The sequence below is a fragment of the Phoenix dactylifera genome, chromosome 13 (assembly GCF_009389715.1).
Source record: "Phoenix dactylifera cultivar Barhee BC4 chromosome 13, palm_55x_up_171113_PBpolish2nd_filt_p, whole genome shotgun sequence".
Classification (NCBI taxonomy): Eukaryota; Viridiplantae; Streptophyta; class Magnoliopsida; order Arecales; family Arecaceae; genus Phoenix; species Phoenix dactylifera.
The window spans coordinates 12121701-12262013 of NC_052404.1; the positions used below are offsets into that span (position 1 = coordinate 12121701).

Below are 140313 nucleotides of genomic sequence, written 5' to 3' on the forward strand. Positions count from 1 at the left end.
CCTCATCCAGCCACACAAGCACAAACCAACACCACTCCTCTGCCCCTCGCCTGCTCTCTCGCTCTCTCTCTCCCCCAACTTCTCTCTCACACACACTCTCTGGCCCTCTTTCTAGACCAAATCCATCCCACGAACCTATAAAACCAGCCGATCCAGGGAAGAAGCAGGTGGAGGAAGAAAGAAAGATAAGGAGCTCTATGGAGCTGTACATGGACGAGAAATGGAAGCTTTCGAAGAAGGGGAGCAGGAATAGCAGCTGCAGCGCGAGCAGGAGGATGGTGGTGGGCGAAGGCGGGCCCTTCCTCAAGAGGTCCGCGAGCATGAGAGAAAGGAAATCGAGCTCGGGCTCGCCGCGGTCCTTCTCGAGCCGGTGCTGTAGCCTCGTAAAAGAACAGAGGGCCAGGTTCTACATCATGCGCCGCTGTGTCACCATGCTCATCTGCTGGCGAGACTACCCTTAATATCGTCGATCCCCCACCCTTTTTCGCTTCCTTCTGGACGCCCAGAAGGAAGGAAGGAAGGAAGGAAGGAAGCAAGAAAGGAAGCAAGAAAGTAGGAGATAGAGAAGAGAAAGAGAGATATCAAAGTAAAGAATTAGATGTGCTTGTACATAGTTTTTTTTTAATTTTGTTTTGGGGTTACTCGTGTTTTTGGAGAAGTTTTGGGTTGCTGTAGTCTGTGGTGGCGACGCGATGTGAGAGCTGGAAATAGTCAGAGAGAGAGAGAGAGAGAGAGAGAGAGAGAGAGAGAGAGAGTTGGAAATAGGAAGGTGAAGCTGTGGGGGAAGCGGAGAGCTGCATTAGTTTCTCTATTTTGGCATCAGTATGGGGAAGAAATATATTTTGGGGTGCTCTGCCCGCTCTTTACCATCCTCTTATCCCCTTGTTTTTGGTTATTAATTCTTTCGTTGCTTAAATCACAGATTGATTGATTGATGGATGGATGGATGGATGCCGAAGAGAGAGAGAGGAGAGAGAATTGAATGAATGAATGAATGAATGAGGAGGATACTGGTGGTGGTGGTGGTGATGGCATCACTCTGCTTCTTCTCTGCCGAGTCCGGCGTGACGCACTGACACGTTGAATTATTGCGCTTCCAAATTGGCAATTCATTTATTTATTTGTGCAAATAAGATAAAACTATTGCTCTTGGTACAAAATTGAGATAAAATATTGATGGGTTTCGTCACTTTAGCGTATGCGGGCGAAACAACCATAGCCGGAGTGGAATTATAGACGCGGATGGGAATCAAACCACGTGAGCGGAGTCAGGGCGGGCACGGCCCCCCTTCCATTCCGTGATAGCCCTTTCTCTCCCTAATTTGTTATTGTTATTTTTTACCCCTTTGAGAATAAATAAGTGCTTGTTTTCATGTTGGTATCATTAATATCATTTATTTAAGTTAATAAATAAATAAATAAAATTATTAGTTAGATTAAACCTATCTCAAATTGAGACGATGGATCAATCCAACCACGAGCAGCTAGCTTTTTATAAAAATTGATAAAAATAAAAAGAGCCTGATACACGTTTTGTGGGTGTTGCTCGGAGATTGGCTTGGTCTATTATCTAAGCGGTAGATCTGGTTTAACTAAAAATTTCATCACTATTGGACCCGTTAGGGCTCCGTTAAGGAAACAGTTGAGGTGTTGGGTGGTGGGTCGTCGGAGAGGGTGAGATGGCGCGAGACACGATAGGTGTCAGTGGTTGACGGGGCAAAGCTGGCCCAGCTGCTAAGTGCTTTGGATTCCTTGGATAATAGGTATCATTGACCTGTCTAATGTGGGTGACGACTAGATCTGAGAAAGTGCTAGCTCAATTTCGTCTTGGTCCAGGCCTAAGTTGATAATTAATGTGACACTAACATTAATCAGCTGGAATTTTTCGAACTCGACGCTAAAACAAATAGACATACTTGCTTAGTGTTTGTGAGCATGACCATATCCCGATCAGATTGATGGAATATATAGGATTTTTTAGACCATGAGAGATGTTAGGGGAAAAATGGATCACTCAAAGCATGTGGTCAAATCGCCGTCACTTGATGACGAACGTGACGACAACAAGCGTACTCTCAGCAGTCACGACCTCGGAGCGTCCAACCTCGGAGCTCCCGACCTCAGGGTGCCCGACCTCAGAGCGCTCGGTCTCAGCACTGACGACCCCAAAGCTTACGACCTCGACATGACCTAGGTAGGTATGATCTCGGCTAAGTTAAGCCCGATCGACCTCAAGGCTAAGAAAGACCCAGTCAAAGGGAGAAATCAACCCCCACTCCACCGAAAATCAAGCACTCCATATCCGAGATTAAATCCCGCGATCTCCGCCTCAACGGCGGTCGACATTTAAATTCACGCGACCTCAACGGATCGCCAGCTAGCCCGAAATCTCGGGCCATTTACGGTAATTCATTGATTCGCCCGATCATAGGTAACCGCTACATCCCCTCCTATAAAAAAAGGAGAGGAAGCTCTATGCAGAGGACTTCCTCTTCCTTCCCGGCCACGGCTTTTCTCCTTGACTTCTCTCCATTAAAAAAATTCCTCTCTGACTTAAGCATCGGAGGGCCTGTGCTGAAAAATTCCGGCCACAGACTTCTTGCAAGTCCGCCGGAGATGGCCGTCAGCCGCCGCACCATCAGCCGAAACTCCTCCCCCTCGGTCCGCGGTCACCTCCGGGTCCAATTTTCAGCAACAGAAGAATTATCAGAAAAAGACCATCTATATTATTACCAAAAAAATAAGACCATCTACATAAATATCTGGTAACATATTGTTATGTTCATTCTTTATTAATTATTTGATAATTTGTCTTCTATGAAGTTATGTCCACGTAAGTATCCTTGAACGATAGATGATGAAAAATTTTGGGACAGAAAATTCTTCAAAGAATTTCCTAAACACGTAAGTCCTGCGAGTGAAACAGCTAACCACCACGAGTGAGAAATAATACTATGACATTGACCTTTAAGTTTTTAAAATCCCTTTTATTTATATCATTCGTCAATATCTGCACCAACTTTTTAAGCTTTTTATTTTTTTTCAACTGCAACGTTAGGTTGGATTGTTGAAATCTATACGAGCTCCTACAAATTCAGCTACCTAGATGGGACTTTTTGTATTCCATCCACACAGGTTCAACATATTATGGGGCAACATTTGAAAGTTAATAATTTGCTTAACCTGGAAGCTAAAGGCCTGGATGATTTAGGAAACTGTTAATGATACGTGACCAGTCTAATGTAGTGATTTTTATCCAATTAAAACTCGATCACCATCTGAAAACCTCATGATGTTTAGTGACATAGATGTGTTCCCTTACAAAAAAAAAAAAAAAAAAAAAAAATCAAATGGACACAAATTGAATTACTTATCATGTATCATCAAAATGTGGCATTTGTCTCAAGACCATTAAATATGTGCTGTAAGCCCCCGATTATGTCGTGGATAATCAAACTTGTATCAAATCAATCATTAAGAACTCATCATGAGCGCATGAGCTCATCAATCAATCTAATCATAGACATCGAACATTTCTCAAAAAAAAAAATCATTGCTACAAGATGTTTGGTTGTTTATTAATAGATTTTGACAAAGAAATAAAGTGTCTTTTCGATTAATAGAATCCACTTTCGATAATTACATGGTGTATTACTCTTTGTTCTTTTTGAAGTTCGATCAGCAGCAAAATAGAGGGTAAAAAAAAGTTTTATAAATTTGCTAAAAAATATATTTGAATGTAATCTTCGTATGGACATCCATATTGCATTAGATGCAGTCGCTGCTGGTAGAATTATTTCATATCTAAACCAGTTGCTGAAGAGTAGGATGGTTGCAGGAGAAAATTAAGCTTACCCATATATTAAAAGAGTAGGACACGTAATTAGGGATGACTATAGAACCTCTGACCTTACATTCAAAGACCAAACTAAAATAAAAAAATAAAATAAAATAAGATAAAGTTTTGTCACTAACATATTAATCGTTGGAATAAAAAAATCAACAGAACATATCATTAACAAGATCACAAATAATTCACACCTCTAAACCGAGATATAAAGACTCATATTGGTGGGGGGACGAGGCAAAATTTTCTTAACTCAGATGACCATATCTGTGCATGTCTAATTTTCAGAAGGCCAAATAATTCTCTTTGCATTATTTCTGTATTTGCAATAGAAAGAATGCTATATATCTAGAAGTCCAGCATTGTGGGTGAGCTCCTTTGTCATAAATCTTAGCGAATCCAGTACAATCCCAAGTTGAGAAGGAGGGCTCAAAGAATCATTCACCAAGGACGGCATTGAGCATTCTTGGACAAATCCAAGAAAAGACCACCCATGTGAGTTGAAACAAGTAAGTTGGCTGGCCTGTCACCATTGTCATCAACCAAAGTTCATATCCACCCTCATTTTCTTCCATCTCCTTAAAAGATAAATCCATAAAAAAAAAACAGAGAAAAAACTCATTCTATGTGACCTGTTCATGAGGCAACGTTACGAATGCTCCACGGGCTCCCAGCTGGCCTGGTGCCTCGTGGTGGCCCTGCTCCCAACCATCACATCCCTTTCCTTTTCCCTCCCACGTGCGTCTCACGTGCGAGATACCCTTAACCGAAAAGTTTATGATCCCCGAATGATGGTGCTCCCAAAGTGGCGGTACGACTGCCAATTAGACTGCAGGAGGCCTCACACGTGGCTGACGGACACCGCCCCATCCAAAGATCCGGTCAAAGCTAGCGAAAGAGCAAATAAAAATCTAAGCCCGTCTCCTCCTCGATAGTGATTAACGCAGACAGACCCGTTACCAATGTACGGAGCTTGGATTACTCCATTATTATTAGCTTTATCAAAGCTCGAGGGAGCTCCCTCTCTTTTCCTCTTCCAATTGATTTCATTCGATTTAATTATATTAATCAGATGATAGATCTCAGGATCTAAGATCTTAGTCGTTGGATCCCGTGGAGACAGCTGTCCGGAGCGACAAATGATCCGGATCCCCAGCGGACCGACTGAGAACAATTCGTACGAGCACGGACGGCTGCGATTGAGACGCCTCGCAGATCCCTCGGTCCTGGAGACTCGCAAGTGAGATGAATCTGGAAACCCTTCTGTCCTTTTCTTTTTTTTTTTTTTTTTTTTTGTTGGTGCGGGTCGGGTCCGGGAGTGGGTGAAGTATCGTATTGAAGACTAGACCGCACGTGGGGGTGGACCCGGGACCGGCGGTAGAAAGGGAGGTTTGCGGGGTGAGGGTCGTGCACACCCAACTACCGGACCCGGATCCATCATTGCGATTTGACCGCACCCGGTACGAAGGGGGCACAGGGACCCGGTAAGGCGCCCCCCCGCGCGGGGGGAGTGGGGAGGGGCCGGTCAACGGTCACATCGAGGGATGGGGCCACGTAGCTTTCTCGCTAGGCGATCTTATTGGGCCACGTTGGAGACGCCACGTCGGCCCTGGTACGATGGAATCTCGATCCCATCGCGGGCTCGGCAGTGTCACGTGGTTGTGGGGCCCGAGACACGTGGCATGTTGTTCAAGGACAGTGACTGGTTGCGGTTCACGTGGGGATGGACGGTGACGCGGTCCTTCCACTTCTCCGTGCCGTTTTGGACGTCGACCGTTCTGTTCTGCTCTGGTTTCCCAAATAAATCCATGCCGGTAGTTCCGGACTCCAGGAGTAAGTGGCGTGCAACGGACACCATGAAATAGTCTCTGTGACGTCAGTTGTCATTTTCTGAATATCAATTAAGTTACACCACTAAAATGAATTAGCAATTCGACCTTCTTAATTATGTTTATCTAGTTGAGATCAACATGCACAAAGAAAAATGAATTAGCAGTTCGACCTTCTTAATTATGTTTATCTATTTGAGATGATGATGATCATGATCATGATACAAGGGTGTCCATTCATGGCCAGTAGATTGTAAAGAGACAGCAGGTTATAGGAGGAGAGAAACAAATATATCCACATTACTCGGTCTATGATTGAAGAAAGATCTTATCCACTACTCTTAAGTGGCTAGCCATTGTGGCATTTGAAGCATAGATTTTTCCACAACTATGATATTGATTGATGCAACGATTGTCAAATAGTGGAACATAAAAAGTTATTGTTGAGTGTGCAAATACACGACCAACAATAGTTTTTCTAATAATACATCATTATAGAGGCAAAATTTACTATACTCGATCGGGCTCTAAATTTTGGTAAGAATTGAAATGATGTCTCATCACTTTGAAGTATAACAACCTACTCATGCGCCAATTCCATGGAGAGGAGCTTCTAGATTTTCTAAGGACTTGCTTTTGATAAAGGATTTTTTGTTTCCTCGGTGGTCAGGTAATGTAAAACAAACTTAGAAGCGGAACTTGAGTACTCCACTCTTTTTTAAATTTCGATACTGATAATTTAATGATAAAAAGGGGGTTGACCTTCAATGTCTTTAGAATCATCTATAGAAGAACACGAATTAAAATATAGCATGATCACAGGATCCTTAGCGAGGCCTACATACGAACCATCTACCCCGTTGACCCAGGATCTATTAGTACTATGTACGAATTAAGTTTCATGAAGTGAAGCTACCATCCAGCACAATTAGTTTGCTATACGTCAAATCATCAGTCCACGTAACTTTGCTTCTATAGATTACATTTACACAAAAAAAAAAAAAGAAGAGAAAAGTAGCACAGTTTATAGACTCGGACCATCCAAGACGTGTTCCCGAAAATCACTAATGCCATTGCAATGAGTGCATATGTAGCACATCTAATTCTGCTACTCCATCGTGTTGTGTAGCCATGGGCGGCCGTGATCAAAAGATGGATGGCCATCAAATAAAGCAATCTACGAGAACATGCCATATCATACAGTTGTTTGATAATCTTTCATCTTGTGATGGCGGCCATCCAAAAATGCACAGCACCCTACTATGTGCAGACCATACCATAGAGGGTCCTTTTTGTTGCGGCAAAGTATAAGAGTATCTATCACTCCTCTTGAAAAAAGTGTATCTATCACTATTGTTCTCTCTTCTGTTTTTTTTTCTTTAAATGCATAATGCTGAGGCTTTCACATTTGTCAATAATGTGTTGGTCTGTGTTCAATTAATTGCAGTTTTCCAGATGAAGTATTCATGGAAAAAAGATATTCGTTCCTGTAAATGCAGACTCCATGCATTGCGTATTATAGACGTACATGGATATTGGTGTACTGTTTTCTGAATTAGCAAATATGAAATAAGGCTTTGGAAAAAGTAAAGCACTCCTGAATACGAGACCTGGACACCTTGGCACACTGCCCGATTTTGGAAGCACGAAAAAAAAAAATCTCTCTAAAATTAGGAATAAATTACATTTATATCCAAAAATATAATAAATCTATACTTACCCCTCTCAAGTTTATTTTTATCCAATATTTCAATCGATAACTTAACAAATCATTAACTTTTAATGGGACCCAAATGCTATGTTGATTTTTTTTTGAAAATAACCAAAATAATTTTACGAAAATTTTTCTATGATTTATGTTTATTACACTTATATCCAATATTTTATAAAAATCTACATTTACCTTATTTAAATTGACAACATTAGTAAAATCGTTTATCTTTTACAAAACATCAAAATTACCTCTATAAGAAAATAAGGCTCCTCTTTTACTTATCCAACTCTTGAAATTCTTCGAAGTATTATGTCTTTAAGAGTCTTCTTTTTTTTTGAGATTAAGTGGCTAAGGATTCTTTCCCACTTCGCCACGCCATCACGAGTATCCCTTTCCGACAAGCGACCAGCGACCAACGACAATCTTCCTTTCCAATCGAAATCCGACAACGAGTATCCTTCTCGACCAGCCTCCGTTCTTCGTAATTAGATTTTGTTTTCGCTTCCTCTCCCACCACGTCATAGAGATCGGAGATGCAAGTATATTATTTGTTAATTTTGAGTTCTATTTGTCAAATATTGTAGACATAATTTTTTAACATTATCGTTGTGAATGATGATTTTTATATCTACATATGGAGCTATAATAGCTCTGTCAGCATATTATCAAAAAGATCCCAATCAGTGCGTGAGCGATAAAACTTCTTTTTGGAAGGTGCATTAGTTGCGGTTTTATAGCCTGGCTTAGACCATGGACAGGCTGGCTTAAACGATAAAACTTTTGATGCTAATTTCCTACAACAAAAAATTTTGAGAGGCATCCACTTGCTTGAGAGATCTAGATTGTTTTTTTCTTGGCACATGACTCTTTTATAATAATTCATCAAGATCAAGCTCAGACCCATGGCACCTCACGGCTATTCTCCTCCTTGAGTGGATGTTATATCACTTAAGGCTAATTTAGTCATTTTCTAATTTTTTTTTCTAATGTGACATTTAGGTCCTATTTAAGTTAAATGTTTGAGTAATATTCTGTTAAGTTATGGGTTAACATGTTAGATAAAAACATAGCTCAGGGGATGAACGTAGATTTTTCAAACTATTGAATGTAGGTATAATTTACCCCTCATTTTAGGAGCATTTTATAATTTATTTAGCACTCAGGAATAATTTAGACTTTTTATATAAGACAAATGGATTCACAAGCGTTGTTAATTTAACTGAGTACATAAATATAAGTATAATAAATATAAATTTCAAGGAGGTTTTGTAATTTACTCTAAAAAAAAAAAAAATCACTGTGCCATGAAAATAATTGGCGTGAATGGCCATCTCCAGGACCAATTATAGGAGTACTCTTCCCAGTCGCTTTTCTACTAAGAAGTGCAGCTCACAGAGTGCTTGCCCAATGATCAACTTACCTCCCCGTGACAACCTTTCTGGCAAATGGTAGGGCATAGGAAATGAAGAAAGTTGAAGTGCAGTACAAACAACTGTCTATCACCAGAACGGTTTTATCTTTTTCTTCTTGGGTTTTGAAAGACGGTTTCTTTTCAAATTTACTTCCACGCCAATAAAGCTTTCATGCGGAATTTCTTGCAACTTCGAGCAGCATTTCAGCAACAGAATTATCCCATTGCACATTTTTTACAACTTCATGTTTATTGAGAGTTGATCACTTGATGATCAGATTGAAAGCTGTTATAAAATACCAGTATGTACTCTCGAGCCAGGTAAGAAATTAGAAACAATAGAAAAAGAAAAAAATGAGAGGAAAGAACGAATATTTATTAGAAAGAGAAAAGGGAGAAGGCAAACATAAAAGCTGAGTGTGTCGTCTCCTCTCTTACCTTACTGATAATTCTGGGAATTTTAGATTGGTCCATCAAGAAACAAAAGGAAAAAGAGGTGAAACCGTGGTGTAGTGGTGCTTTCTACTAGCCCTCGAAGTGGTTCTAATAATCGAGTCAGATGAAGGATGAGGTAATGGAAAACTACGTTACAACATATTTACAAGTTATAGAACACCAACATTATTCTACTTGATACAGACTTTGTTATCAGAAAATTACATGATTGTTAATAGTTTGCAATGCTTGCTACAGCATGAGCATGGAAAAATATTGCTCGAATTCTTGATCTATGGTTGGTTTCCTTGCACCCAATCGAGCATCTGCAGGTGCAACATTAAGATTGCAGTATAAGATCTATGATACAGCAGTAGAAATTTCTAAGCACCAATTTTTTTGTAGCAGACGACTTACCAAACATGAACATACCTTGTCCGGTGCTCCACCTTCCTGATGAAAGTACAAATGCATCTGGTGTCACATCATTGGAGTAAAGCATCTCATCTTTAGTTGCTGCATCTAAATGCTCAGTGGCATTCTTTCCAAATTCTGAGAAAAGGTAATCACCGTATGTTTCGCATTCAGGACGGTGCTCCTCCATGGTTTCGTACCCTGAGTCAGACTGCTGAACATCCTCCGCCACTTGTTCTCTCTTGTTTGATTCGATCATATTGCGAGCGTTTAAGGAATCGAAGCTGCTCTTCAAAATATTGCTGTCGAAACTGTTAGCAGATGTAGAAGCCCAATCCTGGAGAAAGATTTTCCCAGATGGCTTTCCAGATTCAGCATCAACGTCCAATGCCATGGCAGTAACATAGCCTTCAGTTTCAGCATAATCTTCGATAAAACTGTTGCTATCATTGTCAGAGTCTTCCGGTTGTTCCGGTCCATCTCTTATTTCTCTACTTATTATTTCTTTGAGGAGATTCTCCACATGCTCAGGGCTCTCTGCAGTCAGCGATCCATGGCCGGAGGTATTAAATCTGTCTCGGAATTTGTGCTTAGGTGATGGCAGACCCAAATCATCGAGCTCATACTGTAGCTTCCTTTTCTTGTTCAATTCAACACTACTTCTGCTAAGTTCTTTGGTAGGGTGTAAACTGGGATTGTGGCACAAGAAAAGAAAGGATGAATAACTCAAGAAAAGATCATTCAACATTCTCATTATGATGAGTAACATAGTACTTTGTAGCTGCACGAGAACTCGTATTCGTAAGAATTTCCCAGCCCCGTACCTTTTTCCCAAACAAAGTCAATCACTTACCATTCAGCATCTCTGACGATGTAACGGACTGCAGAAATATTACTCCTGATCATGAGATCTTGTTAAGAGATTAGCACATAATGAATCAATTACAGTAATTCTGGTGACAGAGGGGCAAGCAATCTCTTTGTGCCCTACTTGGTTGAAAACTATGTTACTAGGAATCTGCAGTTCTTCTAATAGGGGGGCCATGGGTTTGGGCATCTTGCTCCAAAACAAATGTCAATATATAACCATGTAATTTGCCCATCCACCATCATGTGTGAAAATGATGTGTGCAAGTGCCATTATATTCCAGTGTATGCTATCTGCTGGACAAAAGCATATCCCTAATAAATTGAGCACCTCTAGTTGCCGACAGTGTTAAGAGAATGGCCAAGTCAAAAATATGTTTTCAAGCAAGGAACTTAGCCTCAACATGGTCAATGAGGTGAAAGCATCATCATTATCATTTTAACTCTTTTTTTTTTTGGTATCCGTGGGGGGGCTGCAAATGCACGCACTAAGGAATCGTAAAAATGGATATAACAATTAACTTTAAATGACAGCAAAAAATGATCAACAAGTGGCACTTGGCTGAAAATAAAGAAGGCAAAATCTGAAAATCTTGGGGTACAGCTGCACCCCAGTCTGCATATTCAGATATATGAGCTGAAAATCTTGTGAGCAAGGTCAATATACACTTAAAGCTGAAGGAACTTTGCCTCAACATGGTCAATAAGGTGAAAGCATCATCATTATCATTTTAACTCTTTTTTTTTTTTTTGGTATCCGTGGGGGGGCTGCAAATGCACGCACTAAGGAATCATAAAAATGGATATAACAATTAACTTTTAAAATGACAGCAAAAAATGATCAACAAGTGGCACTTGGCTGAAAATAAAGAAGGCAAAATCTGAAAATCTTGGAGTACAGCTGCACCCCAGTCTGCATATTCAGATATATGAGCTGAAAATCTTGTGAGCAAGGTCAATATACACTTAAAGTTGAAGGAACTTTGCCTCAACATGGTCAATAAGGTGAAAGCATCATCATTATCATTTTAACTCTTTTTTTTTTTTTTGGTGTCCGTGGGGGGGCTGCAAATGCACGCACTAAGGAATCGTAAAAACGGATATAACAATTAACTTTAAAATGACAGCAAAAAATGATCAACAAGTGGCACTTGGCTGAAAATAAAAAAGGCAAAATCTGAAAATCTTGGGGTACAGCTGCACCCCAGTCTGCATATTCAGATATATGAGCTGAAAATCTTGTGAGCAAGGTCAATAAACACTTAAAGCTGAAGGAACTTTGCCTCAACATGGTCAATAAGGTGAAAGCATCATCATTATCATTTTAACTCCTTTTTTTTTTTTGGTGTCCATGGGGGGGTTGCCAATGCACGCACTAAGGAATCGTAAATGGATATAACAATTAACTTTAAAATGACAGCAAAAAATGAGCAACCAGTGGCACTTGGCCGAAAATAAAGAAGGCAAAATCTGAAAATCTTAGGGTGCATATTCAGATATATGAGCTGTAAATCTTGTGACTTGGCCTGAGCAAGGTCGATATACACTTAAGCTGAAATGATAGATGAGAAGAAGAAAAGGAGATCCTATACCCTTCCCATTTATCTACAAAATCAGCCATCCCTTTACTGCCCATTTATTATTAGCAGCTCCTCCTTATTCAAGCATAAGTTTCTCTGGTCTTTATAGGAAAACGACTTATCCAATACCAGATGTGTCTTCAATGTGTGATGACATGGCTATGATGCACAGTGTATCCTAAAGCATCTCACTTATGGTTAACTATTTTCTGTTAACTCGATTTTTTTTTTTTTAACAAAAAAGCGAGCCAGATCTATTCGATCAAACTTAAACCCAACCTGGATGAATAAAAAGAATCATCACAGTCCCCATTGTTGGCCACCAGCACCAGCGGCCTCTCCTAATGAAGTGAAAAAATCATGTTGGGTAAAAAGGTAACAAAGAACAGAAGACAGGGTAACATGTGTAACTTTTATTCTAATGCATCTGCAACATGCAAAGTAAAACAACATTATCATATTGATAGGGCTTCATGAACCTTTAGAATGAAACATAAAACATTGACAATGAGAAAGAAACAACAGTGTATCTCCATCTTCCATAAAGAAACTATAATTCCCAATAAATTGCATATGGTCATGGACGGAATATTTAACATCGATATTTGATCCTAAGGAAAAATATTCATTTTATAAATTTCTATAACAGCGTTTGTCATTTCAAAGTTTGAGTTTATTTTCCTTTTCCTCATCTCGTCCCATATGTGTATGGGAGAGAGAGGAGTTTCTTAAAATGACTAAGGTGCATAATCCACCAAATGAAAAACTAGTAGAAATGGAGTTTTTATGAACTAAAAACCATGATTAAGATGTGTTGAGATTTCCCAGGCAAGATTGGCGCCGACATTTTAGGACTGTGCCTTCAATAGGTACTAACTGACTGGTATAATTCATGCATTACTCAGGGAAACTAATGAAAATGGAATTAGGAGGCACACTTTGGACATCTCAAACTTCATATTTTGCAGGTTCATTCAATTCGAGGATGTTCTGCAGTTCTTTCAATTTATTTGATATATATTGCTTAACTAGCTCAAATGCCGAACTTGTTCCAAGGACGACGAAGACACCTTCTAGAATATTAATCAACGAAGTCTCGACGGGCATTTAATTAAGTAGTTGGTAGGTAGAAAATTAATTATAGAATGTGGGGAGAAGATTCTATGTACTCTATAATAAACTTGTACTTGACCTTTTGAAAACAAGTTCTGAAGAATCAAATTAAGTTAGAGTTTGGATCCTCTATGGTGTGCCTTTTGTACCGCAAAGGGATATACCACCTAGGATAGCTGCCACATCATCCATCTCGGAGATAGATGGCCGCTACTTGTTGCGGGAAACCGAGCAGTCGCGCTTGGTGCCATACACTACGCACCCCCTAGATGAGCGACAATTATCTGTCTCCGAGATGGATGACGCAGCAGCTATCCAGGGTGGTACAACCCTTTGGGTTGCAAAAGGGGGCACTGTAGAGGATCTTGGGTCATTGAGTTATCATCTATCTTATCTCTCTCCATTAAGTTTCCTGGGTCATCGAGTTATCATCTATCTCTCCATTAAGTTTGAGCGTTCTTTGGGGCTAAGAGACCTAATCATCAAAAGAGTTTGTCATAAAGGAGGCAAGAGAAAGGTTTCAAAAGGAAGCAAAACCAACAAAACAACCAAACAGGAGAACAAGAGAGAAGTTTTAAGCACCAGACTTGATTTTTGCTGGAAGAATCAAACTAATTGCAGCACAGAGTGGCTATATTACTGCAACCCCACTTCCTCAAGGTGTTCCTACCAGTAAGAGAAAATTCAATAATTATAGCAACGATCTATCCTGCAACCCTGTGAAAGTCATTTCCTTCCAAAACTCAGTGCGAAATCTTCAAATCAACAGTTAAACTTCCTCCCCTCTCACCACCCAAAGTCGATGAAATTAGGAACCCGCAAAGCTCTGGTTTCCAAGAATAAGATTTGCTATAAAATACAAGGCTTGAGAAAACAATTTACATGACATAAGGAAAACAATGGAAGACAACCAGCCATCATCTTAAGCAACGAGGGAACCATCGAACAAAACATATTCCATCAATGGCTCCTCTATATGCGAGACCTTTGTCGTGACCTCAAGCACTTTGTTCGAACAGCCATAGAAGTACGACATCCTACTGCATAGCATGGAAGATAAATGAAGGCTAGGAGTTGAATCGATGAGATACGTTTAGCATCTGAACAATATCTTGAAGTTGGCTCAACAGAGAAGATATTAATTGTTCAAAACTAGAACCATTATATACTTTTATAGATTTATCATATGTGATGACGATCGGATGCTGATAAACAAGTTGAGGTAACATGGAAGGATGCAATCCTCAGCGACATGGCAGAGATCGCACAACTGCGTATTAGCATGAGCACGTAATTCTAAGTAATCTGATAAGCATGAATCAAGCAACACTGGACTGACAACCGTTATTTTTCTTCATAGTTTTATAAGATGGAACCATGACCAAGTAGCAAGCAAGCAATCATACCAATGAGTGTAAGATTTGGTGCAAAATTAGCCTACTTGTCCGACAAGCTCTAGATTTTATCTAAAACTACATGATCAAAGGGGAAAGAGAAATTACTGAAGAAATCCTGAAGCGAACCTGGGAATTAGGGAAGGTTTTCCGACTCCTTCGTCCATGATCGCGCCTCCAAGAAGAAGTCGATGGAATCCGGATCGATTTTGGATCCCCCTGCTCTCTATCTATCGACTGCCTTGGCTCTTCTTTTTTTTTTGTTTTTTTTTCTGAACATTGGGAAAGGTCACCGGATGGATGAGGAAAGAAAGCTTTGCCTAAAAGATCTCCAGGCAGCGCCACGTGCGCCAGCCAAGGTGCTGAGTTCGATGTGTATGTGCAACAGCAGATCTTGCAAGTCGTGTGTGGCCCATCTGAACCTTTCCCATTGGATAATCCTGTTTGCACGCCTTCCCACGAGAGTAGCGGCCGTTTATAAAATAACGGGAAAAGGATTAGGGGCTAACGCCAATAATACCCATATTTATAATTTAAGGTATTTCTTCAATACAATAATATTTTCTTTCATTTTTTTTTTAAAATTTTAACTCCAAAACAAAGAGAACAAGAATAATTTATTATAACATTTATATTGTTTGTTATTGTAACAATCATTATTTTCTGTTACAATATTGTTCATACCAAAACATCTATGAAATAATTTAACTATCAAGTAACCATGTGGGGTTTGTACATTTGAGTATCCTCGAGGAAAAAAAAAAAAAAAATCTAAATGTCTCAAATATCTCACTTATGTGCATTGAATAATGAGATTGTGTTACTTGGATTCTATATATCTCGTATAAGTATTTAAGATTTCGGAATCATGTATGATGCATAATTTATATCGTTGAGAACTAACTGTATAGCTCTATATGGCTACCAGATTATTCATTTGAAGGATGGATGGTCGTAGTGACAGGCACCCGATACGACTCTCTCTAATTTGAAGGGCCGCGACAGCGATCCATGAGGGCCCCGACCAAGGAGGCAAAGGCAAATAAGTTAACACTGCCCACCACCCACTTCTACCCCAATTGCTCTCCCTCCTTCCAGCGTCCATCAGGAACCCCGATTGCAGGGTGAGCGGGCGAAAATCTAGTCGCCGGACGAGTTCAATCATCATTTAAATCATCTTGATGGCAATTCTCAAACGTTAACCCAGCAGCCGTGCAAGCAGGAGCCAAAATTTCTATGTTTGTGAATGTCTTCTTTCTTCGATTGTATGCTTTCACCTGCTGGAAGATGAGAGATCTGTATCAAAATAACTATTTTCAAAAAACCATAATTCCTTATCCATGGATTAAGCCTTCAGTTTGACACCATCGTCAAAGTTTGTGTTTTTGTTTCCCTACAAAATAGTGGAACACAATTTGCAGAGAGATACGCGGAGGAGGACAAGGAGAAAGGCCGTGGGAGGGGCTGCTGGGGAGGGAGAATTGGATTGACGGCAGCAGGCAGCGGCGGAAACAAGAGGAGGCGGGATGATGGCGGCGGCCGGAGATGAGGAGAGCGCGGCGCTAGACAAGAAGAAGGGGATGAATATGCTAATACTCGGCAACCACCAGTATTTCACATCATAAACTCGTTACATATGGCCAGCAAAAGTAGGCCCCCACGAAGTAAATGTGCATCAAATATTTCGAATGGTTGGAATCACCAGCTCCGGGGCATGCTGATGAAAGAATTAAGTATACATTAAATATTTTAACATGGATTAAAATACCAATTTTGGTCCATGCTGATGAGAAACAACTGTTCATATCAATCAAGCAACCTCACATCATTTGTCTGTAACACCAGATACTGGATATGAAAAATTGAAGCACCATTTGGTGATAGTTACATAAAAAACTTTGCATCCACAAGATTCGACTAAAATGGACATCCCCTCCGTTGCTGTAGCTGCTGATCCAAAAAATATATGCACCTGACCCTCACGATGTCTGATATAAGTGAAGATGGTAACATAAGCTGCTATTGAAACATCAAACTCCACCAGTACCAGAAAAAAAAAAAAAAAGAACATCAAACTCTACCAGTAGCTAGACATTATTGGTAAAATCACAAGTGCAAAACACACAGTTTCAAGAAGAATTCTTGACTAGATTACCTAATACTCATCTAAGACAGTTGTTAATGCAATAGCCTAACCAACCTATATTCCGGCCAGATACAGACTGAATAGACCCGGAGCCACTTCTATTTACACTGTACATGGGGTTCATACAAGTGTGTATCGTACGTAATACATATTAGCCATATGCTCTTATGCATTGCAGTACCGGTACCAAGGGGTGTCTTCATGTACTAGACCATATAAGAAGCATCCATTACACCACCACCACTTTCATGCCACCCTGAACTCACCCTATGTTTACAGACAGGGCATGTGCCTTGCTGGCGCAACCATGGATCGATACAGTTCGCATGAAACTGCAAGAGAAAGTATAATGCTTAAGCAGACAGTCAAAATGACAGTAAACCTTGGGTCAGATCAAACAATGCATATATTATTTTCTGTCATTTCACTCGAAAGATAAATCTTCAGAAAGAATTTTCAACTTCAGTCAACTAAGCAGTCCCGCAAAAGATACACTGGCAATAGAAACTAAGCTGATATTTGCTTCAGTACTAAAACAGCTTCACCGAAGCTTGAAATGGAAAATGTTGTGAGAATGAAGGTTTAGATCAAAGAGCTAAGGAAGATCACATGCAGCATTAAAAAAAAATGAGCACATATTCTGAATTTAGACAAAGTACAGAACTCTTTACAAGTCCAGGAATGAAAAGGGAAACTTTGGATTTACACAGGTTCAGTAGAGTTAAATAAAACAATCAACAGAAAGTTCAGCAAAGATTTTTTATTTTTCAAGATCTCAACAAGACTAAATTTAAAAATATTTTGTTTTGAAGATCTTGACAAGACTAATTTAAAAATGTATCTTCAACATTACTACTTAAATGCCATCTAAATCTGGCAAGCGATCAATAGTAATTACCTGATGCAGGCAGGGTAAACTTCTTATCAGTTCTCCTGCATTAACTTGCTCCAAGCAAACAGTGCATGTCAGTTCATCTTCTGAGGTTTTCAAACTCCCATCAGCTTTGACACAGTCCCGCTTCCTCTGCTTGGCAATAGTGAAACAGATCAGAATGGCAAAACGTTAGGAGAAAATGCACCTTTCAACAGGTCAATTTCAACTCAAGTACTCCTCATGTACTAAAATTTATGATTTTTAAGGACTAGAAGTTCACTGATCCAGATAGAAATTAAAGAGTCGAAGTAATTCTGTGCAAGGAAAATTGAAGATCTCCAAAAAGTAAACAAGAAATTTCATTGAATAAGACCCATGCTTGACAAAAGGCAAGAGACATCATACTAAAGCATATTATGATATATATGACTAAACGGAATCAATGTTTGATTCAGATAAATTCATGTCTAACCAACATCCCTTTTCTTCCCTTTGTTGAGCAGTTAAAACAAGGCCAAATTTCCTTTATGGGCAAGAATTGACTCTTCGGAAAAAGACAACAACGTTGATCAAACCAGTGCCACTTGCCTATGGAGGGCATGCAGTGCAATTTTCAAAAATCATATCCAAACAATGGTTATAAATCATTAGGCTATGGTTTGTACTGTTCTGATGTTCAGGTCTCAGTAAAGGCAGAATTATAAGATTTAGAAGAAATAGGGTTCCACAGAATTTATGAATCAGATTTGAAAAGTTAAATAATCAACATTTTGATAAAGCCAGGCTTTTTTTCTTTTTTTCTGTCAACTGACACAAAAACTTGAACTAATAGCCAGGAGGCAGTGGCCCGAAAAGCTAACATTGAAGTTATCGACCTTGAACTAACAAGAGGACAGAGATGATATTTACTACAAGAAGGCCGTTAGTCTTGTTATCACCAAATTTAAAATATTCGGAAATACAAAGGCTCAAAATGCAAGAACTAATACAGCAATTAAAAAACCAGAAACAACTAAAGGTCATAAATGATGTCACTGAAAGAAAGACACTATCATTTTATCACCAAGTGTTTCAACTCCATCAACTAGGTTCGAAATTCTCTCAGCCTCACCAAGAAGAGTGCTACCAATTCTTGCAAACCAACTACTTTACCATTGCCATCCTCCATAACAAAGTATTCCACCATCTACTCCAAATTTCAGGTCACTTTTCTCAAGAGCTAGAATTGGTAAGAGATGCATACCATTTTTTCCCCATAGTTAACTGCCTGCCTTGTTCACCTTATGTCCCTTGCAATTTATATGCTGTGTTAACCTCCCAACTGCCTTTGCAAAGCCTAAAGATACTCTCCAAGCCCCGTTCATTACATCTTCTACTATACAAGAATTTACTCACGAATCCTTCCACACCCAATGTCAGCAACCATTTCCCTAACAGAAAATATTGACAGATCTTATGTTCCTGAACCTCATACATTCCTCCCACAATGCATGCACACAGACAAACCCCCCAAACAAGAATATCTATTAGCAACTTCAAGCTCAGGTTGGCAGCAGATAATAAATGGAACATATTCAAGTTAGTTATGAGGTGTTGATTTGCAAGAGAAACACTCTTTCCAAGGTAGTTTGGATACTGTAACTGGGTGTAAGCAAACTCTAGTAGCAACGGGTGGCCCTTTTCCAATATTTGAATTGTTGTATGTTGACCAAAATCCTATAAATCAAACAGCATTTTTTGAGCCTTTTTATAGTATTTTTCTTATGGCAGAATTTTTTGCAAGACATAACTACTGCAAGTGGAAAAGGCTTCAGTTGGTGGAGGCATAATTAATTCTACTTAATAGAACAACCAGACACAAGATTTTATTTTACTACAACTGCAAACCCTTTGAACCAAATACTTAGGGCCATAAGTGGGCCGGGCTAGGTCGGACCATGCCCCTACCCGAACCCGGCCGATTTTTTTTCAAGCTTCGGGCAAACTTGGGCCCGAAAAATTTTGGATAATGGAGGCTTGAGCCCAACGCGAGCTCCGGCCTAGGCCTGACCCGAACCCAATTGGACTGGCCCAAATTACCCATTTAGGCCAAAAATAGATTCCGCCCGAACCCAATTGAAGTTTAATATTTTGTACTATTGCTTCACAAGTAACTGGGCTAGCCAAAAACTAGGCTCTCTCCTAGTAAATGATATATGATACATCATTCTTAGCTAAACCCTTTCTAATTTGCCCTTTACTTCCTCATCATTTTCTCCAAATAACAGCATACAACAATAAATGGATTCGGACTTGAATTCGGACTTTGTTTCAGGCCTTGTTCGGGCTTAAGGTTGGGCTAGGCCAATGACATAACCGAGACTGGCCCGAAAAGCAAACGGAGTCAGTATTTAAGCCCAAACCTAGGCTGAACTCTTTCGAGACTAGGCCGTAGCCCGACCCAAAGAAGGCACGGCCCGATGGGCTTTGGGCCGGCCCAAGCCCATTTCCAACCCTACAAATACTAGAAATGTGGTGCAAATGCAGCAACTACAACCACATGAAACTCCAAGGTTATAAATCCCATTGGATGGGGATGTTCTGGTTTCTCCATGGAATGGAATGGGGAAGTCCTGTCTTGACCCACTCCGAGCATTCCAAAATGTACTCACCTTTACTCTCCCCTTCTTTCTTTTATTTCTTTATTTCTTTGTTTCATTTTCTTCTTTCTTCTTCTTCTTTCTTTCTTTTTCTTCTTTCTTTTTTCTTCTTTCTTTTTCTTCTTCTTTCTTTCTTATTCTTCTTTCTTTCTTTACCTTTTTACTCTTTCCTTCCTCTCTTTCTTTTCTTCTCCTTTTTTTTCTATCTTTTCTTTTCTTTTTCTTTCTTTCCTTCCTTTCTTCTCCCTCCCTTGCTTTCTTTCTTTTCTCTTCCTCTTTCCTTCCTTTCTTTTCTCCTTTTCTTCTTCTTTATTTTCTTTCTTTACATCTTTCTAGTTTCTTCTATATTCCCCATTGGACAGGATAGCCGGTCCCCAACTCACTGGGAATTAAAACTTTGACCTGACTAAAGATATCCAAACGCACCCCAAGTTTAAGAACAATTATAATAACTCATGAATACAGATAATATCATCATCAACAACAGCTGAATGATTACTTTGTAACTTGTTTTGCTCACTGGTGAGTTATAACAAAAGGCAAAGTCCTTGTCTGTATCTGTATACATCAAATCAATGAATTATTTACACCTCATACAATTTTTCTGAACTTTGTGATAGTACTCTGAAATATCTAGCGTTACTAAAAAATATGAAGAAAGTCCAAAATTAACTCCTAAAATTTTCTGTTGGAGACATGTAACAATGCAGATGTATAAACAACATTAAATCCGAAAAAATATAGTGACATTACAAGGAAATGACCAACCTCAGCTGCAGATGCAGAAGATGATGATGCCTGTTGCAGCAGTGATCCATCACTGTTCAACAAAAAATCATATTTGAACAAAATTTTTCTCTTGAATTGCTTTGATTTCAGCAGAACAAACCAAAATTGAACTGATGCAAGGTATAAGACAAACCACTTAAAGAGTGAAGATAATTCATGGTTCAAGAATATAAAGAAAAAATTATCTTATCTTGCCTTTGTCGGTTTGAGGAAGAATCCTTCTGTAAATTAGCTTTGTATTTGTGTACAGGAAGAGCATTAATTTCTTCCTCACTCATAGAAGGAGCCTCAGAAGAATTATCAGTATCTAGTTCTCTCAGAGCATCATAATCTGTAAGATGATGAATTTCAGTGATTAGCATGCAGAGAGTCTTCCAAACAACCAAAATATAAAAAAACAAAAAGAGCTAGCTCAGCCCAAGTCAAGGAGCATCAACCAACATAACAGCAGTCATCTTGAATCGAGAAGCCAAATATGACATTAAGTCATACCTAAATCATCAAATTCCCGGTCAAGAAGTGCAAGTTGGAGCCTAAGGCTTTGCAATCGCCCTCCCGTTGCAAAGGCTACGGATGGTGGCACATGCAGCCGCACCTCAGTATGCCTCAGCAAGCCACTGGCAGCCACGGCATGGGCTTGGGCTTGGAGTTGCTGGCATGTGGCATACATCCTCAGGCTGGTGGCCATCAAAAACACTCCCAGCACTAGCCAAAGCTATAATCAGAAACTCCATCAGAAAATTTCTTCAATGTCATATTTAGCAGGTCAACAGAAAAGCTCATATCAAAAAATTTCTTCAATGTCATATTTAGCAGGTTAACAGAAAAGCTCATATAGTGCATGCTATGATCGAAAGAATACCAGAAAGTTCGGTGACATCTGATGTGAATTCAATATCATGAACAGCAAAAGAACTGCAAGAATGATAATATAGATGAAATCAGATAGTCATTAAATTATAATATAAAACAAAAGCATTCAAACTCCATCACTGATAGAAGCCAAATCAATACCGGTGACGAGAAAAGCCATGGAGTTGGTATTAACAGGCCGGCCAACCGGATGCATACGCTGAAACCAAATCAAGAAGTCCGTCAGAAATTATAACATTCTACATCATGAAAACTGAAGGATTTAAAGATGCAAAATAATAATAACAATAATAATAAAGCAATGTCAAGCGATATACCGCAGCGCGCCTCTCCGGGATGAACCCCGGGAGCCCACTCTCGATGTCTGCCCTGCTTCCCCGGAAAACAAAACTCATGACGCCAGATGCGAACAACCCCCTTCAAGAATCCCTTTCCCAACTTTGAAAACAATAGCGCCTAGCAAGAAAAAGAAACAAATTTCTGTGAATTTTCACACAAAGTTCGGATCTCGAAGGCTTGAACGAACATAATGCCATTCAAATATTTGATTTTCTTTTTCTCGGAATTCTTGCGTCAAATCGCCTTGCTACGATCTCAAGCGATCGATGTTTAAGAGTTTTCTAGCGTTTAAAGGTAATGCCCCAGAAACGACTATTAAAACAATTAGGGTTTAGAAAAGTTCCAGAGTCTTTCTGGCAGGAACCCTAGAATCTTCAATTCGAACCTCGGTGATTCAAGAACGAACTCGAGGAGATCTACGAGGACTGGACTTACCCAAGGATCGAAGAGTAGTTTAATTGTTTTCTTCGAGAGGAACGGATCTATCGCGGAGTGAATTGATCTCCTCTTCTTTAAAGCGAGCGAGAGAGAGCGACGTCCCTTCTTGAAAGAGAGGAGGACGTAGCGCCGAGGAGAGAAGGTGAAAGCCACGGGTTAAACCGTCCACGCGGAGAAGTTTAGGCTCTCCGGTAATTCATAGCTCCGATGTCCCAGTTAATAATAACGAAAGTTTACGGGCCGTAGGCCGTAGCACGGTAACAAGTATTAGCTGTGGAGGCAAAATTTTATACCGTCGGTGACTTCATTTTATTTCTACCTACCTGCACATCCACGGCTCCAGGAGACAGCAGGTCAGAAGCCACCGCAATTAACGCTATTAGAGACGGCTCATATTTGGTTATTTAATCATGATTAGATGGTTTTTAAAATTTAATTATTTTTTTAATGAATAATCTACTAAAAATTTAAATTTACGTAAATACTAACTATATTTTAATTTATTTAACTATGATTAGACGGCTTATATTTGGTTATTTATTTTTGTACCCTCATAAAACATTATTTTTGCACAGAAACCCCTAACGGTTCTTTTAACAAAATTAATAAAAATTATATTTATTTTAATTAAAAATAAATTAAAATTTTGTAATTACTTTTTTATTTTCTATTGTAACAACCTTATAAATATTTTGTTTTGCGCATCTACTCATTAAGAGCATTTTAGTCATTTTAATTTAAAAATATTAATTTTTTAACGGTATTAGATGGCGTGGGTACATATGCAAAAACAATAATAAAAAAAAGGGTAGAATAGCAAAACAAGTATTTTACGAGGGTATACATACAAATATCAATTTTGGAAATGTATTCATGCAAAAATTGATATTTAGGACGATATTCATGCAAAAATCCTTTTAATTATTTACTATATTTTTTAAAATATTTTATTATAATTTTTGTTCAAAAATATTATATATTTTTAATATTATTGCATAAAGGGATATGCAATATAATAGTTTTCTCTACCAAATATAGTTGATTATAAACTCTCCGTACGTATAAAACTAGCCAACTTAGCAAAAATTATAATTGGGCTAGCAGTAGGTTTGATCTTACAAAATCCAGCCTACTCCTTCAATCTAACAAAACCTAACATGATCAAATTTAGAAGTCGCGCTGGATCAACTTTTGATTATAAAATGGATTAAACCTGCGGCGCCGACTAAAAGATTGGGATGGAGCCTTATAAATGATTATTGATATATAAAAGAGCATAAATTGAACTTTGTCTTGACATAAATTCAATCTTGACTTAAAACATGCGCATTGACATTTGTACCTTGATAATAACCTAGCCTTAAAACCCTAGTGTGATATGAGAACCCAAAATTTTAAGCTGATTTGATTGAACAGAATTATTAAAGTGTCAGACTTAATCTAGATGCTGGATCCAAATATTTCAATTGGTATTATATGCATTAATTTTACTTTAAAAAAATAAAATAATTAAATACACATGCAACTTTAAGGTATCGATATAGGAAGAAATTTGAAGAATTAAAAAAACCCTTGACTTCTTTTGCCTTATTTTTGCCATCAAATATATGTATCCATATGAAAAAAAAAAGGGAAAAAAGAAATTTCTTGAGGAAAGAATCAACAAATATAAAAGCAAAATAAATACGAACATGTTGTATCAATGAAAAAAAGGTCAAATTGGAACCAGACAAGAATTCATATGATCTCTTAGAAACTAACTTTTGGAAATTCTCTTCCAATTGAGAAGAAGAAATAGAAGGAAAAAAAAGAAAAAATAGAGGAGGACATGGTATAGAAACAAAGAAGAAACTTGTACATAGGAGCTGGAAGAGGGTTTTTTTTCCGTACATCAACCTAGAGATAAGTTGGGCTTAACATTGTTTCTTTAAGATCTATTGGCCTACAGCATTGAAAATAAAAAATTTAAAGCCAGTCTCTTGATGTTTGTTTAGATTCACCTTCATATATAGATGCGAAACAAATCCATCTCTTTCTTGATTATATAAAGAGAATGGTGTGAGTTTATGACATTAAAGTTAATACCAGTGCAGCAGGATTTGAGGTGATAGAGTTGGATGCCTTTGCTTATGTATTTCCTTTTATTAGAAAGGATAACCTTCATTAACATCAAAGTCAAGATGGCCGAGTTGGTCTAAGGCGCCAGTTTCAGGTACTGGTTCGAAAGGGCATGGGTTCGAATCCCATTCTTGACAATGCAATGAGTTTTTGATTTACTTGTTTAGAAAAAAATACTTCACTTTCCTTTTGAATTTTTTTAATTACTTCTTTGCCTTTCTTTTGAAATCACCTCTTCTCTTTACTTTTTATTTTAATATTACTAAGATGTCGCCGACCTATTTTAGATATAATTCATCGATTGATTCAAAATACATATGTACATCAAACTTGGTTGTAAAAAGACTAGCTCTCTTTGCTTTTGAAAATTTTGATTTTTTTTTAGTTATTTCTTTGCTTTTTGGTTTTTGAAATCACTTCTTCTCTTTACTGGTTATCTTAATATAACTAAGATGTTCCAAGCCCATTAATATATCTGTCTTCACTTATCCATTTGCGCACTTGTTCCAAGCCCATTACTAACGAGCGCTGACAATTTGAGGCCAGTCCTCCTTTTTCTTTTTTTTTGGCTGCATTTGGAGAAATTATATCTTACACCGCACGCATTATGTGGCTATATATATCACCGATCAAAGCTGCCCATTTCTGAATGATCGTTTAGTGAATGAGCGCGTAGAAATGAATGGTTGTAATTGGCAGCATGCATGTCATATGATGCCTGCTGGATCACGATGTGGGCGCCTCTGTGATGTTTTGGGTTTCGCCATTTTGTGATTACATCCTAGGAGAGTTAAATTCATTACTCTGGCAGAGCCATATCTTTGTGATGTTCTTGACGCATAAAGATTATCTTCCGGCATGCGAAGCATGGAAGAACTGGTTAATGGTCCAAGGCTCCGTTCACCCACTTCTTTTTTGATGTTATGTTACCATCTTGCGTCAACCATCGTTCCAATTTTCTTGGCAGACTAGACCTCAACTAAGACCAAATTTACCATGACCTGCATCCAAGGGTTGGACAGTTCTCCCAATAGAAGAGTAAAAAGGAAAAGGGAGTTTGCAGACTCACAGATGGAAGAAAAGAGAAGCCATCGACCAACAGTACTTGAAACTTGAAGTGGTGGAGGTTTGGGGAACTGGATGTATGACCATTGGGTCCACGAGAGAGGGTGGCTCTCTTACCTTGAAAGAGATGTGATTCAACTGCTCCCAGAAGGCCACTTTTTTTTTTTTTTGCTTTAAAAAACCAAGAAAAGAAAGAAGGCATCACAATCAACCTCTTTATCCAACTCGGAAATCAGAATTACGGCTTGCCTTCCATTCCAAAGGCCATGGATCAACTTCCATCACCATTAATATAAGTTTCTGCACATAACTGTTGCCGCCTGAGCCGATACCATCAATGTATCAAGCTGGCTGAGTTGGCTCCATGCCCCGATCAATTTCCAGCGGCAATAAATTAGTGCCGAAGGATCGGAAGTTTCACCAAAAGATAGACGAGTCTCCAAAAGCACAAGCAACATCCATTGGCAACTCAGCCAGCTCGGTGTCTTAGTTGGACTACGGCAACAAGAACCATTGGGGAGTATGAAAAAAAATATTTGACAGACTCCCAGATGACAATACTTTAGCCATGTGGGCATAAGACAAATAAAATGAACTATAAGCTAATAGCCTCTACTAACCTCCTAGTCAAGGAAAAAAAACACATCTAAGTTTCAGACAATTGGGAGAATAAAGACCCCATCAGCAATAAAATAAAACAGCGAGGATCAGACAAAATGGTATGAAGTCTTTGACCAGGCTGAATACAAGCCATCAGAGACAATATCAAGGCAATTAAAACATGCAAGGGAAGGGTATCTTAGCAAACTAACCAATGAATGTCGGCGCTTGTATGAGAGGATAGAACAAACAATATCTTATGATTTACTAGTTTCAGCCCCCTTTCTTAGAATCCCATGGTTCGTGTTCTGTTGACTATATTCTTTGACCTTGACTAGCTTTTCTAAGGCCTGGAGCAAACTTAAGCCTCAAGTGCAGTTATTTTCTGAAATCAGATGGTTTTGAAATCATAAGAGAACCAATTCTTTTTACCACCTTCACCCAGGATGACATTTCCACCTTGTGAGGACATGTATGGTATCTCAAATTGATCAGCTTCTAATTTGTTTCTTTGGCTATTTTGCCCCTCTATTAAATTTATTTAAGTTTCGCTCGAAATGTTCTGATTTGTTTCTGAAAGGAGACTGATCAAATTATCTTCCTGGTTTAGCAAGCCTAAAAATGTAAACCTCATGTTCAGAGGCATGGTGTAATATAAAATAACTTCTATTTTCATAAACTTTAATGGCAGATCAAGTACTATAAAAAGGCGAGAAACTAGTGATTATGACTAGTTTGGTTGCTCTATCCAAACAGGATAAAGCTTTCTGATGCAGCAAATCATATAGAAACTCTCAGGCCTGCATAAGATTTCAGTTTTACATGCCATTGGATGGTAATATCTTATAGACAGGATAAGATTCAAACTATTGAATAGAAGACTTTCATGAAATAAAGTAAACAATTAAACCCAGCAAGGACCTGGAAGGGCATGCTGGGGGAACTAACTTCGCAGGCAACAGATCTCTGCAAGTAATTTCCAAAATTGAAGTGAGGATTCAAGCCTTAATTTACTTCTTGTGCTTCAGTCAGATGCACTAAAAAAGCATACTGTAGAAAACCAAATTCCATAGACAAGAAAGGACACTATGCTACAACATCACATGCCAACCAAATGAGCTGGAGGGGAGATAGCAGAAATTTTTTTATAAACTGGAATCAATCGCATCTCTTAAATATCAAGAAGAAGACACACAACAATGAACACAGTTGTTGAGCGGGGCAACCACCATCTATCAGTCAATGTCAGCCTAAGTGCACAAGAACTGCTACAATAATAATCATACAATGTCCCACACAAAAAAGAAAAAGAAAATAAAAACAGGCCTTCTCAAATAATGCCTCACACTGATGTCCCACACAAAAAAGAAAAAGAAAAAGAAAAAAAAAACAGGCCTTCTCAAATAATGCCTCACACTGATGCAGGTCAACCACCCTGACGAAAGAAACACAACTGCAGCAGCCTGAACATACTTAGGGTTCTAACTAGACTATTATACATGCAAAGAAATCCCCAACCAAGACCAAGAAATAAAAAATATGTAACAATACGATCCATCAGGTGCAGAATAAGAATTTGCTAGTTACTAATAGAAACATGAGGCGATAATATAGCATATGACTATTATCCATAACGGAGCAAAACTTTGAGGGCTAGTCAGCAACGTAACTCAAAGGAGAAGAAAAGTGATTGTCAGCACGTAAAGAAAGAATCTAGAGAATCTGAAACCGGATTCGTAATGGAGAGTTCTATTTAACATAAAATCACCAGGGATTGTTGGACTTCTCAAATGACAAGTGCGTTTAGCATAAGATCAATTGATCAATTCCTCTTTTTTTTTTTATTTGAGCTAAGCATGATCAATATCTTGTCCAGCAGAAGGGCGTAAGCAGACATATTTGCAAATGAAATTATTCACTCAACAGAGAAATGTAATAAATTAAATACCAAGGTAAATTAGAAATAAATGGCCATGGATTCAGAAAAGGATCTGGAAAACAAGTCACAAAATTTTGGAAGAGCATCCCAGCCATAACGGAAAGATGATAAAGATCAATTCAGATGGGACAGCAACCATTTTTTACATCATTTAGGCAGATGCTAAGAAAATCTAGAGGACATCAATGTATATATCAACAATCCTGGATGATAATATCTGTACATGAAATCTGTATTTGATAATTTGCATTCGATGCAACCTCAGTGTCAAATTATTATTATCTATTTGGAGAAATCATGAAAAACTATCACATAACCAACTTCTCTTATGAGTAAGAAAATCAATGGATACAAACTGTTTAACAGACCTAAATAAAGCAAGTATTTAAACAATTCACCTAATTTTGTCTACGAAAGAGCATGCATTCTGACTACCAGGGATATTGCCGTTCAGGAATGCTCGTACCTATCTCGCAGCTGTAGATGACTGCATACTCACCATTAACCAAAAACCAGTAACATGGTTGAGGAAATCTTGCAATGAGGAGACTGGGAGCCCATAGACAGCAAGATTTAGATCCACCTAAAGCAACAGAGGCTTAACTATATTGCAGTGCATAATAACTAAAAAATGGAGATAATTCAAGAGCAGCATCCCATGACCAAAAAAAAGAAGAAAGTATTACTGACCAAAGCTTCAGAAATAAATGCACAACTTAAACAAGAATGATGGATTAATGTAAGCATTATACACAGAGCATGCACCTTCCTAATATCAAAAAGCCTAGCTCAGCAATACAGCTTCTTCCCTGTCTTTCACAAGAAACCAGAACAATGTTCAATTCCAAGCCCCAAAAGAGAAACAATAGCAGCAAACTGCAATTTTTTTCCCCTCGAATATCTTCTATTTACGATAGAATTATGGGGGAAAAAACACTCAAGCTCCATCTGTTAAGATCCTATTTTCCTCCTCTTATATGACACAGGAAAACAGATAACTACAACTACCGTAAATTGAACTGAAAATACTACAAGATAAAGAAAGGCAATTTTTCTCCCACTTTTTTTTCTGTCACCATCTTGTAATTGCTCTAATATTCCCATCTTCCAATGCCCAACTTGAACTGTGCCTTCGTGAACTCCTACTGAAGACCAAACTTCTTCGGTGCCTCGGAGAAGCAGCGGAACCGGAATCTGAAGTTGATCTTGAAGAAGTGAAGGAAGAAGAGCGGAAGCGCCTGAAAAATGAGATGAAATTGCGAAATGCCCGACCAATTCCTCCGCTCTCCCTCGACCGACTCCTTGTAGAGGCCAACGAGATCCTTCTCGCTGCACCACTGGAGTTGAATCCACCATCGACCTCCGTGTAAACTACTGGAAGCTCCCGTTCCCCTGTTCTTCTCCCCCCTGAGAACCTCCCAACTGCAAACCCACCACCCGGCAGCCTCCATATCGTGAGGCCGACCAAATCCTCCTCGTTCCCACCCATGGGAGTCTGTTCATCACCGTCCGTCTCCGCCCCACTCCTTCCACGCACATCAGTGGGCATCTCATGGCGGCACACAGGGCAAGAGTTCCGGAGCGAAAGCCATGGCAAGATGCAATCTTGATGGTAGATATGCTTGCAGGGCATCTCCCGAGCCTCGGTCCCGAGCTCAAACGATTCCGTGCAGACGGCACAGTGGGTGTCCATCTTGATATGGCTGGCAGCGATCTCGACGGTGGGCATCGACTCGACGGCAGCCTTCGATGCGGGAGGCTGCTCCCACGCCCGGCCACCGCCAATGCCATGGATGTCCATCTGGGAGAGCTGGTCCAGGAGCCGCTCAAAACCCGAAGACATCAAGAAATCCGACATGCTCTCCGGCAAGGGGCGGAGGCCGGATCCCGCCCCATCGTCGTAATATAATTCGAAGCTGCTGGCAGGGGCGCGGTCGGCGTCCCCGCCGCCACCGTCAGCCGGGCCGCGAAGGACGATGACCGGGTTGAAGGGGGAGCGGTCGGCCGCGGAGGTGCCGCGGTGGCGGCGGAAGCGAAGGTCGGAGCGCTGGTGGTAGGGCCGCGCGACGGTGAAGCGGAGCCGACGGGGCTCGCCGGCGGCGGCGCCGAAACGCGGAGGGGTCTCCACCTCCTCGAGGAATCCGCCGTCACAGTCGGGGCAGACGATGGCATCGTGGGGCCAGACCCTCACGAAGCGGTTGCAGCGGTAGCACCAGTAGGACGAGGCCGTGGCCATGGCCGCAGGAGAGGAAGGGATTTATAAAGGAAAAACGAAGCCCAAAAACCGAAAGATTCGACCTTTCCTTCCAAATACTATGAGGATCTCTGGTAGAAGCCTTAAAAATCCGATCTTTCCTCGGATTTCGGCAAGGAAATCAATCGAATCCCTTCAATTAATACAAACAATCCGATTTCCAAATCCAAACCTCCCACAATTTTAAACAAACAAAAATAAACTAAGGGAAAAATAAAAATAAAATCTAATCAGATCAAATGAGAGGGCGACATCCAAACGTTAGAGAAGGGCGGAGGAGAAGAGGGGAGCTGGAAGAGGGTGGAGAAGAAGTGGGGAATATAAAGAAAGGGCTTGACGAAGCCCAAACGGCCGAACCGCGTGGGCGCGTTGGCGTGCTTGCGACGCTTCTTCCTTCGCCAACGGGTTTGACCTTTCGTGACACGTGGAGATATAATACTGGTTCGGAGCTGACGGCGTTACCGGCGGCGATGTGGGAACAGAGTCCGTCCAACGGGTCAAGATGGGATGCACGGATCGGCCCAGCCAAGTCGGGCATCCACCAATTCTATTGGCAACTTATATGTATTCCTAAGAGTTGATCCGAAAATTCTAATTGTACCATCCATTATTTAAGTATAATAAAAGAAAAAATATATATATTCATAGTTTCTTTTTTTCATATGCAATCTACCATAAGCTAGGGTCTATGTTGGATTTGAATAGATTCTTACAAAATTTCTATTCTAATTTCGAAAAAATATCAAAATACCGCATCCATAAAATATAAATTTTAAAAAATTCTTTTATGTTTGTTGCACTTCTAATATTTATTTATTTCATTTTTTTCATAATAAGTTTTAAGGAATGACATGATTTTTTAGCATGACCAGTTATTCCTATTATGCAATGCTAGACTAACATGAACATGATATCTAATAGAGGATATTGTTGGTGCCATTCAAATTGATGCACCGACCATAAAATTATGCAAATTAGAAAAATGCTTATACTTGCTTCTCGACCTGGTGATCAATCTCCTCAAATCTACCTGAGTTTGGCATCTTGCCTGTTCATACGATATGAAAATTATCGTGCGTGATCATCCTTAGGTTTTTGGGCGGCAATTTTATTGCAACATTGCTTTGTTTTGATGTAGTAATAAGTGAGGCAAATACATGTGCTTCCCTGGGATTTTTATGTATGCGTTTTAAGACAACTTTTTTTTTTTTTTTTTTTTGCTTTGACTTTAAGACAACTTTCCCTCGTGGAGGAAAAGAAAGAACAAAGGGGCGGGGGACGTACGTGTCTCTTTCGTAAAGAAGGCCATCCTTTCCCTTTAGAACGTGAGATTCCGGGCCTTGCTCTCCACTACCGCTCCATAACAAAGAACAATTCCCTTTTCTTTAGTGTTTTTTCTTTTCTTTTCTTTTTCTTTTTGATATATATATGTAGGACATCATGATCTCTCCGTTGTGGCATAGCTCGGTTGACTTCCCCACAAAATTGACACGCACGCAGATGCTCCCATAGGCTCAGTGCAAGTATTCTTTTTATTTTATTTTTTTCATTCGCTCGGAATACTTACACTTCTTCCTCAATCAAACATATTCAATGCTCGGGTTTGGCTCTTTCTTCTTGGGATTTAGCAGCTGATGCTTATCCGACTAAGGCCATGGGCGTACGTTCTGCTCCATCGCAAGTCAAATTGGATGGAATCTTAGGAGCACAAATTGGAGGGTCGAGGTTCTTTTCAGGTGCTCCTTTCCGCACACTCACAGTAACCCTCATCGGCAAGTTATTAGATCACACCTTCGGACTCAAAAGTGCACGCGGAAAGGGTACGTTACACTGCATGCATGCATACTTTTATCGGAAACGCGCGCATGCATGCATGGGTCCTTTGTGCGGTCCTTCGCTTCTGCAAACTTTAAAAAGAGGAATGCCATTGCGCGAGTGCTTTCAGCACTACTTCTGCCTCTCTCTTCTGACGTTGTTCATTCCTAGCATTAGGGGAGGGGGCGTAATGCTTGAGAAATCTTAGTAGATGCAACCACCACAGAGAAAGCGGACTAGATTTGCAGTAGGTTTGAGAAGTCTTAGACGATGTGGAAAGATGTGGGCTCTTCAGAGATGTAATTAATAAGAGGTCATGGTGCAGTCAGTCGTGTAAAATTTCGTGGAAGGCGACCAAGGAAACCTTCTCTACTTCATGCGCTGACGCATGGTGATAGGGATATGCATTTCAGGGGGGGGTTAAAGAAGCTGTCGTCTAAGAGTATTTTGGTCAATCATGGTTGAGAGTTTCTTTGCTGGCGTAAAATCAACCGGCATTACCCACTGTTCTTGGTTGGGCATCTACTTCCTAAATTTCAAAGTGAATTTTGATGGATTAAGGATAGTTTTGAGAAGAAAAAAAAGATTCCAATTTCGAATAAGTGGAAGGTAGCTTTTTTATATCTTTTATGAATTTTTCTTTCCTATGAAACATATAAATTTTACTTTCATGAAAATACTACTTTCTCATTTCTCTTCTTTAAAAACTCCAATCAAACAAGAGGTCTTTCTTTGTTTACCATATTTTCTTTCCTTTTTTTTCTCTAAACCAAACAAGTCCTTAATACATTTAAAGTCAGGCCCAAATGAAAAAGGATTGATGCCTCTGCTATCGTGAATGTCCCGTTGGTTGATTTTTGGGTAGTCAACAACAAACCTAACGATAGAGACCACATTTGAATATGCAAACCAAGTTGTCTCATAGATTCAATTACTCTTTAGGATTTGTTTAGATGATTGAACTGAAAATCCTATAGGATTCGTAGATGGAGCCAACATAACAAGCAAGATCAAATGATTACAGGCTGGATTAGTCCTATATTCATAACTATCCAAAAATAGCTTTGGAGTAGAATGACTCAAATTATATATATATATATATATATATATATATATATATATATATATATATATATATATATATATATATATATATATATATATATATATCCTGGTTTTGCCTCGTAGCATTTTTGATGTATCTATTATTCTATACCTCACCATATAGAGAGAAGTACAAGTACAATAATAAAGTAGAGCAATGTTTGTTTACTTGAATAAAATGTTTCCTTTAGTAGCCACAACATTCTCAAATCCTCTCTCCATGTGAAGCATTTGAATGTATTAATGGGTCTTCACGAGAAGAAAATTTTGACCAAAAAATTGATCTCAAATTTCTCATCGATTCATGGAATCATATGAATCTATTAGATGCTCCTTCCCTTTGAGTAAATTAATGTATGCACCCCTATCCTCCAAATTATCCAATTATAACAGGACTAGGTTCTATCACCTGTTCAACCAGCAAGCATCAAGAGTCGGCAAGAAGGAATTTTATGACTTCAAACTGCAAGCAACTACCAAATTAATGTAATACCGATCTTACTTAACCGACCAAACTATAAATGGCATGCCACTAGACTATATATAAACAAGCCAACCAAGAACAGTGGGTAATGCCGGTGGATTTTACCAGCAAAGAAACTCTCAACCATGATTGACCAAAATTCTCTTAGACAGCTTCTTTAACCCCCCCGCGAAATGCATATCCCTATCATCATGCGCCAGCGCATAAAGTAGAGAAGGTTTCCTTGCTCGCCTTCCACGAAATTTTACACGACCGACTGCACCATGACCTCTTACTAATTCCATCTCTGAAGAGCCCACGTCTTTCCACATCATCTAAGATTTCTCAAATCCACTGCACATCTAGTCTGCTTTCTTTCCTTCTTTCGGAGAAAAACAAGAGAAGAAAGTATGGTAAACAAAGAAAAACCTCTTGTTTGGCTGAAGTTTTCAAAGAAGAGAAATAAAAAAGTAGTATTTTTATGGAAAGAAAAATGCATGAGGGATATAAAAAAGTTACCTTCTACTTATTCAAAATTTCTACCTTTTTTTTTTCTCACCATCAAATATTTTTTTTAGGAAGTAGATGCCCTATATAAGTCACTTTGAAATTTGCTATTTTTTCATAGTCAACTAGATATATCAAAATTATTTTTTTATATTATATTTTTAAATATTATTTTTTTAAAAAAATATTTTGATGAGAAAAATTTTTTCACAAACCGAACAGAATGCACCGTAAGTGGATCGGATCGTGGCGAGTCTTTACAAAGGGCCCACACCAGAGAGCCACCCTTCTTGTGGGCAGAACTAATTGCAACTGAGTCTCCACAAATTAAAGACTGACCTCAACTAACCAACTAACAACGTCTTTTTAAGTCTACAGTGCGGACCAACCAAAGACGTAGACCATAGGTAACCTCGGAGGGAATGATAATAAAATTAACAATCAATATTAGTGTCATTATTAACTTGAGAATTCGGAATAGGACCGGTAGGAAAAGATTGAAAAAGTCTTGGAGAGCTTCCATCTTGTTGTTTTGGCTGCCATAATATGATTCTTATACCAACGTTAAGACTCGCCTAGCGGCAGCCTTTGCCCCAAGTCCCTCTTCTTGGAAGGATCGAATTCGGTGGTATTTTACCCAATTCCAAACTACATTTGTCGGATCCAGATTTAAACTGAAATCCAATTTAATATCGATACCCATATCCAATATTCGATGCAACAATGATCAAGTAATTGTTGAGAAAATGTGCCTCGAAACTCGAAATGACTGCAAATTGAATTCGGCTCAAGTTTGCTTGAAAAATTCTGTGCCAACTGAATGGAGTCGACCCCTAGCATCTAGGAGTCGACTCATGTGAAGCTTGAGTCGACCCCAGGGATGAGAGGGTCGACTCGCATCTGCCACAGTGAAGAAACAGAGAGCAGTTTTTTGGGTTGCTTGTAGGAGTCGACTCCAATCCTGCAGGAGTCGACTCCAGCTCTGCAGGAGTCGACTCTCTCAGGAAGACAGAGCGTGCCAGTTTCGGTGCTGATACTTGGAGTCGACCCGAGGATGTCCGAGTCGACTCGAACTTATCAGGAGTCGACCCCTGAAAGTGAAGAGTCGACTCCTGATCACGGGATTGATTGAAACGATGGCAAGATGGGTTTTTTGACTTAGGGTTTTCGTAGGGAAGTTTCCTTATGTGTTGAAAACCTATAAATAGGGTTTTTTGGTGAACCCTAGGTGAGAAGAGAGCGGCTGTAGTGAGTTTTCTTTTGGAGTTCTATCTCTCTTGTAAGCCCTAGGTGTGCAATATCCAACAGGATGAGAGATCATTGTAACCCTTGCTGAATATATTGAAATCTGTGTGTGTGGCCTCCGTGGACGTAACCCGTATTGGGTGAACCACGTAAAATTATTGTCTTTGTGATTATTTGATTTTATTCTCTACTACTTCTTCTTCTCGATTCGTCTTTCCGCAGTTTGGACGCAGGAAAGGGAACAGTACGATCGAGGGTGAGTCCTTTCATCGCGCAACAACTGGTATCAGAGCAACGTTCCCTGTGTTCCAATGGCTGACGAAGGAAGATTGAGGATAGAGAAATTCAACGGACAGAACTTTGGTGTGTGGAAGATGCAGATGGAAGATTACTTGCTCTCAAAGGATCTGGATCTACCACTGGGCGGAGAAGAAGCGAAGCCGACAGACATGCCATCGGAGAAGTGGGAGCGTCTTGATAAGAAGGCGCTCGCCGCTATCCGTTTGTCCTTGGCATCGGAGATCCTCGCCAATATATCCAAAGTAAAGACTGCAAAAGATTTGATGGACACACTGGCTTCCATGTATGATGAGCCAACAGGAGCGAACAAGGTATTCCTGATTCGACGATTATTCACTTTGAAGATGAGAGACAGTGGGAGTGTTCATTCACATTTGAGTGAATTCAATACCCTATGTGCCCAATTGGAATCTGTGAAGATCACGTTCACTGATGAGGTGAAGGCGTGGGCTCTTCTAGGTCAGATGCCTGAAAGTTGGGAAGGCTTTATCACGGCTGTTAGTAATTCTTCGGGAAAGACTACAGCGAGGTTTGATGAAGTGGTAGCTCTTATTCTGAGTGAAGAGGCTCGAAGGAAAACTCTGGATCCATCAGCAAGTTCATCTGGGAACGCGCTGGCTTTTGAAGAACGTGGAAGGACTTCAAAGAAGGGAGACAGAAATAGGGGTGGACGATCCAAGTCTAGAAACAAGTCTAGACCTCTTGGAAAGTGCTGGAATTGTGGGCAGAAGGGTCACTTGAGAAAAGACTGCAAAGTGTCGAAGAACAATGGTGGTTCTGACACTAAAGCAAGTGCTAATTTAGCCGAAACTGCAAGTGAAGATGATGCCCTGATACTTTCCTGTGATATTCATCCGGAGTCGTGGATAGTCGACTCAGGTGCCTCGTTCCATGCTACTGGGAACAAGGCAATCATCTCAAACTATGTTGCAGGTGATCATGGCAAGGTGTATCTTGGTGATGGAAATAGTTGCAACATCGTAGGAAAGGGAGATGCTCAGATAAAGACATCAAGTGGGATGACTTTAACTCTGAAAGATGTGCGACATGTACCCAAACTGGCTCGAAATCTGATTTCGGTAAGTCAGTTGTCGGATTTGGGGTTTGTGACCACCTTCAATGATGATGCTTGGAAGATCACTAAGAGAGCCTTGGTGATTGCTCGAGGTGTAAGGTCAGGAACACTATACATGACAGCTGATACTGATTCCACTGTCAGTGCTGCAAATTCGACTGTTGATGCAAGGACATGGCATATGAGACTCGGCCACATGAGTCAGAAAGGGATGAAGGTGATGATGTCCAAAAGAAAATTGGGAGACCTAAAATCTGTGGATTTGGAATTCTGTGAAGATTGTATACTGTCAAAACAGAAGAAGGTCAGTTTTTCAAAAGGAGGTAGTACCAAGAAAAATTCTAAGTTGGAACTCATACATACTGACGTATGGGGACCAACTCAAGTGGCTTCTCATGGAGGAGCAAGGTACTATGTCACGTTCATCGACGACGCTACCCGAAAGCTATGGGTCTACTTCTTGAAGCACAAATCTGATGTATTTGAGAAGTTCAAGAGGTGGAAGGCTTTAGTGGAGAATGAGACAGGTCAGAGATTGAAGTGTCTCAAGTCTGACAATGGGGGCGAATACTGCAGTGATGAGTTTGAGGCTTATTGTGCCTCAGCTGGAATTCGAAGACTAAAGACGGTTCCAGGAACGCCACAGCAAAATGGTGTTGCAGAACGCATGAACCGCACCATAAATGAGCGGGCACGATGCATGAGGCTTCATGCAGGGTTGCCGAAGATTTTTTGGGCGGAAGCGGTCAGTACAGCAGTGTATCTGATCAACAGAGGGCCTTCAGTTGCATTGGAGCTTGGACTGCCGGAGGAAGCATGGACTGGGAAAGAGGTGAAACTATCTCACTTGCGTACTTTTGGTTGCATCTCTTACGTGCTCGATACTGCAGACAATCGAACCAAGCTGGATGCAAAGTCAAAGAAGTGCACATTCATTGGGTACGGTGGTGATGATTTTGGATACCGACTCTGGGATGCGACAGATCGGAAAGTCATCAGGAGCAGAAATATTGTATTCAATGAAGAGGTTCTGTACAAGGACCTGCAGCAACAGACGAGCCAAGGCGTCAAAGCTGTAAAATCGGAATATGCAGAGCTGGATGATGAAACAATGTCTCGAGACGATGAAGAAGTTGCTGAGCCAGTGGGAGAAGCACAGCAAGAAGAAGAACCTCCAGCTGATATCCCGATTGCTTTACGCAAGTGTAAAAGAAATAGAAAAACTCCGTCTAGGTATGCTGACTCCCTACAATATCTGTTGCTTACGGATGGTGGTGAACCAGAAAGCTACAAGGAGGCTTTGCAGGTTGAAGCCAGTGACAAGTGGAAGCTTGCCATGGATGATGAAATGGATTCCCTATCATCCAACAGGACGTGAGACTTGGTTCCACTTCCGAAGGGGAAGAAAGCTTTGCACAACAAGTGGGTATACAGACTAAAGCTTGAACCAGATGGTTCTGAGAGGTTCAAAGCGAGACTTGTTGTCAAGGATTTTCAGCAGAAGGAGGGCATTGATTTTGACGAGATCTTTTCTCCAGTTGTGAAGATGTCTACTATCCGGATGGTGTTGAGTATAGTGGCAGCCAAGGACTTACATCTTGAGCAGCTTGACATCAAGACTGCATTTTTACATGGCGACCTTGAAGAGGAAATCTACATGAAGCAGCCAGAAGGATATGTAGTGAAGGGGAAGAAAGATTGGGTGTGCCGACTTCAGAAAAGTTTGTACGGGTTGAAACAAGCACCTCGTCAGTGGTACTTAAAGTTTGATCAGTTTATGCTGAAGAATAAGTTTCAAAGGTGTAATGGTGATCATTGCTGCTACTTTAAGGGATTGAAAAGCTCATATATCATTCTACTTCTGTATGTAGATGATATGTTGGTGGCAAGTGCCAACATGGGAGAGATTGTGAAACTGAAGAAACAATTATCCCAGGAGTTTTCAATGAAGGACTTGGGTGAAGCCAAGAAAGTCCTTGGGATGCGTATCAGCAGGGACAGGAAGCTTAAAACGTTGAAGTTGTCTCAAGCAGAGTACATTGATAAGGTGCTGAAGCGGTTCAATATGGACGGGGCTAAAGCTGTGAGTACTCCGCTGGGCGCACACTTCAAGTTATCTAAGCAGGAGTATCCGACTACGCAGGATGATCGAGATGAGATGAAGTATGTTCCCTACTCATCAGCGGTCGGAAGCCTTATGTATGCCATGGTTTGCACGAGACCGGATATTGCCCATGCAGTGGGAGTGGTGAGCAGATACATGAGCGATCCAGGCCAGGAGCATTGGAGAGCTGTGAAGTGGATATTGCGGTATCTGAAAGGAACCAGAGACTTAGGACTATGCTATGGTGGTCCTGATGTTTGCCTACATGGTTTCGTGGATTCTGACATGGCTGGAGACATTGATGGCAGAAAGAGTACTACTGGGTATGTGTTCACGCTGGGAAGTGCTGCAGTTTCATGGGTTTCGAAACTGCAGAAGATTGTAGCATTGTCTACGACCGAGGCCGAATACGTTGCTCTTACTGAAGCGAGCAAGGAGATGGTTTGGTTACAAGGTTTGATGAAAGAGCTTGGCATGGAGCAAGGCGATGCAAAGTTGTATAGCGACAGCCAGAGTGCTATACATTTGGCAAAGAATGCTGCTTTTCACTCAAGGACCAAACACATTGATATCAGATATCACTTTATTCGGTCACTCCTCGAAGAAGATTTTTTTCGGCTAGAGAAGATACATACAATGGACAACCCAGCAGATATGTTGACAAAGGTGGTTATTCTTGAGAAGTTGCACATATGTGCATCTTCTGTTGGTCTTCACAGCTAGAAGTGAAGACAGAGGTTCACACACATAGAGGATGATTTGGAGATCATGTTACTGATGGGGTTACGGTTATTTCAGGCTTGTTTCTCGGCAAGTGGGAGATTGTTGAGAAAATGTGCCTCGAAACTCGAAATGACTGCAAATTGAATTCGGCTCAAGTTTGCTTGAAAAATTCTGTGCCAACTGAATGGAGTCGACCCCTAGCATCTAGGAGTCGACTCATGTGAAGCTTGAGTCGACCCCAGGGATGAGAGGGTCGACTCGCATCTGCCACAGTGAAGAAACAGAGAGCAGTTTTTTGGGTTGCTTGTAAGAGTCGACTCCAGTCCTGCAGGAGTCGACTCCAGCTCTGCAGGAGTCGACTCCAGCTCTGCAGGAGTCGACTCTCTCAGGAAGACAGAGCGTGCCAGTTTCGGTGCTGATACTTGGAGTCGACCCGAGGATGTCCGAGTCGACTCGAACTTATCAGGAGTCGACCCCTGAAAGTGAAGAGTCGACTCCTGATCACGGGATTGATTGAAACGATGGCAAGATGAGTTTTTTGACTTAGGGTTTTCGTAGGAAAGTTTCCTTATGTGTTGAAAACCTATAAATAGGGTTTTTTGGTGAACCCTAGGTGAGAAGAGAGCGGCTGTAGTGAGTTTTCTTTTGGAGTTCTATCTCTCTTGTAAGCCCTAGGTGTGCAATATCCAACAGGATGAGAGATCATTGTAACCCTTGCTGAATATATTGAAATCTGTGTGTGTGGCCTCCGTGGACGTAACCCGTATTGGGTGAACCACGTAAAATTATTGTCTTTGTGATTGTTTGATTTTATTCTCTACTACTTCTTCTTCTCGATTCGTCTTTCCGCAGTTTGGACGCAGGAAAGGGAACAGTACGATCGAGGGTGAGTCCTTTCATCGCGCAACAGTAATGGTCGAACTCGGATATTTAATAAACTATTCGGTGCGCTTTGGAATTATTATTTACAATTAAAATGAAAAACTGGTAGATACTGGCAGATGTATATATGCATATATGAAATTAGATATTTATGTGCTCAAGAATGGTATATACACATGTATATAATCTGGTCATGTTTCTAGTTTTCAAGTATGGAACTCTCTAAACCTAAATTCAAGTCTATGCTTTGGGTTTGCTTCGAATCGGATTAGTGGGTTATCGACATGCACCGGCTCCCCAACCTCTTCTTGTTCATGAGTTATAAGCCCGGTCAAAATCCGAACCCTTAAAAAGCTGTGATAAAATTACCGACGTTGCAGATGGCTTGCAAGAATCGCTCGCTCCAATTAAGAATATAATACCCACCCACTTACTCCTTGAGGGAGCATCTGCGTAGAGAGTGGTCGGAAAGGCACGCAAGAAGGTGCGCTTTGACATGGCCTACGGCTCTTGCTTGATAGTTGCTGCAAAGTTTTTCTAGTGGCTAAAAATCTTTCATTGTTGATATGTCTCCGAATTGACCACAGTCGACGAGGTACACCGATTTATCAGAGCTCACCATAAAGCTTTCGATCAACTAGTCAAAACTCGTCATACGGCCAACTTAGAGGCACACGGAAAGCCCGTTAAATTTTAAATTCTTTCTCCAATTGATGACACCTCGGCCACAACCATGAGCAGTTTTCATAACCGCATGGGCGAGTTGCACAGAGCATAATATGTGGATGAAATGCTCGTGCCGGATTTTTGGTACATGTGATGGGTTATCAAAATTGGACGAGCCATACACCCGAATTCCTCCGCAATGAGCGTTGACCCTTGCCTATATAAATCATTTTTAGGGGTCTCTCCAGGCAAGTGTTCTCGAGCCCTTTTACGTTCTTGTGCTACGTGTTGCTGCTCTTCCGTTCTCACAATACCTCCATTATTTTCTGAGAATCCGTATAACTTAGACATCGAAGGGTCCTCCGTCGAACACTCTTCGACATGAGGACTTGTTCGTCTTTGCTATTTGAGATCGAATCCAGCATCAGAGCAAAGATCCGAGCACTATCTCTTCTTCTTAGGATCATCTCAGAAGCGACCAGCGTTGGAGTCATCATCCGAGCACAACGACCACCACCTCGCCACCTAAAGGCGCATCGTGATCTACAGTGAACCTCTACGATCCGAATAACCAATTGTCCAAGCCCTCCAGCAGCCTAATCAGCTCGGCATCAGGTCGATTTCTAACCGCAACGGATAGCTAAAGGGAGGCATGATGGCCGCCCGCTGCCACGAGACGCTGTGCCCACTCGACAAGTGGGTAGATGTGGGGAGATTTATATTGGTTTGGCATTGTGCACCTTATTTCCGAAAGTTGCGATGTTTTACTTTTGCAAGGTCCAAAGAACACAAATTATAGAGGTTTAAAAAGGGGAGTAACCGATGCATGGGTGGGTCAGTACTCGGCTATGTATTTAGGAAATATAAAACATCACTGGCTAGCAAGGAAAGCTAATAGACCCCTTTGTTCCAATTTATATGAAATGAGGAGGAATACCGGGTAGCGACGCTACAAATCGTTGGAACCATTTCGGTTCTTAATTTATGACACCAACATCTTTTTTCGTTTTCTGAAATGTTTTAATAACACTAAAACGTCACATAAAGGAAGATAGATGATGGGTGACCACAACTTTTGTAATGAGTGAAGATGGAAAGGAAGTAGTAGGGTACAAGTCGGTTGTTGGAAGTTTCGTTAGTGTGAGATTTCTTTGTTGCACTAGCCCTGCTCCTCCTCTGTTTTTGATGAGCCAAGAAATTTTACAAGCGAATCTTTTGAGAAAAGTTCTGCAAGCCAATCTTGGCTTCTTACCCAGCTACGTCAGCAAAGCTTGGCCTTCAAGCTGAGAACAGCCAAAAGGACACTAGCCATCTCTGTCCAAGACTCCAAGTGGCCACTTTTCATTCAACTAGCTAGCTTGAGATCGTTCGCTGAGCAATACTGGGCATTTCTATGTTGGCCCAGCCGTAACATCATCGTCTTAACGAGGAGGTAGAAGGTGTATGAATTTTGTATAAAACGATTAAGTGTCTGGAGAAAAGCAGAATCATATTCAGGTGAAAGTGCAGTACATTTATAGGGAGAATTTGGAAGTAGGAACGGAGATTTCCATGCCAATTAATGGCTGACGCCATTACTTGAGCTTGATATTATATCATCACCTTCAATAACTTCTACAAGAATTTACTAAAAACTTTGTGCCTTAAATCAAGGAATTGGATGAAAAGCAAATAGACTATACAATTGATCATGTTTTGTTGGAAAGGATATATTTTAATGCGAGAGATGGTATGTTTACTGACTATATATCCCCATAATCTAAGTTGTACTGTAGGAGGCTGAACCAAGATTTGATTTTACGATTGAGGAGGCTGATTATATCCTTTGTAATATTGGATTTTTAAATTGAGGGACTAAATGAGGACTAAAAGACCGTTCAGTGGATCAAACTTCATCATCAATAATTACAGCTTAGAGAACGTATTTTGATTAACCATATATTTCACATGATATATATTTTACTATGGGAGAAAGAACCAAGTCTTGATTTCTTGAGTTTTGTTCATGAATAGTTATATTAGTAAATCATAATAAATCTTTGAAATTTTTTGCTTAGATTCTGTTGGTACATTTTTATAAAAATGAAAAAAAATGAATGTATTTCTTGGAAGCTATTTAGTATCATTTATTACATCAAAGTTTGCTGATTTTAGTTTTAAAATTCAATTTTAAAACTTCAACCATTAAAGTAGAATAATTTTAATTTTATATCTTATTCATTGGCCGACTACCAATTCAATTTTGTAATGCAACAAAAGAAAATTTATAATGATATATAATAAAAAATACCACAAGCAATTTGCCGTCAAAAATTATTTTTGTTGCGGTGTCTATTTATAGACTAATGGTTTGAAATATAAGCATGGAAACATTGTGATGCATATATAGATAGAGGGGTTCAGATCAGTTCATCCAATGCAGAAAAAAACATTTGATATTCTTTTGCACATTTAAGTCGTCAATTCACTTTGGGGCATTGGAATGCATAGTCGTGCGGAACTTGAGGGGCACACTTCCTTGTTAATTAGGTGCACTCATTGTAAGGTTATTGCCCCCCCCCCCCCCCCCCCCCCCCCCCCCCCCCCCTCTTCAAAACTTTATCTCATCTACCGAGTAGGGGCATGTTTGGTTAGAGAAGAGTTCGACACTGAAATGAGAATAGGAGTGAGTGGCTTCTATTTCAGCAATTTGGTTGGGGGAGTTCTATTTCTATTTTGATTCGATGAGGAAATAAGAATACCCAATCTTCTAAAATCCAACAGCTATTCGTCTCTAGCTTTAAATCTGATTTGGATTCTGATTTCGGCTCCAAACCAAATGCATCGGGCTAATCTATTTGGATTTCAATTTTGGTTACAAGCCAGATACGATGTAAATGTATTTCTCTCATCCTCTGGATTTCTCTCCACTCCTCTGATGCCATCATCGACAACATCACCGCTGACCATGGGGCCAAGCAGCATGGCAAAATGAGCCCTCTGCTTCTCGTCCTCGAGGTCGCAATTGATCGTGACATGGAGTGAAGCAGAGTCTCTGGGCGATGGCATGGATGTGGGGGAAGCGGTTGGTGCTTCCCAGGGAGTTGGGGGCGAGGGGGGAGGTTTGCGGAGGACAAGACTGATCGAAAAGAGACAATTTCTTGCTGAATGAGAGGCATTGCTGAAAACTTAATTGCCAGTTATATGCTGTATCAAAGTTAGCGATGATAGGCTCAAGAGAGTGATGAATTCTCTACAATGGCCCCCAAGGAAATAATTCCTCTATGGAAAGTTTTAGATCCAATCTTATTCTTATCCCTTCCGTGTATTTACTCTCAAGACTTGTTTGCAATATAAATGAAGATTAGAAAAAATGACGAGCAAACTTGTGATCCACGTGTCAACGGATTTGGTGATGTTTCTCATCGGGCGTGCTGGGTTGGACGATAAAATATCCAGCTTGTCAGGATCAAGCGCTACCATTACACCAAAACCCACAGGTATTAGTGAAGGCGCAACTTTATTTCCTTAAACTAGCGCAGGGGCCCATAGCGCCACGAGTAGACTCCGACCAAGCCTCGCCTAACTCCGGACTCTGACAGGGCCTCGCCAGTGGGTTCAGGGACCCCCTAGTGGTATAACCCACTCTACTCCTCCAGCGCATCCACGTTGGCAGGCGGCAGGACTGACTCGGCCCTCCAGGCCTCCGCCAACGTTGACTCAGCCCCTCAGGCCTCCGCCAACAATCCCCCCCAACGTGATGCCTGGGTTTCGAACTCGAGACCTATGGCTCTGATACCAATTGTCAGGATCAAGCGCTACCATTACACCAAAACCCACAGGTATTAGTGAAGGCGCAACTTTATTTCCTTAAACTAGCGCAGGGGCCCATAGCGCCACGAGTCGACTCCGACCAAGCCTCGTCCAACTCCGGACTCCGACAGGGCCTCGCCAGTGGGTTCAGGGACCCCCTAGTGGTATAACCCACCCTACTCCTCCAGCGCATCCACGTTGGCAGGCGGCAGGACTGACTCGGCCCTCCAGGCCTCCGCCAACGTTGACTCGGCCCCTCAGGCTTCCGCCAACACAGCTTTGGGATAAAGAGATAGGAATAAGGCGATAGTACCAGTGGAGAGTTCTTTAAAAGAATGGCGAGCTAAATCCGATGCAAAATTTTCTGGATCTTGTTATCCTATTGTGATGTCTGGATAAAAATCCAACGAATACTTCTGTTAAAGTAATTATTAGAAAACGAAATCTTAGGCAAGATATTTTGCGCCGGGGAACTCTGGGGCACGTGCGCCCCGAATCCTAGCCCCCGCTGACGTGGCGCCCCGAAACCCCGCGCTTTTCGAGCCCGACATCAGTATTTGCGCTGCTCCCCAATCCGGCAATCCCCATTCGCCACCCTCCTGTCTGGCTAGCCCGAGTCCCCTGCCCGGATCAATCACAGCCGCCCGTCTGTGAATCCCACGGTCGGGATCGCCCGGGCCGTTGGCCCCTATCAACCACCCAGGCGCTCGCCTCGCTCCTCTCCTCCCTTCTCTCTCTCACCCCCGCTCTTCTCCTTGTTCTCCCTCTCCAAGATTTAATGGTGGAACCCGTGGTCGATCGCGGAATACGGCGAGCTCCGATGTAGAAAGATCGCGCCTTTGCTCTCCGATCGCTGGATTCTCGAATGAGTTCGAAGTCGGTGCCACCGGACGGACACCTCCGCGTTCCTCTCCAGGGGGTGGTTGGTCCCGGAGCTCCGGTATTGGGGTTTTCTTGGTCGGAATCGTTGTTTTAATGACGAATGTTTCGATCTTTTTAGCTTAAACATCGTGTTTCCAGTTCCCGAATTTTGTATTTTGAAGCTTTGGAGCTTCGCAAGTCGCTTCCTTTTTCTCTTCTTCGCGAGATTTTTCTGTCTTTGTTTCGTTGGCTTGTTGGATGCCGAATGGGCACTGAGAGCCCGCTAACGTTGTTGTCGGATATGGGAATCAGGTCTCTGATGGAGATGGATTTAGTGGGGAGGATTTGGGGTTGCTGCTCCGGGAGCAGAGGAGGCTGGAGGCGAGTGATAGAGCGAGGGAGTTGAATCTTTATCGCAGCGGCTCCGCTCCTCCCACTGTGGAGGGGTCGCCGAGTGCTGTGCTGCCGGATATCTTGAGAGCCAAGAAGGGCACCGGGTTCTCCACGGAGGAACTTCGGTCCAATCCAGCCTACCCCTCTTACTACTATTCGCATGTAAATCTGAACCCCAGGCTCCCGCCGCCGTTGCTCTCAAAGGAAGACTGGCGGTCCATCCCTAGGTTCCGGGCCGGGAGCTCGGGACTTGGGGGGATTGGGGACCAGAGGAAGCCTCATAGGGCAGAGGATGGGGGCAGCAGATCGCTCTTCTCGATGCAGCCGGGAAAGAAGAAGATCGTGAGGTGGAGCCGAGGAGGGCGCCAGGTTCTGGTGAGATGGCTGGACAACGGAACAGGTGGGCTTCTTGGGCTGCCGGAAGTAGAGCTTGACAGGCAGAAGAGCTACGTGGAAGTCCTTCAGGTGATCTTCGGTGACGCAAAATCTTCTTGTCTTTTACCGCATACATACCAACTTCTTTTATCTGTTCTATTTATGTTGTGAAAAGAACAATATGCTGTAAAAGTTTCTTCCCTTTTAACCTCGTGATGCTGAAATCTTGTGACCACTACCAGATGATACATCTCTAATGGGTATTCTGATGGTTTTCCTTTTACGTATTTGGGTGATGCCAGGTAATCGTGGCCAACGTATCGGACTAGATTTAAAGCCTCATATTGCTATCAGTTAGTAACAGTTCATTTTGTCCTGTTGATGTTCTTAGCTTGCTCTTTTATGTCGATCTGGTAGGTTTCATGCTTGCTTATAATGAGGATGATTATATGATGTTTCTCAGGTAGTTGGGAGGTGTACTTTGAATGAGTGCTGGTAGATTCACAAGGCTCAGATTCTTAGGAAATGATCTGATATATAGCAATAAGTAACCATGAAAGATTGACTTTTTTTTTTTGTCTTTTTAAGGAGAGATAGACATCCTTAGCAAAAAAAAAAAGGATAGATAGACAAGCAAATCCATTTTTAAAAGGTTGTGAAAGAAATTTCAAACTTTCATTATTATTGATCCTTCCCCAACTGTTGATCAATGGCTATCAATCAATTTATTAATATTTTCATCCACTTAAATAAGCAAGTCAAGAATTCCTAAACAATCTGAATAACTGAACTTCTGAACCATACAGTTGACCCATGTTCTGATTGGTTGATATTTACTTGGCTTTCCAACGAAGCGATGCAAAATCATGAAGAAAATCATCCACATTTGTCAAGATTTGTAATGTATGGTTGGATTTTTTAATTGTGACACTGTTTTCAACTTCATGCATATTCCTGCTTGCTGTCCTATCAGTCGGTAGCCTTGTCATGCTATCTCATTTTCTGTTACCTGTTGTATTATCAGGCCTTTAATTCTTTATTCATTTTAGCTCGCCACCTTGTTGCTTCCACTGCTGCTTCTTCTAGAGTCTAATTCCGGCCTTGATTGTTTTGGCTTGTCCATTGGGTTTAGAAATATGTATTTGGAGGTATTCGATAAGGAGTAAAAAATAGAAAATAAGATATGAGGTAGTGGATATTGAAACTGTTTGAAGTTCTTCCAACACTATGTTTATTTATCACAAGGTGAATGTTTTTTCATTATGTTTGTGAATTTTGGTTACTACACTGCCTTTCTGTTAGTTGTTTTGGGTAAATATAGTTAATCTTTATTGCAGGATGACCTGGTTAGCACAACTTCCATCTTGGGGCACCCATCTTGTGCAGCCAGTCATGATACATTTGATGATGGGGCTGATCCACTAGGTTCTGCTGAAGCACAATTTTCTTCACATTGTGATATAGGACCTGTAGATGGCCTGCGATCTGGTGGCAATGCCCAAAATATGGATGTAATCAACAAATTTGGTTTACCGGCATCACATACATTTTCATCTGTTTTAGGCTCATCTCTTTTGAGAAGTGCTTCTCCTGATCCTCAGCTGGCAGCAAGAGCTCCCAGCCCTGGCCTACCACCTGTGGGTGTGAAACTCGGAGGCACTGACAAGAAGGCTAGCAATGGCTCATGTTCCTTCAATGTCTCATCTGGTACTGTTGAATCTGATGATCTTGTGGCGGCTTTATCTGGTTTGAACTTGTCCTCAACCGCATCAATAGATGAAAATATATGGTGCAATCGAAGCTGCAACAAGAGATTGATGATCAGCAGAGATTTCTTTCCAGGTGCTCAGAACCCTCAGCATCCTTATGCAAAAAATTCTGATCCAGGACTTTAAGTTTGCCCTCAGTTCCACAATCAGTTAAATCCTCATATCATGATTTGGATGAGGATGCTGGGCCTGTAGCCGACTTAAGCAATTCAATTTTAAGGCCAAATGGGCTGATGGAAGAGTGTGGCACCACTCTTTCCTCTGCCAATTCATATCTGAAAGCACCTTCTGCAGTTTCAGTTGCTAGTCTAGGTGGTTCTCCTTCTCATTATCCAAATGCTGCAAATGCAGAAGTTGCAAGCTATGGAACAGGTGTATACTCCATGAATTCAGCAGCAGCATCGATGATGGCTAATCATATTAATGCAAGTAATTTGACCCCACTGATGGAAAGTGCCGCTGCTGCATCTGAAATATAGGGTGGCTACCCAAAATATTGGTTTTAAAAGTGCCATGCTTATTGTTACGGGGGAACTTAGCCGCCACGCCCCACGTGACCGGCACGCGCATCCAGAAAGACTACGGCAGTCCCTTGATCCAGTAATCCGACCCCGAGTCGGATATCTTCGGCTCCGCAGCCTGACCCCGAGTCGGCTGCCCCTTGATCCAGCTGTCCGACCCCAAGTCGGATATCTTCGGCTTCGCAGCCCGACCCCGAGTCGGCTGCCCCTAGATCCAGCTGTCCGACCCCAAGTCGGATATCTTCGGCTTCGCAGCCCGACCCCGAGTCGGCTGCCCCTAGATCCAGCTGTCCGACCCCGAGTCGGATATCTTCGGCTTCGCAGCCCGACCCCGAGTCGGCTGCCCCTTGATCCAGCAGTCCGACCCCGAGTCGGTAATCTCTCGACAACGACAGGCTGTTCCCCTGAAGCACGCCGCGGCCCTCTGCTCCACTACTCCCTGCAACGGTCGTATCCGGCGCTGCTCCACGATCCCCTGTAACAGCCGTACAAAGCGGAGCTCCACTACGCCCTGTCATGGCCGTACCCAGCGCTGCCCCACGACGCCCTGTAACGGCCATGTCAGTGGCAGCTCCATCGTGCTACACGATGACCAACCCCCCAGAAGGACCCCCCAGCCTGGTATATATGCGGCTGGGGGGAGAAGGGGGGAAAGAAAGAAAAAGTTTTCCAGAGCATTCTCTTACCTGCTACTGCTATCTCTCCTTCTCCTTCAATCCTCTCTGATTTGATCGTCGGAGGGCCCCCACTACCCCAGTGGTGGTGCGAGGCTTGCTTGCAGGTTTCCCGGTGGAAGGTGGAGTGCAACCAACCCAACTCCAAGGGAATCCCGTTCACACCGCTGTGCCAATCGTTCTCGGTTTGGACCACCAGCAACAGTTGGCGCTAGAGGAAGGGCCCCGGCCACGCACAGACCTTCCCGCTGGGGGGGGGCTGTGTTGTGGGATGGGGTTCCCAGTTTAGTCCCACATCGGATAATCAGCGGAAAGGTCTGTGCCTTAAATGGGGGGTGCAAACACCTCTTCTAACCGAGGGCCCTTTTGTAGGACAAAACCGTGAGGGTAGGGGTAGTACCTCCGCGGACCCCCGCGCCGGCAGGGCTCGGGACTGTCATTGGGCTCCGGCCCTGGGCGACCTCCCGCAGACCCGAAGCGGCAATCCCAGAGCGGACAATACCTCGGGGAGGACGCGGATGCTTTCCCTGCTCGTCCGGTGTGCGGGCTGGTGTCGGGGTTCCGACCCCACATCAGTTGGCGCTAGAGGAAGGGACGGATCTCAGAGCGATCGTAATGGCACGGCGAGGTGGTCGTGGAGCTTCCAACGCTTCCGGTCGCGGGGCCTCTCGCGCCTCCGGCCGGGAGGCCGCTGCATCTCCAACGCGCTCTCAGCAACACTCCACCGCCCCACCGCCTATTCAGACGGTCGAAGCCGCTCAGTTCGACCAGCTAGCCCAGCAGGTTCGCACCCTCGCGGAGGCGGTGCAGAATCTGCAGGGTGTGATGTCCCGGGCGCCGCAGCGGGCTCAGGAGCCGCTGCTGCCTGAGCGTTCGCCTGCTCTCCTCAACCCGCGCTCCTTCCTCTCCCATGGGGAGGAGCGCCGGCGCGAGGAGGATTCTCGAGCGCGTCCCATTCTGCCGGGACCTTCTCATCGGAGCTGCGCGGGGTACGAGAGGCGGACCAGGGCGCATTCCCAGACCCCCCAGTCCTCGAGGAACCCGCGCTCCAGTCGGTCTCCCTCCTGCCGCTCCTTGTCTCCCGCCCACCGGTCGCGCTCCCTGGACCGGCGGGTGGACGATCTCCACCGACAACTCCAGGTCCTGAAGGGCCATTCCAAAGATCCCTTCGCCGACTTGGAGATCTCCTCCCAGCCAGCGCTAGCCTCGAGGATCCTGCGGACCCCGAATCCGCCGGGGTTCAAGATGCCGGCGATCGAGCCCTATGACGGGGCAGCGGACCCGCGGGATCACATCGAGAGTTTCAGGACCCTTATGCTCCTCCACGGAGCATCAGATCCTCTCCTCTGCAAGGCTTTCCCAGCAACCCTCCGTGGCCCGGCAAGGGCGTGGTTCGCCGGCCTGGAGGCTAACTCAATCCAGTCCTTCGACCAGTTCACTCGCCTCTTCATCACTCATTTCGCCGTCAGTAGCCGGCGGCGACTGGTCTCCGACTTCCTCTTTGATGTTCGGAAAAACGAGGGAGAAAGCCTGCGGGATTATCTCACCCGCTTCAACAAGGCTACGCTGGAGGTCCGGAACCTGAGCCAGGAGGTAGCTCTTTCAGCCCTGAAGCGCGGCTTCCGGAAGGGCAGACTCACCTTCTCCCTGGACAAACGCCTGCCGAGGAGCTTTCCGGAGCTGTTGTCCCGGGCGAACCAGTATGCGGACGCCGAGGAGGCGGCCGCCCACCGGAGCAAGGAGGCCGCCGAGATCCCTCCAAAGCTTGGGAAGAAAAGGCGAAAAGAGGCACGCCAGAGGAGGAGCCCGACGCCCCAGCGTCGGCGCAGAAGCCCGTCGCCGGCGAGGAACCACGGCGCCCCACGCCCTCGTTCTCCGCCCCGACGTTTCAACCGGTACACCCCTCTCCTGACTCCCCGGGCCCAGATCCTTATGGAGATCAAGGGGCGGGAGGACCTCCCGGCCCCGAGACAGATGCGGAAGATCCCTGGGAGGAGGCCCTCCCGGGCGTACTGTGAGTACCACCGGGACCACGGCCACGACACCGAAGACTGCTTCCAGCTTCGGGACGAGATCGAGGCTCTCATCCGCCGGGGGCGTCTCGGACGATATGTGAACGACCGACGTCCCCCCGCGGACCCGCGTCCAGCCGACCCGGCTCCTCCGGAGCCTCGGGAGCAGAATCGACCCGTTGCGGGCGTGATCCACACTATCACTGGGGGCTGCTCACGGCCCGTGAGGAACGCAGGGGGCTCGGCGGAAGCGTCAGGGACGGCCATCGTAAAGAGGCAGAGGGTCGGTAATGTAATCACCTTTTCTGATGAGGATGTAAAGGGGGTTCAGACTCCCCACGATGACGCCATGGTGATATCCCTCACTATGGCAAACTATGATGTAAGGCGTGTTCTTGTTGATAGTGGAAGCTCAGCTGATATTTTGTTTTACGAGGCCTTCCAAAAAATGAGCTTGACCAGACAATTGTTGCACAAAACATCCACCCCCCTCATCGGATTCACTGGTGACGCTGTCCCGGCCGAAGGAGTCGTTGAGCTGCCTGTGACTGCGGGCGTTACACCCGCAGAAGCCACGGTGCGACTCGGGTTCTTGGTCGTCCGTGTTCCCTCGGCCTACAACGCTATCCTCGGACGACCTGGACTGAACGCCCTTCGTGCGGTGGTCTCTACGTACCACTTGCTCATGCGGTTCCCCACGGCGGCTGGGATTGGAGAGGTCCGAGGTGACCAACCGACCGCACGGCAATGTTTCCTAGCGACTCTCAAAGGGAAGAAGCCCGTGGAAGCCCTAAGCGTCGAGTCCCTTGATGCCAGAGACGAGGTGGCCTTGCGGCAGGGGGAGCCAGCCGAGGGTGTGGTCGAAGTTCCCCTCGAGGAAGGCCGCCCAGACCGGACGGTCCGGGTCGGCGCCAATCTCGACTCGGGAGCTCGGGCCCGGTTGGTGGAATTCCTCCGAGCCAATGCCGATGTATTTGCCTGGTCGGCGGCCGATGTACCCGGGATCGACCCGAAGGTCATTTCTCACGCCCTCAACGTCGACCCGACCCACCGACCAGTAAAGCAAAAGAAGAGACACTGTGCCCCGGATCGGATCCGGGTGGTCGACCAGGAGGTAAACAAGCTCTAGGAGGCAGGATTCATAAGGGAGGTGAGTTACCCCGAGTGGCTGGCAAATGTCATACTTGTCCGGAAGGCGAGCGGGAAGTGGAGGATGTGCGTCGACTACACCGACCTGAACAAGGCATGCCCCAAGGATAGCTTTCCGCTTCCGCGGACAGACCAACTGGTCGACGCGACTTCCGGATATCAGCTGCTGTCTTTCATGGACGCCTTCTCCGGCTACAACCAGATAATGATGGCCCCACAGGACGAGGAGAAAACTGCTTTTATAACAGACCGGGGGCTGTACTGCTACAAGGTGATGCCTTTCGGTCTGAAGAATGCTGGCGCCACTTACCAGCGCCTCGTCAACAAAATCTTTAAAGAGCAAATCGGCCGGAACATGGAGGTGTACGTGGACGATATGCTGGTGAAGAGCCGCCATGCAGATCAGCACATCGCGGACCTGGAGGAGACTTTCACCACCTTGCGGAAGTTTCGCATGAAGCTGAACCCAGCGAAGTGCGCCTTCGGCGCTTCGGCCGGGAGGTTCCTTGGTTTCATTGTCAACCAGCGGGGTATCGAAGCAAACCCGGACAAAATCAAGGCTATCCAAGGTATGTCCCCCCCGACCAAAGTGAAGGAGGTTCAGGAGCTCGCTGGAAGGGTTGCCGCGCTCGGACGATTTGTGGCAAAATCGGCCGAACGCTGCCAACCATTCTTCAAGGTGTTGAAACGCCCGAAAGACTTCCTCTGGACGGCCGAATGTCAAGCAGCGTTCGACCAACTCAAGGAATATCTGGCGTCTCCTCCCCAGCTGTCCAAGCCGCAAGAAGGGGAGATGCTCTACCTCTATCTGGCGGTCTCCCCAACCGCGGTCAGTGCGGTGCTGGTTCGAGAAGAGGCAAAGCTCCAGAAGCCCGTGTACTACATCAGCCGGGTCTTACGGGATGCCGAGACGCGGTACACGAAGGCTGAAAAGATCGCCTTCGCGCTGCTGACCGCGACCAGGAGGCTTCGCCCCTATTTCCAGGCCCATTCGGTCACTCTCTTAACCGACCAACCATTACGACAGATCCTCAGCAACCCCGAGAATGCGGGACGACTGGTGAAGTGGGCAGTAGAACTCGGTGAGTTCGACATCCGCTACCAGCCTCGACCCGCCATCAAGGCCCAGGTGCTCGCGGACTTCCTCGCTGAGTGCACGGTGCAGGAGGCGGAACCTAGACCGCCGGAAACGCCCAGCCTCGACCTCCCGATCTGGACGCTTCATATCGATGGGTCGTCGAACCCCGAAGGAGGAGGGGCCGGGCTGGTCCTTACCAGTCCTGATGGAGTGATAGCCGAGTATGCCTTGAGGTTTGGATTTCCAGTGACCAACAACGAGGCGGAGTACGAGGCCCTAGTCGCGGGACTCAAACTCACCAAGGAGCTCGGCATCCGGCGTCTGAAGGTCTTCACCGACTCCCAGCTGGTGGTCGGGCAGGTCCGTGGGGAGTTCGAGGCCCGGAGCCCGACCATGCAGAACTACGTCCGGAAGGTGCAAGCGCTCATTCCCGACCTCGGCAGCGTCGACTTCCAGCAGGTCCCCAGAAGCGAAAATGCCAGGGCCGACAGGTTGTCCCGCTTGGTGGGCGCAGAGGCGCACAACTTGTCGAGGGCGATCTACCTAGAGACCCTGGATGCGCCGAGCATCGGCGAGGCTGGAGCGGTGATGGCGATTGATCCGGAGCCGTCTTGGATGGATCCGCTCGTCGCCTACCTCGCCGAAGGGATCCTCCCTGAAGACGAAGAGCAAGTTCGGCGACTTGTCAAGAAGTCCGCCCACTACGTACTCTATGAAGGGAGGCTGTATCGGACCTCGTTCACCGCCCCCCATTTAAGATGCCTCCGCTCCTCGGAGGCGGTCTACGTCCTCGGCGAAGTCCACGAGGGCATCTGCGGATCGCACTTGGGGGCTAGGTCCTTAGCGCACAAGATCATGAGGCAAGGCTATTATTGGCCTACCTTGTTGGAGGACTCGAAGGATCACGTGCGGAAATGCGACGCCTGCCAGCGCCACGCCAACGTCCAGAGAGTCCCTTCTGTCCCCTTGGCCCCGATCACCGCACCCTGGCCCTTCGCACAGTGGGGAATGGATATCCTCGGACCATTCCCCGTCGCTTCAGCCCAGCAGAAATTTTTGATTGTTGCAATCGACTACTTCACCAAGTGGGTAGAAGCAGAGCCGCTGGCCACTATCACGGAGGCGCAAGTCCGGAAGTTCGTGAAGAAGAACATCATTGTCCGATTTGGGGTACCTCGGGTCTTCATCTCGGATAATGGTCGACAGTTCGACAACAAGCATTTCCGTGACTTCTGCGAGGAGTTCGGGATCGAGCATCGGTTTACATCTGTGTCGCATCCCCAAACCAACGGTGAGGCCGAGGTCACAAATCGGACGATCCTCCAAGGAATTAAGGCGCGAATCGGTCGGACAGGGCAAGCTTGGGTCGAAGAACTCGAGAATGTCCTTTGGGCGTATCGGACCACGCATCGGACCCCTACCGGGGAGACGCCATTCAGCCTAACCTATGGCACGGAAGCGGTCGTCCCCGTGGAGCTCGGACTCCCCTCACCTCGGGTGGCCGCGCACCGACCCGAGGTCAATTCGGAGCAGCTCCGAGGGAACCTGGACCTCTTGGAAGAAGCAAGGGAAATGGCGCAGGTTCGGATGGCGATGTATCAGCGGAGGGTGGCCCGATATTATAACTCCAAGGTCCGACCGAAACTTTTCAGAATCGGAGATCTGGTGCTAAGGCGAGCCAAAGCATCTCAACCCGCGGAAGGTGGGAAGCTGGCGCCGAATTGGGAAGGCCCGTATAGGGTTCGCTGGGTAAACCGACCTGGCTCCTACCAGTTGGAGGCCCTAGATGGTCGAGAAATTCCAAGGAGCTGGAATTCCGCTAACCTACGGGTGTATTACCAGTAGAACGACAAAACCAGGAAGACAGTTCGAAGAATGTACAACTCTTTTCATTTCAATAATTCTTGGTTACAACGGTGTGTTCGTGTGATTACAAAGACCAGTTTGTGTTTATGGTTGTCAGGCAATGATGAAAGACCAGTTTGCGACCTATGTTGTGCAGAAAGTATTGGAGACTTGCGATGATCAGCAGTGTGAGCTGATCCTCTCACTGATAAAGGTCCACTTGAATGCACTGAAGAAATATACTTATGGAAAGCATGTAGTCGCACATGTAGAGAAACTTGTTGCAGCTGGAGGTATGATACACGAGACTTGTTAACAATCTTATCAAAAGAAACTGCCATTTTTGCAATATACATGATGGTAGATAAGCAGCAGCATGCACTTAATTTGCAATGCAATTGCTTTCAAGAACCAGAGAGGGTACAATGGGCTTTCCTCCATTTTTTACTTCTATCTGGTTGTTGTCGTATGGCTTTAATTTTTATGACTCTTAACAAGTTTTGTTTCATGCAGAAAGAAGAATAGTTCAGTTTTCATATACATCGTAGAAGGCATAGGGCAGGAAGTTGTACAGCTAACAGAGGCAAGCACAGGCTTCTTTTGCATTTATCTATCCATGTAGGCAGATATGAGCTGGTCGGTACTAAATTAGTTGCTTGAGTGAGAATTGTACATTCTCTAGTTTGAAGTTATAGCGAATCATGTGAAGGCTGAGGCCCCTTGGAGAGGAGATAAATGTTTGCACAAGTTGTTCAGGTGTGTAAAGAAATGATAAAGGAAAAAAGAAGGGTAGAGTATGGTAGCCATGACTGCACAAATGTTGTGATGTGGAGTGCTCTGTCATTTAAGTGAAACCAGTATTTTCTTTTGTTAAGCATGGGATTCATTCATTTCTCTTGTGGTGTACGATCTTTTAATTCAAGCCCCTGGAATCATCTCCATGGTTGGTTTTGCATTTCCTCTGATGATATGAATGCCTTATTTAATTTTAGTTGTAATATGCTGTGTTTCAATAGCTGATATCTAGTCATGTTCATAATATTGCCATCGTGCGCGTGCGATTGTGTATATGATCTTTCTTCGGAGATCTAGTCATGTTCATAATATTGTTTACTTTCTTTCTTTTACCCTTTCATAAAGTAGTCTCCTCTGGATAGTAGTGGAGAAATAAAATCTTCGAGCTTGTTCCTCGTATTTATCCTTTTTGGTGGGGTTGTGACTAGGAAATTAGAATCCGGAGGGAAGCTACCTGAAGGTGTTGCAAATGGTATTAGATATTCTTAGAGAAGCATGGCATCGTCGCAAGCATCCACATTTCCAGGGCTGAGGTTCTGCTAGAATTCAGATGTCGGTCCCAGGCTGCCGGAACTGGTGCAGGCCTTGGCTTCTTCTCTGCGCAGCGTGGCATAATTGTCTTGCATCTTATGCCATTTGGTTTTGGACAGCGGTCTCTGTCTGGCTTTAGTTTAGAGAAGGAAGCGTCACCCATCGGCAACTTTAAGTATGACCTGCCACCCCTCGTTGAAAGAAGTTTTGTCGAGAGAGAAGCTTTATCGCCCACTGGCCATTTAACTATCACCTTGTATATAATCAAATAAAGCTGCATCGGGAGTCCATGGTGCTGACAATAAAGCTTTTCCGACCCAAGTCAATTTGAGCATGGTTGTTGTTTATTCTGATTTTAACTGATCATCAGTTGCCTGTTACTGCTGATCCAAATAGACTTGTTATTATTGTGGTGAGATGACTATGACAACAATTTCAGAAAAAATATTCTTGGAGCTAGCCCTACTATTGAAAAGAAAAAAAAGAGAGAGAATCCGTTGCCATGGATCATGAAAAGATCGATGTTTTATATTATAATCTTGCTCCATCTAATGACCAATCACTTCCTGTCATATTGAATATGGTTAATTTGGACTCATTTGGTCCACTGAAAAAAATTATTTTTTTAAAAATATTTTTTTATAAAAAGTTGATACTCGGGCATATGTATAATTTTTATATATTTAATTGACCAAAAAGCATCTAGTTTTCCAAAAAAAATAAAAAATATATGTTATGTTCTTAATAAAAAAATTATTTTATTTTATCTAAAAATTGGAGAGTATTTGAGAAAAAACTATTCAAATTTTCAAACGGTAGGAATTATACTTTTCTGCATCTTATATGATTTTTTTTTTTTTTGGTGAATCGGCAGCTCACACTACCTTAGCATGAGAACTGCCAGCTACATCAGCATCAAGCAAACAACGTAAAGCAAAATGAACAGAAGCCTGCTGAGTCCAAAGAAACTCTCCAGAGTGATGTGCAGCGAAAAAGGCGACCCAGTCAGCCGTCTGATTCGCCTCCCGAAAAATATGCCCGACCTGAAGAATCCGGCACTCCCATAGCATCCGGCGAATATCACTCAGAAGTAGGTGCTCCACCTCCTCCTGCCCCATCTCCCTGAGGCGCGCTATCAGGGAAGCTGAGTCTCCCTCCAAAATGATGCAGCCTGCCTGCAAAACATATCTCGCATAAGAAATCCCCTCCCAGGCTGTCCTGAGCTCCGCTCCAAAGGCCGAGGCCTCGAAGGAGCGGCAATCTCCTGCTGCAATCAGCCTGGTGCCATAATCTCTGATGACAAAAGCTACTCCCGCCTGATTGCCACCGCCGGGCAAGCTTCCATCGAAGTTCACTTTTAGGTAGCCAGAGGGTGGGGGCTCCCAAGAGACAAAGACAAACCCAGACGTTGTGGTAGCGAAGAGGGGTCCCAAATGTCCCTAGCTATTCCAGATGAATCAACCTCAGTGGCCTCCAAGATCTCCACTGCCTAACATGGAGCCCGCTCTACAACGGACCTCAGCGAAGCCCTTCTCCCCTCAAAAACTCTGGCATTCCTGTCTAGCCAGATACGCCAGGTAGATAGCAGCAGTGCTCGGCGATCGTAAGGCGTTTCTAACCTGCTGTAGAATATCTCCCACACTAAAGGTAAGCCTTGGGAAGGATGCCCTCCTCCAGACCTGAGCTGCTCGCAGGCACTCAAAAAGCACATGGCTAATAGTCTCCACGGCCTCCGGGCAATCCATGCACATCGGGGACAACCCCATCCCCCTCCTATCCAACATCCTCTTGGTTGGCAGACAGTCTTAGACACCTTCCAAATGAAAAGTGCCACCTGCGGATGAGCTCGCATCCTCCAAATCCACCTGCCCTCACAGCGTCTGATCGGCTCACCCCCCAACAACGCCTGCATATCGGCTGCCCTCACCCTAGCTGACCTAGTCGTCGCCCACACCTGCCTATCCAACCCCTTCTGAGGAATCGGAATGGCCAGCACTCGCTCCGCAAGATGTGTCCCAAAACCCTCCTTAATCACAACCTCATCCCACCAGCCCTTGCTAGGGATCATCAGATCCCTAACTCTGCGACCGACCAGTCTCGTAGAATTGACCATCATCGGCAGCCTACCGAGCAGTAGCTCTGTCAGCCACCGATCCTCCAAAATGTCAATGGACTGCCCATCCCCAACCATCCACCTGATCGCCAGAAGTTACTAAGGGCACGCATGAGCAAATCTCACGCCAAATAGTATATGATTCTTTTTTCAAATATAAAAATTTTATTTTTCATAAAAAACTTTTTTATGTTTTTTAAAAAATATAAATAAATTTAAAATATTTTTCTATTTTTTTTTATTAAACGTACTATCTTCTTCGCTTTTTTGTGTAAACGAATCCTTGGTGCTGTCAATAGTGGAAAATCGGCAGTCGGCCATTCCAAGATGTCGATTTCCATTTATTGGACCACACATCATTTTTACAAGGCTGATTGGAAAGGAAGAGAAAAGTGAGATGCTGGTCCAGGACTGGTGGACCAATCAGGTTGGCCCATCATCCTAGTGGTAGGTGATTGGGGTTCCGTTCACACTGCAATGCAAGCAACCCAACCAATTGCTGACCATTAACAGCAAGATATATATCAAGATTCGTATCGAGCCGTTGATAGTTTCTGTGGCCAACGTGGCACCGCCTCTTCTCTCCAAGCGAAGCAAAAGTAAATCTTTTATGGGATATATATCAAAAGCGGGCAGCATCCGATTTTAATAAATCCATCAGTGGAAAAGGCAAAAGTGAAAGCGGATCAAAAATATCCGGCTAATCGGTCCACGTCGGCAATCGGACAGGTACAGTTGTGGTGCACTTTTCCATCAGACATTTAAACTAATAAATATCCCAAAAAGCCCCCCTTCTCCCCCGTCTTCTCCTCTCGCCTTCCATCGTCTCCGGCGACTCAAACCCCCATAATCTATGGCCTTCCCTTTCTTTAAACCCTAATTGGATTTCTCTTGTCGGATCTTGAATTCCCGTGATGGGGAAGGAAGCCGAAGACAGCGACTTCGACCGCCTTGCCGCCGAGGACGGCTGCGACGGGGACGAGGGAAGGGTCCTCGAGTGGGAGATCGGGCTCCCCAGCGCCGACGACCTCACTCCGTTGTCCCAGTCTCTTATCTCTCCGGAGCTCGCCTGCGCCTTTAGTATCAAGACGGACCCCCCAAGAACCCTGCTCGACGTCCACCGCGCCTCCCAGCACACCGTCTCCAACCTCCGTCGCCACGCCCCGTCGTCCTCCTCCTCCTCCACCTCTGTCCTCAGATCCTTCGAACCTTTCCCCTCCCCTGCCTCCGCCGCCGCCGCCGCCGCCGATGACCCCATGGTTCTTGAGGGCGACGATCCTGCCGGCAAGGACGGCCCTGGCGAGTCCTCGCGCAAGGTCCCTCGGTCGGATGCCTCTCCATCCGGCACCGCCGCCGCCGCCATGGAGGAGACCTACTCCTCTGCTCCACGGCCGGAGAACTCCAACGACGATCACTCTGCGAGAACTCTCAAGCGCCCCCGCCTCGTTTGGACCCCGCAGCTCCACAAGAGGTTCGTTGATGTCGTCGCCCATCTTGGCATCAAGAACGCCGTGCCGAAGACCATCATGCAGCTGATGAACGTCGAGGGGCTGACGAGGGAGAACGTCGCGAGCCATCTCCAAAAGTATCGCCTTTATCTCAAGAGGATGCAGGGGCTTCCGGACGACGGGCCGTCGTCCTCCGACCATCTGTCTGTCTCCAAGCCGGTGCCACAGAGCTTGCACGAGCCTCCAGTGCCGGTACCCATGCCCTATGCGGTGCCGGCAATGATCCCGATGCCGGTATTTGGCATGGCTCATCTCCATGGGCATGGAGGTCCTGTGGGGATGGTGCCAGTCAATAACCACCAGAATAATGGAGCGTATCATGGATTTGAGTCACACCATCCTTGTGGAACTTTCGAGGAGTAGCACAAGGACTGGTCTGGTGGTAACAAGTTTGGTTCAATTGTTTCATATCCTCATGCTACGCCCAGTGATAAGCAACAGAGAAATAAAAACAATTGTTGACTAAATTTCTCCAGAGAGGCATGGCAGAATGACGCTCTGCCTTGTTATGTTCTGTTGTGTGGCGAGCTTATTCTCCTGATACTTTAACCAATTTGGTTTTGCATTAATATGTCCAGTGCCTGGTTTTAGGAGCTTATCTGGAGGTACTTTGTTAATTCTGAACTCAATTTATCCATCTTTTTGTGTCTTTGTGTTGAAGTTAAGAAGCATCATGTATATTTTAAGCACCTATTGCTAGTATAGCATCTTCTGTTTTCATAATTAACAATGGACAACATTCAGGGGTTCTTTGTCCTGTCTTAGGCATAAGGGTTTAGTTAGCGATCCTTGGCCGGAATTCATAGTTCATCTCATGATGTTTCATTTCAGTATATGAGTTAGATAAACAATTATGTCAGAGGTAGCTGCACTGGAAGAGTGATTATTTTACTAGGGTCAAGTGGTCAACAAGCTCCATTTATATTTCTAGATTTGCTGCCGAGTTACTGACATCTTTATTTGATGATTAGTGCACACATAAGCATAGAATATCTCAAGTATGCCTCCTACATTTACACTTGGCAAATAAAAGTTATCAAACATGTTAAAGAGTGAGCTATGTATCTGACTCTTTTTCGGATAGTGGTTTGATATCCAAATTTATGTTTGTAAATGTGGAAAATTTGTTTTCTTCTATTTATCCATCTTTGTGTCCTTTTCTCTAGTAATGATATTATGATAATTTGACTGTTTGTTTCAATTTTAGTTTTCCTTTTTCTAGAAATGGTAGCTTATATGCCTCCTGAAGTCTCAACTATCTATAGGATCGCGTGCAAGACTATTCTATGCGGTTGTTTTATCTCCACGGGATTACCATATTTTCAGTCATGCGCTGCTTTTCAATAGTGTCTGAGATGATTGCCTTCTTTTACTACCAGGTAGACATGCTTGGGTTAATTACTGCTTAATTTCACCATTTATCTAGGCCTTTGGGTAATTCATCATATGGTATAGCATCATTGTACAGTTTATTTTTGTAGACTTGCAATATTCATTTTGCAAAAAGCATCAATATGTTGTTATGTGCTTATGTGTGCCAAATTTATTGCGAGGATGTGGAAAAGCTCGCAATGGCAATGGATGTGGCTATTACTGATCGGTGAAGATTGAAAAATGCCAGACCCAAACAACTGGATTAACCTTAGTTGTTATGGTTGTGGTCATAACTTTTGAAGGTGAATTTTTGAACTTCTGTTAGCAATATGAAAGTTAGGCCACAGGCTTATAACTTGTGGCTGTTAAAGCTAGAAGTATGCATTTAGACACGCTGCAACATCCATGAAGATAAATGTTAAACTACTACAAGTATGCTTGTCTAAATTCATGCCAGGACAAGTTGATGCTTCATGACTACTTGAGTGAAAGTTCTATTCTTGTTTCTATTTCATTGTATCATCATTGCCTTTTCCTTCTGCACATTTTAGCATGTTAAAAAGCAATTAAAGCATAAATCTTCTTAAAATTACAGTTTTTTTCTTTTTTTAATGGTCCATGCCCTTATGAAGCATATTTTCTTGGGTCCACCCCTAAAGTCTCCTAAATTCTGCTTCTTTTGGTTGCACCTTATACAAGTACTAATTTGAGAATCTTTCATTATTACATTTTCAATCTATTTTTCCATTTGATATTTGTACCAGATCCTGTTTTCTCTCTCTCTATTCAACTTTCAAATTGAAATAAACACAAATTTGAGTAAAAAAAAAATATTACTTATACATTTTTCCTTGTCTTAAAAGGATCTGGTAGCCAAACCACACTTCTTCTCCCTCTCCTACTCTCATTCTCCATGTCACTTCGGACAATGAGCAATGTAAAAATTATCAATCCACTTAAAGGCCTTGTTTCTACTCCTCTTTTTCATAGCCATCATCTAACCCGCTTCCAATATCCTTTTTTTTTCTAAATGGAAAAATTGGATTATATGTTAGAATAACAAGCAAATCCCCTTGGATTCTTTTCTCTTGATACCATAAGATGAGCGAGCACAAAAAATAGGTTGCGAGGAAAGAAAATGATCCACCATCTTGCTCATCTTATGACATTCATAGCTTATTTTTCTTTCATCTCTCTTTTCCACTCCCTACTATTGGTAGATATGCAGTTCATCTGCGAAAATTATCTCAGAAAATAAATCAATCCTATTGCTTACATATATATTCGCAATGCAATATGATTATCCTACATTAATAGTATTTCATCAAATAACAACTCAAGGTTCAAGCAAAGTTCTTAAAGCCAACACTATATCCCCTTAAAGAGTTCCTTAGGGATGATTGTTGCCTGGTTTTTGTCTACACATGTTGAATTTGTTTCTTACTTGGTTGGCAGAACTACTATATAGCACATTATGTAGACCAGATTTCATGACTTGCACAAATGTACCGCTCATTGATGCAAATCTAGACAATTCTACTAAGGCAATAAAAGTGATTTCTCTTTAATAATCTCAACAAGATGAAAGTCTCCTTAGATTAGTAGGGTTCCATTGACTACATGATATCTAAGAAGAAGGAATCTTGTTCATGGAAACTATTGGAAAAATATAAGATGCCTGTGACTTCCATTACCTGCTTGCCCTCCTTTTTTTTCTATAGAAGGCATCTTCTATTGCTTCAAGATGAAGTTCTGGTCCTTAAACCTTCACAGCCTGCCATTTTAGCATTCAATCTATAGTTACTAGTTAGTTGAACATGGAATACAGAGCTTGTTCCTGGCAACATTCTGACACTAATTGTGGTATTTTCCAGCAAATTTAGCTAGACTGCATCGTTTTCAGCCAAAAGGCTGTTGCTTTGGTGCCTTCTGCCATTGGATCACTCAGGATGCCACCTGCTTCTGCCATCTGTTTTCCTTTATACATTTCCAAGATTCCAAATGCAGCATCATATCATGCACATTCTTTTAGGCAATTTAAGCAACCTAACATTGTAATGTTCCAATTCCTATCAGACATGCAGGTGCACAGATTATATCTTTTTGAATATTCAAAACTAAAATCAATTATGATGGCTTATCTAATGTCTGAAAAGTAAGCTCACTGGCCTCTAAGCTTTTTTCTGCTTTTTTCCTTTTTCCATAGAGAGAGAGAGGACCCATGTCAGGATTAGTTTCATTTTAAACTACAAATTCAGTGAGACATCAGGAGTGTCTCAACTTGATTCCTCGTTGAAGGTAGAATAAGCTTATGGAAAATAAAATTTACTCTTTCTATTCACTAAGATAACGACAGTTGTTTCATGCTTTTCTCATGTATTTCTTTTCTTCCAGTTAATAATTTTGCTGAATTTTAACGTATATTCCATGATTTACTGACTACTGTCATTGTTCCTTTGTATATGCACTCCCTGCTCCTCTTTTGTGAAGGATCTTAACATTGGCAGGATCCTTGTCTGAGCATCCTTTGTTGGAAATTTTACGTCCCTGTCATACTTGATCATTTTTGTCTCTCTCTCACATTCTAGATGCATACTTAGCTCTGATCATGTCTTCAAATATACATGAATCATCTCAGAATTTGACAAGCATGTTATGTAATAGAAGGTCTCTCAAAGTTCTCAACTTAAAATCAGTTCTTTACCTAGATAATGCTATTCCATGATACTGGTCAATCTTTGGATAAATGGTCCCATATGATAAGTCAATCATACTAATGTAATTTGTTATCTTTTCTAAAAATAGTGCATTTTTATTTCAAATCATGTTTACACCAATATCTATGCTGCTCAATGATATGGTGATAATAGTTAACTTCTTAACTTGTGGAAAGGATTTTTCACTCATTTAAGTAATATGGACTAAACTGAATGTGAGCACCATCTCATAGTAAAGTAAATCTGTAAACGAGTTAGTTTTAGAAATTTCACTTATATAAGCCTGACTGAGAAAATATGGGCCTGTGCAATGAGATCTGAGGAGGTCCTGTGATTTCGTATCACAAGATTAGGTAAGACAAGGGGTAGACCTAAAAAAAGAGCTGAATAAAAATTGTGATATTTGATTTTAAGAGGCTTGAGCTGGCAGGGGATATGACACCCAAGGGCTTGTTTTTCATGGTTCATTGGTGTACTATCTTGGATACTGAATTTGCAAAATATCTCATGTTGAATATACATAAGTGGTTTCATTTCATGAAATATCTCCTTATTGAGACAATTTCTCCAACTGCAACCATTAAAGCTTAGTTGGATACTTGTAGCAATCTTCTGTCATACGATACACCTGCAACATTTTTTTCTTTTATCCTTGGATATTCATGTACGAACTTTACCTGAACAACAACAACAACAATAATAGTAAACAAATTCTTAGGGTTGCCTTTGAGGTGGTCTTGAAGTTGTCAAATATTGCAATAGCGGGAGTGGCTACTTTTAATTTGCAAGTGGAGTTGCAAAATAACCATGATTTTTCTTGCTTACTTTTCATCAATTTTCAGTCAATATTGTAAAGCTGCATCAAGAGAGAGATATCAATCAGTAATGGACTGACAACAACAACATCTCCACCACCATCACCAACAACAACAATAGTAAACTAGTTCTTAGGACGCGTGGCTAGAAGTCCATTATTATGGCAGCGGGAGTGTCTACTATTTAGTTGCAAGTGGAGTTGTAAAATAACCATGATTTTTCTTGCTTACTTTGCATCAATTTTCAGTTAATATTATACATATTAGCCTCCATAAGCATACACATAAGATTAAAAGATAAATCAAAGAGCTATCAATCAACAAAAGAATTTTGCATTTATTGTGTCAACATTTGAGGCTGGGCTTATATGTTAGTACTGGAAGTGAAAGCACTATATGGAACCAGCAAATAATCTATCAACAACAATAGCAAACAAGTTCTTAGGATGCCCTTAGAGGTGATCTTGTCAATTATTGTAGTAGCAGGAGTGTCTACTATTTAATTTCAAGTGGAGATGTAAAATAACCATGATTTTTCTTGCTTACTTTGCATTGATTTTCAGTTAATATTATACATGCTAGACTCCATAAGCATATATAATGATGAAAAGCTGCATCAAAGGGCTATGAATCAGCAAAATAATTTTGCATTTATTGTGTCTATATTCGAGGCTGGACTAATATGTTAGCACTGGAAATGAAACTACTGGACGAAACCAGCATATGGCTATTGAGTCCATTTAGAAGAAGCTTGACATTGATATACTTCTGTTTTGAGCATATGACCATGCCAAACTCCCCCCTTACTCAAAGTCAAAATATCATCATGTTTCACTGCATATCCATATAACAGATTTACATATGATCAACAAATAGGTAAAAGATATCTTAATTATGAACAAAAGCAATGGCAATGAAGGAACAACAGGACTATTGGCATTATAATTTAGAATATGTTTATTATTGCTACTAGAAATTGAATAATTTAATGCAGTTATGTTATGCAACTTTAAACACAAGGAGATCTATGGTTTAATAAGTGAAACACTCTCCTCCATGTTTAGACTGGTATCATCCACAGAAGAAACAGAAAATTTCAGCCTAAGCACTCCTTGTTATCTAGTTTTAAAACATGTGTATGCGCTTTTCCCTCCATTTTCCTTCCTAAAGTGTGCCTGATGTAGTCAAGATATTTGACCGTTTTGTACATCTTTGGTCGGTGGATGTCATCTACCATTTGATCCAGTGGCCCAATTTCCACATTCTCATCTGGCATAACAAATGTTGCAAGAGACATTCTTGCTTTCTCTTCATTTGTGACAGCTCTGTGCTCAATGCTTTTGTACATTGCATTGCTCCAGGCCTATGAAATTCGATAAACAGATGATTAATTACCCTGGTTCCAGAGACATGTTAGTCATTAATCAATCTAATGAGCAATTAGAATAAAAAAAAAGAATAAATGACAAGCCTAGACCTGTGGATGACTAAGAATTCTTCTTTGCATCTCTCCGATTAGGTGCAGCTTGCTGCTTCTTTTGTGAATGCAATTTTTCAGATGTTCCACTGGTGAAAATTAAGTTAGACAATTAGATTCACTTCATTATTTGAGCCTTCCTTGTTCCTTCTTACTTCCAGATCTCAACCAAACATCAAATTTTAACCTTTTCAACTTGTCTTAAAATAAGTAGTTTTTCAGTTGAAAGACCAGCTCTTTTACCTTTTTTCTGGTCTTGTTTATCTTTTATTTTATTTTTTCCTCTTTTCCTTTTTTCTTGTTATAATTAGCTTGGCAGTCAAAGAACTAAGTCAATAAGGGTTTACGTGCCTAGACGTTATTGTCACTCATATCTGAAGGGGCATATGAAGAACATTTTTTAAGTAGTATTGATCATTAGACCCTCGGATATGTTAGATAATATAAAACTGGTTATGGACATCCTTGTAGGCGAGTTGCTATCATGAGCTATTAGTCACCTAGAATTTCCTATGTTTACAAAAGCTCAAAGAAACTAATCATTTATTTAATACTGACTACTACATCATGTCTTGGAGTTCAAGTACTTTTGTCTTCACATAGATAGTTTTGTGTGACTGAATGGATCAATTGATGATTGATGCCTGTCACCTGAGTCAAGACTATGGAAAAGTTGCTCTGCAGCTTCATTTTTTGTGTGATGCAGTGTTCTAGTGTGCTGCAAATGATAAGTTGTCATCGAGTCTAGGTACAGCACTCTCATCGTTTCATGCTCAGGTTGATATTCATGCCTTTCTATAGCATTTCCCAGAAACCGTTGGCATACTGATTTTGAGTTCAGATATCATGATATTTTGGTCAATGAACGTTTTTGTTTTTTGTACATTTTATAAGTATTTTTATTCTTTACTTTATTACTCTTGTGTGGTTTGAGATATTTATTCCAGGTTTTTACTTTCTTATAGCTGGTTAGAGAGGCATTACTGACTGACATATATAAGGGAGTCCCTTGATCCATGTTATTTGCAGAAATTGTGTAGGGTATTGGCTAATGGAAGTTGGAAACAAGGAATTAGTTAAGCAAAAGAAAAATACTTGGAGCACAACATTTGTTGGAATATTTATGGAATCAAGGGTACCCACAGGGACCAGAGGATTTCCAGATGGAATATTTTGTTCTAACTTGTGGAGTTGATACCCAAGAGAGTTTAGACAAGGATGTATGATGTGTCCTATTGGATGAAAGAACCATGGATAAGTGGGAATGCACCTGGGTATGCAGGTATCAAATGTTGAATGAGGATGATGGGATTGATGTATGCTTATACTAGGAAGACTTGCAAATTTAAGGAAGCTTATAAGAAGCAGAATTGGAGAATTGATCAAGGAATGTCATCTGGGATATAAGTCTGCAACATTATGACTTATGAGGTTATTATTTGACATGATTGGACTGCAATTATTGGTAGAAAGACTTGATTCGGTGGTAGCCTTTAATTCTGATTAGACATTCAAAACAGAGGATGTAAAGACTAAAGAAAAAGAAGACTAAATGGTTCAGATATGATGCTGGCAAGGTACAATTTATGTAAAGGAGGACCGACATGCAGGAAAAAGCTAATTGTTGATGCTTAATATTATGTTTTTTGGGGTTCCGAAAATAGAAAATTTGCTAGTTAGATTCTGAATACCTCAATAGCATCTCCAATATTCACCACTAGAGCTTTTGGAATTGGTTTTACAGGAAACCATTCCCCCTTGTGCTTAATTTGGAGGCCAGTTATATTGTCATCTTGCAAGAGTATGGTGATAGAGCTGCCATCTGAATGTGGACTCACACCCAGAACTAGATCAGGTCTGCAGCAAGTTGGATAGTAGTTCATACGCATAGCTTGTTTTAAAGCCCCATGCAGTCTTAAAAGCCCATCTTTATCCATGTTCATTAGCAAAGAAAGATTGGCAAGCAGCTCAACAGTTATCCTGTTCATTTCCATTGAAAACACTTCAACCGCATCCCTGCCGAAAGGGGTAAAATGATATAGATTAGTATGGAATCAACCAACAGACAATGTATGTGTAGATAATTGTTAACTACCTAGAGTTGTTCTGGAATTTAATCATGATAACACATATAATAATCTATGCTATTTATGTTGTTTTGTTCTGATTTGTTACGGTAACAACAGTTCTTCATAGAAGAATATAGAAGTCTAAAAAATAATCTGTTTCTAGAGACTGCTCTCTCATATGTGTGATTCAAGGATCTTGATTTAAATTAGTAAGTAATAAGCAATTTAATTGATCTTATACACAGATATGTTGAACTATGTGGCCTAATAAACAATCAAAATGAAACATCATGTCAGTTAATAACCACCAAACCTATCAAAAAGAATTTAGAAAGAAAACTGTAACACTGATACTTTGAATTTTGCTAGTTTATTTTTCCTTTTGAATTGTGATGATGTTGTCAGAAAAATTAGTGTCCTGACATCAAGTAATAAGAGGTTGGTTCTGTTAATCTTCAGCAAACCAATGATAAAAAGTGAAACATGTGAGCATTGGTTGTCAACATACCTGAAATCTGGTACCACAGTTGGCCAGTAATTTAATTTCCTCATTTCAGTTGGGAGTATCATTAGAAATATCAAATCATTCCAGTCTAGTTTCTGCTCCTCTGACACTACGTATGCTTGCCCATATCCTTCGAGGTCATTTGGTGCCATCGAGTGTCTCTTTTTCTCTTCCACTGGAAGATCAAAGAATCCAGCCATTGCATTCTTGATTCTATATAAAATGTCTTCAGGTACTCCATGGTTTATAATCTGTTAAAAATATAGTACATACTTAGAAATAAATGAGATGAGGCATAAGTTATTATTTTGAAATTATGCTTATTGGGTCAATCATCACATGTGGAATATGCTGTGAATCGATTTGTTGCGATGTTTTGGAAAAGGGGCTGGAGAATTCCACTCATCATGCCCATGGTACATTATGTACAATAAATGCCATATGAGTTAAAAACATTTTCATAGTTCTGCTTATCTATTAAAATGAATGTGACCTTTGAATACCTGAAAAAAGCCCCAGTCCTTACAGGCCATATCTAGTTTCATTTGCTCACCTTCATGCCCTTTTGAAAGCAAGGAAAAATCAATAACAGGGATGTTAGGTGAAAGAAGACAAAGATTTGCATCTCTTGGCCTGTCAGTGTTATCTCTAATATATCTTTCAGGAACACAAAATGAATCCCTCCTCACAATCTCCTGAACGCTTGGCACAGGTAAGGATCTTCCCCATCCAAGTCCTAGATCATCTTCATTTACCGTATTGTCAACCTTTGGGTCCATTTCCTCTTGCTGAACCATCTACTCTGCTTGGGTATTTATAAAGGTGCAGGAACCAACTATAAAAGTAATTATAAAACAGGGTTACATCTACAAAAAGAAACCTAATTGCATTTTTTTTTTTTTGAGGCTGGCATTTGGATAGTAAAAAACAGGCAACTTTGGATGATATTAAAATATCAGTATTAAGCATAATAGCGTAGAAATCAAAGCCAATAGTTTATCAATGATGACTATCCCAAAGACAAGGATAATATTCCAAGAGGATCCAATGCAGCAATCCGGTACCAGCTAGTTCCAGTCCCTTAAGCTTGTCCAAATAGAACTTCAAATGGTTCCATTATACTGTCATAAAAAGCTAATGCATGCTGACACATAACCAACATGACTTACTCAGTTATTTTACTCCCTCAAGAATACCCTGTGAGCATAATTTGTTTCTGGGCAAACCGAAATTGAGTAGTTCGACATAATTATATCAGATACTGTGATTTTTAGAGACTGTCGGGTACTGGAATGCTTCCACCAATTCAATATCTCAAGCTGGTCAATGACTCCATTGTTAAGAAGCATAAGTAATCAGGATGGCATCACCAAGCATTCTAAGCAGTAGTTTTCAAGCATATGTCTTCTGCAAAATCCAAAATTGGAATGTTGCCTTAATGAAGTTTTTGAGAAAGGAATCTTCTTGTTTCATTGGCCTTCTGGTTAAATGATGCTTTCTGAGCTGTGCTGGCTTAAATTTAAAAATGCATCCACCAGATATGCTATGGATTGATACAGTTTAAAAACTTAAACCCAAACGTCGTTTTCATTGTTAGGTAACTTGATCTTGTTTGGAGTCAACCTTCCAGCCATCTTTAATAATTCCAGCTTGCTTAAAGACAGTTCCTTCTATTATTTCATTTAAAGTAGAATTCTACATTGATAACAAACAGTAAGCATGTTCTGTATCACCAATAAACCTTTTATGCCATGATTTATTTTTCAGGAAGAGGAAAATGCTAGAAATTTGGGTCTTTGCATGTGTAAAATGGGATAGCGGTGGAAACAATGGAAAAGAAAGCAGGCATCAAGTTAATGAACTAAAACTTATACCTACTTCAGCATCACTTATTGATTTACCAGACATTTGCCTCCAAAAAAATGGCAATTATCTAAAGAAGGAAGAAAAGTACTGCACGATCTTCTTTTGAGAAGGAGAAATACTATGCATTTTTTTAAGTACTACGACTGGAACAATAGTCCTGCAAATGTCTGAAGAGAAAGAGCACACTCATTCAAAGCAAATTACAGATGAATGAGTGGAATTCCAAGGAAAAAGAAAATAAATGATCTGCAGCAACAATTTGTTAGGAATATTTCATTATGTTCCAAATCAGCGAAGGGAAGACAAGAAAGATGAAGACATAGCAAACGAGAACAGAGATCGGGGATCTTGGGTACCTTTGGGGTACTTGATGGTCTCATACAACAGGATACTGCTCTTAGTTGTTCTGGAAAGATACAAGTTGAGTACAAAGGTCATAATTAAAAGGAAAAAGAAATTGTATAACTCCTTCAGAAATTAAATCAGGTTTTCATTGAAGATAGAGAAATAAGGTTCCCGACCATGCTGAGAGCCAAATATATAATGTCTACAGCTTTTTGCTGGATAGAATTTTCAACCTGTTAGTGATAGCCATCCCAACATAATGCATATTTTTACCATCTTACTACTGAACAGAAGCATGCATCAGGATCCTGCAGAGACACCTGAACTGATTAGAGAAATTGTATACCTTAATACACATTCTGGATTAAATTATATAAAAATCCATAAATTTAGGCCATTCAAATGGTCCAGCATTTCACTTTTTTGAACTGGTAAGGCTCTACATGATAAAAGGGTAAAAAAGGGAAAGATAAGGCAGGTTATCATAAATTTCTGATGTTAAGAAGCCAGATATATTCATTAATATCCTTGAAGGCCATTTGATGTCACTGCCTATTTCTACTCCCGCGGAAGGATTCTTGAGGCAGCAAGTTTAAGTTCCACTTCTGCAGTGATTTTATAATTTAATTTTTCTTCCACCCCATTGCTGCTTTTACTTCAATGCCGTTCATCATCAAATGTACTTACACAGAGAACTTACAATGCTGTAGTTTTTTTTTTTAACTTTTTTTTGAAATGTAAATTACAGTGCCTTTGTCGTCACTCTAATGAATGATGACCTTTCGAATTCGTTGTAGCATGCTTTGAAGCACAATGTTTCAATTCAACGTTGAGATGCCAGATGAAGCTGGCCAAGCAAGCCTGCAGACTATTGTTTTCTCTGTCTTTCATCTGGTTTCACCAGAAGGCAGCATTTCTTTACTAGCTGAGCATTCCTGCTCAAGCTCGCAGTTAGGCTCTCTATGTTGGAAAATTATAGCACGTTGTTGAACCCATTTCTTCCCTGCATTCATGGAGGTTGCCCCAATCTCTCCAAAGATTTTGCTGTCTTTTGTTATGTTTCTCTGTACAAAGTTGAGATATTTCTCCAAGACCACCAAGAGGTGCCATACTAGTCTTTTTATGCGTCTCTTTGCTATACTTTCGCATGTCATTGAGATGCCACATCAACAGCACTGAACCTTCATCTATGTATTAAACATTTCCGAATCTTCATGAATCAGCACGGATCCAAACCAACCCTTTTGACATATTTCTATGCCCTTTTTTCCCTGATCTTCATATATTATTCTCAAAGACCTTCCTGTTTATTTTATTTCTTCGCATCATAAGAAAGACTTCTCCTCTGCGTTGGCTCCAAGGGAATCAATCTTCCACCAGATCAAACCTTGCACAAAGAAACATGACCAAGAATTAAATAGAACATGCAGCTTTCTACAAATGCATGCAAATCTGTGCTAATGTGCTTATGGAGTACATGAAACCAGAGTTTCTTTGTCTACTACAGTTTCACTCAAGCAGTTTGCAGTCCAACTGCAAGCATGACACTTTTTCCATTCCTCCTTCAATTTCTTTATCTTGATAGCATCTGCCTCTCTCCCAGCAACTATTATGTTCCATAATGGCACAGAGCCCCCTGCACTCTCTGGCTCGAGCTTAGAGGGATGCAAAACCACCGTCTTAGCAAGCTCTATATTGCCAGGACTTGGGGGCAAGCCTCTAATAATGCTTCCCACACAAAAGAATCTGGCTCCACGGGCATGCCTTGATGACATCATAAGCCTCCGCAAGCTTCCCAGCTCCCAAGAAAATCCACCATGCAAGCTAATGCTCCAATCTGGCACCAGCCTAAGGTCTTCTTGCATCAAACTGAATAAACTCTTCCCTGGTTCGACAATCCAGCATGACTACAAGATGTGAAGACTACAGTACATGTAAGATGGCCAGATTTTACGTACTCTTTTTTTTGAAAATATTTTGCCTAAAAACTGGTATATCTTTATTTTATAAAAGTCTTATAAAAAAATAATCTAATAGAATAAAATCAGAAGATTGAAAAGAGCTTGTCTGGATCGAGGCGTGTGAAATACACTGCTTTAAGAACGTAATTTGCCCCTTACATGCAGGTTTGTGGCGATCTCGTCCTCAAAGTACAACAATCTGGCTCAATCCAATCCTTCTATAACGAGCATGATCGCTGTGGAGGCTCAACCCGACCGACTCCTTCAAATGCTCAGAAAATAAAAAAAGATAGAAAGCAGAAAGTTGAAGGGCAAAAAAACTGTCTGTAAAAGAAACTCTTGGAAGACAGAGTACTAATGAGAAAAAAAGAGATCAGATTATTTTTTAATTAATCTCTAAAGAGTCTATTTATAACTCTATCCAAAATACCAAAGAGATGCGATAGTTTTGAAGATACATAACATTTTAGAAATACCATATCTTTTCCGGAAACCAACTTTCTCTTTCGTGAAGTCACAACTCTTCTAAAAGAGGTGTCTCGGAAAAGATATTTTAAAGCATTTAAAACAACTAAAGTTTAGAAAATATTTTTTTAAAAAAATTAATATTCCAATACATTTTGCAACTGATAGAGAAGCCTGATTGCACTGTCATATTACCCATGGTTTGAGTATCTGAAAATCATAGAATTCCATGAAGCAATGCTACTCTCTCGCATGTTATCAAAGCATTCCTGATTGCACTGGCATATTCCCTGTCACCACAGCATGACCATGAATCTCTTTTCCATGTCTCCAGTCCACAACATTGGCACAAGCTGGCATTAGACAGCTGATTGTGACTGAGCTTGGCGTCATTCCTGCAACCACTACCATAGCCTGAACATCCCAAAGGCCTTGTCGTGCTTGAAATTGAGCATAAAACCGGATATAATTGTAGTCCAGGAAACAACATCAGACTCAACTCCATGATCCTGCATTGATCTGAGCAGATCGCCAGATCCATGGCCATTTCATCATTGCCCATTCGAGAGAACCCAGAAAACAGTGCATCGCATGTCACTAAATCTGGATTTACTCCTAAAGGTCTCATCTTTAGAACAAGACCATGGCACTTTCTGCTAGGCCTCCATTGGGATAGCCCGATATCCTTCTCAGCCGTTCTGTCAAACACCCTCCGAGCACTGTGTAAGTTTACCGCGTTTGCAGTACATATCGATCAAAGCACTAACAGTGAAAGCATCAGAATCGAGCAGCGAGCGAGGGACCAAATCCCTTCCGGTTTCCAGATCAGACAGGTTGGCACAGGCTCGGATAACGCTGGGAAGGACGTGCCGTTCGGGTCTGAGGCCGGCCCTGAGAAGTCGGGGGAAGTCACGGAGGGGCTCTCTGTGGAGACCTTGGCCGGGGGAATGGCTGATCTGGGTGATCCAACGGCCGAGATATTCTTTGTCCCCGTAGAATCTCCTACACGCATAAAAGTTTATATGCGCATGTTCGTAAGAGACTGCCTCATGAATATCATAGTGGCTGTTAGATTCTAGGGTTATCGGATTGAAACTTGGGCGGCCGGGGAAAGGCTCCTTCGGACCGTTCGAAAACTGGGAGCAAGAAACGTTGCCGAAATTTCGAAGCGCTGGGGTTGTCGATCTCCTCTTCCGCCATTGGCAGCCGCCGCAAGAACCGCCCTCAAGGCCGTGGAGTTCTTGATGAATGGCGGCCACGTCGTGTGCTCAAAGAGGCACCGCGGTCGGAGCCTATCTGGGAGTCGAGCCATGGCTTCTGAGGCCCTCGACTGGATACGGCCGCCGCCTCCGGACGACGAAAGTGCCGCCACTTCCTGCTTCCCGTCGGAATCCTCTGCTGCTGAGAAGATTCGTGAACCCTCTAGCCAAGAACTGCATGCTCGCTTCTTGCAGGCGGTGAAGAAATTATCGGGATCGGGCCATGTTTCCCTTCCAAAGATCGGCTCCAAACCAATCCACCCACGCCCGTTTGATTACAATAGGCTGATGAGGGCCTTCGGCCAGGTCGGCGAGGTTGATGAAGTCCTCCGCCTCTTCGGCGAGATGAAAGAATCCAAGTGCAAACCGAACGTTCTCTGCTACAACACGGTCATCAACGCCCTGGTTATGGCAGAGCGTCCGGAAGAAGCCGAAGCAGTATTCGAGGAGATGATCTTGTCGGGGGTAAGCCCCAATGTCTCCTCCTATAACATTCTCGTAAAGATGCATTCTTGGTATGCGAGACGATTCGATCTGGCCTACGAGGTCCTTCTGAGGATGAAGGGTTGTGGGCACAGTCCCGACACCACCACGTACTCGACATTGATTGCGGGTCTTTGTAGGGTAGGGAGAATTAGGGAGGCATTGGGTGTTTTAGATTGGATGCTGGAGGAGAAATGCTCGCCCACCGTCCACACTTATACGCCCATCGTGCAAGGTTATTGTCATGAAGGAAGAATTGAAGAGGCTAAAAGTTTGATGGCTGCTATGAGGAGTGTCGGTTGCCCTCCGAATTGTGTGACCTACAATATATTGATCGACGCACTTTGCAAAGTGGGGAGCTTTAATGAGGTTGAGAAGGTTTTAGGAGAAAGTGAGTTGAAGGGTTGGAAGCCTAATGCGATCACCTATAACACGTATATCGATGGCCTTTGTAAGAGCCACAAGGCTAAAGAAGCATTCCAGAAATTGGAAGTTATGCTGGGGAATGGATTGTCTCCCACTGCAGTCACTTTGAATATCCTTCTTGATTGCCTTTGTCATGATTCAAAAGTTTGGGAGGCCAAATGCTTATTGGAGAGGAGCTCTGAACTGGAATGGGATGTTGGTGTTGTTGGTTACAACACTGTGATGAGCAGGTTATGTGAGATTGGGAGATGGTCGGTTGTTCTTAAGCTCTTGATTGACATGTTTAAAAAGGGGATCTCCCCAAATACTAGGACATTTAACATTGTGATTCATAGCCTTTGCATAGGTGGAAAATTTCGCAAAGCAAAATGTTTGATTAGCAGCAGAGGGTTCGTTCCAGATGTGGTGACATATAACACGATGATTCATTGGTTTTATCTTGAGGGAACGATAAATGAGGTTCAGCATCTTTTTTATAACATGGATGTGCAGAAGATAACACCAGATGCAATCACTTACACAATTTTGATTAATGGCCTTTGTAAACAAGGAAAGTATTTGGAGGCTGCTGATTGTTTCCTTGGATCTCTGGAATATGGATATTCTAAGGATCTTGTTGTATCTCTAACTTGTAGGCTGATTAGGTGTAGAAGACTCAAAGAAATGCTCGATCTATGGAAAGGATTGGAGAGGCAGGGGTTTTTTCCAGATGTACTTATCTTTGAAACAACAATCAGGGCATTTTGCAGGGAGGGTTTTTGTCGAAGCACAGATATTTATAAAGTTTGTCTTGTTCTGGACCAAATGCTTCGGAGGAGTTAAACTCTTGCTGGATGTTGGATTTGTTTAATATCACATTTCTTTTTCATTGGAGAACATGAACGTATGGGAGGTAATTTTCTTTTTCTACTTTGTTTATCAGCATAATGTGGAAACTTTTCTGCCCTTCTGTTTTACCAGATTTGACAGCACATTTATCTATTCCAATTTCCATCCCCTTGGATCAGCATGTTATGTGCAACATACGTCAGCTTTCACTTAATTGGATGATAGATGTTATCTGCATTTCTTCCATGTCAAGCATCTAATATTGCTACAATAATCACGAGAACTAGCCATAATTCAATTATCGCTATACTGTTTTGTGTCTTATTATTCTTCAAATCCATGTACCATGCTTTTTATGATAGCAAAAACTAAAGTTATTTTTACAGAGAAAAGCAAGTATCAGTGTTATGCTATGATGAACCTTCCTGGAGCTCCCACATTATATATCTTATAAGAGAACCATTTTTCTGCTCCTATGCCTGAATTTATCCCTTTGCTGGCTTTTGATTTAAGCTTCTTATACTACACTTTTCTCTCTGGTATATGAATCATGACAAATGTTTGAATTCAAACACTATGTTTCCATTGCTTGCTTACTTGCCACTGTGAAGGTTACTGATAGTAGGAAATGAATTTTACTTGTAAATCTGTTTACTGGATTAGGAATTAGATGTTTCTTATACATGCTACTATGTGTTGTTAGATTTTACCAGTTATTGAACTACATTATGCATTTCTTGAAAAATAAATGTTATAGAGCATTTAATCGAATATATAAGAAATTTGGCAGACCACTTTAGCAACACCTGCATCAAATATTCCTTCTCAGCGAACAAGTATTGCATACACCTTTGTCTTGAGTTCAGCTTTTTCTAATTGTGGTATTTCTTGGAAGCCAATACTTGACTTTTTGTTTGGGATTTTTTAGTAATTCTTGTTGATTTTTTCTTTCCTTGATAGTGTCATTGCAATTAGGGATCAAAAGTGAGTCATAATCAGCACCCTTTTTTTTCTTTTCTACTAATTACAGTTGATCCTCCAAAAGTAAACTGTAACATAGTTTCATGGTGTGAGCAGATTACATGAATAACTAAAAAAGGTAGACAAAAACAAATGTGTATGTTTGTTAAAATTAATGACTAAAGTCATATTCATATCATAATTATTAACAAGTCAACTAATATGGCATTCTTAATTCTTCACTTGAGAGTTGATGTGTTCTAGCTGTTCAAGTTGAATTTCATATCAAAAGAAAGAATACAAAAATCTTTTGGTACAATACACAGTTGGGTTTGACATCAAGTTGACAATGGTTGCAAAGTTGTTCTCAATCCTTTCATATATCCTTCCTTAAAGATGGTTTCCATTGCCAAAGCCATATCAGTAGGATAAGGCTTTACTGTTGTTTGTTGACAAAGAATATCTATTCTCTGTAGTTAAGTTGTATGGTTGGTAAGCATATCCTACTATGACATGGCATATGTGCCTGTCTTTCAGGTCGGTGGATAGCCTTGAGAGTTAACTGTGGGAGGAAGGAGACTCCTGGGTTTCAGTAATGCATTTTGCGATGCTGACATTCATGATGCCTGGTTATTGTTGTTTCTCCTGGGCAAGGTAAAATTTCTCTGAATATTGTTGTTGTTGTTGCTGCAGCTGTAGAGTCTACTTACTTGCTATACATAATTTTATATTATATCTATGTTATAATCAAATATATATAGGCAAGTTTTTGTTCCTATATTTTTCTTTTTTGTCCATACTTATGTAGAATGTTTTTCATACATAGACAAGTACATGCAGAGTGAAGCAACCCTGCCAGGGGAATAGGAATTGTATGTTTAATTATGAGGCAGTCGATGGAGATGCAGGGCCAATTTCTGCAGTTATTACAAAGAGATTTAAGGTGATACAAAAAAACTCTTTTTGTTTCGTATAATTCTTATACAAGATTTTAATATAGTTTCTGAAAGTCATTTCTGTTTGAAAAGGAAAAAGTAATTCAGTTTCACAGAAGCAACAGATTGACTTATATTTTCTTCCATAATGGAAGTTCAAAACATGTTCTTTTGAAAGCATTTATTAAAACGTATTTTACTTAACGGATGTATTCTGAAACCATGAAATGTAAAAAAGAGCTCAATGTTACGGGAAGTATTTTCTCATAAATTTCTCCCTGTTGTTTTCTCATTTTTTTTTGCATACGTATGTCCTAGAACTAAAGCATCAGTTGCAAGTATGTGTTATCCATTTTTTGCATCACAAGGTATGCATATTAGGGAAGTGGACCAACTATACAAATTTACGGACCACAAACTCTAACTGCGGACTTATAATGTTGGATATGGTGAACTGAACAAAGTTAACATTGTAATTATGAACTAATGTATGATACTTTGACCATGTTCTATGTTACACAAAATAGATGATATCATGATTAACAGATCAAGGCATTGAACAATAATAATTGCGACAATTGCCTCTATTTCTTGTTAGTACCGCATTGACTTCCAAGTGATAGTCATTTCGACCACATCCAAAGTGAACATCGCATGTAGGGTGTTCTTTGTACAAATGATTGCTGTTATTAGATTGCTCCTGTCATTATTGCTGCAGACATGTATGAGGTTAAAGTCTTTTTGATTGAACTTGATTTACTTTAGTCTCAGCTGTATAGTGATAATTCTGAAACTTTATTTCTTGTTAGTACCACATTGACTTCTAATGCATATCTCACAATTGACTCGAGTTACTAATGTATGTGATGTTTGTGTTTCATATGTCAGTGATGCCTTAGACATAATTGAGCCTCAATCTTAACCTGTGCTCTTGGTGGTTTATGCATATCTTATGGAGCAACATAAAATTTCTGCTTTGTGTGAAAGTACTTTACCTTCACCCCTATTATCAGAAAATCAGCCTGGGCAAGTGAGATGGTTGCTGCATGGCTATCTACCAGAGTGTCATTGGCACAAATGCATCTTATTTATACTGATCGTATAATTGTTAATGAGCACTTTCCATAAAAGAAATCACCCCCCAAAACATTGATAACACATTTCATCCCTTTGATTTGCATCTGGTTTTATAGATCATATTTTACAATTTCTTCTCATGTATCTTGTCTGTGGCACTTTCTCAACTGACTCTTTTATGGTCTTCTCTCTGCCATCTTCTTGACCTGAATCTGAGACCTGTACTTCATGCAAGCATCCTAGGTTTTTTTTTCTTTCTTTTCCCAGTCAATTTTGGCTGACACCCATATGTTCAAACATGCAATACTTAAATTCCTTTTATTTCCCCAGTCGATTGTTGGCTGACACTTATATGTGCAATCATACAATACATGAACACAGAAGACCAGCATTCCTAGAAAAACTGATCACAAAATAGATAGAACTTGAAAGGCACGCGTTACTATTATTACCATCTAGATGCAAACACGGATATTAACCCCCTGTTCCTTTAACTTGCAGGAGGGCAGAAGGTAATGAGATATCGTGATGCCCTGCATGTCTTCAAGCTTGTGGGGTCATCATAGGCAAAGCTGTATGCATGAGGGCATACGGACTTGAAGATGCGGGAGAAAAGTGTTGGCTTGCAACTATTTGGGGAACTGTAGTTCCCAGTGCAGCAATACTTGTCCCTCTTCAGAGCCAGGCATGCACTCCTACACCCAACCACCTTCCCTTGCCGCTTCTCCTCAAACCTGGAAGGGCAGCAGACGTTCAAGTCCACCTCACATCCTGCCGCACCGCACCCATTCTGTCCCCCGATTGGTTTCATTGTAACTGGAAGATTGAACCCATCCACCAGGCTCACATCATAGTAGTGAAGTGGTGATCTGGCAGTGCCAAAGGTCATCTCAACAACTGTAGCTGGCGGTGTTCCACTCATGCCCTGGCAATGGAGTAGCCTGCTGCAGTCCCCTGTCTCACAGCAGCCTTTGCCTTGTTTATCAAAGCTGCAGCCTTTCCTGGCCCATATCCTCCCAGACCAGCCGGTAGGCACGTCGAAGAATGTCTCCTCGAACGCATCAAGATGGAAGCCTCCATCTTCTGGGGTCGGGTGACCTGCATTCCCGAGTGTTCCAGGCCATATGCTATGGTTGCAATTGTTGACTAGTATGAGTTGGATCTCACCTGCAAGAGAGGAGAAGTGGAGAAGGAAGAATTCAAATTCCCTGGTCAGCAAAATTAAGAATACAAGGATGATCGTTCACTTTACATTTGATCTTACATGATAGCGTGATGGACAAGCAGATCCAGAGGAGGAAAAAGTTTAGTTTGTGCGTTAGCATTCTCCCCAGTTCTATGGTGTTTTTGATGTTGGCTTAGTGGTGTCGGTTTGCGTTTTTCTTTCTCGGTGGGAGGGGAGTTATATGTGATGTTTGGAAGAGCAAAGAGACGGTGGAGTGGGGGTAGTGGCTTCCCTGAATTTCGTTGCCACACTACCACTTGTAACTTCATTTTATTTATTTATCTAATCTATCTATGTATCTATAGTCTCCTTTTGCTTTTCTTAATTCTTTCTCTTGGAGATGTCCTTCGGACTTTGGAATTAACTATCGCAGGTGGGGAACTCATGATTATAATATTTGGCCCTTGCTTTATCTAGATCTGGGCTATCTTTTCCTTTAAACATGTGATTGCCAACGCCACCATGAAAATAAAAGGTCAGACAATTGATGTTCGGAGGCATCTTTTTGGGGATTTAAACCAAAGCTTGTTTGCTATGCCAATGGCAACAGGCATGAATCTTCCACACTGAACTGGGACGTAGCAAAGTGGTGATGGCCTGCACACCGTGGAAAGTATAGGTCATTCATTCACATCACTAAAGAGAACATTCAAAGAGTTCCGCAATCATTTTCTCCCCTTATTTTGCCCGCAAGGGGGAAGCTTGCATCGTCCATTTCCGCTGGGGCGCTTGATATTACGATCGGGAATCCTAAAAAGTCTGCTCTCTTTCTTCGCCTCACGATCACTGTGGATGTATTTTCTTTTTGTTTTGGGTTGGCGGTGGTAGAATGCTATGACCATCGCTAGGTCTTTTCAGTTTGAAAATACTGAAGCGAAGCACATCCCCTACCTAAAATCAGCTAGAGTTTAATCCATTAACCAGTGCCAGAGTTAGCAATCCAGAATTAAAATCATACCGCATTGGCCTGGACCTTGGAAGGCAGACAGTAACAAGCACAGAGTCCATCCAAATATCAAATTTGAGAAAAGACAAGTGAAGACCTAGATTTCTCCCAAAAGCAAGATTTTTTTTAGTGAAGGGGCATCGGACCCAAATCCACACATCCAGTTTGAGCCTATTGATTTTAAAGATAAAAATACAAGCAATCAATAGAAATATGTTTGTGTACAGGCTGGTTATCCAGATGGTGAAAATGCAAGAGCCATCATAAAGTCCCCGCCCTGGAGTTTCTTCACCCTATCGCAGAGATACTGGATCTCACGGAAACTAGTATGCAGAGATTTTCAACATACAACATAATATGTACAATTTTTACTACATTAAGTAAATTCCCTAACCATCAATTCTGTGCCAATTATACTGTTGATAGCATCATCATAATAAAGTTTTAAGTGATAAGAGGGAATAAATAAAAAGCTTAAGCACTTGTTTGGCATCATTTTTATTTCTTTATTTTTATAATTAAAAATAAAATCACAAAAACTGAAACAAAAAAAAAATATTTAGTCCTATTATTTTTATTTCCTATATCTCAAGTTATTTTTTTAGATAAAATGCAAGTAAGAAATTCTTTCACCATCCTTAAAAATAAAAAAAATTATGTTTTTTTACAACCAGTACCAACAGCACCGCCACCTGTCATCTCTACTCTCCACGACTACCACCATCTTTACCCCTAGCGTCGCCACTATGGTCTCCCATCATCACCACCTCCCCACTATCATTTCCACCATCACCATTGCTTCTGCCACCACCAGTGCCCCTTCACCACACGACCACCACCGTATCATTGGTATCCTCATCAACATTGCCACCAACTCAACATTGCAACCCCACCCAACAAAACCAAAAATCCAAAACCATGGCTATTGTGGCCTCAACTATCATTGCCATCATTATCACCACCTTCTTCTACCATCATTGTATTTATGTTTTTAACAAAAATTGATTAGACCAAACATATTTATATTGTTTAAAATTTAGAAATAAAACAGAAGTTGATTTTTTTTTATTCTGAAAAGAAAAATAAAAGTAATGTCAAAGGCACCAAATTTTTCCAAGAATTGGAAAAATCAACTAAAATACAGTGCAGAAAAACCCTGATAACTTGGTACAAATGAACCAGGATCCTGTAAATGAATATATGGTTAGCATGCCATAGCATCTGCAAAATTTTGGAACCTGTCCAAAATTATAGGCAACGGCCCTCAAAATCTCTCTCCAAACCTAAAAAATATTGCGCCAGCACCAGCATTATGATCAACTGCGTACTCTGCTCTTACCAACCCAAGCTTGACACCTACACCATAAGATGAACCATGTCCAGCTCGGCGGAAGAACTCGGTTGGGTTCCCTTTCAAATCCTTTGAACTACCGAGATCATTCCCATGTTCTGCAAATGCATAAATATGTGTATTCTTCACAGGGATCCGCAGCTCAGCAGCAAGCTGAACAGTATGGAAAGGAAGGGTTAGATCTTAAGTGATTAAAATGAAAAAAAAACCCAGGCTTGTTGGATGATCTATAACCACCAGAAATAAGGCTTGTGGATTTTGTCAGAATATTGATATATTTTTAATCTTAATTAAAAAGGAACCACATTGGATTTATGAAAGTTCAAGCTACTAATATGCACAGAAAGCTCTACTTATGCTCACCTCAAGAATGTTTCTGCAGGCACCCAACTCGCCCATGTTGTAGCCCCTCACTGAATAGGGCCCTCCGAGTGTGAAAGCATCATAGCTTGGGAGGTCTCCCACACAACCACCATAATGTCCATGAAGGACCAAAACAGGTGGTGGTGGCTTGCCGGCACCTTCTTCTACTTGTTTCAACTGAATGAAGCGGGTCAATGTGAGCTGGTGACGATTGAAGACTGGAAACTTGCTGCCAATTCCAAGGCCTTGGTCTAACTGCAATACAAGAAAAATGCAATCATCGGAAGATAAGTTTGAAAACACATATCAGGAAGAAAATGCTTTATTACACACAAAGAAGTCAAAAATGGATTACATAATACAAATGAAAGAAGATACTGAAATATCTGTTCTGAACAGATCTAAAAGCATGGATTGTCATGGGAATAGTTCTATTAAGTGATATAAAAAGGGATCATCTGTCTCACTGTCATTTAACACGAGGGTGCCACTACATTCCATGTCTAGCATTCATATAAATAAATGATTTGTAAACACATCTAGAAATAAAATAATAAAAAATCTTCCAAATCTTAGTTACTAAAAAACCTTTTAGGATATAATGGTCATAGTTATGGTCATTGTGTGCATCCGTGATAGCAGTCGACAACTTACAGTTTCTAATGATACAGCTCATTGAATAATTTTTCAGCCATCTAGCAACTCCTTGACATGCAAAAACTGTAGCCATAATTCAAAATAACTGAGAAGCAAACAAACAGTATATACCTGAAAGACATCTCTCTCGCCAACAACTACACCATTTACAAACTTAGTGTTGTCACGAGTAATATTTGCCTGCGCAAATGCCATGCGGTCAATACCAGTACCACTTAGGGTTGTTGGAGGTCCATCCATGCTTAAGCCACCAATAGGAAGTGCTCGAGCACCATGAGTACATATACTACTAGTTTCATCGCGAGTTGTGATTTCCTCCATCACAAGCCCATAAGTGAATTTGCTTTGCCGTGTGAACGCCTGAAATTTGGGCAATGCATTTAATAGAATATTATAGAGGATCCTTCAAAGAATAAACTTACAGGGTAAATTTGAGAATTGAACTAAGGGAAAACATCAACATCTACCTCTGTTATATTTGCTTTCAATCCCACTCTGTCAATCCATACAGGTGGAACTTCATCCGCCCCTGGCCCACCAGTGAAAACAGGACTCAACTTCCGGTTGTTAAAGCAGCTAGCACGGAACGTGCGGTTGCGAGGGTTATACACACCATCCACATACGGATGCACATACTCTAGCTTGAAAGACAGGTCATCCTAAACAAGCATTGTAAAATGTCACAAGTTAAATTGGTACAAGACATTTAAAAAAAGAAGCCGGATGCACTTTGCTGATAGTAAGGCATGTATTTTTTTCTTCTTATCTTTGTCATGTGTTGAAAAGTTAGGTAACTGGGTTCAGAGATCATAAATTAACAAAAAGAATAGTGTAATCATTGTGCTAACCCCAAAATGATGAACAAAGAACAAGCTCATGTTCACACACCACGCTTCGGAAATATGCATCATCCAAGGCTTTTATGAATATCGACTCCACAATATGGGACCCACATCATGAAGGTAATGATATGCGTTTAGGAAGAAATGAACATCATAAGATTTTCAGACAAGTATGGCTCCATTGCTAATCTGAAGACCGAAGTTTTGGATAAGTTTTTGTTCAACTGGTGAATCCTTGTATACAATCAAGTGGACAAAGGAAGTTTTGAAAAATATACAACTAATTTTTAGCATTTACGTGTATCAATATAAAAATATATTGTATTTGACAGCATAAATAGATCCACAGAACAACAAAGAGGAGAGAAAGCAAGCAACCTGCAGAATGACCCAAAGAGGCAGCCAGAAAACTCCCCAGCCTCTTCACCAACATCCTTATCAAAAGACCAGGCTGAATAGAAATAGCATATACCCAATAACTTTAAATATCTATGCAACTACACATGCATCCAATCTACACCTGAAATCAAGGCCTAAGTCTGTTGCATAATATGTGTTTATTTTGCAATAATATGTATAACTGTTACCGGTTTTGGCATAAATCTGAACAAATCAATGGATCAATAATTCCCTGATCCTAAACATAAGCCATCCCTCCTTAATACTTTTTAACGAACAGCAGTCTGACCCTTCTTAGTCTACTAAGAAGAGGTATGTTTCTTTTCCTTTTTTTTACTTCATGATTACATGGTTGTTTGTTTCCTTAATGGTTAGGCCATCGTTATCATCATCCTTGCATTTTCCTATTGGGTCAGCTAGAGAGCACAACTATAAGTTGCCAATGCTCTGAGAAGGATTGACCATATTTTGTAACTGGTTATCAGCCTGATGTCAAAGCTCTAGAAATTGGTGTTTTGCTCCTTGGCAAGGAAATTTAGATGAGAGGGTCCATCAAACCTCTAGAAATTGTTCTATTCCTCGACAAGGCAAACTCAAACACATGGGGCCTACCATGAAACCTTTAAAGGAAGTTGGTGTAGGGAGATGCAAAGCCTATGCATTTGAAACCAAGGAGCAAAGGATTATACATCAATTAAATTTTATGATGAGAACTCTTAGTGTCACGGCTTCCATTCGCAGGCTCCTGCATCTCCATCCCCTGGTTTTGGTCTCAAACTTCCACATACTTGACCACCATGGGACCTTCTCAAGGAACGCCTCCCTACCCTTTGATGTGTACCCTTTTTATAACAACAGCGTCCTCCCAAATTCACTCTAAATGAGATTGGACAAAAAGCATATTTATCAAATTTACTCCAAAGTCCAAACAATCTTGTCCGGCGAGAACATGGCCATTCATCTGGATATCTCCTGAATCCATCACATGTGTCGTGCATGCCAAATACTAGCACTAGTTCTTATGGATCATAAGAAATACTTAGACCATTTTTCTGCCATGAAAAATGTTTAAAAAATTTAGGCATTGATATACAATTGATTTTCAAACATTCATTTAGTTACATGTGATATACTCACAATTTATTTGACCAGTTCATAGACCTGTAACATGTTGTGGAAAGGAACAAAATAAATTATATCAATCATGAAAATAGTTTACAAGTTAAAGCATTCTCAAAGATCCCAAATTTGAGAAACCCATTATACTGAAGTTTCCAGATAACAAGTGCATATGGATATAACAGAAAATCCATTAGTTCTTGTATATCATCTTTGATTCGTAGAGCATTTTTAGTTGGGTGTTGCTCTATTAAGGTTACCATAACTGGCATGATTAAAGTATCTTAAATTAGTTGACAGTCTTAAAATTTCAATATGATGCTATGTTGTTTGATGCAAGACAATTACCTCATTACATATTTGATTCAAAACTTCTAAACTATAAATACCGACCTGCATGCTCTGATCTAGGATGACATTTTTTTCCTGCATTCAAATATGGATTTACATGTCTAAAACATGTCTGCCATTCATCACGAGCAACCCACAATTGTGTAGAATGGAGAATGACAGGTTCTCCTATTGAACCTTTATTCTGTTTGTTCATATTATCAAATTCTGATATAGCATGTGCTAGTACTTCAGTATGCTGTAAGTTTATGGTCATTTCGGAAATGATTGCTACCACAAGATAAGCAACATTTTTAAACCTTGCAAGCAAGCTAGGTATCCTGTGCAAACAACCCATGACCCTATAGGAACATTTCCCTTCTTCTTACTTAGAAAACAAAACTAGAATAAAGTAATGTAAAGGTCAAGCGTAAGACATCTTCACAAGCTTGGCACATACATTAAAACAAATACATCACCAATAAGTTGTTGTATATATAGAATAAATTGCAGCCCAAAATGTATTTAAGGGAAATAAATGTTACAAAATGCAAGAAAAGCAAGCAACAGATAATATTTGGCAGATTACCAACTTAAAGCAAGAAAGCAAGAGCAAAGAAAGAAAGGTGTCTTTTACTCAAATGGAAGGAGAAGGACAAAATGAAATTATTGTAACTTGAATTGCAGCAAACCCAATTCAAGCAGGCAAAATATACAGCAATGCACTGTTGGATGATTACCAACACACCTGAGGATTGAGCAGATTGCTGGATGTCACAGAGCCAACTATGGATCTGTTCAACCCTTTGATATTCCGATGTTCAAATGAAACAGTGCCACCGGGTTGAATCGATGCCTGAAAAAAAGAACACCCTCCAATTTATGAGTAAATATGCTTAACATAGCTTGATGACAATTCATCTAAATATTTAGGATCCATACAGTCTAAACTATGTGAAAGCTACACATATATCACCAGGCTAAGAATATAAAGTTGGAAGACAAAAAGGAAGAGACTTAAATACCAGAGTTGGTCGTCCTTGCTGTCCAGGTACAATACTCCACTCTGTGCTTACTTCGGCTGATTGCTGTTCCAGTTCTTTGAGCTTTATTTCAACTATGATTCCTCCATCATTCTTTTCATCAGGTCGCGGGTTCACCTCAATGTTAGAAAATAAAGCAAGTGAATTTATGTTCCTTAGAGCCTGTTTCCCTGCTTCAATATTAAAGACATGTCCTGGTCGAAGCTGCAAGAAATTTAACATCAAAAGATGTTAGGATACTTAAAAATATCCAAATATTACCTATAAACAGCATGCACTTTAACAGAAATCACATCCATTGAATCATATCAGGTGCGACCATTATTTTAAGTTGAAACAAAAATTGGCATTACTTGCACATAGGACCAGCTTTTGCAGTATTTATCAAGAGATCTACAATGAGAACATGATCTCAACCTTCCAGCATGAACATATTCATGATTATAATACAAACAATGGGAAAAATAGCTGTTCGAAAGACTTCAAAAATACGAACAATGTCCTTTTGTTCCCGTTCAATTCAATTGGTAGCGCAAACTCAGAAAGGCAAATTATGGCACATTAGACAACAGACTTCTCCCTTCTTAAGAAAGCATGTCTTTTCAATACATGTAGATTTGTCTTTGTTGAAGTATCAAATCCTTGAAAAGAAATGAGCTACGAGGTAAAGGTGGAAGATTAAAGGGTTCACTGTATCATTTAACTTGAGCAAACTTTAACACATTACCTGACAAGTTATATGCATAACTCACCGATGGATATAAATTACATTCCACAAGCTAAAAAAACCCAAGGCAATGTATGTTAAACTTTGCCAAATAAGAATACACATCCCTCCTCACAAAACCACTCTCATAAGCACATTAATTTTGATTAAGACAATATCTATTTCACAAGCATTAACCTTGATAAGAAAATTGTGCAAGAAACTGCCATGAGATTATCAAATTTAAGTTGCATGTTTAAACAAATTTGCAAGGAAAAGGAAATGTAATCAAATTATATAGAAAGAAAGGATGGATGTTAAAACTAATCTGACAGGAAACAAATGGAACATTTTAATTTAAAAATGGAAACAATTGCCTACAAGGAAAAGAATTTAGTGTAATTAACAACACTAGTGTTAAGCAGTTTCCTAGAGCAATCTGACTCGTTTTCCATTGATTGGTAAGAGAAACAGACATTTTATTGCTAATCCACACCTCACAAGTCTGAATATAATAAAATCTCCAGATTTTAAAAGAATAGAGCTCAATCAAAAAACATCAACGAGTGATGATGTCCTAAGCAGGCACAACATCAAGGTCGAATTGGCCTATATTTATATTCTGCAATAGCATTTCGACATTCAAATATGAGCTTAAGTAATCTTGAAATGGGTACCAAGGAAAACTCGTAGGCATCCCAAACTCATGTATCTTGCTTACCCCCTTAATCCGAAATCAAAGTAGCTATTATGCCTAACAATGATCCATGCGCCAATTTTATGCCTTCTCTTGAAAGGAAGTCACCTGTCTTAACTTTCATTCCTCCATCCCATTGGTTTTGTCCCACTATGACTATGAATTCATAAAATACTAGTGGAACTTTCACATTCTCCATCAAGACTTAATCAAGCAATCACATTCTTCCAGTCACCTTCAACAATCAAGTCAATCTTAAATACAGGTGCCTGCTTCAAAATAACTTATAAGAGCCCTCTCGTCTACCTGATACAGTATTTATAACTAATGAAGATAAGAAAAAACAGGAAGGCCTTGACATACTGTTCCTCGCTAACCTCAACCGCAAACTAGTCAAGGTTACTCACTAAAATTCATCTTCATTGTTACACTTGCAGTTGATAGTGGTATCATCACCGTGACTATAAACTTTTCTTATGGCTACCGCTAAACAACTTTAAAAGCTAGTGGCATGTCAAAGACAGATGAAATCTCAAAAATCAAAAGAGAAGGTAAAGGTGCAACCTATATACACTGTTTCTTTTCCAAACACTTCCTTGACAATTCTGTCCGCCAACTCATTCAATGACGAGCACTGGCTCAAATTAAACAATGATGAAAGCCTCCGAGGAGTTTTCATCTCATGGAATAAGAACAGAGATCAGGTGAAAGTAAATTCACCTGTTTGGGCATCTCCCGACGAACGACAGCAAGCTGGGTATTCCCTTCGCAGACATTCCCGAGTTTATCCTGAAACTGGAGGACCAGCTGCGTGACATCCCCCTCCACGACCTCACACACCACCTCTCTTGTATTCAGATTGCCGAAATTGACCACCTGGGCGCAAGCATACCCCTCATCGTGGTACCACTTCTGGACCCGGTCCCGGATCCTCTGCAGCAGCCTCGCGCTGACCTTCCCCTGCTCCCGAAGCATCTGCAGTACCTCCCGCTGCACTGGCATGGGCAGCAGGCACGGCCTGGACCGGTCGATTCTCCTCCGGTAGTCCCTCTCCTGGTTCCGGAAGTACTCCAGCTTCTCCCTGTCGGTCATGTCCGGATCCATCTCCATCTGCTTCGTCTGGGCCATCAGCCCGACGTTGATGCACCGGAAGGCGTCGGCCGACTGCCAGGTGCTCTCGGTGAAGGACACGGTGAGGGCGAGGGTACCGTCGGGCTTGGTCTTGCCCTCGAGGTCGACCTTCTCGAACATGCCGCAGGAGGCTAGGTTTTCGAGTTCCTTCTGGAGTTGGGCCTTGGTATGGACACCGCCGGGGTGAAGGGAGACCATCTCGAAGAAGGAGTCCTCGGTGCCGGCGACGGTGGTGCCGCGGCGTCGGTCGAAGAAGAGAATCTCCGAGATCTTGTAGCGCTTGAACCCGCTCAGCTTGCTCAGCTGGACAACGATGTTGGCCGGCAGGCCGTGGGAGTCCCACTCCGGGCCGCCGCCGCCGGTGGGATCCTCCTCCCTCGCGACCGCCGCCAGGGGCGAGAAGATCTGGGACCAGAACCCTCCGCCATCGCCCCCGCCGAAGCCTCCCCAGCCCCAACCGCCGCCGCCGCCGCCGCCGCCTCCTGTGTTGCCGGGGGGAGGGACGGGAGTGGAGAGGTGGAGTAGGAAGCCACCGCCAGCGGCGGAGGCGAGGGCGGAGGAGAAGAAGGTGGCGAGGGTTTTCTTGCGGGTCCAGTTGGTGGGGGGCTTAGGCGATGGGGTTTTGGCAAAGGGGAGGACACATTTGAGGTGATGGGCGGGAGCGGAGGCGGCGGCGGAAGCGGAGCGGCGGTCATGGGCGGAGCCAGAGGGGGGTATCTGGGCGCCCAGGGTTAGCCTCTGAGCGGAGAACGCCATGGAGTCGGGCGACAAGAAGGAGGATCAGGAGAAAGGAGAGGTGCGTTGGATTTGATTTAATTTATTTGGCAAGGAGGAGAAGATTGGCTGGTGGTATAGTTACCGAATAGGGCTCCTCCTCCTTCGCAGCTCACGTCTCACGGACGCACGGCACACAGGGCGACGGCCAAAAGTGCAAGAACACCACCTACCAACGGTGACGATATCTACCACAAATAGAGGTCGGGGTTTTAGGGTTTATGCATGGAGATGATGCCGGGGAAACGATTGCTTCGCTGGCCGCAGCAGACCGAGATTCCGGTCGGAAGACGGGATCCAATTACTTGTTACGTCGAGTTTAAGTTTTACCCGATAAACTAACAATTCTAGGCTAAATTTATACTTGGAAAATTGTTCCTTCTTGACAAAATATTTTGCTGCATATGCTGAGATATTTCCATCTCCCCTCGGTCATCTAGTTCGACCTAAACCAACAAATAAGACATAAATTTTTTATTATTAAATTAAAAACTTAATATTTAAAAATTAATTGATATTTGATTTTCCATGCTGGTCTAAAATTTCTACCGCATTTCCTTTTTTCTTTTTTTTTTTACCAAAATAATCGAGCTTCCAATTTTTAAACACCTCAATAAAGCATTATGCTTCAAAACTTTGGCTCGCGATTTCACTTTTATCGTTCTAGACCGGTGCCAAGATCAAGATACTTACATTGTCGTTATTTAGTAATAACTTATAAACCCTACTTTGCGCTTAAAAAAAAAATGTTGATCATTAGTCATAAGCCCTGCTTCATGCAAAAGCGTTGCTTACATCTCACTTGCCTTCTTAACAAATTATAGACATTAATATTCCCTTTCAGATCGACTATATGTGTTGAATGCTAGTATTCAATGGTGCACTCGATACTTCATTATCGTCAAGACCACTACGAAGCGTTAATACGTGTTTTGGCATCAAGATTTTTTTTGGTTTGGATTTAAATACTAAAATGTTGTTACGTGTTGGGAAATGATTCTCAAATGTTTGTCTTTACTACTATCATAACAAAAAACATGGGGAGGTGGTACTCTACAACTCCACTTCTTGTTAACCACTCATATATTTGATATCTCTGAGTACCCTGGTAATCTCCGTACACTGGCATAGATTAAACAAATTAACTTGAGCCAGACATTAACTTGAGGTGGACCAGGTATGATTTCTATTACTTCAGTTAGGTTTGGCTTGACAAGATCTAGCTTGAATTTATGTCGGACTTAAACCAAATAGTTAAGCATCAACTAAACTCGTGTTTAACATATAATTATATCATATATCTTTTGTCTCATAAATCCTTCATGGAGTGGGAGAATAAAACTATAGAAATCCTAAATCCTATATAAAAGTTCATTGCCTCCCTTGATGTATCCTCCTCTATCTCTCAATATTCTTTAAATGCTACAAAAAAGGGAAAGAGGGGGGTGGGGGGAGTCCAAACCCCCATCCCCCCCTCTGTCTCTTCCCTTCATTTGAAGCTCCTTGTTGAAGAAAAATTTGTGGGAGTCTCATTAACTGCAATATCAAAATCTAATCACGCATCTCACATCCCAACCTCAATGTCATCCTAAGATCTCTTTGTTGCCAACAAAAAAAAAGGAAGCGCATTATACTGGGAGGAAGATTGAGGGTTTGATTTTGAACTCAAGTGTTTGAAGGTCAAATGCCTTCCATGATATGTCAATTTTGTCGAACTCTATATAGAAGATATGGCATATCCGATTAAATTAGGTTTGATCTTTAGTAGATCCATGCAAGTTATATACCTAATTTTTTGTCGCGCATTTCCTCCCCCTTTATATATACACTTTTTATATCAAAAATAACTCTAAAGTTATTACAAGGAGAGAGAAAATAAATTCAAAATATTTATGTAAAATTTATGTATCAAACCTCAATTATATAGTAGTAATCTATCATCACATGCGCCATTCTCGTAATAAACCACTCACTCAAGGTACTAACATCAGCATGGATAAAGTGTTCTAGTAAGATATATGTATCAAATCTCGATATTATAGTTATGGTCCATCATCATGCTTTCTTAGTAAAATTTGAGAGACCTTTGGAGCGGACTACCTCCATATGTGATCCATTGTTCATGATATTTTCTAGTAATAAATAAATAAACAAACAAATAAATAAATAAATGGATGGATGAAGCCCTATAAACCCATTTAAAATCCACCCTTCTTATCTAATGTCTCTCATTTTTTTTAAGAAAAAGATTGCTGGTACATGTGTCTAACCCAACCCCCTGGGAGCCTGAGTTGGACGGCACGACGACTGCATTCCACCACCGCGACCACCTCGGGAAGATGATGGTAAGATGCTCCGCCGCTTCGCCTCTCCGCTTCTCCTCCGCCGCCGCCCCGCGGTTCACGGCGCATCCCATTTCATCTCCCCCGCCCCAAGCCACACCGATTCGGACTCGGACGATGCACTGGACCCCCAGACCCCGTGCCACCTGTCCGCCGCCCCCTACGACTTTGTCAGAATCCTCTCCGCGGCCGCCAAATCTTCGTCTCTCTCGACCGGAAAGCAGACACATACCGCCGTCATCAAGCTGGGCCTCGCTTCCAACCTCTTCATCACTACCGCTCTTCTCGACGTGTACTGCAAGTGCAGGAGAATTTCCGATGCGCAACAGTTGTTCGACGAAATGCCCAAACGAAACGTAGTCACGTGGAATGCTCTGATCCATGGACATTCCCTGTCCCAAATCCCATTCCTCGCCATAGGAGCTTTTGTGCAGATGGTTTCTCAGGGGATTTTTCCGAGCCCGTCTACTGTATCGATTGTTCTAGTGGCATGCTCCCGGTCAGGGGTTCTGGGTTATGGAATGATGCTGCACTGCGTTGGTTTTGAGCATGGGTTTTGTTCGAATGTGGTGGTGGGGACTGCATTGGTGGATATGTATTCAAAGTGCTGCGATATGGGCGCGGCCAGGAGAGTGTTTGATGAGATGGGCGAGAGGAATGTGATCACTTGGACCTCTCTGGTCACTGGATATGTGCTGCAACGAAGACCTTATGATGCCATGCTGTTGGTCAGAGAGATGAGTCGTCTCAGTGTTCGGTTGAATAAGGTGACTTATAACAGCCTCCTAAGCTCGTTCTCGAGGCCTGAAGATTTGGTTCATGGGAAGCAAGTCCATTGTCTTGTGCTACGAGAAGGGTTAGAGGCCGATCCTTACATTGCAGTCACCCTCGTAACCATGTATTCGAAATGTGGCAGTTTGGAGGATTTTGTAAAGGTTTATCCCACTGTCTCAAGTCGGGATCAGATATCTTGCAACTCAGTCATTGCAGGATTTTCTCATCTGGGAGATGGCAAGGAAGCAATTGAAAAGTTCCTGGAAATGAGAAGGGGATGTATCGACACAGACTTCTTCACCTTCACGAGTGTCTTCAGAGCTATAGGAATGCTTTCTGCTCTTGAAGAGGGTAAGCAAATCCATACTCTCACTTGGAAGACAGGACATGCTTCAAATGTATGTGTTCAGAATGGTCTCGTATCGATGTATGCAAAATGTGGTGTAATAAGTGATTCCAAAAGAGTCTTCTCTTCTATGGTTGAGCCCGATCTGGTTTCCTGGAATTCACTCATGGCAGGGTGTGCTGAACATGGCTATGGCAGGGAGGCTGTAGAATTGTTCGAACATATGAGACAAATTGGAGTTAGACCAGACCATACTACCTTTCTATCAGTGTTCACAGCTTGTAGCCATGCTGGGCTTGTGGAGAAGGGCCTTGAAATTTTCTATTTGATGAGAGAAGGTGTCTTGCCAATTGTTGCAGGATTGGAGCATTATGCTTGTGTGGTTGATCTTCTTGGTCGGGCAGGTTATCTTCGTGAAGCAGAATCTTTTGTGAATAATATGCCTATAAAGCCAGGCCTTTCAGTATACAGGGCTCTTCTAAGTGCATGCCAAATTCATGGGAATGTGGAGATAGCCAAACGAGCTGCAGAGCACCTCTTTGAGCTCTGCCCAGATGATCATTCTACTTATGTTCTTCTCTCAAATGTCTTTGCAGCTGATGGTTGTTGGGACAATGCAGCACGTGTGCGGAAAACCATGTGGGGAAAACAAGTGAAGAAGAAGCCAGCTTGGACTTGGATCGAGGATCGAATTCCTGTTGGTGCATTGGAGGGATTGGTATGATACTGCTGCTGTTGTAAATTATGACCCATAGAAGATTATATTGATATAAAATGCACTAACTGACCATTTTGCTGAGGAAAGATAGATGGATCCGATTGAAGGCTGATCAAATGAGATGAGTATTAATTTTGTGAATTTTTTTAATGTTTCTTGTAGTAGCTCCAATTGTTTTGAGGGGTAAGATGATTGCTTTTGAGTTGGGATGAAAAATTCAATGGATTCGGGGGTCAAAAGCTAGGTACACAAGCAAATAAAGCTTCCAGAAAAGTGAGTTTGTACATTAGTTTCAAGCATCTAGTCATGTCAACGGAGAGCATCGAAACAAATAAATTGGAGTTTGGTATCCATTTATATGGATCATCATGACATGTGTCTCAATTTTGCAATCAACTAGAGATGCATCTCGTTTCTGAACGCTTTTCCTAAAAACTTAAGAACTTCTGAAATATTTAAGTTCATTCAAGATTGTGTTCTGACTTAACCTACAATCTAAATTTCATTTGTTTTTTTTCTTGGCAACTGAATATCTAATTGTCAATTCTAAATTTTGTTCTAGAGAGTGATTGTAGCTTCTGCATCCTAAAAGAGATTTTCTGTTTGCATGTCCATCCAAAACTAGTCGTTCAAGCCAGAAGATACCGACGCCATTCAGTGACCGCAAGCTCTGACCCTCCAAGATTCTCGCTCTCCATTGTATTTGGTATTACTCCTGAGATCACTGCAAAATGATTGATGCTGGAGAAAAGATGAAGAAATGCTCTGCATTTCATATAGCTCTTACATAAGTATAGCTAGCCAAGTCAAAAGAAATAAAATGATACAAAAAAGAAGATATCTCAGCGGCACTAGTTCAAGTAAACTCTCCGGAGTGCCGAGCAACGTAGGGGGCAACCCAGTCTGCAGTTTTGTTCATCTTCTGATACACATGTGCTGTCTGGAAGAAAACCATCTCCTGACTAATCTGCGAATCTTAAGAATCAGTGGGTGACTGTCTCCGTATCCAATCGATCACCGTAGAGGAGTCTTCCTATTTGCATCATTAGATACCCTTCTTGCATAGAAAATGTCTTCTCACGCTGCCCGAAGCTCTCCCTTTTTTTCCTTTTTTTTTTTTTTTTTTTTTTTAGAATTGGGTTCCAGCTACCATCCGGCGACGGTACCTCAAGCCTCCGTCGATGTTGCTGGAACTGGAAGCGGGATTCCAGGAAGTTTTGAGTAAAAGCAGGTGGAGCCTGAATTCATCCAGCCGGTGACAAGAGGGACATGTGGCAAGACGGGTTTCAACCATTGCCATTCCCTTCTTTTAGTCGACGATAAGCTCGGGGTGGCGCGAAGGCCTCGTTTTCCCCTGACCATCAACGCTGCTAAAAAGTAGGTGGCTGTTCCTAACTGCCCCCACGTTATAATCCAAACTCGATCGGTTCGAGGTCCCTTTTTTGTTCGGAATCGATCTCAGATGAATTGACGACCCTGCTGCAGGACAAGGAGGAGGGCAAAAACAATGTCTGAATCGGAAGGGCCGAGACATGTGGAGGAGGGCATTTCTCCTCTTCACCACGGTACAATTTCCTGTCACCCACCCACTTCTTCCACGAGTCCTCCATCCTCTGTTTTTGCCGGTTTGTATTTGTAGGAGACGGACGTTAGATTGATTGCCTCCGTATGATTTAATCTCTCTTGAAAGCTCTTCAAATTAACCACAGACGAGTCTGAAATAAGAGACGCATGAAACTGCCGGTTGACGATATATAGCACCATGTCAGAGAAACAATAGGGACTTTGTAGATTCTGGATGGTGGCTTGAATTTTTTAAGCAAGAGTAATATTTTGATATTTGTCTATACTTCCCACATTCATCCTGTCATGCTCTTGTTGTATCAAAACAAAAGTTTTACTTTCCGATCAACAACAAAAGTTTAAACCGTCGAAAAAGAAATTAAGCCACTATTGGGCTTGTTATATAGCATGGGTACATTCATTGGCAGATCCAGACTTGCTTTCTTTGTGAGTTACTTCTGATGCACACATATATATATATATATATATATATATATATATGTATGTGGTAAAATTTGTATGAAGGTCGAGATGTCGCAAATGGGCACCGGTCAGCACCTGTAACTCCAACCTTCGCAAGCGGCTTCGACTTTGAAGATGATCACGATCACCACCACGAGAAGAAGTCGGTTCTGACCAAGGTGAAGGAGAAGGCTAGGAAGTGGAGGCACGTTCTTGCTAAGAAGAAACATGGACATGACAATGACAATCCCACCCCTCCATGGGGAGTAAGCTTGGACGAAGAGGATGACGAACAAGATCCTGAATACCACGGCGCTCCAAGTAATCATCTATATCCGCCCCTTCATTTCTTTTCTTCCTTTTTTTCTAATTTTTTCTCACTCGTTAATTTCTCTTTCCACTCTCCACGATATCTAGTCCAATCATCTCTGCACGGAATGTTAAGATATTAGCTGCCTGTGATTTCAGTGTATGAATCAGAGACGGTTCCTGACGCCTACAAAGAGGGAACTTCCCAACATCGGTCGACGGCAGTACAGAGTCCCAGTGCACTCGAGAAATCGGTAGTTTTCCAGCACGACAACGCTGACAAGGAACCAGAAATGAAGCAAGGCGACGACATGCTCGAACAACCGGTTCTGCACCACCTCGACGCGATCAAGGAGACATCATGCCCCCATGCTAAATCTTTGTTGCACAGCCCGGCCGCACACCAAGATCCTGTCGGAGAGAGCGGTACCGATAAGACGCTGGCCGAGACCGTAACGGGGATGCTTGCACCGGCGTACACCATGGTCTCGGGGGCGACACAGATGATAGCTTCAAAGATCCAAAGCCCAGGAACTGGGTATGAGTCGGGAGCAAAGCAGATGTACGATAAGGGGATTTCGGTGAGGGAGTATCTCATGCACAAGCTGGAGCCTGGGGAAGAAGATAGAGCACTCTGTCAGGTGATCACCGAGGCTGTCAGCCCGAGGAATGCCGGTCAGGCCCAGCGTGAAGTGGGTGTGGCGGAGAAGGTGAAGGAAGCCGTCTCTTCTTTGCTGGGAAGGGAGGAGGTATCTCGTACTGAGACAAATCCTCGTGCGCATCAGAGGCCAATCCAAGTTCCTGCCATTAATCCTTGCGTGCAGGAGGCATCTGCCCCGCTTTCTACGAATCTTCATGCGCATGGGTCGCCCATCCCCGTCTCTAGAAATCTTAATGTGCATGAGTCGCCCATCTTAGATTCTAAAAATCTTCAGGAACATGGACCGCCCATCCCAGTCTCTACAAATCCTTATGCAGGTACGCATGCATGCATGCATGACTAACGTGGCCATACATAAAAAATAGAAATTTTGGCAATACGCTGATTGAAGATTTACCAACTCGCAGAAGAAGTCGAAATTGACGGAAGGAGACTCCAAGCATACACCAATTAAGAGGCCCTGACGCACACATACATTATCGTACTTTTTATCTTTTAAAGAACCGGAGGAAATCGTGGCCTAGGCGATCTTTCATATCTTGAATTGATGTACCCCAAATAATGAGATTTTATTACCTTTTGAATTCAACAGAACATTGTTATGAGCAATGTTTCCAATGTTCCAACTGTTATATATTAACTAATACTCTATTAATAACTCGCTTTTTTTCCTTAAACTTCTCCTCTGCGCAGCTAATTAAACTTGTAAGATACGTAAGTTGTGACGTGCCAACTGGGTGAAATCCCACGGGCATCTCCGACGACTAATCCGATCCCAAAGCAAATAGAGAAGGGAGATGGAGAGGGGAGGTGGGGGGTTGGAAGATAAATATAAAAGCTCATCCGCGCGCGCTCGACCGTCTGCCCTTTATATTATATCAACAGAAAAGAGTATAAATAAAAGAGAGGCGGCGCCAAATATAACGGTCGATCTACAAAATAACGCCATCCAAATAGTTCCCAAATAACAAATTATAATTGTGAAACTGCGAGCTCATCTAATTCTTTCTCTGGAATTGGCGATGAAGCAGTAATGTCTATCGCATCCTTGGGTATTTCAGGCAACGGAAGATCGCCATCCAGCAACCAGGATGTAAATTAACAGAGCAATCCAAGCTTCAGCACCAGTTCCACTTCCCCTGGATCATAATAATTACTTCCCAGTTTTTGGTTTGCAGCCTCCAGAATCACCCCATTCCTCCGACATCTCCACACCCAGTCCACCAAATAAAGATATGGTGATGCTTGCTGCATTGTTGGCTTCCTTCCGCATGCAATCTCAAGGAACAAAACCCCCAAGGCAAAGACATCGGTGCCGGGGGTCGCCCTGCCTATTTTAGCGAGCTCCGGAGCTATATAACCACAAGTTTCCAACCACATGAGTGATTCTGGGATCGCTACCATGATCGTACAATCGTGATAGTCCAAAATCTCCCAACTTTCCATTCATTTCGCCGTCTTGTTTTGATATCTCTGCGAACAACAATTAATCTGCCCCCACTCCTCATGCAAGTAGTGCAATCCTGAAGACGCTTCCTTGATGTTTATCTAACCGAAGACACGTTCAAGTCAAATGTATCTTTTTGGTTTTTTTCTTCATTTTTCGTACTTTTGACCTCCCTTTCTAATGTTTATCTACTGAATTATTGGTTTTTCTTGCAAACCAATTTGTATTTCATGCATTGATCAGAGGAAAAGAAGACAATGAATCTCGTTGCTTCAGTTCTGTTCAGGAATTGCAGTGATTCCACAAAGCAACAAAGCTTTTATATAATCCGCAGCAGTTCATATATAGTAGGTGATTCAAGAGCATAGCTTTTTACATATATCTACCACCACTAATGACCTGCCGAGTCTAACTACGCTGTTGATGCCAGTGAATAACCCGACAAGGCAATGTCAGCGAACCCTTCCATTCCCATGGATAGACTCTCGCCATTTGCAAAAGACATAGGATGGATCGGCCGAGCGGGAAAGAAAGAAGGCGATTCCATGGCCGGTCAAGTCTGGATGCGGAGGAACAATCGCAAAGACGAAAGAAGTTGGGAAGGAGAGAGCTTTACCAGCGGATGAATTCTTGAAAAGAGTGGAGTTGGGTAAAAAGCGTGGCCCTTGGCCGGCAGTGTAGGTATCCATTAGTTTGTGGTTAGCACTTGTGTTAATTGAACTATTAGGCATTCCCCTAATGTTGAGTACTCGTCATCCATTAGGTATCGACTATTTCATCAGCATATTACCGTAAGAACCCATACAAGCGTGTTTTTAGTTCCACATCGATTATTTGTCAAGAAGTCTCAGATACTTATACAGGATTAAGAAACCTAAATAATACCTTCCGACTAGCTATTTTGGATGAAGTCTTAAATTATTATAAATGATATCAGAGTGAACTCGGTTTATAGCTTATGCGAAATAGGGACACTGCATGCTATATTTTCAAGAATCTAAATAACATCTTTCCGCTAACAATTTTGGATGAGATCCTAAATTATTATAATTACCATCTTATGCAATATTTTCCAACCACTCCCCTCGAACATTCATAAGAATTTCTGCAGCATGAACAATCAATATGCTGAATAATAGTAAAAATTATAATTACCATATTTTAACTCGAGCGATAAATCTTTATCTAATAGTTTTTTTTTTTTTTTTTTTTCTGTTGAGGAAACTCCATCACTTCAATTTATCAAAAAGCATCATATAATAGTAAAAATTATATATTTTCCCATCTCCGATCATCTCACATTTCAAAGCCATTTCCCCACAACTCCCAAATAAAGTTCTCGTAGATTTTGTTGGCCATAGAGATCAAATTCCCAAGAGGAAAATCCAGAAGCGCGCCCCTGCGTCCCTCCAGCTCGACCACGCCTTTGCTTGGGAGAAGGTCGGTTCTTCTCCCACGCCGATTCCCCTGCTGTCGCCGCTGAATCTTTCCCCCACGCCGTTCTACGAGGTCGATACTTCGGTTTCGGACGTGGAGGAAACAGGCGGCGGCGAGTGCGAGGACAAGCAGAGGACATTAATGACGCCGCCCGGAAGATGCCGTCACCCGGCTTTGCCTATGGTGGTGGTGGAGCCGGCATCTCTGCTTCCCATGTTTCAGTTCCCGTGCGCGCTGGCACGCAACGTGAACTAACCGCGGCATCTCCTCCGAGGATGTAATTCTGTTCTAGATTTTGTGTAGTTTGAATTTGTTTTGGTTTCTCGCATTCATTGATGGTATGCTACGTGAGCAAACCCCACCAATTCAATGTGGACACATTTGATACTAGCAAGCAAAAGAAAAATATTTTCAAGAAAATATGATACTGGGAGTTTCTCCTTGCAACGTATTGGAGGAAGATGAAGATTTAATTAACAAGGACTTTTTGTTACAGTGGAGTCTTTAGAGGGATGGGAAAGTAATTTCCCCTTTTTTTTTCCCACGCTGGTGTTGCCTGTTGCTGTCGATGGGACTCAGAACAATTTGACAACAAAATCTAAATGACTTATCTAAAGTTTTAAATAAAATTTGAGAGAACTATTAAATAAGCATAGTTTACAGAAGAAATTTCAAAAAAAAAAAAATCTAAATATGCATATCTGCATGTTTGTCGATTCATAAGATCACACACATACACATGCATGCTCACGCACACACAAGTATAATATTATTTTATGAGGGTGCTTGATATGAGGTGCTCATCTCAAGATTAAAGATGATGTGAGTGGAGCTGATGAGATCGCTATGTTTGGTGATTCATAAGATCATACACATACACATGTCTGCACGCACAAACACAAGCATAATTTACTTTAGGCGTTTGGTATGAGGTAATCATCTTAAGATCAAAAATGATGTGAGTAAAGGTGATATGATCACTATGTTTGATAGTACCATGATGATTTTAAATCATTTTTACCTCTTAAATCATCGCCCAATTCAATGATGGAATGCCTCACCTTGAGGTCAGTAATTTAAGATCACTTTAGGATAGCGCTCTTTGGGCTAAAAGTTGAGGATAAAAATCTCACTCAGTCTAGCAAAAAAATTTAGTACATCAATATATCATTAATATATTATATCAATATTATATATATTATATTATAATATACTATAATAGTTAATATATAAATAAATATTTTATTATTTTATTATAGTATTTTTTATGTAATATATAAAAAAATAATATTAGTATTATATGGTGAGAGATCTTAGACTCCCATAAAGTAACCATACACGGTAATCTTTAAGTCATTGAAGATCAGACTATCTTGAGATAAGAATTACTGGTGAGCTAAGATCACCTCGATGATCCTATTTGGGTCATCATACGCTATCTATATTCTTTTGAAAAAGTATTCCTTAATTAGGAACCTACCTAATTTATGAACAATTCTTTGGTAACTGGAATTTTTTTTCAAAAACTTAGGAAACTAACATGACTCTGCAAGAAAGTGCTGCATTCTAGCTGTTACCATGATCCTAGCTAACCACGCTCTTTCAACATAGAGGTCGGACACCACGGATCCCCCACCCTAAATGTCTGACTCTTCATCGTTGGATAATTAGACCACACTTGCAGTTTTGCCCAGAAGTAACGAAGAAGGAATGGTTGACCTTGGTATCAAGCCTGCAGATTGCCGCCCATCCTTCATGCGATTACTTGCTGAGCTGTTACTTCAGAGCGACCTTAAAATTTAGATATACTCCCGTTCTTGTTCATCTGATATGCATCTTGGATAGCATAGTCAAACATCAAAAAAACACATCTTAAATAAAGCACAGAGAGAAGCTAGTTTCCTGCCATGACCTGGTGCCATCCAAGCTCATTCTGATGAAAGATGCAGAGATCCATGAATGCTGTCACACAAGCTACAATGCACAGATCTTTATATTTGCAATCTCGGAAGTTAGAACTATATTACTAGTTTTTAACGCCACAACCTCATCATTCAGGGCCCGAAGGCAGCCAATTGGACATAAATCCATCTTAGTAGCTATCGATTCTTTCACAAAGTGGGATAAAAACCTCCTACACCACGATCACAGTGGCACACGTCATAATATATCTGAAGAAGCAGCTTCACATTCATTCATAAGCTTAGGGACGTTAATGCTTAATAAATGAAGCAACACAAATCAAATCCATCATGCACCAACTCTCCATGGCAAGATGGTTCAAGCCATTTGCCTGTATTACTATCAAAAAGTATAGCTTGATGCTAGATGTCAAGATCATATAGACCATATCTTCAAACCTGAGACGGCCTGAAGGCGGATTGAATAGTCTAAAACCCTGATCAACCCCTTCGATGGAGCCTCAGGCAGAACAATTTTTGTCCGGTGATGGCATTTCTGGAAGAGTAATTCATCATCTACTCTCCGAGGAAACCATATTATACATGAATGGGCAAAACAAAAGGACAACAACGCATTTACCTAGCATGACACGAATAAGTATAACAGGCTGAAAATAAATAATGGATACAGTTGTTCTCGTTGTTTTCAGAAAAACAAATTTACAACGTCCAATTAATTTTAGCATCTTTACAAAGAAAATCAACAACCCTATCAGTCCATTCAGTATGGGATTTTCTTTTTACATTGTCTCCAAGGTATCGTTTCCCATAACTGCTATGTCCCACATCTACCAAATAACATAGCGCCTGCAAGGATAATACTCAGCCCAAGCACATGTTGATCCGCCATCACTCCCACCTCTAGAAACAACTTCTTCATAACAAAATTTAAAATTCAAATTCACCAGTAGCCTGAAATGAACAAATAAGTTCTCTCAGATATATCTAAAAAGTTGATATATCTTGTCAAAGATAGCAATCAAGCTTCACAAAATGGTAAAAAAATATAATAATAAATTGCATGATAGGAAACCGGTTTCTACATGCAGATATGGAATGGAATAAAAGCAGCTCATGAGTAAACTGGGTATTAGAATTTTTTTATTTTTTTTTTAAAAAAAAGTTAAGAAATAAAGGCTGTATCAAGCACTACCTAAAGCCATGAAATATTTGATATTGAGGATTCACTGTAAAAACTGCAACAAGGATAGCCCAAAGATATGTTTGATTGTTCAGAAGGTAATAATGATAAAGAATTCTGAATTGGAAGTTTTTAAGTTCCCTAAACGTATTAGATTATTGAAACCAACAACTGTCATTGAATATGAACACAGTTTCCTATTCATCACAAGAATCCATGATTTCAGAGTTCAGACTTCAGCTGTGAAATTCTCCTTTTAACTTGTACAACATATTTTGAGTTTGTACAAGCGACAATACTTCCTAAGACAACATGACATTATGACACTTCATCTGCCTAGCCACTGCAGCACCAGCTTCCTGCATCTGTGCGTGGCACTTCTAGGGAATGCCATGTCCAATATAACATGTTTCACCTGGACACAAGATGTGAGACATGACAGATCATGATATGCTTATTCAGTCCATGTTTCATGCTTCCGCTCTCACTTGATGTTTAAGGTTGTAACCCGAGTTCTTTTATCACATCAGATGGCAAAACCAAAACAAAATCAATCCTGCCATTCATAGCTTGACAAGGAAAAGAAAGCCCAAAAACGGCATCGCAGTTTCTTAGCCTGATGAAGGAAAGAGAGCCAAGAAGACCCTGATAGGACGGGTTAGGAAGGAAGGAAACAAAACAAAAAAAGAACCCCAAAAAACAAAGGACGAGGGAGCTAGGGTTTTGGCATACCAACTACGAAGCATCAATCCTCTTGCTCACCATCTTTGAAGCAGCTACAATCTCCAAATAATCCAAGGGATACTGGTTTCCTTTTGGACTGTGCGCGCACGCATGCATGCGTGTGTATGGCGCACGTGCAGCCCTCTCCACACATAATCAAAAGCAGCAATTATCCCAACTTATATTATTTTGCTTCATTTTGGTTTACAATGTCCACTACCAGTTTCCTCAAAAAACTTCGTACTGAGTTGGCATCAGCTGCAATCAACATGCTAATCCAATCATAATAGCAACAAACCACCTTGTACTCATAATGGTTACCATCTCAGGTATTTGGCCATTGCCATGCTACTAGTTCACTATGATTAATTGTTTTCAGGCATTTCATTCTTTTCCCCACAATCCCACATGTTTAAAAATTATTATCCTTAATATTTTGCAGCCTACTTTTCTGTCATTATTAATTGTAATATCTCCGTAATTTTATTACGAAACATGCCAAAAGAATCTTCATTCAAAAAGTTTTATGATATTATTCATGAGTGATAGATCCTATCATATATGGAATACATCATGCATGACAAGCGCATCGAGCAATTGACCGTATCTTCTACATATTCAAAACCAAATCTAACTACATTTGTTGAATACAATGAGGTTTCTCAAACTGTCTGGAGATTGCTCCATTTTCAAAAATCTCAATCTTTTCAGTACTTCCCCTTGAGATGCTGTGTGGACATCCAAAACAACCAACTTGCAAATAAGTAAATAGAAGGAATTCTGTCCAGTGGAAACAATGGCAACTTATTCAGTGATATGAATATCGGACGTTATGATGCCATCTTGGTTTTACTTGGGTAAATTAACAACCAAGCTCTGCATGCTTTTGTCTGTTCGTGAAAAGAAGAAGGGATTAGCTGCAAACTAGGAGACAGGTTAGGGATTAGCCATAAATGATAATGTCATTATCATATGACTTTATTAGTAGATGCCATGGTCCAGTGCTCCGCATCAGCTAATGAGAATGACAGTAGTTTGCATTTTGACTTTTCAAGTAATGGGACAAGTGATAGACATGGTACTCTGTAGGAAGTGTCTAATATCAAGGCAACTAGCTTAATCTAAATCATAACATGTACAAAGTAGGAAATATACCATAGGGCATAGGGAACCATAAATAAATTTTTTTGGCCAAGTTTAACAGATAATGTAGTACTCAAAGTAAAGCTTGTTATTAAGGTTTTCATGGCGTACTCATAATGTGGCTTGGAATGTGAACAAAATAAATAACATTGGTGTGACAGTCAAAAATATCAAGCAATCCATAAAATGTCAGTATTGAGTAGGATTTTCTGATAAATCTCCATCAGCCATCATAAGGCATATCTTTTGCTCCAAATAAAAGTTTGCAGGCCAAGTCCCCAAGAGGTCAGTATCATTTAGTCTCCAACACATATTTACAGTGGGTTAAGCAAATGTCTTGACATGATTGAGCAACTTAAATGCCCAAAGAATTCATAAAGGGATTGAAATCTAATTAAGAAGTTATTCAAGAATTTTTTTTAGAAAACTAGTAGCATATATATCATCCTCATTTACGAAGATACCTTATGCATAGACAATGACTGCAGTGAATGATTTGTCTTGTCTGCTAAAGTTTCCTTGTAGGTCGTTAAGTGATATGTTTAGTTTGAAGGCTCTGATCTCCCTTTGTTTGTCAAGTTCTGAAAGTACGCACGGTTATGGTCTCTTCTTCATAATAATATGGTTGCTTGTCCCCAACTTGCACTTCTGTTTTGTGGCGGTTAAGCTGTCTCATAGATTTGCAGCCAATCCAGTTTTTAACAATCGAAGAAAACATATAAAACTTGATTGACATTTCGTTCAAGAGGAAATTCAAGCATCATAACCTTCTATAGCCCTACCTCGACAACTATGTTTTGACCAGACCATGAAAAATTCTTTTTGCCAGTTCATGCACACGCTAGTTGTTTCTCACATTCATAGACCATCCTGAAGGAAGCCATTAGAAAATCATTTTTAAAAAAAAATTGGAATGATCTCCAAGAAGTTCCAGAATGCTCATAGTATCCTCCAGACATGCTGAGATCTGAACTGAAATATGTACAAGATATGACTGATTTATTCATATATTGTGCTTGTACATCTTAAATTTCATATATGACGGTATCTCATGGCTCATTGATAATCTAAATCTCTCTAAGATGGGGACCATTTTGAGATACAAATGCACATGAAAGTGTATTTATACACTATCTAATAAATGAAAGCAGTGCACAAGAAGACCCTTTTATCACAAGTTTCTCTTCAAAAAAAATTGTGAGAAAATTAAACTACTAAAAAAAACAAAGAAAAGTGTTAGCAAGAATATTAAAGAAAGGGTACTTTTAAGTATGGGAACATTGGCGAAGGAAGAAAAATAAAATGCTCAAATATGGTTGATTGCAGTAGGTTAGCAATGAAAAAGGCCGACAGACATCCCAACAACTGCCATGGATACAGTTGTGAGCTATCCATCCATAGAAAAGCTATCCAACCATAGAAAAAGTGATGTTGCTATTACAATCAGAACAGCAAGTCTGCCACAAACAACCACCATTATAGAGTTATGTAAGAAAGGAGCAAAGGAAGGGCGAACATGAAGCAAATAGCACTTCATATTCCTCGGTTGGCATCAAAGACTGTCAGAAGGCAGGAACTTTGGAGACAGAGGAGTTAGGTATGTGCAGGACATTTTTTCTGGGTTTTCTTCATCAGTCTAAAAAACCAGAAGACCATTTTTTGAGACACCAAGGTACACATAAAGTAAGAGGGGTCCTGCTAGTCTGAGACATGGAACCGGTGTGTCCTAGGTACGTCCCACCATTCTCACATGTCATGTCATGTTCACATGGAAGCACAGTAAAAACCCCAAAAATGTGATCTCCTCGTGACACAATCGGTGTGAAACAACCACAACAAGAAAACAATAATTATGAAACAGGTGACACAATTCATAAAGGTTTTCTACATGTCTCTGTTCACACTAACCAGTATGCTCTCTTGGTACCTTAATGAAATAAGAGTTATCATATCATCTTTCATCTTGAGCGCAAGAGTACCAAATGTTATTTAATAGCATGATACTGCTAGAGATCTCGATCTTCCATAGATCTACATTGGCCCAAACTAGCTGGGTAAAGATCTGTTGTTTGTATGTTGCATTATCCTTTACGCAAGTGTATGAGTTTCAGACTTCACGCAGATGCTATGTCAGATATCAGATAGTTGCAGCAATGCTAGAAATCCAGGCATCAAAGTTTCAAGCATAGATCAATGAAACAAGATGTTAACACAGAGCATCTTAAATTTAACAAAAAAGATCAGCCTTGCAATAGCATATGACGCATGAAATTTAATTCAGCTGCAGAATTTTGGCTCAACCAATAATTAACTAATAGAATCACCAGCCTATGAAATTCCAGATGCTAATAATTATTGCTGCCCACAATAATATATCTCAGTAAAAGACATCTAACATTTAAGGAATTCACTAAAAAATAAATGAATTTATTGCCTCTCCAAAAGGGATAAGAAAACATCTGCAAGCAATCTTGAGAATTTTACCAACCGAAAATTTAAAGAAAACACATGGACAGACTGCCACGAATATATTTTACAGGATTGGATGCCCAGAAAAGCTACAATAATCTTCTTAAGAGATTACAGCTGATGGGGAAAAAAAATTGTGTCAAATGTTGTATTTTCAAAGTACACACCTTATTAAAAAGAATATCCCTGCCGTTGAGATGCATTATGCCATCCTTGAGAATGCACTTCCACCTGCTTTTTGTCCGTGTTACCTACTCAAATGAAAAAATTAAAAATTAAAGGGAATCAGTAAGATAGCAAATACCTTGTCTTAACATGTCACTCCTATGACAAAAGGCATAGCAGTTACCTTGTCAAACTGAGCTAGAACTAAATGTTGTGTGTTTAGCTCTTCCTCACCATTCTCAAGGTCATCTAAATCTTCATCGTCGTCATCATCCTCATTAAGAGGAGGCTCATCATCCTCAGCTGCTTCATTTTTAGCTGGTTTTGGTGTGCCAACGGCAGGGGTAGCAGCTCGTAGTTCAACTGAAAAAATGAGATTAAAAAAAACATAAAGGACAGCTTGTAATTATATTCTCAAAAGCATATCCCGGTATCAAAACATTTCAAACTTAAATGTAATTCAGTAATTTACTAGAAATTTACCATGTTCTGCCGGAGTATTGTAGTCTTCATTTCCCTGGAAATGAAACAGCTTCAAAAAGAAAACCGAAAATAATGTCACTAAAAGGAAAACAATAAAAAAAGAATAATAAATTTAAAATTATTCTAACATTCAGTAGATACATCATCATATTCATCATTGACCCCATCCTGCTGAGGAAGCACTGGAGCTGCTTCTGTTTCCTTCTTAGATAGAATCTTAACTGCAGTTTCTCGATCACGTCCAGTCATTGATTTTTGAACTTCTTTTGGCTGATACTAAAGAATGAAAGAAGATGATGAGAGGCGCACATGATAGCAGCTAATGTGTTGCAGCTAACAGTAGAAAAAAGTACTTCCATTTCCTTAAAAAAACAAAAGAAAAGAAGCATTGGACTTCCAACTGCAACTACGAAAGTACCCAAATTTTAGACCTAGCATACTGTGTTGCATGTGATAGCGGACGATGCCCTCTGGGTCTCTAAACACAATCGATGATGGGGGTTTGCAAATATTCATCAGTTCACATTTTCTACTAGATAGGCCTGTTTTGATTCTTAAATATTTTAAATTTGGTCTTGGTGCAACAACCTTGCTAAAATTATACAATGAACCCTCTCAGAATGTTAAACCAAAGTTACATTGTGCTGAACTGTTTGATAGATGGACAGACATTAGATGTTGCACTTTTGAAAGTTGATATTGGCATGAAATTCTTGCTCATGGAACAGAATGAACTTCAAACTCAAACTGTTCACTTGACTTTTTTAATCAATAACCTCACACGTCTGATTATAATCAGGGAAGCAAAAAAAAGGATTATGAGTCAAAGATTACTAATATATACAACTTTACCTGAAGCATGAGAAAGGGAATAACACCAGTATATGACAACAGAGTTCTTTCTTAGGCCCAGAGCCAGTATTATGCTTTTATTGCAATACCAATATTTTACAAAAATTGGTCAAACGGAAAGAATAGAAGTATAAAAGATGCATCACACATCCTCCTGTCAGAATCTTTTATTAAGAACATAATTATAATGCACATGGCAGACTGTAACATGCTACAGTCTGGAATATAGAAATCAAATTTAAAACCCTGTTTTTGTAAACTCTTGGTGATTCAAAACAATAGAAAACAAATAAATTTGAACTCCTAGATCGTTAACTTTGAAGGCTGTACCAATTTAATAACACGCTACCGTCAACTGAGACATGAGTGGAGAAAATGGAGAGATAGTTTATCTTATAACAAAAAATGCTAAATCTGTTATGGAAAAAATAGAGCAACAAGAGTGAGAAGCTCAAAAGGAGAATTTTGTGAAGCCATGGAAGAGAAGAAACCACATGAAAAGACAATCATGTGAAAAAAAGTGCATAGAGGTCCAAAGTTTGAAAAATCAATGAAGGAAATCGAGTTGGTCTTCAATGTCAAATATCTTAAAGGGACATCCAATGAAGGACAAGGGATGCTCATGACAGATCCATTTTATGATGAAATTGTTCTTGATGACCCCAAGATATTTATCAAGAGCCAAGGAAATAAAGAAGCTTTTAAGGCATCTTCTCCAGTTGGGTCCACTTTAGCCATGAAGATCCCTACTTTTGAAGATTAACATGATGCCCGCTTGTCATAGCCAACACAAAACCTTGTTTCTCTCGAGATAGGTATGCAGAACAAGTGCAATGAAATAAGTGGACAATTTTACCATAAATTATATGGAGTCGCATCATTGTGCTTACCAAACAGAACATCAGTGGATGTTATGAGAAATGATACAAAAAAGGCTTGGACGTACATTAGATGGCATGCTTTATAGAAATAGTTAGCAAGAAGGACTCACGAAGGCAACACTGCAAACATGTCTCAATGCTTGATAACTATAATAATGCTTTACAAAAATTTAAGCATATCATATGCAACTTAGTAAGAGGCAAGCCTTGGCGCAATATAAGGTTGCTCCGTTGAGACCTGAGTGTTACAGGTTCGAAACATGGTAACAACCTCTCTACATGCAAGATAAGGTTGTGCACTTCTGATGCTCCCTAGACCCTACAATAAGGGGAGCCTCATGCATTGGGCTACCTTTTTTAGCATATGCAACTTGATGGACAATAAAAAAGACAAACACTGTGCTGCTGCTATGCAAAATAGCACCATCCATTAAGAATGTCTTTTACCCATGACACAACAATACATTTCTAATAAGCACATCCTTGACACATCTGAAATGAACATTTTTGTTGCAGAGTTGCAAGCCTAACCCCATTGATTATGCGACTATGTCATCATTGTAGAAAAACATAGCTAGGCTTAACATTGGTAAAAGCAAATACAATAACGACAAAACTTTACATAAGTCTCCACACACAAGGTTGTTGGGTTTCAATATATTTCTTTTTCCATTTAATTTAACATTAGATCAGTCTAGTTGGCCCACAAAGGACATGCTGAAAAGAGGCGCTTCATAAATTTAAGTTGTTTGACATCCACATGAAAATTATGAAGCATCTATATTGATACATCCAAAATGTAGGAATAGATGTTATAACTTTTTATCGATTATGAATATGATGACACTAATCTCATGCACCTGAATATGCAATACTTCAAAAAAAAAAAAAGTAGAAAAGTCACTAGAGGGATTCAAGAAAGTAGTGCGCAAAATTACTATAGACCAAATTGATAGGTCAAAGCATGTTCATTGTGGTTATAGTTGGAAATGATCATTATCCATTTCACATGCATTTCCAGCCAACCATCAATAATCAGTGTTTTGAGACATCAACAAAGCACAGGGCACTTTCCACCCTCACAAACATAATCAGTTGACAGGCTGAAAAGTCCTTAATAACTCTGGTGGCATCAACAATAAATTAATCTCTACGGCAATAAAAGTGGGAGGACAAACAAGAAAGCAGGAAATGATTTTGTAAGTTTTGCAATTCACCTCTGGAAGAAGAAATTCTATCATCACATCTCCACTTCCATCTTGTTGTGGCATATAACCTCCAGAAGTTAACTGGGAAGCATAATCGTCCCTTTTGCGTTTTCCAGAGGAGATCGTAAAGAAGTCCTGAAAATCCAAAGTGAACTTCTTAGCTCCAGACTCAACTTTTCACCACTTCACACCCTTTCATGTGGATTGATAGTATACTTCACAAGACAAAAGATTGTATACCAACATATCATAGAAAAGAAAAAAAACTGTAATTCACAAATGAGCAATCATATGGAGTATCCTGGAAATGCATTGAAATGTTTCCTCAAGCAATACACAATGCAAATTGAAACTAGATAGCAGTCCTTTACGTATGCGCAGTTTGTACACACAATTCCCTATGATGAACAAGCCTTTTCAAATATCTATAAATACGTGTTCGTGTGTGTGAACAATAAATTAGCAATCCAAATGTCAAAATAAACAGTATACCTGGGTCATGGGTTGATCAGAAGCTCCTCTATCCACCTCATCACGCCCTTCCTCATAAGCTTCAGGAATCAGGACACAACACCACATAAAGCACATCAATCTTTTACTATCGCCTTGTTCATGTAATATTACTTGGTTGACAAAACTACCACCAGAATGCTCGAGAAAGTAGTACCAAGTACTTACCTACATTAACATCAACACCCAAAGGTCTTTGACTCGTCCAAGGGGAGGGTGGTTGCTGCAAAATTTATGAGCAAAGGTCAGGAGGATGTTATTGCATCAATACCATCTACGATGCAAACCTTTTGAAATACTAATAAACTTGTAATCTTTGGAACAGTCACATATGTTCACGACATCAAGCATGCCCAAGTAACGCTACCATTTACCACATTAACTAGGTTAAATAAATAATGACAGTTTATCTTGCTGAACAAATTATATAAATTAGATAGTTCATTCATGTATTAGCATACCATGTATGGGCTAGGCCTTCCAGCTTTTAAATCAACACCATTTCTGATATCAGTTATCGGAGATGGAGCATAATCAGAGGGGCCTGTAGGAATGTTATACATCGACTGATCTGTTCCTGGCAACGGAGTTTGAATGGGGGTTTGCAGAGGAGTCTGCAACCAAAGCCCAAAGAAAATGGAAAATGAAAAAACAAAAAAAAAAATCTATAAAACAAGAGGTAGATGACGCTACAAAACAAGAGTCCGAGAACTCACCGGTGGAAAGAGCATCTCAGCCGTTGGGGTCTCGTACTCCTCTGCAGGTCCTTCATACGGTACATTCAGATCATGGACGGGGGTGATCGGTCCGGAAGGCTTCTGGGCAGGTGGCGGCCTCTCTATCGCCCCGCTGATGGCTCCGCACTGCATCATCTTCATCTCCCAGAGCTGGATTTATTTTCCCAAGAATCCGTTTGTAAGTCAAAACACTTAAACCAAATCAAAGAAACAAAATCCAAGCACCAGAAGAAAAGGGAACAAAACCACAGAAATAGGGCGGATTAAAAATCTAAATTTTCGTTGGGGGGGGAGAGAGATTTTGGTAGCGGAGAGGGGAGAAGAAGAAATCACCGTTTGGAGCTCCGTCAAGACGTTCTCTCCAACGCCGAAATTGATAAACTCATCACGGACCTTGCTGATGACATCATCCACCACATGGATGTAGACACTGGAGACGTTGCGCGCCATCTCCGGCGATCAAGAACAGAACAGACGGAAAGGAAAGGCGAAGGAGAACCAGCGGGCGAGATTGGAGAGTGAGAGAGGCGCGAATCGGAGCCCAACTGAGGGTAAGAGCATGGAGGATCAGGGGCTTTGGGGGGATCTAGGGTATCGAGCTCGGCGATCAGCGGGTTGGTGGGCGGGGGATGGGGTGGTGTGGGGCGAGGAGAGAGGGGAGGGAGGAGGGGTTGCGGACGAGAAAGCTGGTATTAAGAGAAGAATATAAATAGGTTTGCATCCGTGAGGACCGTGGGGCCACGTGTCTAGATCTACCGGCGCTAGTGCGAGGCTCGGGAGGAAGCGGCGTCCGAGACCAGCGAGCCCATCCCCGGACTGTGCGACCGCCTTTTTGCAGGGGGTCATATATATTTTTTAAAAAGAAATATATATCTTTCTAAATATATAAAATTATATAAATATTTTGATAAAATTATTATTTATATCTATATTTTTATAAAATATTTATTTTGTATGTATATTATTTTTTTTCTTTCATATGTACAACATACTTTCAGATCCTAGAGTAAAAAATAAATAATTAAAAATTAAAAATAATTGAAATATTTTTATGGGTAAATATTCTCATAATGAGAATATTCCTGTAATTTCGTATATTTAGAAAAGTGCATACTCAAGAAAATATATTAAAAAATGATAAAAGTTTTGCCAAATCTTTCATAACGATAAGTCAAAAAAAGACTAAGTAATATTATCAAATTTGTTTATTTAAGATCTTAACTTAGTTAAGTTGTAATATTGGTTGACTATTTTGATAATTATAGTCTTTTATTTAATTTTATTTTAATTAATATTATTGAGTCTATGACATATATCTATATATCTATATATATATATATATATATATATATACTTTATATTTCTTTTGTAATATTCAACCATAGTAAATTTAAATTAATTGTAGATGTTTGGATTAGTGAAATGGTTTGTGGTGATTTATAAGTAGTGAGTTGTTCATTTGTTGAGGTGAGAATTTCATAAAGATATTATGATTTTTATCATAAAAATTGACATCAATATGAGATCATAGGGCATGATAATATTGATTTTCTTTGTCGCCATCTTCAATTAAGAGTAACTAATTTATTTTTATTGGAATTGACTTCCGCCATTGGAGCATATGCCCCAAAATTGTGATTGAATTATATTCAATTTGGGGCACATGCTCGAACGGTAGAAATCAAATCCACTGAAGATAATTCAGTTATTATTAATTGAAGACAATGACAAAAAAAGATCGATATTATCATGTCGCATAATCCAATATTAATATTATAAATTATGATGCTTTTATGAAATTTTAAACTCAATATTTATAATTTACTAAAAAATATTTTACTCATTTAAAGTATTTATAATTAATTTTAATTCATTATGATTTCATTTTTAAAAAAATAATGAAAAGTATACATATGTTATAAACTTAATACTTATAATTATGTCAAAATTAAATAGAAAATAGCATTACCAAAATGACCGTCTAATATTTTCTACTTAACTGAGTTAAGATCTTAAACAAAGAAAATTGATAATATGACTTGGCCTTTGTTTTGACTTGTCGATCTAACCGAATCAGGAAAGACTCGGCAAGTCTAAGCTGAATTTTGATCATTATCTAATAGATTTTTTTAGTGTATATCATTCTAAATATATAAAACTCTGCGAATAACATATTTATGTGTATACCCTTATATATATATATATTTTTTGCATATCTACCGTAAAGGTACTTCAGTTATTTTAATTTTAAACCATTTATTTTTAATGGTGTTTGATGGTATGGATATATATGCAAAAAAAAAGAAAAGAAAAACAAGAATATATATGTGAAATAAGTGTTTTATGAGGATATACATGTAAATAATAATTTTAATGAGGACATTTATATAATTTTGCATATTTAGAAAGATATATATTAAAAGAAAACTCTAGCTCGATGCCAAAGGCAAATCAGAAATATTTGACACACTGTTGAACCTAACCCATCAGTTTCGGAACCTACCGGAAAATGAAATGGGCCTACGGCAAGTTATATTACCTTGCTAATTTACCTTGGGTGGGTAATATTAACCCATTACTTATAGTTGTTTCAACAAGCACCTGTTATTTTTTTTTAAAAAAAAAAAATCCTGGGCAATTTCTGAATTGTGTGAGTTGATTATTCTATATAAAATGCCTGCACATGATTCCTATATCAATTCCCCCGTGCTCATGGGTTTGGGAAGTTGCTACATGCGGAAAGCGGATGGCAGATTACTTCACCTGTTCGTGTGCTCATTTCCAAATTATGATGCATTTTCAAAGTGCAGATACAATAGTTAAAGACAAAGTATGAATATAAGAATGGCGTTGTAATTGGAGTAAAATAAGGGAAAAAATCATAAAGTCCTTGATAGATTGTTGCGATCTTATAAAAAAAGTCGAGATTATTAAAGAAAATAACTATAGGAGAAATTCAAATATACTTATCTTCTTGGAATCCTTTAATCATCCGAATTTGAAGGAAAAAAAAAAAGGGATCTCGAGATGTGGAGGCTATAGGTTCGGCTTCCCTCTCCTCTTGGCCAGGTAAAGAATGTGACACAAAATTGTATTTTTCTAATTTTAGGATTATAATATGCCATTCGATTTGAAGAAAAAGTGCAGAGAGAGCGAGAGAGAGAGAGAGAGAGAGAGTCCAGTCGGCAAGGCAAAGTCCGGTTACAAAACCTTCTCCCGTTTAATATAGAGATATGGGTGTTCTTTTTCTTTTTTGATTCCTTACCTTTTTTTTTGGGCTTTCATTTCCATTGATTATTCAAACGTCTCCTCAAGACATCAATGAGCAATTAAGTATATATATAAAAAATCAATAATTTCATAACCCGTGTAGACTTGTACACTCGCTTTTGTCTTTCATATGATTGAGATAGATTACTGCCAGATTTATCTTCAATGACAATAATAAGATGGTTGACCAGTTAACTTGGAATCATCTCAGATTCTCATCATCAAGCGAGCCAAAATGTCTTGAAACACAAGTATATCCTTTCAACCTATGAACTTGTAAATCCATCACCATATATGCCCCTTACCTTGACAAACAATTGCATAGTAGCTCATGGGTCATGGCTGATTGTATTATATGGCAAAAGTAACTTTTACTAGAGTAATCATGCATGTGAATAGCTAATTTACAAGAGTATGTGGATGTCAAGAAAAGACAACTAATAAATTGTACATATTAGTACATAATTCCCTGCAACATAACCTTGGTTGCATACAAAGGGAACGCATTTAAGAAAGCAAAAACATAGCATGTTCCATCAAGACACGTTTTACCAAGTCGTCCAAGTTCCCGTAGCTTTTTTTTTTTCTTCTTCTTTTTTGATAGAAATTTCCATGGCATCATTAATATTTTTGCTTGGGCACCTGCATGCTGCATTATGTTTTTTTTTTCTTTTTTTTCTTTTTTTTTTCTTTTTTTTGTACCCAAAGTTAGAGCCGCTATATATACAGTTGTGTTTTCGACATTCACTTCTAGATACTAAAGACTATGATTTACTACTTGCTGATCAAATTTATGAAATTATTCTACTTTTCAAGAAAATGTCATCACATATCATACATTAGAAGTTTTTGGAGTTTATGATGAGTACATGTTAAATATCTAACTCCATGGGATATGTTGCTGGTGGTCCAAACCGAGAACGATTGATACAGCGGTGTGAACGGGGTTCCGTTTGAGTTGCCTTGGTTGGTGTTGATTGCGCTCCACCTTCCACTGGGAAACCTGCAAGCAAGCCTCACACCACCACTGGGGTAGTAGGGGCCCTCCGACGATCAAGTCAGAGGAGATTGGAGGAGAAGGAGAGATAATAGTAGCAAGTAAGAGAATGCTCTGGAAGTTCTTGCTTACCCTCCCCCTTCTCCCCCCAGCCGCATATATACCAGGCTGGGGGATCCTTTTGGGGGGTTGGTCATCGTGTAGCACGATGGAGCTGCCACTGACATGGCCGTTACAGGGCGTCGTGGGGCAGCGCTGGGTACGGCCATGACAGGGCGTAGTAGAGCTCCGCTTTGTACGGCTGTTACAGGGGATCGTGGAGCAGCGCCGGATACGACCGTTGCTGGGTGTAGTGGAGCAGAGGGCCGCGGCGTGCCTCTGGAGAATAGCCTGTCGTTGTCGAGAGATGACCGACTCGGGGTCGGGCTGCGGAGACGAAGATGTCCGACTCGGGGTCGGATTGCTGGATCAAGGGGCAGCCGACTCGGGGTCGGATTGCTGGATCAAGGGGCAGCCGACTCGGGGTCGGGCTGCGGAGACGAAGATGTCCGACTCGGGGTCGGATTGCTGGATCAAGGGGCAGCCGACTCGGGGTCGGGCTGCGGAGACGAAGATGTCCGACTCGGGGTCGGATTGCTGGATCAAGGGGCAGCCGACTCGGGGTCGGGCTGCGGAGCCGAAGATGTCCGACTCGGGGTCGGATTGCTGGATCAAGGGGCAGCCGACTCGGGGTCGGGCTGTGGAGCCGAAGATGTCCGACTCGGGGTCGGATTGCTGGATCAAGGGGCAGCCGACTCGGGGTCGGGCTGCGGAGCCGAAGATGTCCGACTCGGGGTCGGATTGCTGGATCAAGGGGCTGCCGTAGTCTTCCTGGGCGCGCGTGCCGGTCACGTGGGGCATGGTGGCTAAGTTTCCCCGTAACAGTAGCCCCCTACTTCCGAGCCTGGAACCAGAAGGGGAACGGGTGAAGGGAGTGATGCTTCGAGATTGCCGCCATCCCTCGGAGAGGCGCGTGCGCTTCGAGCTCCCCGCCTTCTTTATGGCGTATGGCGGTTGTTGCTGACCTGGCAGTCTGAGGATTTCGGCGGACATCCTTCCTTAATGGCGTCGATTCGCCTTTGGGGCGCGAGCGACCCTTCGGCAGCCAGGCGTCCTCTGGCGTCACCGAGGCGTCACCCACCTTTCCGCCTATTTAACCGGGGGCCCTCCTCCGTCCGCCTTTCTCTTTACAGACATCTTTGAGTTTCTCCTTTGCGCTGCCGTCATTGCCGTCGGACTGTTCGCTTGCTCCTCCTTTGACGCTCTCGGAGCCGTTCTTCCTTCTCTTCCGGTGAGTTGCCCCATTCTTCAATTTAAGGCTCTCCATACTTTCTCCTTTTGTATTAGGGTACTCCAGTCGTTCCGGTCCTTTCCCCCTTCTTGACCCCGTCCTGACCGTAGATTCACTGGCCATTAGGGATGGGCGAAGTGAGAGCAGACCGCATTAAGTCGGAGCTGGTCGCTGAAGACCTAGATAGGTTCGTGGCTCGATACCACCTTCCCGAGGCCTGCAATGTTACGCTCCCGGGGCCTGAGGAGAGGATGTCCCATCCTCCTCCAGGGAAGGTCGCCATCAATGAGGGCATTCTTCAGGCTGGGTTTCGCTTTCCCCCCTCGGACTTAGTTGTGCAGGTGCTTCGGGGTTTAAGAGTGGCGCCGACGCAACTGGTGCCGAACTCATGGCGCGCCCTGACGGCCTTCCAGGTTCTCTGCCGCATGCACGAGGTTCCCGCCACCCTGAATGTCTTTTGGGAATGCTACGGCCTGAGCGGCCACCCCCAGGACAAAGGGTGGTGGTGCTTTGCGGCGCGGCGAGGGTGCGGCCTCGTCAAGGAGGCTCCTTCCTCCATTCACGGCTGGAAGGAGCGTTTCTTTTTCATTGACGGAGATCCCTCTTGGGGAATCAGGGCAACCTGGGAGACGCCGATGAAGTCCCCGATTGGCCTATCGAAGTTGTCGAGGGAGGAATCCGATGGCGTCGCCGTCTTGAAGGGGTTGGTTGCCGAGGGCCGGCTCCCCTCGGTGGCTTGCCTTATTTCCGAGGATACCTTGGTGAACGTTGGTCTGAGCTCGGTCCCCACTGACCGTGAGCCCGCCACCATTTCTTTTTTAGCTCTTTTCTCCTCTTTCGTCTCGTTCTTTCCTTCAGTTTCTCAACCTCCGACCACCTCGTCCTTTTTGCAGAGATCGACGACGTCATGCGGTCGGACAAGGCAACGGCTGTTGGTAGGACGTCCCTACTGGAAGCAGTCCGGAGGAAGAAACGAGCTCCTCCGAGCGGGGCCCCACCGGCGAAGAAGTCCCGCCGGCAGGCGACTCCGACGCCGACAGACGGGTCCGGACCCACCGATCAAGGGGACGCCGCGGGCGAAGACCGGGAGTTGACGCTGTATCAGCCCTCCGATGCCGAGACTACCGTTTCTCCGGAGGCATCACCCGGGCGCGGCCGAGATGGACGGGTCGGACGTGATCGGTCCCCAGCCCAGCCTTTGACTCGGTCGGCTCCGGATGATACGAGGAGGGACGCGCCGAGGCCCCGGCCGAGCGGGACCCTGTCAATTCCAGGGGCGGTCCCCGCCCCGAGCATGGTCAGCATGACTCTTCCCCAAGCGATGGGTAAGGGTAAGGCTGCAGAACCACCGTCCGACTCCGGGGAGAAGTCGGGGTCGGCCTTCACTTTCGCCGGCGCCCGAAACCTCATCGAGACGGTACTGCTGGAGAAGGACCGCAGGCAGGTCCGGGAGATGAGGGTCCCTGACGTTGGGGCTGCCAGCTGCGTCTGTCTCATGTCGGTGAGTGTTCTTTCGGTCGCTTTCATCATTTATAGGCTCTGTTGATCCCCGCCTGACGCCCTCGTTTTTCCTATCTCTTAGCTCGCCCAGTACATGATCCGCCTAGAGGAGTGCTACGAGGAACATGCGAGGCTTCTGGCGAGGGCCGAGAGCCAACTGAAGGCAGTAGAGGAGGGAGGTCAGGCTGCGGCGGGGAGGACGACCAGGGACCTCGAGATGAGGCTCCGGGTGGCCGAAGAGCGGGCACTCGGCTTCGTCACCCTCGAGAAGCAACTGTTGGAGGCTCAGGAGCAACTCAAGGTTGCCTCGGGTCTCGAGGGCGAGATCAAGAAGGCAGAGGAGCGGGCCGAGAAGCAGTCCCGGAAGGCTGCCGACTACCGGGAGAGGTGGGAGAAGGCCCAGCGGTCAGCCGACAACGCCCGCAACCGAACCCGGTCTCTTGAAGCCAAGCTGGGCGAATTGGAGTCGGCCTTGGAGAAGTCCCGCGCGAGCGACCAGGAGCTTCATTCGCGCCTGGAGGAGGCTGAGGCTGCTCGCATTGCTGCCGAGGCGAAGCACAAGGAGGCTCAGGCTGATCTGCTGAGGGTCTCCTCCGAGGCGGACGACCGGATTGTGGCGAAGGTCTTGGAGGCGAAGGCTCAGATTATGGAGCGGGCAGAGGCGGCGCTGGCCGAGAAGAGTGCGGAGATCGGGCGTCAGGCGGTACAGGCTTATCGTCAGTCCGCCGAGTTCACCCGTGATATGTCGGAGGCGGTACAGGCCTATCGTCAGTCTGACGAGTTCGTCCGTGACATGTCGGACGCGGGGTCCGACTCCTTTGTCTTAGGCTTCGAGGAAGGCCTGGCAAGGGTGTCGGCTAAGTACCCCGAAATTGACCTGAGTGGGATCTCCCTTCTCGACTCCCCTCCGGCGCCATTGCCTGCTGCTTCTCCAACCGTCTCCCTACCCCCTGCGGACGTGGCCGGCGTTCTCGACCCGGAGGTTCCTCCAAGCTGACCTTCTGTATTTTCGTTCTTTTCTTTGTGTGTTGGCGTTTTGCCAAGTTGTATGGGTCTCGGCCCTGAAACAATGAAAGTTAATGCAAATAGAGTTTCTTCATTTCACTTTCGTCCTTCTTCTTTTTAACTCTTGGTAGCGTCTCGCTGACTCCCGACTCTTGAAATTCTTCTGGCGCTAGGCCAGGTATATGAGGGTTAGGCCTCAGGAAATTCTTCCGGCGCTAAGCCAGGCATCCGAGGGTTAGGCCTCAGGAACATCTTCCGGCGCTAAGCCAGGCATCCGAGGGTTAGGCCTCAGGAACTTCTTCCGGTGCTAAGCCAGGCATCCGAGGGTTAGGCCTCAGGAACTTCTTCCGGCGCTAAGCCAGGGATCCGAGGGTTAGGCCTCAGGAACTTCTTCCGGCGCTAAGCCAGGGATCCGAGGGTTAGGCCTCAGGAACTTCTTCCGGCGCTAAGCCAGGCATCCGAGGGTTAGGCCTCAGGAACTTCTTCCGGCGCTAAGCCAGGCATCCGAGGGTTAGGCCTCAGGAAATTTCGCTCGTTGGTCGGCCAAGGCTGGCGCAAGCCGAGGCGACCGGTCGGGGCTTCAGGCTAGTCTGCTCCCGGGATGATCATCGGGTTAGCCTGGCATCCGAGGGCCGAGCCTCGGGAGATTCCGCTCGTTGGTCGGCCAAGGCTGGCGCAAGCCGAGGCGACCGGTCGGGGCTTCAGGCTAGTCTGCTCCCGGGATGATCATCGGGTTAGCCTGGCATCCGAGGGCCGAGCCTCGGGAGATTCCGCTCGTTGGTCGGCCAAGGCTGGCGCAAGCCGAGGCGACCGGTCGGGGCTTCAGGCTAGTCTGCTCCCGGGATGACCATCGGGTTAGCCTGGCATCCGAGGGCCGAGCCTCGGGAAATTCCGCTCGTTGGTCGGCCAAGGCTGGCGCAAGCCGAGGCGACCGGTCGGGGCTTCAGGCTAGTCTGCTCCCGGGATGATCATCGGGTTAGCCTGGCATCTGAGGGTTGTCAGGCCTCAGGAAATTCCGCTCGTTGGTCGGCCAAGGCTGGCGCAAGCCGAGGCGACCGGTCGGGGCTTCAGGCTAGTCTGCTCCCGGGATGATCATCGGGTTAGCCTGGCATCCGAGGGCCGAGCCTCGGGAAATTCCGCTCGTTGGTCGGCAAAGGCTGGCGCAAGCCGAGGCGACCGGTCGGGGCTTCAGGCTAGTCTGCTCCCGGGATGATCATCGGGTTAGCCTGGCATCCGAGGGCCGAGCCTCGGGAAATTCCGCTCGTTGGTCGGCCAAGGCTTGCGCAAGCCGAGGCGACCGGTCGGGGCTTCAGGCTAGTCTGCTCCCGGGATGATCATCGGGTTAGCCTGGCATCCGAGGGCCGAGCCTCGAAAAATTTCGCTCGTTGGTCGGCCAAGGCCGGCGCTAGCCGAGGCGACCGGTCGGGGCTTCAGGCTAGTCTGCTCCCGGGATGATCATCGGGTTAGCCTGGCATCCGAGGGCCGAGCCTCGAGAAATTCCGCTCGCTGGTCGTGCGCCCGTCGCTTGCCGCCCGACGGGATTTCTCCGTGGCCAGCTGCGATCGTGTTTCTCCTCCTCTCCAAGCGTCGCCTGGGGAACACCAGATGGGCATTAAATGCTAATTGAGGGGTTACCTGGGAAATCGGATCGCTAGTTGCTGCTTGCGAGGAGTGTCAGTTAAGCGGCCGCGATACGCGCGTTCTTCGAGGCGGATGCGGCCTGGGCGCGAGCGGAGATATGTGGACCTAGGGGTACAGGCCACCCGGAGTGTCCTGCACAAAGAATGCGATTAAGGAGAATAACGCTTAGAAAATCGCGGGAAGATACGCCTCGAGAGCCGGATCGGCTCCGGATTCAATGCGCCCGCATTTATTGGAGCCACCCGCAGCGGAACGACCGGGGGGCCGCAGTTTGGCTATAAATATAGGTGCAGGTGCGATGGAGCCTGCCAAGCCGGAGCTGTTCAGGTTGCCATGGATCGTGGGCCTCCTCTCCGGCGCATGGTTGAGAGACCCCTATCGAAGGAACGGGAGGTGCGCCCTTCGCGACTTCCGCCAACTAGCCGTTTCATCTGGGATCAACAAGGAGGTTCTCCCCGGCGGAACTCCGCTCTAGGCGTTTCATCCGGGATCACATCTCCCCTCCTTGAAGTTCGGCCTCCCGATTGAGCTCCGCACCAGGCGCTTGATCCGGGACCGCGCCTCCATATGCTCTTCTCCCTTGTATTCCTTCTCTCCCCTAACACTGGGGAGGACCGGAATATCCCTTGGAGGTGGTGTTCCCCTGGAGGCAGCGGGAGCTTCGTCTGCGGCGGCTCCTCGTCTTTTTCGTGAGGCGTGGATGGCGCCTCTGGGTAGGAGCAGTGTGGACTTCTCCTTCGTCCACTTCTTCTTCATCCGCGCCGGCTCTTCGTCTTCTTCGTGAGACGCCGATGGCGCCTCCGGTTGGAAGCACCCACTTCCGGCGGAATTGCAGCCGCTTCGGATGGAGGTTTCGGGATCCCAGATCTTCAGCTCCTCGGAGTCTCCACCTCTTCTTTACTTTCTTTACACCCTAATTCCCCTCTGGGAATTCCTTGTAATCACACGAGCACGCCATTGTAACCAAAAATTATTGAAATGAAAAGTGTTATACATTTTTGAACTGTCTTTCTGGCATTGTCGTTCTACTGGTAATACATCCGCAGGTTAGCGGAATTCCAGCTCCTTGGGATTTCTCGACCATCTAGGGCCTCCAACTGGTAGGAGCCAGGTCGGTTTACCCAGCGAACCCTATACGGGCCTTCCCAATTTGGCGCTAGCTTCCCACCTTCCGCAGGTTGAGATGCTTTAGCTCGCCTTAGCACCAGATCTCCGATTCTGAAAAGCTTCGGTCGGACCTTGGAGTTGTAATATCGGGCCACCCTCCGCTGATACATCGCCATCCGAACCTGCGCCATTTCCCTCGCTTCTTCCAAGAGATCCAGGTTCCCTCGGAGTTGCTCCGAATTGGCCTCGGGTCGGTGCGCGGCCACCCGAGGTGAGGGGAGTCCGAGCTCCATGGGGACAACGGCTTCCGTGCCATAGGTTAGGCTGAAAGGCGTCTTCCCGGTAGGGGTCCGATGCGTGGTCCGATACGCCCAAAGGACATTCTCGAGTTCTTCGACCCAAGCTTGCCCCGTCCGACCGATTCGCGCTTTGATTCCTTGGAGGATTGTCCGATTTGTGACCTCGGCCTCGCCGTTGGTTTGGGGATGCGACACAGATGTGAACCGATGCTCGATCCCGAACTCCTCGCAGAAGTCACGGAAATGCTTGTTGTCGAACTGTCGGCCATTATCCGAGATGAGGACCCGAGGTACCCCAAATCGGACAATGATGTTCTTCTTCACGAACTTCCGGACTTGCGCCTCCGTGATAGTGGCCAGCGGCTCTGCCTCCACCCACTTGGTGAAGTAGTCGATTGCAACAATCAAAAATTTCTGCTGAGCTGAAGCGACGGGGAATGGTCCGAGGATATCCATTCCCCACTGGGCGAAGGGCCAGGGTGCAGTGATTGGTGCCAAGGGGACAGAAGGGACTCTCTGGACGTTGGCGTGGCGCTGGCAGGCGTCGCATTTCCGTACATGATCCTTTGAGTCCTCCAACAAGGTAGGCCAATAATAGCCTTGCCTCATGATCTTGTGCGCCAAGGACCTAGCCCACAAGTGTGATCCGCAAACGCCTTCGTGGACTTCGCCGAGGACGTAGGCTGCTTCCGAGGGGCGGAGGCACTTTAAGAGGGGGGCGGTGAACGAGGTCCGATACAGCCTCCCTTTATAGAGTACGTAGTGGGCGGACTTCATAACAAGTCGCCGAGCTTGATCTTCGTCTTCAGGGAGGATCCCTTCGGCGAGGTAGGCGACAAGCGGGTCCATCCAAGACGGCTCCGGATCAATCGCCATCACCGCTCCAGCCTCGCCGATGCTCGGGGCATCCAGGGTCTCCAGGTAGATCGCCCTCGACAAGTTGTGCGCGTCTGCGCTCACTAAGCGGGACAACCTGTCGGCCCTGGCATTTTCACTTCTTGGGACCTGCTGGATGTCGACACTGCCGAGGTCGGAAATGAGTGCTTGCACCTTCCGGACGTAATTCTGCATTGTCGGGTTCCGGGCTTCGAACTCCCCACGGACCTGCCCGACCACCAGCTGGGAGTCGGTGAAGACCTTCAGGCGCCGGATGCCGAGCTCCTTGGTGAGTTTGAGTCCCGTGACTAGGGCCTCGTACTCCGCCTCGTTGTTGGTCACTGGAAATCCGAACCTCAAGGCATACTCGGCTATCACTCCATCTGGACTGGTAAGGACCAGCCCGGCCCCTCCACCTTCGGGGTTCGACGACCCATCGATGTGAAGCGTCCAAATCGGGAGGTCGAGGCTGGGTGTTTCCGGCGACCTAGGTTCCGCCTCCTGCACCGTGCACTCAGCGAGGAAATCCGCGAGCGCCTGGGCCTTGATGGCGGGTCGGGGCTGGTAGCGGATGTCGAACTCACCAAGTTCTACTGCCCACTTCACCAGCCGTCCCGCATTCTCAGGATTGCTGAGGATCTGCCGCAGCGGTTGATCGGTCAAGAGGGTGACAGAATGGGCCTGGAAATAGGGGCGAAGCCTCCTGGTCGCGGTCAGCAGCGCGAAGGCGATCTTTTCAGCCTTCGTATACCGCGTCTCGGCATCCCGTAGGACCCGGCTGATGTAGTACACAGGCTTCTGGAGCTTTGCCTCTTCCCGAACCAGTACCGCACTGACTGCGGTTGGGGAGACCGCCAGATAGAGGTAGAGCATCTCTCCTTCTTGCGGCTTGGACAGCAGGGGAGGAGACGCCAAGTATTCCTTGAGCTGGTCGAATGCTGCTTGACATTCGGCCGTCCAGAGGAAGTCTTTCGGGCGTTTCAACACCTTGAAGAAAGGTTGGCAGCGTTCGGCCGATTTTGCCACAAATCGTCCGAGCGCGGCGACCCTCCCAGCGAGCTCCTGAACCTCCTTCACTTTGGTCGGAGGGGACATATCTTGGATGGCCTTGATTTTGTCCGGGTTGGCTTCGATCCCCCGCTGGTTGACAATGAAACCGAGGAACCTCCCGGCCGAAGCGCCAAAGGCGCACTTCGTTGGGTTCAGCTTCATGTGAAACTTCCGCAAGGTGGCGAAAGTCTTCTCCAGATCCGCGATGTGCTGGTCTGCATGGCGGCTCTTCACCAGCATATCGTCCACGTACACCTCCATGTTCCGGCCGATTTGCTCTTTGAAGATTTTGTTGACGAGGCGCTGGTAAGTGGCGCCAGCATTCTTCAGACCGAAGGGCATTACCTTGTAACAGTACAGCCCTCGGTCTGTTATAAAGGCAGTTTTCTCCTCGTCCTGTGGAGCCATCATTATCTGGTTGTAGCCGGAGAGGGCATCCATGAAAGACAGCAGCTGATATCCGGAAGTCGCGTCGACCAGTTGGTCTATCCGCGGAAGCGGAAAGCTATCCTTGGGGCATGCCTTGTTCAGGTCGGTGTAGTCGACGCACATCCTCCACTTTCCGCTCGCCTTCCGGACAAGTACGATATTTGCCAGCCATTCGGGGTAGCTGACCTCCCTTATGAATCCTGCCTCCAAGAGTTTGTCTACCTCCTGGTCGACCACTCGGATCCGATCCGGGGCACAGTGTCTCTTCTTCTGTTTTACCGGTCGGTGGGTCGGGTCGACGTTGAGGGCGTGAGAAATGACCTCCGGGTCGATCCCAGGTACATCGGCCGCCGACCAGGCAAACACATCGACATTGGCTCGGAGGAATTCCACCAACCGGGCCCGAGCTCCCAGGTCGAGATTGGCGCCGACCCGGATCGTCCTGTCCGGGCGACCTTCCTCGAGGGGAACTTCGATCACACCCTCGGCCGGCTCCCCGTGCCGCAAGGCCACCTCGTCTCTGGCGTCGAGGGACTCGACGCTTAAGGCTTCTACGGGCTTCTTCCCTTTGAGAGTTGCTAGAAAACATTGCCTTGCGGTCGGTTGGTCACCTCGGACCTCTCCAATCCCGGCCGACGTGGGGAACCGCATGAGCAAGTGGTACGTAGAGACCACCGCGCGAAGGGCGTTCAGTCCGGGTCGTCCGAGGATAGCGTTGTAGGCCGAGGGAACACGGACGACCAAGAACCCGAGCCGCACCGTGGCTTCTGCGGGTGCAACGCCCGCAGTCACAGGCAGCTCAACGACACCTTCGGCTGAGATAGCGTCACCAGTGAATCCTATGAGGGGGGTGGATGTTTCGTGCAACAATTGTCTGGACAAGCTCATCTTTTGGAAGGCCTCGTAAAACAAAATATCAGCTGAGCTTCCACTATCCACAAGAACACGCCTTACATCATAGTTTGCCATAGTGAGGGAGATCACCATGGCGTCATCGTGGGGGGTCTGAACCCCCTTTACATCTTCATCACAAAAAGTGATTACATTACCGACCCTCTGCCTCTTTGCGACGACTGCCCCTGACGCTTCAGTCGAGCCCCCTGCGTTCCTCTCGGGCCGGGGGCAGCCCCCAGTGATGGTGTGGATCACGCCCGCGACGGGTCGATTCTGCTCCCGAGGCTCCTGAGGGGCCGGGTCGGCCGGACGCGGGTCTGCGGGGGGACGTCGGTCGTTCACATATCGACCGAGACGCCCTCGGCGGATGAGAGCCTCGATCTCGTCCCGAAGCTGGAAGCAGTCTTCGGTGTCGTGGCCGTGGTCCCGGTGGTACTCACAGTACGCCCGAGAGGGCCTCCTCCCAGGAATCTTCTTCATCTGTCTCGGGACCGGGAGGTCCTCCCGCCCCTTGATTTCCATAAGGATCTGGGCCCGGGGAGTCAGGAGAGGAGTGTACCGGTTGAAACGTCGGGGCGGAGAACGAGGGCGTAGGGCGCCGTTGTTCCTCGCCGGCGACAGGCTTCTGCGCCGACGTTGAGGCGTCGGGCTCCTCCTCTGGCGTGCCTCTTTTCGCCTTTTCTTCCCGAGCTTTGGAAGGATCTCGGCGGCCTCCTTGCTCCGGTGGGCGGACGCCTCCTCGGCGTCCGCGTACTGGTTCGCCCGGGACAACAGCTCCGGGAAGCTCCGCGGCAGGCGTTTGTCCAGGGAGAAGGTGAGTCTGCCCTTTCGGAAGCCACGCTTCAGGGCTGAAAGAGCCACCTCCTGGCTCAGGTTCCGGACTTCCAGCGTAGCCTTGTTGAAGCGGGTAAGATAATCCCGCAAGCTTTCTCCCTCATTTTGCCGGACATCAAAGAGGGAATCGGAGACCAGTCGCCGCCGGCTACTGACGGCGAAATGGGTGATGAAGAGGCGAGTAAACTGGTCGAAGGACTGGATTGAGTTAGCCTCCAAGCCGGCGAACCACGCCCTTGCCGGGCCACGGAGGGTCGCCGGGAAGGCCTTGCAGAGGAGAGGATCTGATGCTCCGTGGAGGAGCATAAGGGTCCTGAAACTTTCGACGTGATCCCGCGGGTCCGCCGCCCCGTCATAGGGCTCGATCGCCGGCATTTTAAACCCCGGCGGATTCGGGGTCCGCAGGATCCTCGAGGCAAGCGCCGGCTGGGAGGAGATCTCCAAGTCGGCGAAGGGATCTTTGGAGTGGCCCTTCAGGACCTGGAGTTGTCGGTGGAGATCGTCCACCCACCGGTCCAGGGAGCGCGACCGATGGGTGGGAGACAAGGAGCACCGAGAGGGGGACCGACTGGAGCGCGGGTTCCTTGAGGACTGGGGGATCTGGGAACGCGCCCGGGCCCGCCTCTCGTACCCCGCGCAGCTCCGATGGGAAGGTCCCGGCAGAATGGACCGTGCTCGAGAATCTTCCTCGCGCCGGCGCTCCTCCCCATGGGAGAGGAAGGAGCGCGGGTTGAGGAGGACAGGTGAGCGCTCAGGGAGCAGCGGCTCCTGGGCCCGCTGCGGCGCTCGAGACATCACACCCTGCAGGTTCTGCACTGCCTCCGCGAGGGTGCGAACCTGCTGGGCTAACTGGTCGAACTGAGCGGCTTCGACCATCTGAATGGGGGGTGGAACGGTGGAGTGTTGCTGAGAATGTGTTGGAGACGCAGCGGCCTTCCGGCCGGAGGCGCGAGAGGCCCCGCGACCGGAGGCATTGGAAGCTCCACGACCACCTCGCCGTGCCATTACGATCGCTCTGAGATTCGGGCCCTCCTTCTAGCGCCAACTGTTGCTGGTGGTCCAAACCGAGAACGATTGACACAGCGGTGTGAACGGGGTTCCGTTTGAGTTGCCTTGGTTGGTGTTGATTGCGCTCCACCTTCCACTGGGAAACCTGCAAGCAAGCCTCGCACCACCACTGGGGTAGTGGGGGCCCTCCGACGATCAAGTCAGAGGAGATTGGAGGAGAAGGAGAGATAATAGTAGCAAGTAAGAGAATGCTCTGGAAGTTCTTGCTTACCCTCCCCCTTCTCCCCCCAGCCGCATATATACCAGGCTGGGGGATCCTTTTGGGGGGTTGGTCATCGTGTAGCACGATGGAGCTGCCACTGACATGGCCGTTACAGGGCGTCGTGGGGCAGCGCTGGGTACGGCCATGACAGGGCGTAGTGGAGCTCCGCTTTGTACGGCTGTTACAGGGGATCGTGGAGCAGCGCCGGATACGACCGTTGCTGGGTGTAGTGGAGCAGAGGGCCGCGGCGTGCCTCTGGGGAATAGCCTGTCGTTGTCGAGAGATGACCGACTCGGGGTCGGGCTGCGGAGACGAAGATGTCCGACTCGGGGTCGGATTGCTGGATCAAGGGGCAGCCGACTCGGGGTCGGGCTGCGGAGACGAAGATGTCCGACTCGGGGTCGGATTGCTGGATCAAGGGGCAGCCGACTCGGGGTCGGGCTGCGGAGCCGAAGATGTCCGACTCGGGGTCGGATTGCTGGATCAAGGGGCAGCCGACTCGGGGTCGGGCTGCGGAGCCGAAGATGTCCGACTCGGGGTCGGATTGCTGGATCAAGGGGCAGCCGACTCGGGGTCGGGCTGCGGAGCTGAAGATGTCCGACTCGGGGTCGGATTGCTGGATCAAGGGGCAGCCGACTCGGGGTCGGGCTGCGGAGCTGAAGATGTCCGACTCGGGGTCGGATTGCTGGATCAAGGGGCTGCCGTAGTCTTCCTGGGCGCGCGTGCCGGTCACGTGGGGCATGGTGGCTAAGTTCCCCCGTAACAGGATACATAATAAACATGTGACATCTGCTTAACATTCACCATTCATGACTCATGAGCAAACATATGCTAGGAAAAAAAGACGATGAGCAATTCAAAAATACCCTTGTCCACGACAAAATCTTCAATAATAATGCAAGCTTCTATTAGCACTATCCTTGATATATGGCAACCAATAAAAAGCTTATTAACATGCTATATTCCATTTGCGAGGATTAGATCATCTTTCAAAAAGCACAATTCGGATCGAAAATGCTCCATGAGCTGCAACTTAGGTAATGTGGCAACTTAGATCTTTGAACATGCATGCAAGTTTTGATTGATGCTCTTGTTTGGCACCGATAATGATTTATACTTGTTGGCTATGAGAAAGTTGCAATATATATATATATTTTTATAATTATTGTTAGTTTCTGAAAAAAAGTTCTAGTGATCGATAGGGTTGTTAGTATGCCAAATTAAATAGGCCAATCAGAAAGTCTATTTTAACAATATTTCTTAATAAAAAGACTTGAACTTTCTAATAGTATGAGAATATTATGAAGAATAAAGCTAATAAAAAAAAGCAGTAACTCGAAGGTAGAGAACAATCAAAAGATTGATTACATGGAGAAAAATAAGAGTATAGATATAAATTTTCTAAGGTAGAGTTGTCACCATGCTAGAGAATATGACATACAAAGAGTTCATGGATGCTTCTATGGGGCTCATTGTAGTTGCATATAGTAGTTGGTTGTTAAAGATGTGTTTGGAGATTTGTTTAATCATTATTAGGTCCCCCTTTTTAAACCCGATAATTGCATATAATGATCTTCATAAAATCGAATAATGGCATTCATTTCTCATGTGTTTCGACTCTAATGACATGAGCACCAGCCCACTTTAAGTGTTTCAAATTGATGCATGTTTGCATGGTCAGGTTAGCATCTACACTCATCGAGATAAACTCTGAGATTTAATTAGCTTTATTGTTAAATTAAAGCTATTATCTGCGGTGTGGCTCGATCGACCTATTAATGAATTGTTTCTACTAACGTGCATGACCTTGACTATTTATTACTGTTGCTGGTGGTCCAAACCGAGAACGATTGGCACAGCGGTGTGAACGGGGTTCCGTTTGAGTTGCCTTGGTTGGTGTTGATTGCGCTCCACCTTCCACCGGGAAACCTGCAAGCAAGCCTCGCACCACCACTGGGGTAGTGGGGGCCCTCCGACGATCAAGTCAGAGGAGATTGGAGGAGAAGGAGAGATAATAGTAGCAAGTAAGAGAATGCACTGGAAGTTCTTGCTCACCCCCCCTTCTCCCCCCAGCCGCATATATACCAGGCTGGGGGGTCTTTCAGGGGGGTTCGTCATCGTGGGGCACGATGGAGCTGCCACTGACACGGCCGTTACAGGGCGTCGTGGGGCAGCGCTGGGTACGGCCATGACAGGGCGTAGTGGAGTTCCGCCTTGTACGGCTGTTACAGGGGATCGTGGAGCAGCGCCAGATACAACCGTTGCAGGGAGTAGTGGAGCAGGAGGCTGCGGCGTGCCTCTGGGGAATAGCCTGTCGTTGTCGAGAGATGTCCGACTCGGGGTCGGGCTGCGGAGACGAAGATGTCCGACTCGGGGTCGGATTGCTGGATCAAGGGGCTGCCGACTCGGGGTCGGGCTGCGGAGCCGAAGATGTCCGACTCGGGGTCGGATTGCTGGATCAAGGGGCAGCCGACTCGGGGTCGGGCTGCGGAGCCGAAGATGTCCGACTCGGGGTCGGATTGCTGGATCAAGGGGCTGCCGTAGTCTTCCTGGGCGCGCGTGCCGGTCACGTGGGGCATGGTGGCTAAGTTCCCCCGTAACAGTTACTATTTTAGTCTCTCAATCCATCCAATATGCCTAATGAACTTGTTGATAATTTATATCTTTAACATCATGCTGCTTAGAATACAATCATACCAGCACCAACATATCGAATCCCATCAGAACTTAACTATAGATGTAATATCTCTCTTCAGTTGACATGTTTGAATCATTGGTGTATGAACCTATAGAATTGGATCGGTAGGTAAGAAAGTAAGAATCAAGTCAAACCTTACTATTACTCAATTGAGCTCCTTTACCATCTATTTCCGTGTTTTAAGCGTCATCGTTCGAGACATGAACACTGATCTTGTGGAATCGAGTGGGAACCGAAGAAAAGCTGGATCTAAATTATTCATGACGCGGATACGATGCGCCTTTTTTTTTTTTTTTGGTACAATACGACACACTTGTTTGACCGAGACGTTTGTGGCAGGGCAGCGCCGCACAAATTCATGAAGATAATTTTGACCGGTCCACTACGTTGTCACGCGAGACACCTGATCGACAACACATTTACGAAAAAATAAGTATATTTTCTAGCATCTTCCGTCTCTAGAGCCTCTGGGACTATGAAACTCTTGGAAACGGCCAACCCAGCAAGGGGAATGGGTAAACACATTCCATGCCTTAAACATGAATCCAGGAATGTTTTTTATCATAAAAAAAAGAATCCAAAAATGTTTTTACCAATTCCTAGGGGCTTAACAAATTCCTAAATCTCCATAACTAACTGTTCTTCATCTTCTTCTGAACTTGATCAGTTGATCTTAATCATGTTCATCAAAACCTGGCCTCGAAGAGTCGAACCGCCGCTCCTCATACCAGCAAACGCAGCTCAACCCGACCAGCACCTCGACGATCGCCGCCTCCGCCTTCTCCTTGTCGGAGAAATGCAGCGTCTGCAGCAGCAGCGCCCTCGGCCTCGTGTCAAAGCGCAGCTGCCGGTCCATGTTCCGCTCTTCCTGCCACCTCACAGTATCGTGCGCCACCGGCCCCAGCCACCCGAGAATTCGCCCCACCGCCTCCTTCCAACCCTTCGCCAGCCACTCGTCCACCACCCCGCCGTCCTTCCTCCAGCACTCCCTCAGCTTCGCCCTCACCGCCACCCGCAACCCCACCGGCAGCAGCCCATACAGCTCCTCCCTCAGCGCCGCCTCCTCCCCGGCCTTCTCGCGGTCCACCCGCCCATCGCCGGCTGCCCTCGTCAGATGTAGCCTCTCCGCCAGTACGATCACATTCGCATAACGTTGCGCCAGGCCCGATCCTCCGACCGTGCCCGGTGGCGCTTCCAATTGCTCGCTCCAGTTGGTACATGACCTTGCCATCACTTCCCTTGTTCTTAAGATCGGAGCCGAGTTTCTGATGTTCGATTCCCTTGGTATCGGTCTTTCCATCGGACCGGACGAGTACTTGCTGGTGAATATCGGATAGGTTCGGGGTCTGAGACCGGTCCGGTTAGTAGGGAGCCCCGGCACGAACTGGCCGAAGACGGCGCAGATCCTGGTGAAGACGGAGACGGCGGCTTTGGCCATGCGGTCCACCACCTTCTCCTGACTCTGGCTCCAGAGAGACTCCTCCTTGAGCCGCCGGACTCTCTGACGCTGCGACTTGATCTCGAGCCGGAGCGGATCGGAGGCGATAGGTTTCTGCATCGGTATCGGCCCGCTGTACCGCCTCCACTGCTGCTCCTTCTTCCGCTCCGACGCCTCCAATTCGGACAGCAGCTCCATCTCCGCGTACAATCTCGCCGTCGACGCGACATAGCGAGCCATCTTTCTGACCCGTTTCTCGACCGCCTTCGGAGTGGACCCCAGCCCAAGCCGGTCTGGATCGGCGATGATTTCGCCGGCCTTGAGGTCGGCGTAGATGTTGGCGAAGCCTCTCGGGAGGGCCCCGCGGCACCGGACGCCGAGGCGGGAGATGGCGACGGCGGCGCGGTCGAGGTCGTCCATCGATTCGGCGCAGGCGAGGCGGAAGAGGAGGAACTGGTCGGTGGAGTTGAGGTAGGCCACCCCCTGGGACCGCATGGTGTTGGACCGGAGGTGGAGGACCTCCGGCTCGCATAGGGCGCGGTGGAGGGAGACGAGGCGGGCCATGGTGGCCGCGGCCTCAAAGGCGAGAATCCCGACAACGCCCGGGGCGTCGTCCGGCCGGAGGCCGCGGTCATAGCCGGCCCCGGTGCCGACTAGCGCCCGCAGATCGGCGAACCACGCCTTGGCGATGACCATTGGAACGGACGCCAGTGATCCACGGCTTTCTTTTCCGTTGTTTTGTTCTTCTTTGGCGAGATAAGGGGTTGGTTGTTATGGAATTATTGGTGTGGATTTAGCGGGGACTTAAAGGAGGCGGGAGACCGGGTATTATTTGAGGGAAGGGACGAGATGGGGGGGGGGGCACCATTTCCGAGAGGTTTCTCGGCGACGCGGTTGCAACCATTTGATGGAAGTCGTCGTGACGGATAAGGGGTGGAAACCGTGGAATAGCGGGCGTTTACCGCCGCGCAGGATGACACCAAGCAAACATTTGATTGGCGCCTAGCTTGAGCGGCAGGCAACAACAACCAAAAATACAATATATATATATAGCTAGGCTAGCTGGGGGAAGCGTCCAACTCTGTAAGTCCATCTGATGAACTCTTGTTAGTGTTTTAGATTTTTGTTGATGCGTGAATTGGTGGATCTCGACCGAACGTCAACCAACGTTCCTATTTGGTCCACGATTTAGGCCGCGTGATGAGCTCGTGGTGGGAGCTCGGGCTCGGTTGCACTTGCACCTCTATCGTGCTATCGTACCAGATTCTGTCATTGTAAAGTAGGGGCCCAGGGGTGGCACCGGGAAGTAGTGAGGTTATGACTTCCCAAATTCTAACAGTGGAAAACGGGAAAACAATTAGTAAGCTTATCAGCTAGCGAAACATGCGTGTTTTGTAATATTTTGATATCTGGGTTTCCAAATGTTGCACTCCCTTTTCCTCTTGTTCCTTCTTTGCATCCACACCTTGTGGTCAACGCAACCAATTAACAAATGCAGAGGGCTGTAGAAAGTGGGCGGTCCGTGGCTCGCCAGTGTCAAAAGCTCGGAGATCATTGTGCTTACAATGAAGCTGCTGTCTCTGGCGTGTCCACCCCGCCGTGGTCTGAACGTGTTGTTTTCTCTTTTAACTTGAGAGGTTTGCCATTGACGAAGGATTCTGTGATCTTGATGGTAGGGGCCAGCCGGTTCCGGTCGTCTCCAAGTGTGTTATTTTTCTCAGTCAGATGTGGTCCGTAAGCATGGATTTGTAGTCTTTGTTTTGAATAAAGGGGAGGCGAAGAAAAACGGCACCCATGATTTATTGGAAGGATATGGAAACGTCGAGTTAATCCCCTGTGATACAGATTACGCGGCGGGGACCAGGGCAACCATGCAAGAGACTATCAGTTACGAAGACGAAGTCGTATACATCATCATTGACACAGCAAGAGGAAGAAAAACACCATGCGTAGCAGCGCTCAAAGCTCAGAATGTCCAACAGACCGTGCCGTACGTGCCGGATCCAGCGAGATTGGCGTCGGACATCCGGTGGTCTTCTATGAATATGCTTGACTTTCAACCAAACTTCTCCGAATTGAGCCAGTATGCTGTGATTGCAAATGGAGGACCAGTCGTTGAAGGCGTGCGGGAGGGCGGCAGCAGAGGAAACAGCCAAGCATTACGCTCTCTCTTGCAGGCCCAAATAACGGCAGCAAGAAGCGTGAGAATTATAGGATGGGTCGGTTTCAAGATGTTTCTTTGTGTCCAAGTGACCAAGTCAGGCAGAGGTGGTCAAAGGAAACTTGAGAGTATAAAACCCGCGGACCGAGGTAGTTCTTTCCAATTTTTTCCTCCAGCTAAGCCACAGAAAATATTTGATTTTTTTCCAGTTCCCAGATCTATTGTTGAAGAACTTTGCAACCAAAACCGTTCCATTTGCGGCTTTTCGAGTAGAGGGCTGGGAAAATGGATTGCAAGGGTGCATCGCAAATCCAGCTATCCTTCCAAGACAAGGTTTGTCGGCCATTGCCGATCTTAAATCATGCTTGCTTCCAATGATGGATGAAAGCACTTTGTTTTTTTCGGAGTCCTGATCCCTTTGAGAGCATCCTCCAACTCCATTGTGCACGGAGGGAGAGATTGAGCTGATTAATGTCCTTGACCCCAAGGCTACCTTCCTCCTCCTGCATGCACACTGATCCCCAGTTAACCTTGCATGAAATACCACTCGTTGATGATGATGGACTTATAGTCAGAGAGATTTAATCTGTTTGAAATTCTCATTGCAACTCATCTTTCACCAGCTATTACTGAGCTAATTTGCCTCGTAATCTATAGATTATCACTGCCGCCCTGTTTAGAGCCATAGGTTTCGGAAGCGTAAATACTTGCATTAAAGATGTTGTGGATTTGCTTTGCTCTAGCAATTCACAAGGCAGCTAATGACAGAATCAACTAAAGGTAAGGTATATCAACCGACCGTGAGTGGACCTGAGATATCACTCATCTTATTTGCAGATGATCGCTTGTTGATCACTAACGCAACAAAAAAGGATCATTTAGCACTTAAAAGAATATTTAGAAGAATACCGCATGGTTTCTTGGCAGATGATCACTTTGGAGAAATCTTTTATAAATTTTAGTCCTTTTACTCCTCTTTCTATCCAGTTGGAGATCAGCAGCTGCCTGGGCATTGCTATAAAAGGAGGTGCGGTCTTATCTATGTACTCTTGTATCAGGCGAATCTGTAAAACAAGCCGATTTCACATCCAATGGATGGCTGGAAGGGTTATGCACCATTGTGTGCACCTAGAAAACTTAGTGGGTATGGCTGGAAGGTGATTGATTCTATGACCATCATCCAGTGAATCGAAAATCCTAGTCACTCAAGATCTCAGTAAATTGCTATTCTTAAGGATATCGGGGGAATTCGGAAGGTTCTTCCAGCATTCATGGCAGCACATCTTTTCAGGGAAGGAAAACGATTTGCTAGTTCATTGGTTAGCCAAGGCTAGTATGGATCATGAAGCAGAGTATTTGGAGGCCTCTTATCTTCCTCACCAATTAGCCTAGATTGTTGCTGTTCAAGCCTTTGGATGTAGCCTCGATGCTAGCCTTTATTATGTAACAAACAATAGAAAAGGAAACTTATGCGCCAGTACGTATCAAACATACTTTGCAATTCTATAAATAGTACTATGCAACTTAGTTTTTTTTTTCCTTATGATCATAATTGTTATATTAGAGATGAACTATGAACTTTTACATCATCTCCTTGTAAAAGGAGTTAATGATTTTAAATGAATCGGAAGTCATCTAAATAGAAGATCCAAACATTGAACAGGATGTGCACAACAAAAAATGCTTATAATCTAGAATTCATAAGTCTTGGTAGTTTCTACTTGTGCTTCAAGTTGGTACAAAAATAAATAGTATTAACTGCACTAATATGGTAAACTATATGATGGGATATATAAATTGAAAATCAATTTATGGATTGTTATTTTATACATATTAAATTACATGCGAATTTAAATTCATTATATTTGAAAAGATGATTAGCTTATAGTAAAATATAGTATCATGCTATTTAATCACCCATCTTGACACATATTTCATAATTAGCTTAGGGACCACCAAAAACATAAATTTTGGTTTTTAAGTAGATCGTATAGCGTAGATTATATTCAACAGTTTGGATTGATTCTGAATCATTCTCCTTGACTTGAAAATGTAAAGTGTGCAGTCATATAACTCATTACATGATAGCTACAGTTCTCTGCTTTCTGTTAGCTAAAACTTAACAATGTTAACCCTAGTAGCAGCACATTATACATGGTCCTTTTAGCTTTGAGTATCCATTGGATCTAGCAATCTATGATAATGATCACAAACAACACATGCAAGTCCAATTTGCTATTGTGTTGCCTCTACATGAAAAAAAAAAGAAGTATGTGACATCGGAACATCACCTAGGAAATGTGTTTTCTTCAAAGACAAAAAGCATTACGGCATCTAGGCTGCGGGCCGAATAGGCCTCATCTGGTCCTATACTGCAACAGCCCATATATAGCCCATATATATATATATATTCCAAATCCAGGAGCCCAAGGCCAGCTCCATGACGTTAAGGCTTTCGTAATTTTTCACTTTTAGTTAGGGTCTTTTCGTGCGCGAAGTACCAATGAAAAAGACCGTCACCCCCTCGCGACCGGGTTGGACGCCTCGATAGGCTCCTGCAAGAAAACCCTCGCAGCGGAAGGATCACAATTCACAGGCGCGACTCCAGTGCTAGTCGCCTCCTCCTCTCCTTCCTCGCGTCGAAACCCTTCCATTTATTCGCAAACCCTAGAAGATGTCGGGCGGATTCTTCCGGGTGAGCGGAATCCTCGGCCGTCTCCCATCTATCCTTCGATCTCTTCCGCCGACTGGTTCGATTCTTCTGCAACCTAGGGATCGATTGGGTTTTTAACGGTTTCTTGCCATTAATTTCAGGGAACCTCGGCGGATCAGGATACTCGCTTCTCCAACAAGCAGGCGAAGCTTTTGAAGACACAAAAATTCGCGCCGGAGCTCGATCATCTGGTCGGTACCTCGATTCCACTCTAGCATTTTGATCGTTTGTTTTCCTTTTTAAGGCTCCTCCATTATTTAGTGTCCAATTAACGGAATCTTCCAGGGGTCGTTTAGGGTTTTTGGAAGTATAGGAATTGAATCTCGATTATCTTATACTCCATGTG

General features: G+C 43.2%; 14 protein-coding genes, 2 long non-coding RNA genes and 1 other non-coding gene across 22 annotated transcripts in view; 8 read left to right on the plus strand and 9 right to left on the minus strand.

Moving 5' to 3' along the window:
• Nucleotides 1–9368: 9368 nt before the first annotated feature.
• Nucleotides 9369–16865, minus strand: LOC103716772. Its single transcript, XM_039133171.1, has 5 exons — nt 16805–16865; nt 14734–15056; nt 12377–12438; nt 9654–10339; nt 9369–9562 (listed from the first exon to the last, which is right to left on the minus strand). The coding sequence occupies exons 1-5, from the start codon at nt 16863–16865 to the stop codon at nt 9489–9491; spliced, it is 1206 nt and encodes a 401-aa protein (XP_038989099.1). The 3' UTR covers nt 9369–9488.
• LOC103716742 (E3 ubiquitin-protein ligase SDIR1-like) lies at nt 16599–22877 on the minus strand. Its single transcript, XM_008804873.4, has 9 exons — nt 22700–22877; nt 22243–22381; nt 22067–22124; nt 21915–21967; nt 21545–21767; nt 21248–21383; nt 21032–21083; nt 17649–17774; nt 16599–17082 (listed from the first exon to the last, which is right to left on the minus strand). Exons 2-9 carry the CDS (start codon nt 22318–22320, stop codon nt 16957–16959), a joined length of 852 nt encoding a protein of 283 aa, XP_008803095.2. The 5' UTR covers nt 22321–22381; nt 22700–22877; the 3' UTR covers nt 16599–16956.
• A 1999-nt stretch (nt 22878–24876) lies between these two features.
• Nucleotides 24877–24957, plus strand: TRNAL-CAG. The gene has a single exon. It is a non-coding gene; the product is annotated as a tRNA-Leu (tRNA).
• A 4171-nt stretch (nt 24958–29128) lies between these two features.
• LOC103716743 (E3 ubiquitin-protein ligase RDUF1-like) lies at nt 29129–30983 on the minus strand. Of its 2 annotated transcripts, XM_039133120.1 has the most exons (2): nt 29929–30983; nt 29129–29898 (listed from the first exon to the last, which is right to left on the minus strand). In XM_039133120.1, the coding sequence occupies exons 1-2, from the start codon at nt 30658–30660 to the stop codon at nt 29497–29499; spliced, it is 1134 nt and encodes a 377-aa protein (XP_038989048.1). In that variant the 5' UTR covers nt 30661–30983; the 3' UTR covers nt 29129–29496. The 2 variants fall into 2 exon arrangements, with proteins under 2 accessions (XP_038989048.1, XP_008803097.2); XM_008804875.4 differs by having other exon boundaries at nt 29129–30983.
• A 14955-nt stretch (nt 30984–45938) lies between these two features.
• On the plus strand, nt 45939–49267 carry LOC103716773 (pumilio homolog 1-like). The gene is made up of 4 exons (XM_039133121.1): nt 45939–46294; nt 46528–47073; nt 48321–48878; nt 48973–49267. The coding sequence occupies exons 1-3, from the start codon at nt 46220–46222 to the stop codon at nt 48876–48878; spliced, it is 1179 nt and encodes a 392-aa protein (XP_038989049.1). The 5' UTR covers nt 45939–46219; the 3' UTR covers nt 48973–49267.
• Nucleotides 49268–56134: 6867 nt separating this feature from the next.
• LOC120112925 lies at nt 56135–56972 on the plus strand. The gene is made up of 2 exons (XR_005514608.1): nt 56135–56451; nt 56545–56972. It is a non-coding gene; the product is annotated as an uncharacterized LOC120112925 (long non-coding RNA).
• A 3291-nt stretch (nt 56973–60263) lies between these two features.
• On the plus strand, nt 60264–62826 carry LOC113460905 (transcription factor PCL1-like). The gene is made up of 3 exons (XM_026808325.2): nt 60264–61583; nt 62244–62357; nt 62544–62826. Exon 1 carries the CDS (start codon nt 60385–60387, stop codon nt 61339–61341), a length of 957 nt encoding a protein of 318 aa, XP_026664126.1. The 5' UTR covers nt 60264–60384; the 3' UTR covers nt 61342–61583; nt 62244–62357; nt 62544–62826.
• Nucleotides 62827–68959: 6133 nt separating this feature from the next.
• Nucleotides 68960–70770, minus strand: LOC103716774 (protein SRG1-like). Its single transcript, XM_039133173.1, has 2 exons — nt 69767–70770; nt 68960–69415 (listed from the first exon to the last, which is right to left on the minus strand). Exons 1-2 carry the CDS (start codon nt 70133–70135, stop codon nt 69038–69040), a joined length of 747 nt encoding a protein of 248 aa, XP_038989101.1. The 5' UTR covers nt 70136–70770; the 3' UTR covers nt 68960–69037.
• Nucleotides 70771–73549: 2779 nt separating this feature from the next.
• On the minus strand, nt 73550–74856 carry LOC113463363. Its single transcript, XR_003387487.2, has 2 exons — nt 74768–74856; nt 73550–74053 (listed from the first exon to the last, which is right to left on the minus strand). It is a non-coding gene; the product is annotated as an uncharacterized LOC113463363 (long non-coding RNA).
• An 839-nt stretch (nt 74857–75695) lies between these two features.
• LOC103716744 (pentatricopeptide repeat-containing protein At1g63400-like) lies at nt 75696–82084 on the plus strand. Of its 3 annotated transcripts, none has more exons than XM_026808322.2 (4): nt 75696–77632; nt 79066–79182; nt 79355–79471; nt 81042–82084. In XM_026808322.2, exon 1 carries the CDS (start codon nt 75817–75819, stop codon nt 77560–77562), a length of 1746 nt encoding a protein of 581 aa, XP_026664123.2. In that variant the 5' UTR covers nt 75696–75816; the 3' UTR covers nt 77563–77632; nt 79066–79182; nt 79355–79471; nt 81042–82084. The 3 variants fall into 3 exon arrangements, with proteins under 3 accessions (XP_026664123.2, XP_026664124.2, XP_026664125.2); XM_026808323.2 differs by having other exon boundaries at nt 79369–79471; XM_026808324.2 differs by lacking the exon at nt 79355–79471 and having other exon boundaries at nt 81042–81339.
• LOC103716745 (thaumatin-like protein) lies at nt 80830–81997 on the minus strand. The gene is made up of 2 exons (XM_026808326.2): nt 81805–81997; nt 80830–81707 (listed from the first exon to the last, which is right to left on the minus strand). Exons 1-2 carry the CDS (start codon nt 81863–81865, stop codon nt 81031–81033), a joined length of 738 nt encoding a protein of 245 aa, XP_026664127.2. The 5' UTR covers nt 81866–81997; the 3' UTR covers nt 80830–81030.
• A 1662-nt stretch (nt 82085–83746) lies between the features above and the next one.
• On the minus strand, nt 83747–92229 carry LOC103716747 (protein TOC75-3, chloroplastic-like). The gene is made up of 7 exons (XM_008804883.4): nt 90939–92229; nt 88798–89019; nt 88521–88628; nt 85550–85741; nt 85194–85442; nt 84426–84680; nt 83747–84215 (listed from the first exon to the last, which is right to left on the minus strand). Exons 1-7 carry the CDS (start codon nt 92103–92105, stop codon nt 83976–83978), a joined length of 2433 nt encoding a protein of 810 aa, XP_008803105.2. The 5' UTR covers nt 92106–92229; the 3' UTR covers nt 83747–83975.
• Nucleotides 92230–94360: 2131 nt separating this feature from the next.
• Nucleotides 94361–96770, plus strand: LOC103716748 (pentatricopeptide repeat-containing protein At1g11290, chloroplastic-like). Its single transcript, XM_039133122.1, has one exon. The coding sequence runs from the start codon at nt 94474–94476 to the stop codon at nt 96307–96309; it is 1836 nt and encodes a 611-aa protein (XP_038989050.1). The 5' UTR covers nt 94361–94473; the 3' UTR covers nt 96310–96770.
• Nucleotides 96771–97426: 656 nt separating this feature from the next.
• On the plus strand, nt 97427–99971 carry LOC103716775. The gene is made up of 4 exons (XM_039133123.1): nt 97427–97868; nt 98392–98649; nt 98797–99615; nt 99706–99971. The coding sequence occupies exons 1-4, from the start codon at nt 97811–97813 to the stop codon at nt 99750–99752; spliced, it is 1182 nt and encodes a 393-aa protein (XP_038989051.1). The 5' UTR covers nt 97427–97810; the 3' UTR covers nt 99753–99971.
• Nucleotides 99972–104718: 4747 nt separating this feature from the next.
• On the minus strand, nt 104719–115132 carry LOC103716749 (transcription initiation factor IIA subunit 1-like). Of its 2 annotated transcripts, none has more exons than XM_008804886.4 (11): nt 114789–115132; nt 114435–114605; nt 114180–114332; nt 113887–113941; nt 113701–113759; nt 113218–113343; nt 110409–110537; nt 110268–110316; nt 109969–110147; nt 109787–109870; nt 104719–105055 (listed from the first exon to the last, which is right to left on the minus strand). In XM_008804886.4, the coding sequence occupies exons 1-11, from the start codon at nt 114903–114905 to the stop codon at nt 105032–105034; spliced, it is 1146 nt and encodes a 381-aa protein (XP_008803108.1). In that variant the 5' UTR covers nt 114906–115132; the 3' UTR covers nt 104719–105031. The 2 variants fall into 2 exon arrangements, with proteins under 2 accessions (XP_008803108.1, XP_008803107.1); XM_008804885.4 differs by having other exon boundaries at nt 110409–110543.
• Nucleotides 115133–133881: 18749 nt separating this feature from the next.
• LOC103716750 (protein PSK SIMULATOR 1-like) lies at nt 133882–136417 on the minus strand. The gene has a single exon (XM_008804889.4). It carries the CDS (start codon nt 135787–135789, stop codon nt 134329–134331), a length of 1461 nt encoding a protein of 486 aa, XP_008803111.1. The 5' UTR covers nt 135790–136417; the 3' UTR covers nt 133882–134328.
• A 3364-nt stretch (nt 136418–139781) lies between these two features.
• The window catches only part of LOC103716751 (serine/arginine repetitive matrix protein 1-like), a 10185-nt gene continuing 9653 nt past the window's right edge, over nt 139782–140313 (plus strand). For both annotated transcript variants that reach the window (XM_008804890.4, XM_008804891.4), the window contains exons 1-2: nt 139782–139949; nt 140069–140158. In XM_008804890.4, the coding sequence (XP_008803112.2) occupies nt 139929–139949; nt 140069–140158 (111 nt within the window). In that variant the 5' untranslated portion in view covers nt 139782–139928. The remainder of the gene's footprint in view (nt 139950–140068; nt 140159–140313) is intronic.

Coding starts and splice junctions, on each gene's coding strand:
- LOC103716772 (XM_039133171.1), bottom strand. CDS start 16,865: ATGTACAGTGTAAATAGAAGTGGCTCCGGGTCTATTCAGTCTGTATCT. Junction 15,057..16,804: donor TGTATCTGGCCGGAATATAG/GTTGGTTAGGCT, acceptor TCTCGTGGGAAG/GCGTGCAAACAGGATTATCC. Junction 9,563..9,653: donor ACAAGGTATGTTCATGTTTG/GTAAGTCGTCTG, acceptor TTGCACCTGCAG/ATGCTCGATTGGGTGCAAGG.
- LOC103716742 (XM_008804873.4), bottom strand. CDS start 22,320: ATGAGTTTTGTTTTCCGGGGAAGCAGGGCAGACATCGAGAGTGGGCTC. Junction 22,125..22,242: donor TCCCGGAGAGGCGCGCTGCG/GTATATCGCTTG, acceptor ATTTGGTTTCAG/CGTATGCATCCGGTTGGCCG. Junction 21,968..22,066: donor CATGGCTTTTCTCGTCACCG/GTATTGATTTGG, acceptor TCATTCTTGCAG/TTCTTTTGCTGTTCATGATA.
- LOC103716743 (XM_008804875.4), bottom strand. CDS start 30,660: ATGGCCACGGCCTCGTCCTACTGGTGCTACCGCTGCAACCGCTTCGTG.
- LOC103716773 (XM_039133121.1), top strand. CDS start 46,220: ATGAGTTCGAAGTCGGTGCCACCGGACGGACACCTCCGCGTTCCTCTC. Junction 46,295..46,527: donor TGGTTGGTCCCGGAGCTCCG/GTATTGGGGTTT, acceptor TATGGGAATCAG/GTCTCTGATGGAGATGGATT. Junction 47,074..48,320: donor GCTACGTGGAAGTCCTTCAG/GTGATCTTCGGT, acceptor TCTTTATTGCAG/GATGACCTGGTTAGCACAAC.
- LOC113460905 (XM_026808325.2), top strand. CDS start 60,385: ATGGGGAAGGAAGCCGAAGACAGCGACTTCGACCGCCTTGCCGCCGAG.
- LOC103716774 (XM_039133173.1), bottom strand. CDS start 70,135: ATGGCTGGATTCTTTGATCTTCCAGTGGAAGAGAAAAAGAGACACTCG. Junction 69,416..69,766: donor AAGTATCAGTGTTACAGTTT/TCTTTCTAAATT, acceptor TCTGTTGGTTGA/TTCCATACTAATCTATATCA.
- LOC103716744 (XM_026808322.2), top strand. CDS start 75,817: ATGAATGGCGGCCACGTCGTGTGCTCAAAGAGGCACCGCGGTCGGAGC.
- LOC103716745 (XM_026808326.2), bottom strand. CDS start 81,865: ATGCTAACGCACAAACTAAACTTTTTCCTCCTCTGGATCTGCTTGTCC. Junction 81,708..81,804: donor CTTGTCCATCACGCTATCAT/GTAAGATCAAAT, acceptor CCTCTCTTGCAG/GTGAGATCCAACTCATACTA.
- LOC103716747 (XM_008804883.4), bottom strand. CDS start 92,105: ATGGCGTTCTCCGCTCAGAGGCTAACCCTGGGCGCCCAGATACCCCCC. Junction 85,742..88,520: donor GCAATCTGCTCAATCCTCAG/GTGTGTTGGTAA, acceptor ATGCTTGTTTAG/GATGACCTGTCTTTCAAGCT. Junction 84,681..85,193: donor GCGAGAGAGATGTCTTTCAG/GTATATACTGTT, acceptor CTTGTATTGCAG/TTAGACCAAGGCCTTGGAAT.
- LOC103716748 (XM_039133122.1), top strand. CDS start 94,474: ATGCTCCGCCGCTTCGCCTCTCCGCTTCTCCTCCGCCGCCGCCCCGCG.
- LOC103716775 (XM_039133123.1), top strand. CDS start 97,811: ATGTCTGAATCGGAAGGGCCGAGACATGTGGAGGAGGGCATTTCTCCT. Junction 97,869..98,391: donor CATTTCTCCTCTTCACCACG/GTACAATTTCCT, acceptor ATTTGTATGAAG/GTCGAGATGTCGCAAATGGG. Junction 98,650..98,796: donor TGAATACCACGGCGCTCCAA/GTAATCATCTAT, acceptor CTGTGATTTCAG/TGTATGAATCAGAGACGGTT.
- LOC103716749 (XM_008804885.4), bottom strand. CDS start 114,905: ATGGCGCGCAACGTCTCCAGTGTCTACATCCATGTGGTGGATGATGTC. Junction 113,942..114,179: donor GAAGGCCTAGCCCATACATG/GTATGCTAATAC, acceptor TAAATTTTGCAG/CAACCACCCTCCCCTTGGAC. Junction 110,148..110,267: donor CAATACTCCGGCAGAACATG/GTAAATTTCTAG, acceptor TCATTTTTTCAG/TTGAACTACGAGCTGCTACC.
- LOC103716750 (XM_008804889.4), bottom strand. CDS start 135,789: ATGGTCATCGCCAAGGCGTGGTTCGCCGATCTGCGGGCGCTAGTCGGC.